General features: G+C 41.1%; 8 protein-coding genes across 11 annotated transcripts in view; 1 reads left to right on the top strand and 7 right to left on the bottom strand.

Moving 5' to 3' along the window:
* Nucleotides 1-14,896, top strand: part of LOC310949150 (monoacylglycerol lipase ABHD2-like) — a 15,460-nt gene extending 564 nt beyond the window's left edge. The window contains exons 2-11 of the mRNA XM_083916485.1: nt 2,257-2,328; nt 3,548-3,781; nt 5,619-5,794; nt 6,153-6,320; nt 6,901-7,084; nt 7,340-7,432; nt 7,827-7,928; nt 8,036-8,105; nt 8,227-8,311; nt 11,428-14,896. Coding sequence (XP_083772611.1) covers nt 3,570-3,781; nt 5,619-5,794; nt 6,153-6,320; nt 6,901-7,084; nt 7,340-7,432; nt 7,827-7,928; nt 8,036-8,105; nt 8,227-8,311; nt 11,428-11,654 — 1,317 coding nt within the window. The 5' untranslated portion in view covers nt 2,257-2,328; nt 3,548-3,569 and the 3' untranslated portion in view covers nt 11,655-14,896. The remainder of the gene's footprint in view (nt 1-2,256; nt 2,329-3,547; nt 3,782-5,618; nt 5,795-6,152; nt 6,321-6,900; nt 7,085-7,339; nt 7,433-7,826; nt 7,929-8,035; nt 8,106-8,226; nt 8,312-11,427) is intronic.
* Nucleotides 14,897-17,588: 2,692 nt separating this feature from the next.
* On the bottom strand, nt 17,589-22,442 carry rlbp1b (retinaldehyde binding protein 1b; the record flags this gene model as incomplete). Its single annotated transcript, XM_083917202.1, has 6 exons — nt 22,314-22,442; nt 21,869-22,073; nt 21,157-21,335; nt 20,150-20,308; nt 18,837-18,947; nt 17,589-17,717 (listed from the first exon to the last, which is right to left on the bottom strand). The coding sequence occupies exons 1-6, from the start codon at nt 22,425-22,427 to the stop codon at nt 17,589-17,591; spliced, it is 897 nt and encodes a 298-aa protein (XP_083773328.1). The 5' UTR covers nt 22,428-22,442.
* An 8,807-nt stretch (nt 22,443-31,249) lies between these two features.
* Nucleotides 31,250-37,706, bottom strand: isg20 (interferon stimulated exonuclease gene). 2 transcript variants are annotated; one of them, XR_014593275.1, is made up of 5 exons: nt 37,612-37,706; nt 35,467-36,136; nt 33,920-34,120; nt 32,426-32,753; nt 31,250-32,281 (listed from the first exon to the last, which is right to left on the bottom strand). XR_014593275.1 is itself a non-coding variant. In XM_083916782.1 (4 exons), exons 2-4 carry the CDS (start codon nt 36,100-36,102, stop codon nt 32,553-32,555), a joined length of 1,038 nt encoding a protein of 345 aa, XP_083772908.1. In that variant the 5' UTR covers nt 36,103-36,136; nt 37,612-37,706; the 3' UTR covers nt 31,250-32,552. The 2 variants fall into 2 exon arrangements, 1 of the variants encoding a protein (XP_083772908.1); XM_083916782.1 differs by having other exon boundaries at nt 31,250-32,753.
* Nucleotides 37,707-40,353: 2,647 nt separating this feature from the next.
* pdia3 (protein disulfide isomerase family A, member 3) lies at nt 40,354-48,614 on the bottom strand. Its single transcript, XM_083917414.1, has 13 exons — nt 48,314-48,614; nt 46,455-46,533; nt 46,217-46,334; nt 46,000-46,107; nt 45,764-45,893; nt 45,487-45,603; nt 44,337-44,462; nt 43,264-43,446; nt 42,828-42,936; nt 42,485-42,613; nt 42,199-42,278; nt 41,094-41,151; nt 40,354-40,989 (listed from the first exon to the last, which is right to left on the bottom strand). The coding sequence occupies exons 1-13, from the start codon at nt 48,445-48,447 to the stop codon at nt 40,861-40,863; spliced, it is 1,500 nt and encodes a 499-aa protein (XP_083773540.1). The 5' UTR covers nt 48,448-48,614; the 3' UTR covers nt 40,354-40,860.
* Nucleotides 48,615-55,435: 6,821 nt separating this feature from the next.
* On the bottom strand, nt 55,436-70,767 carry LOC310948783 (creatine kinase U-type, mitochondrial-like). 2 transcript variants are annotated; one of them, XM_083916020.1, is made up of 9 exons: nt 70,583-70,767; nt 65,740-65,938; nt 64,675-64,770; nt 64,357-64,578; nt 63,100-63,185; nt 61,201-61,324; nt 60,281-60,415; nt 59,902-60,027; nt 55,436-56,276 (listed from the first exon to the last, which is right to left on the bottom strand). In XM_083916020.1, exons 1-9 carry the CDS (start codon nt 70,726-70,728, stop codon nt 56,163-56,165), a joined length of 1,248 nt encoding a protein of 415 aa, XP_083772146.1. In that variant the 5' UTR covers nt 70,729-70,767; the 3' UTR covers nt 55,436-56,162. The 2 variants fall into 2 exon arrangements, with proteins under 2 accessions (XP_083772146.1, XP_083772145.1); XM_083916019.1 differs by having other exon boundaries at nt 64,357-64,770.
* A 4,349-nt stretch (nt 70,768-75,116) lies between these two features.
* On the bottom strand, nt 75,117-87,687 carry ticrr (TopBP1-interacting, checkpoint, and replication regulator; the record flags this gene model as incomplete). Its single annotated transcript, XM_083916148.1, has 21 exons — nt 75,117-75,235; nt 76,079-76,207; nt 76,539-78,711; nt 78,864-79,132; nt 79,350-79,408; nt 79,525-79,615; nt 79,870-80,001; nt 80,254-80,332; nt 80,587-80,674; nt 80,996-81,226; nt 81,931-82,013; nt 82,187-82,280; nt 82,530-82,630; nt 82,982-83,127; nt 83,263-83,466; nt 83,690-83,814; nt 83,952-84,090; nt 84,480-84,714; nt 85,114-85,346; nt 85,706-85,949; nt 87,010-87,687. 21 exons carry the CDS (start codon nt 87,685-87,687, stop codon nt 75,117-75,119), a joined length of 5,652 nt encoding a protein of 1,883 aa, XP_083772274.1.
* Nucleotides 87,688-97,130: 9,443 nt separating this feature from the next.
* On the bottom strand, nt 97,131-98,634 carry cUnh11orf96 (chromosome Un C11orf96 homolog). The gene has a single exon (XM_083916254.1). It carries the CDS (start codon nt 98,301-98,303, stop codon nt 97,923-97,925), a length of 381 nt encoding a protein of 126 aa, XP_083772380.1. The 5' UTR covers nt 98,304-98,634; the 3' UTR covers nt 97,131-97,922.
* An 18,128-nt stretch (nt 98,635-116,762) lies between these two features.
* alkbh3 (alkB homolog 3, alpha-ketoglutarate dependent dioxygenase) lies at nt 116,763-130,920 on the bottom strand. 2 transcript variants are annotated; one of them, XM_083917376.1, is made up of 11 exons: nt 130,815-130,920; nt 129,478-129,563; nt 128,370-128,479; nt 127,391-127,425; nt 127,032-127,079; nt 125,624-125,727; nt 122,859-122,947; nt 122,299-122,508; nt 121,576-121,674; nt 118,236-118,378; nt 116,763-116,938 (listed from the first exon to the last, which is right to left on the bottom strand). In XM_083917376.1, exons 2-10 carry the CDS (start codon nt 129,551-129,553, stop codon nt 118,253-118,255), a joined length of 897 nt encoding a protein of 298 aa, XP_083773502.1. In that variant the 5' UTR covers nt 129,554-129,563; nt 130,815-130,920; the 3' UTR covers nt 116,763-116,938; nt 118,236-118,252. The 2 variants fall into 2 exon arrangements, with proteins under 2 accessions (XP_083773502.1, XP_083773501.1); XM_083917375.1 differs by having other exon boundaries at nt 116,763-118,378.
* Between the last annotated feature and the right edge of the window lie 1,758 nt (nt 130,921-132,678).

Below are 132,678 nucleotides of genomic sequence, written 5' to 3'. Positions count from 1 at the left end.
GAGTTTCTGGTGTTTGTTCTATTCTCTTCTGCTTTATTCTACTTTTTGTGTCGTCCGTGCATCATAAATGTGTCTAAGTGTGCTAAAAACAGACTAATTACATGCAGGATTTGTGAGTTTCTGGTGTAACCTTCTGTTTGTTCTCTTCTCTTCTACTTTATTCTACTTTTGTGTCGTTCGTGCATCATAAATGTGTCTAAATGTGATGAAAACTGACACATAACATGCAGGAATTGCCAGTTTCTGGTGTAACCTACTGTTTGTCCTATTCTCTTCTACTTTATTCTACTTTTTGTGTCGTTCGTGCATCATAAATGTGTCTAAATGTGCTAAAAACAGACACATAACATGCAGGATTTGTGAGTTTCTGGTGTAACCTTCTGTTTTCTCTATTCTCTTCTACTTTATTCTACTTTTGTGTCGTTCGTGCATCATAAAAGTGTCTAAATGTGCTAAAAACAGACACATAACATGCAGGATTTGTCAGTTTCTGGTGTAACCTTCTGTTTGTCCTATTGTCTTCTACTTTATTCTACTTTTTTTAGTCGTTCGTGCATCATAAATGTGTCTAAATGTGCTAAAAACAGACACATAACATGCAGGATTTGTGAGTTTCTGGTTTAAGTGTCTGTTTGTTCTCTTCTCTTCTACTTTATTCTTCTTTTTGTGTCGTTCGTGCATCATAAATGTGTCTAAATGTGCTAAAAACAGACTAATTACATGCAGGATTTGTGAGTTCCTGGTATAAGTGTCTGTTTGTTCTCTTCTCTTCTACTTTATTCTTCTTTTTGTGTCGTTTGTGCTTCATAAATGTGTCTAAATGTGATAAAAACAGACGCATAACATGCAGGATTTGTGAGTTTCTGGTGTAACCTACTGTTTGTTCTATTCTCTTCTACTTTATTCTACTTTTGTGTCGTCCGTGCATCATAAATGTGTCTAAATGTGATAAAAACAGACACATAACATGCAGGATTTGTGAGTTTCTGGTGTTTGTTCTATTCTCTTCTACTTTATTCTACTTTTTGTGTCGTTCGTGCATCATAAATGTGTCTAAATGTGATAAAAACAGACGCATAACATGCAGGATTTGTGAGTTTCTGGTGTAACCTTCTGTTTGTTCTATTCTCTTCTACTTTATTCTACTTTTGTGTCGTTCGTGCTTCATAAATGTGTCTAAATGTGATAAAAACAGACACATAACATGCAGGATTTGTGAGTTTCTGGTGTTTGTTCTATTCAATTCTACTTTATTCTACTTTTTTTAGTCGTTCGTGCTTCATAAATGTGTCTAAATGTGATAAAAACAGACACATAACATGCAGGATTTGTCAGTTTCTGGTGTAACCTCCTGTTTGTTCTCTTCTCTTCTACTTTATTCTACTTTTGTGTCGTTCGTGCATCATAAATGTGTCTAAATGTGACAAAAACAGACACATAACATGCAGGATTTGTGAGTTTCTGATGTAACCTTCTGTTTGTCCTATTCTCTTCTACTTTATTCTACTTTTTTTAGTCGTTCGTGCATCATAAATGTGTCTAAATGTGATAAAAACAGACACATTACGTGCAGGAGTTGTGTGTTTCGGGTGTAAGTTTCTGTTTGTTCTATTCTCTTCTACTTTATTTTTACTTTTGTGTCGTTCGTGCATCATAAATGTGTCTAAATGTGATAAAAACAGACACATAACATGCAGGATTTGTGAGTTTCTGGTGTTTGTGCTATTCTCTTCTACTTTATTTTACTTTTTGTGTCGTTCGTGCATCATAAATGTGTCTAAATGTGATAAAAACAGACACATAACATGCAGGATTTGTGAGTTTGTGGTGTTTGTTCTATTCTCTTCTACTTTATTCTACTTTTGTGTCGTTCGTGGATCATAAATGTGTCTAAATGTGATAAAAACAGACACATAACATGCAGGATTTGTCAGTTTGTGGTGTTTTCTCTATTCTCTTCTACTTTATTCTACTTTTGTGTCGTTGGTGCATCATAAATGTGTCTAAATGTGATAAAAACAGACACATAACATGCAGGATTTGTCAGTTTGTGGTGTTTTCTCTATTCTCTTCTACTTTATTCTACTTTTGTGTCGTTCGTGCATCATAAATGTGTCTAAATGTGATAAAAACAGACACTTAACATACAGGATTTGTGAGTTTCTGGTGTAACCTGTTTGTTTCGGTTGTTTCTTCCTGAGGCACTGAAACCAGTAAGTTTTGACAAGTAGCTGTTTGTTTGTTTTTTATTCTCAGCACTGAGCGCGCATCATCGGACACAAAGGAGGAACCGCAACCACTGTACTTCCTTCAAAGTCAGATAAAAAGGTGTGTAAAAACTGTGTAAAATCAATAGAGATAATCTGTTTTTCCAGTGGTCAAAATTGGTATTTAAAAGCATCCATAACCTAGTGGTGTAAAGCAACACAGTAACACATTACATTTATTAAAGTACTGTTTGTTAACTACAAATTTGAGACACTTGTACTTTAATTTATTTCAAATCAATAACAAAATATAAATCAACTAATATATTAGGCTGCAATAGCATAGATTAAGATAGGAGCCAGCAGATAAAATATATAAAGTTGTTTAAATTAGTAGCAGCTGCAGCATTAAAGTGACATCTGTATTATAATCCAATTATATAATGTTATTCTGAAATTCTGCATGAAGAGAATCAGTTTTACTAGCTGTTTTTTTGAGTAATTTTTCTTTCTGTACTTTAATGAGCACATTTTCAGGGTTCGTACGGGTAATTGAGATCTTTAAAAACTGCTTAAGTTTTAATGTTGTGTTTTTAAGGATTGAAAAGTGCTTGAATTCTGGATAAAGTGCTTGAAAAGTGCTTGGATTCTGGATAAAGTGCTTGAAAAGTGCTTGAATTCTGGATAAAGTGTTAGAAAAGTGGTTAAAATTTACATCTGTATTACATTTATGTCACAACAAATAGCTTTAGAATAGACATTTAATTAAATTTCTTATTCTTCTGGTGTTAAAAAATACAATTTTAGTTGTTTATAGCATAAAACCATGTCTTTTAATGGGATAAAAAAGGTGAAATAATCATTTTCCGTATGTATTTGTAAGTTGAAAGTGCTTGAATTTGACCTGGGAAAAGGAGTACGAACCCTGATTTTGATGCTAAATATGTTTCCTTAAGTAAGAAATTGAATGCATGGCTTTAATACGTGACATTTAGTTCCTTTAAATATAAACAAACATTGTGGCTCTGCTGCAGAAAGTCTGCCTGCAGCATCAGAGATTAGGATCTGCAAACAGACTTTAGACCAGCATGAGAAAGTAAAACTTCCTGTTTGACGGCGTGCAGACATTTTTTGAGAGTGACTGCAGCACACATGCTGAGGAAGGCAGAGCCCAAACCTGTCACCGTCATATCCAGTATATAACTGCTTTAATTCTATTTTTATATGTAAGTTTTCAATAGCAGCCAATTAGATATTAATCATGTGTCCGAATGGCCCTAAACCTCCTGTAAGCTCTTCATACAGTAAGTGAAAGGCTTTCCTAACTGTGCCGTGCGTAGGTCCTCTACTGTCACCACCACGATGACCACCCTGGAGGACGCCGACATGAACACCTTCGGCACGGAGCTGCCGGCCATGTTTGATGGCATGAAGCTGGCGGCGGTGGCCACCGTCCTCTACGTCATCGTCCGCTGTCTGAACCTGAAGAGTACCGCAGCGCCGCCCGAGATCATCCACCAGGACACGCCGCTCAGCCGCTACCTGTTCAAATCCTGCCCGATGCTGACCAAAGAGTGAGTGTTACAGGGTGTCCCATTCTGTAGCTTCAATGATAGAATGATATATTTGGCCACATTGGATGTTGTGAACTAAAGGGTGCATGAATTGAACCATTGCAGCGGTGTGTAGTGAGGATTCTGGGAGTTTATTCATCTGAAAAGGACAACCTCTCACTGACGTCTGCTTGATTAAGTTACACTAAGCTTCCTTTTACTGCCATCTTACAATAAATATACAGTAAACGTGAGTAAAAGCATGTCACTGACGTAACGGGTTAGGACTTGAAGTAGTGATGATGCCTTAAAATCTTTGGAAAGGGCCTTAAAGGAACTTCTGCTCACACCCCGTGTTTATTATTATTGTATATTTAAGACTTGTGATGCACCTTGGGCTGAAGCATCAGATGACTAATTTGTGGGAGGTTCACTTGCACTTACAAGGTCTTTCAAGCCTGCTGTGAAAATAAGAAATAGAACATCTAACAGATCGAAACGAGAAAATGGAGCTCTAAACTGAACTTGTTTCTCAGACTTGACGACTGTTAAAGTGTAATTTCAGCGTAAAAGCGTCCCATCCCAGCCGTGGCTAACACTGATTAGCTCGGGGCGGTGTGGTGAAGGCATTAAAACTGCTTTTTTAACCACTAATACTGCTGAAAATAATACTTAACCTCTGCAGTAGCATGAGAAGAGTCCCTACACATAAAACAAAGCACCAACAACGTAGTTAGTGAACCCAGAGTTTATTAAAAGAGTGTTTTGAAAGACTTCCCTACTGGCCCCTGTAGCAGCTCCTCTCATAGTAAAGTCCATTCAAGTGCAATCCAAAAGATTTGATGTTTTATTCCAGCAAAACTCGCAAACTTCGTGGTTTGTGCCAGTTTGGTGAAATATAAGTTAATAACAGATGTAAAAAGGTTTGGAATAGTTTGTAAAAACTATTGTATATAATATATTGTATGTGTATTCATGCGAAAAAGAGCATGGGATGCTTTTACGCCGGAATTACACTTTAACTTGACCTGACATGAATGACTCACACTTGACCTTGGAGACTTGAACTACATTCTTCAACTCTAATCTAAAGCCTGCGGGTTCAGTCAGGTATCAGCCTTTAAAGAGTACTTCACCAACAAAGTCGGACTCACGATGGACAAAAAGCTGATTCAGGAGAACATGATATATATGGACTATTCCACATATTCTCCCTTCTTACTTTTACCCATAATGCAACTCATGAGCCCACAGGTCAGCGGGAGATCTGGGTGTGTCACACTGGGTGTAACTCCACTCCTCCATAAAATGTTCAGTCCCACCCGACAATGACTCAAATGACATGGCTTGAGGCAATTTATCCAACTTGGCGCAGCTCCCCCTGGATCCACAAACGTTTTTTTATTCACATTCTTTGGTTTATTCTGCTACCGCCCAAGACCTGTAAACACACTTTGATGTTAAAACCTATGCAGTTCCTGTTTACGTTTCTGCTCTGCACTTCTTTTCTCTCGAGCATTTTGTTTGGAGTGGGAGTGTCTGGAAGGCATTTCGATACTTCTGGCTTGAGGGAGAATTATTTCTAACTCATTTACAGGAATAAGGGGTCTAGAGTTACACGTTTTAATGAAATAAAATGTCAACCGCTAATAAGCAATCTTCTCCAGCTCCGAGTTCAAATCCGACTCCGTTAGATGACTGACTGCGCCGAAAAAGATTTGTCTGCCACCTCCTGTAACTGGAGTGGCATGAGTTACTGTCTGTAATGTGATAATCTTTGCTAAGACAGCGCAGAAACATCTTCAGGGTGGAGTTTACAGCTGTGACATGTAACACGGAGCTTCACCTTTCTCTGCAGATACATTCCTCCCATGTTGTGGGGTAAGAGTGGACATCTCCAGACGGCTCTGTACGGCAAGATGGGACGTGTCAACACTCCAACGCCCTGCGGCGTCCGCAAGTACCTCCCAATGCAGGACGGGGCCACGGCGTCCTTTGACCTCTTTGAGGCTCGTGGAAACCACAGCACAGGAGGTCAGTGGCAAATATTACAGTGAAGCACCGAAGCAGCATGTTTAGGGTTTAATCACACGACGCCTGATCACCTGTCATACTTTTAAACAAGGTATCACTGATAGTTGTTTTGGTTTTTATTTTCTTGTCTTTCCACCTGCGGTTTACGCGCTTGTTTGGATCGTGAGTACATCAGCTTGAACTACACTACAGTATGCACGAGCAGGAAGACTACTAATAAAATCCCTCGAGTGTAAATGCCAAGCATAACCGCAGCCAATTAAATCAACACACACACACACACACGACATCCACTTTAACACCCACACATGATTTCACTTTGTGTGTCTGTGTTCCCTCTTGTCTGTGTGTGTGTCAGATGACATTACCATGGTAATCTGCCCTGGGATTGGTAACCATAGCGAGAAGAACTACATTCGGACCTTCGTGGATCACTCCCAGCGTCAGGGCTACCGCTGCGCCGTCCTCAACCACCTGGGAGCCCTGCCAAACACGGAGCTCACCTCGCCCCGCATGTTCACCTACGGTAAACATCACATGGTGGACTTATCAGTACGGGTGTGACTGCATGTTTCTGTGCAAACCATAATGGGGAAGTTCCCCTCATTGCACATTTAATGTTGGTTCATTAAATAGAGGAGAACTAAAATTAGGGGAAGAAAACAAATGCAGCAAAACCGAGATAAAGTCAAGGTTACAACAGAGAAACACACTGAGAAAAGCTGATTTCCTTGTTTGTGGCTTGAGCAAGAAGGGGGCGGGATCATCACAGCATTTTTATCTAATGTCATACTTAAAGGGGAACTCCTGTATTTGACAACCTGCTCGATTTTTGGTTGGACACAATAACAAACCGATTGGAACAGTGTTCTTTTCATAAAGTTGTCACGCTTATAATAACAATTTGAGCTTGTCAGCGGAAAAATAATCACTTCTAAAGGACGTAAATTGAAAGGTCATAATGTGTGTGAAGGATTATTTTGCAGACAGTTTTGCGGCTCAATAATGGACCAATTTTGAAAATGGTTGTCCCTATTTGTCCCTTAGACACAAAAACATGGGAAAATATTCATTCACAGTTGTAAAAGTGTCTCTCTCTCATGCAGGTTGTACCTGGGAGTATGCGGCCATGGTGGGCTACGTCAAACGGGCCTTCCCTCAGACGCAGCTCATGGTTGTGGGCTTCAGTCTCGGGGGAAACCTTGTCTGTAAGTTCCTGGGTGAGAACCGATCCAACCAGGACCGAGTGCTCTGCTGCGTCACCGTCTGTCAGGGTTACAGCGCCCTCAGGTTGGTGGAATGAAGGACAAACAAATGAGCAGATCCATGACTTGACATGACTAAAACAACGCATAGAACAGGTTATTTGAGTCAGTGTTTCAAATTCAGCCCCGGTTCTAACACTGCACTTTTGTCTAAACTAACACCGCACTTTTGTCTAAACTAACACCGCACATTTGTCTAACCTAGTGTACTACATTAGTACATTACATGTTGCTGGTCAGGTTTTCTTCCTACCTTAGTGTTGTGTGTTTGTGTATGCAGGGCCCAGGAAACATTCCTGCAGTGGGATCAGTGCCGGAGGCTCTACAACTTTGTGTTGGCAGACAACATGAAGAAGCTCATCCTGTCACACAGGTGGAGAGACACAACAACAGTTTCTGCAGATACAGATGTGTTAATCCCTTCGAGTTTATGTCATTTTATCAACATAATTTGCAGTGTTGCTTTATTCTGATTTGAAGAGAAAGCTTGGATCTTGCTTTCTTTCAAATGCACTGAGTTGTTTCTCTGCATGAACATTTGCAGCAGCACAAGATAAACATCCACAGGAGGAAATACTTTCATGACTGTCAATAAATAATTCCTAAAAGTCAGACTAATGCTGAAAAAAACAGGCCAATAATGTGAATGACTGAGTTCATGAATTATAAAACATTTCTGAAATTTCAAACAAGTCTTACACCAGCCAAACAAAGATTTAGTTCCCTGTCCTTATTTGTCTAAATATCTTTACTGTGTTGTTCAACAGGAGCAGTTTGCTCAGCCTGAACTCCAGCAAAATCGGTGACGCAGACATGGGCAGACTGTACGCAGCCACGTCTCTGATGCAGATCGATGACAGCATCATGAGGTGAAGTTTGGGTCGAGTTTTGTGTTTTGATTCGGCTGCTAGTGGCCGCCACAAACTCCACACCTCTTGTCTCGGTCACTGATGGTTTCACACGATTTGTACGGCAGGAAATTTCACGGCTACAGCTCCTTGAAGGAGTACTATGAGAAGGAGAGCTGTGTGCAATACATGCAGAACGTGAGTATGTGGTTACTACAACGACAGTACTACACTGACTAAACCACAACCATAACATCTTCTGCTTATACTGCTGCTCCTCACAAAGTTATTCATAAACAAACTGTTGTTTCCTCTCCAGGTCACTGTGCCTCTCCTCCTGCTCAACTCCTCAGACGACCCACTCGTTCATCAGTCCCTACTGGATATTCCACGCACACTCGCAGGTTTGTGTTAAGAAATAAGATCCATTCATCGTTGGTCGACTAGTAAGAGTATTAGGGGTGTTGTTGGGTACTATATATTGCTTTGGTAATGACGTAGAGTCATTCAATTAAAGTATTTCATGCGTTTTATCCAAGTGGATGATGATGAAGTAAACCTTTGACAGTTTGACTCAAAATAAACCTTCATCAGTCTCATGATTAACCTACTTCCCAGACTTCCACTTCAAATAGATTTCAGTCAGTCAAGATTACCTGAATGCAGCAAAAAAAAGAAAGAAATCGTCTTAGTATGTCAGGACGGTGAGGGGGTTGGGACGCAGAAGCGGACCGAGGGATGTCTCAAAGTTATCCAAGAGGGAACACTAAGAAACTCAACCACTGCTGCCAAACAGCTGACACAAAACCAAAATTTTCCAGAAGACCCAGAAAACACAAAATAAAAGGCAAAGGCTTCCCCGGAGACCTTTGATAACCCAAAAGGCTGGAGTCACAACAAACTCACCAGCACCCCAAGTTACACACCGGGAAACATGCAAACGCCAACAAATACACGCAAAGTTCTGAGTTGGTGTTTTGAGCTACACCACAGGAAGAATCTCTCACTACCTCTGATGGTGAGATAATGATTCAGCACAGAGGCTCAGGGTATATGAAGCATCCCCACACCTGGGCTTAATAGGCGCCAATCAGTGCCCCACACACACACACACACACACACACGCACCTGATTGCAATGGGTTGGTTCACTCACCACTCTCCCTGAGCCAAAAGACTGGGAGCCCTCACATAGTGGACCAATCAGAAAATAAGGTCACATACACAAAAGCAACACGATAAAATCATAATGTCCACACCTTTTTATAAAAACACTCAAATGGAAGTATGCAGGTATGATCTCCTCCTCCTCTACACACAGTGGACTAACTAAACCGTTGCCATAACGACTCATATTTTGTTTGTTTTGAATGTTTCGCATGTTTCCTAGAGACAAAAGGCAGTCAAACGTTGTCCTGGCAGTGACGCAAACTGAGACTAGTGCAGAACAAATGCACCCGTTGTCCCTCCTCGACACTGGAGCCCAAGTCTTTAGTGCTGATAAAGTCTTGTCGCAGCTATCTGCTCCACACGGCCCTGCCCAGACGGTCATGTTGAATTTTTCAGGGCCATGTGATACGACTAGGCTGTTGGATTATATATAGAGCAGTGTGTGTGTGTGTGCGTGTTTGTGTGCGTGTGTGCGTGTGTGCGTGTGCCCAGCCTGTTGCCTTGTCTTGTCTCAGTAGGTCACATGCACTGGCCCCTGTGTGTGTAAATCAGTGTGAGTAATGACTTAAAACGTGACAAGTGAAATTCTAAACTCGTCCTCGACTTCAAGGAAATGAACGCACATGAATTCTTTTCTTTACACGTTTCCCTACATTCCTTACAGAGACTCGCAATTATTGAAAGGTCCAAACTTTACAGAGCAATGTTTTGTTGGTTGTTAATGAGTACACTTTCTTGTATAGACCAAGATAACCAACTTAAAACTCACTGAATAAACAAATATTGCCACAAACATTCTTAGTTCTAGAAAATTAGTCTTTTCAAAATATTTTGTGCAAACCCCCAATATCTAGTTAAATTGGCGTGTGATTTATTACTGATTGCTATCCACGTAATAACCTTTCAGTTGATATAAGAGACGGGCAAACCCAAGAGACACAATGAAGAGATAAAAGATACGACCTCATAACCATAACAATATTCACTATTCAGCAGTTACAGACGACAAGTTCCTGCTGTAAAGTCGTCACCAGCGCTATCTGGTGCTATAAAATAAAAACTTTATCTGTGCAGTAAACTTTGAAGCTGCAGTCGGCAAGTCTGGCAGATCTAGTTGACTCAGTCAAATTTCAAGACTCTCACGCTACCACGGAGCTCCTCCGCTCCCTCCCGTTGAGTGCTCGTCAGTGCGTGTGCACCAGATTTCTGTGAACGTGCCTGTCTCATCTCTTATTGATAAACAGCATGGAGTACACTCTACATGGAGGTTGACTGGCTGACTTACTCATAGATAGCAATTGCTAACGTCATTTAGCGTGTGCCTAGCTTGAGACGTGTGCCTGTGTTATTGTAACATGCACGAGGGGGGATTTGTGGCGTGTGCACGAACTGTGAGTGACAGTCGGCTCACACACAGCCCTGCATTGAGCGGACAGGATGACACGGGCGGGGTCGATTTTTGCAAAACAAACAGCTTCAGGGTGCGGATAAAGGTGTGTTTTTCTAAACCCAGATGATTGATGTTGTTTTATTGGAGCATAGTGTCGGTTTCAGTGGATATGATCAAAAAAAATGTTGCAGACTGCAGTTTAAAGGTCCGATATAGATTAAAGTTTTTCAAGATAACATGTCTTTTTTATTATAAAACAGCTCGAGATGCTGCATGAATACTGCGAAAGAATCAAATCAATCCACAGAGAAACACACATAGTTCGTATTCAGACACGGTGTCTTTAAGGGAGCCGTCAAGACTTCCTGTTAGGTTGTGATGTCACAAATCTATTATATATATATATAGGTAGAAAGTGACGCTACGGTCATTCCCTGACTGCAATGACACTGCAGAGACATAGAGAGAGCACAGATGCACAAGACCCAGAAACGCTGACCAATCAGAGCAGACTATGCTTTTTCAGGAGGGGTTCTTAAAGAGACAGCCGCTAAAACGGAGCGTTTCAGACAGAAGGTGAATACAGGTAAATTTAGACAGACAGTATGAGGAAAATACTGTGTTTTTTTCACATTTAAAGCACGTAAACATGTTTTAGTAGAAACCCAAAATACAAGTAAGAACCAGAAAATGAGAATAATACGGGACCTTTAATTGTCACTACTTAGCCAGTGTTCCCGTCAGGATTCATATTGTACAGTTTGGTGAACCGACACTTTGCAGTTATGGACTTATGTCATGTTTGGCTCATTGGTTCATGGCATCAGTAGTTTTTATGGCTGGTAGACAGACAAACCAAATGTGCCACAACTTATTTTCCTGTTTCAGATATTTCCGACTCCAACCACATGTGCTGTCACATAAACGCAAAAGATGTTCTTACTTCTCCCTCTGTCTGCAGAAAAGATGCCCAATGTGATATTCGCCCTGACCCAACACGGAGGCCACCTGGGCTTCTTCGAGGGAGCCGTGCTCTTCCCTCATCCCCTCACCTGGATGGACAAGGTCATAGTGGAGTACGCTGATGCCATGTGCCACTGGGAGAAGAACCTGCCTCCCTGCCAGAAGATCAGCAACAGGGACATGAACTCCTGCCTGCAGAGCACAGGGGTAACACTCAGTGGGTAACGCGCGGCTCGTAGACGAGACGAAACAAATAGACCAAACCAGGCAAACTCTTCTGTATTTGCTCTTTTTAAAATTGGATTAGAAAAGGCTGAAATGTGTACGCCAAGTTGTAAACTCAACGTAAGACACCTGAAACTGTAAGGTGAGCCTGCTGTGAATTGGTCCTTCCTCTTGTTCCCAGTTAACCTCCAGTGTAACACGAGTTTACCCTCCGCTGGGTTTTGGCAGCTGCTGCTCCTTGAGTCTGGTCAGAAGGGTGATATAATTAGTGGAGGAGACGTACTGCAACCAGACCATGAATGTTACCTTCAACCTGCATGTAGGAAGAAGAGTAAATAGTGTTTTTCTACATGAATTACACTGTAAAACGTACCTAGATGGACAAATATTCATAAGTTACATACAAATTAGACAACTACAATAAACTAAATCCTTATAAAAACTGGAAATGCATCTTAGTGGACACAGTCTGAAGCCTTAAACACTTAACCACAATACACTTTTTAACACACCTGAAGACCCACATCAGGGATATTTTCAGGCATGTTATCATCTATTTAAAAAAGCCTTTCAGAATTAAACTTGTAGACGTTCTCGACCAGATTCAAAGTGCCTTAATGTAAAATGTGAATCTGCAACAGAATAGGTTTCTGGCTCCCCATGAGTCACTGAGCTATCTCAGATATGATTAATGGTTTACAGTGGGGATTTCCAGCTGTTGCTCAATGTAACGTCTGTCGTGTTCATTCAGCTGTAAATTTGATTTCCTTAGTATTGATATGATGACATCTCATTGCTGTTTTACAGACCGGACCACCGTGACGTTGCACTAGCGACAAATCACTTCCGGGTAGAAAACTGGCATTCGACCTAAAATTGCATACTCAGATAAGAAAATCTGGTAAAGTTGTATATTTCTGTTGTCATTTTCTGCCGAAACGACGCGATGAGAGTTCATCCAGTTGTTCCTCGTCCCCATTTGCTCAACGCCGATGAATTCATTGTATGGGACAAATAGGTTTTCTACCTGGAAGTTACTGAAAACAGACATTGTTCTGTTAAATAACACCCACTTTGGAGTATTTATATTATGTATATATAGAGAGGGTTTGCTTTGCTCGATTTAAATCTTTTTTTTATTTTATGCAGTGGACCATCAGCCGGCATCGTTGCTGCTGACCTTCAAAATAAAAGAATCAGGGAATCAGGGTTTTTAAAGATGTTATGAAAATGGTTTTCCCCCCCTAACAATTTGTGTTGTTGAATGGAAACATGGTCACTTCATACTAATTAGCATTCACATATTGTGCTGCTCCAGGTCAGCGTGTCACATTTCCATTCAGTTGGACAGTCAGACGGTATAAGGCGAGACACTGCAGGCAGAAACATTATTTTTTCACGCACTGCGGTTTGAGATTTGGGGCTTTTTTGTTTCGATTATGTGTCTTCTTTCAGACGAGTGCAAAGCAAACATCCAAAAACACATTTAGGTGTTTATTTTACTACATTGTCTGTAGATTTATCCTAAATTCAGCACAATTTAGCATTAGATAATGCCTCAACTGCACATTTAAATATAACAGTTCAGAAAACTTGTAATACAAAAAATAATGATCTTAATGTGAATAATCAGCTGGGGGAGTTTCACGTCGGTATCTCATAGTTTAAATTTTCACCCTATTCCTCTATAGTGTGTTTGGACTTTAACATTATACCTCTTTTAAAGGTCAAAATGACTTTTTTTCACACTCTGAGGCAGAAATATCCACATCAGTAGCACAAACTTTTTATTCTTATCTTTATTTTGAAGGTTTCTACTGAGGGGGGGTTGCTCATATATCGTCCACAGCCTGATTAAAGCAACATTTACTCCTAAAAACATGACGAAATTAAAAGAAAATTTCTGATTTATGGAGTGATAAAAAGCCTCCTCTGTTAAAACCTTTGACTTTAATAAGAAGTTTTGAACCTGGCTTCACATTAATCAACTGGGGGCGTTTTAAGGTGTTAGCTATTAGTTAAAAATGTCACCTGTAGTGTCTCGCCTGTCCTGTCTGTGTTGTTGAATGGAAATAAGGTCACTTCTTATAAACACGCGTTAACGTCGTTCTGCTCCGGGTCAGCTCGTCCCATTCCATGAACTGCTGCAATAGCACGAGGATGGTCAGACGCTATAATTTCCTAAACGCTGCTGTTGATTATTACCAACAAAAAAAGATCATTTTTAGAATTTAGGACACATGATGCTGAACAAAGTCAGCATGACCGGGTTCAGGTGAAAGTCGGTTCAACCTGCTTTTACAAACTCTTTCAGCAGAACGGGAGAAAAGAGAGCAAATGGGACAAAGACGGTAAGCGTTTTAAATAAGGGGACTCGCAATTTATGCACTTAGCAAACAAACGGACCAAAGCACTCTTCACTTTTCAATAAAGAAGTAGCTCAACTTTGTACTTTTTTTTTTTTTTTTTTTAATGATTCTGGTGCGTTTCGGGCACATGTGACTCCCTGGAAACACAAGCACACGGCTTTGGCTCAAATACAATGGAGGTCTCATATTAGACATCACTCAGAACAAGGGCTAACTAATATGTTTCATTAGTGACCAAGGTTTTATTTATTTTTTTCGGGGGTTTGTTTTTAAGCTGCTTATTGCTACATAACGGACGGGTGGAGTTTGCACAGTGAAGAAAGGAGAAAAGACATTTTTGTTACATTAAAACACAACAAGATGCATGAAAACTCACACCAAACGTGACATAACCGGTTAAATGTAACCGGCTATGTCAGGTACACAACCTGGTCTTCTCCTTAAGAAAAGCACTCCATGTCCTGTACCCGTAGACAGAATAAGAGGTGGCTTTGGTGTGCAGTCATGGTCTGTTTTCTGTGGTTTATTCTGGGCCTTTGGTGTGCATGTTCGACATTAGTCACGGTTTCCTGTGAGTAACATCCTGTCAGACACTGTAAATAAACACACACTCCACCCACGTCCATGCAAGTCTTATTAATCAACATTTTAACTTTCAGATTGAATACTACTTTGATTCTGCACCACTATTGTGGCTGTATGTGCAATATGTCCTGACTGTTTGAGGCCTGGACTGTTTCGCCTGCACTTTACTGTCTTTGCAGTTGCTATTTGTTCTATGTGGAGTACAAATCTAATCTTAATGTGTCTTTTCTTCTGACATGATGCACGGTCATACCTGTCATTTGAACTCATCCATTAATAAATATTTTTCACATAGATGGTTTTTATGCGTGTTTATTGTAACCTTCTTCTCTACCGCTCTGGTCCAGACTGAAATATCTCAACTGTTGGATGGTTCGTTAGGAAAGTAGGAGCAGACATTCATCGTCCACAGAGGATGACTCCTGATGTCTTTTCCTCTGGCGCCACCATCTGGTCAAACTTTTAACTTTCTAAATACTTTGGTTTTTGACCAAAACACCTGTAAAACTAATGACATCCCCCTCTAGCCTCAGCTATAGTTTAAGTTTTTGGCCATGACAAAATTAACTTATGTCCTGACCTACAATTTACAATGCATTTGACACTTTTATATAGTGTTGGTACAGTTTACAATGCTCTCACGTTCCCCTTTATATAGGGTTTAAGACCCTGTTTTTATAGATTTTTGTGTCTTTCTGTGTCTTTTTAACTTGACTCTCTGAACAACCGCCCAAGAGATGGAAAATAAAGGTCTTAAATCTTGAAGTTTAGTGTTAATTAGCAAATGTTTTCATGCTAACACGCTAAACTAAGATGGCAAACATCGTTAACATTATCCCCACATCCTGCCACATTTAGCTCAAAACACCACCGGAGTACAACCTCACAGAGCCGCTCACAAAGCTGGAGACTGTTTTTGCACACATTCATATAGTATACGTACGTACAGTATTTGATTAAGTATGGTGTTTCTCAGATGGTGGTACGTATACCCCCAGGGGTACTTTGGAGTACTGCAGGGAGTACAGAGGATTTTTGAATGCATGATTCCTAAAATAATTATAATGAATGAATTAAATGATGTCTAAACATTTAAGTGTTTTTCAGTGACAAGGTTGTTGTTTAGTGAATCGAACACTGAAGGGTGCAGCGCTGTATTGCACCCCTTCACTCGTTCACCTTTTCTTCCAACCAAAGATGTTTTGGGCATGTCAGGGGCTACTTGGCTGATAAAATATTTCAAAAGTTTGAGAAGCACTGATGTATTATACCAGATTATCCCAATACATAGCGTGTCAGAAGCCCCAGGATGTCCTGCTGCAGCTACATGTAGTCTCATGCTTTTCGGGCTATTCTGACCCACAATCCTCTGCACAGCGGAAGATGTGCACAGACCGAGCCGCCGAGAGAGTGCAGATGGATGACAGCTCCTTGACTGCAACAGATATACGGGCAGGAGGGTCAAAGCTGAAGGCGCAATGTTATGAAGAAGTAGTATGTCCCAATTTGTCAAACAAAAACAATGGCTTTGTGTGTAACTTTGGGCTGTATATGTATATTTAAAGTTATATATATGTGTGTTTATAGGTGTTTCTATGGATCTTTACATGTAGGCCTATACATTATATTGTTTTACTTTGTACATATTGTTTGTTATTTATACATTTGCATACGATTGATTATTGTATAGTTTGATTTAATAGTTACATAAAGTAGATAAATTACATAGATATAGCAATTATTGAAAAAGGGGGTAGGATTAAATAAGTGAAAACTTCTACCTACTCCCTTTCAGGCAGAGTTAACCGTATATATGCTGATACATGTTTTTTTTTCTTATTTGTGAACTTATTTCCTTTTGTATACTTTTGTATTTTGTATTCTTTTTTGTGTGCAGCTGCAGTAAAAGCAAAAAGAGAAAGTGCAGCACGAGTCTTGAGTCTTGAGTTTAGAGTTACGAATTGATGCAAAGACTACAACTTATATTTATATACAGTTTAATGTACATTTATTGACATTCTTATTGATGCACCGGCTTGCACAATGGGTAAAACTTCATGATATTCATACTGAAGGAGACAGACACACGAGAGACAGGCACTTGTTGGAATATCAGCCTTGTACTTCAAGGAGAATCGGGGGTGGGGCAGAGGGCGGAAACTCAGAGAGCTGGGGCCTGCCAGTGTTCAACCGAGCTGTGTGGGTGAACTACTGAGTTTGGACTGCATGGTTTTTATCCTTTAACAAATGAAATTAAAGACTTTATTGTATCTGAATGGTCAAAAACTCAAACTGTTGCTTTTGCATTCTTCACTCATGTAACTACAGGTTATGGATACTTCACAATAACACAGATTTTTCCCAAACAATGCCACTTTAGATTAAATCCTGCCTCCCGAACAAACACTGACTTCCATTCATTTGAGTCTGGTGTTAAAAAAATGAACCCGCAAAGCCTTGAAATCTGCTTAAGAAAAGCAAACCACCACCGAGGACACGGTGTGGTCTCTCTGATAGGCTACAGTAACAGTAATGAGCATGAAAAACTTTACTTGTTGGTGACGTTCAGTGAGCTCTCAGACGTCTGTGAATCAGAAAAAGGATGGACATGGAAAAGAATAGTGTGAATTGAGTCTTTTCAGAGCTTCTTTAAACACAACAACAACAAAGCTTCAAAGCACTGCATGCCCAAAACTGCTTTACTGTGCGAAAATAACAAATTTTCCAAAAAAAAATAAAGGGGTTCTCCCTGCTCGTCGTCATAAATTATCTACTTGAAGCCTGTCTTTATACTAAGACGGTTGATTTTACTGTTGTGAGGTGAAGTCAATGTTTTTAGCCTGGAGAGCTGGAAATCTTAAATATTAAGCATTGTTTTTCCTTCAACCACACAGCTAGATTTGGGCTTTGAGTCTCCACCGTCTGTGGGGTTTGTAATAATATGTAACGGCTCTTATTCGCCCGGTTGGAGGGAGGAGGTTTAGTCGAACAGCTTGGCCGCTGTGGCCTTGCCGTCGTATTTGGAACCTTTTCCGTCAAACTCGGAGGGAAGGATGTCGGCGTCAAACTCCTTGTAGTAGTTTTCCAGCTCGTCTCCGTGCACGAACACCTACAGAGCAAGGACAGTGGCTGTTAGAGGCGTTTGGGTATTTTCATCACCCGACTGGTGGATAAGTGGAAATTTAACTTGAGTGTATACCTGTGATAGTGGGGAGTCTTTTATCAAGTCAGTGCAACAGAGTGACACATCAGAAAACAGATAAAACATCATTAACACTGAAATAATGAATTTGAGTGGATGTAAATGTTGACTGTAACAGCTCAACGTGTGCTGAATGACATGAAAGGTTAAACAACAATCTTCTTCCTGTCTGAGTTGTGTATTGGCAACACATTGTATTAACTAAAAACAGACTTGCATATGTATTGTCTACATAACAAATTAAAGTGTAAGTCCGGCAAAATGGACACCATGGTCTTTTTCGGCATGAAAATACATCAAATAAGCCATCGAGACAGTTTTTTTATCAGCCATGTATAGAGAATGCCCGGAGCACAGCGCTAACACTGATTAGCTTGAGGCGGTGCGCTGAATGCAACTTTTTTAACCGCTAATTCTGCTCAAAATAGCACCAAACCTCTAAGGTAGCATGAGAAGAGTCCCTACATATAAAACGAAGCACCAACAATGTAGTTAGCAAACCTGGAGTTTAATAAAAAAGACTGTTTTACAAGTCTGTGCCTCACTAGCAGGTCCATGTTGACAGGTCGTCCAAACAAGTTGATCACCGAATGCACTGGAGTTCAGTTCAAGGAGGAAAGTTTTTAATAAACTCTGGGTTTCTTTAACTACGTTGTTGGTGCTTCATTTATGTGTAGGGACTCTTATCATGCTACTGCAGAGGTTTGGTGCTATTTTGAGCAACACTAGTGGTTAAAAAAGGCTGTTTTGGATGTGTTAGCGCACCGCCCTGAGCTAATCAGTGTTAGCCCTTTGAGGCTGTTAGCATCTCTCCGGGCATCCTCTATAAATACATGCCGGAAAAGACCATGGGGTCCTTTTTCGCCGGACTTACACTTTACAGACATAGTTTATATATAAAGACAAGTCTCATTTGATCGACACAATAAAATTAAGTTGACTTGCAAATGATTTCTTCATGTACATAACACTAAGTAGGTTCTGCAAGGTGAAGGTGTTTTATAGGACCATATGTGTCTGACTCACTCTCTCTAGCAGCTTGCTCTTCATGAGTGGCTTGACCACATTGTAGGTGGTGGTGAAGTACCAGGGCTGGTGGATGAAGTGCACAGCCTTGAAACGAGCAGGGAATGAATCCTGAGGGGGAAAGAAAGAGTGCGTTTGGTGATAAAGCTCTGAGGGCGGTCCTCAGTTAAAGAAATTCTTAACTCGTACCATTTTGTCAATAATGAATTAGTGAGTTTCTCCACAAAGAATCATGCAAAAGCGAAAGTATGTCGCCATGCAGAGTTTACAATCTTTAACATTAAGAGCCCAGTGCAGCATCAATGTTACATTAGTGTGTTTTAGACTTTGCAGTCTCATCTCATCTCATCTTCAGCCTCTTATCCGGGGTCGGGTCGCGGGGCAGCAGCTCTAGCAGGGGACCCCAAACTTCTCTTTCCCGGGCCACATTAACCAGCTCTAACTGGGGGATCCTGAGGCGTTCCCAGGCCAGTGTGGAGATCTAATCCCTCCACCTGGTCCTGGGTCTTCCCCGAGGCCTCCTCCCAGCTGGACGTGCCTGGAACACCTCCCTAGGGAGGCTCCCAGGGTTCATCCTTACTAGATGATCCTGAACCACCTCAACTGGCTCCTTTCAAAGCAAAGGAGCAGCGGCTCTACTCCGAGTTCCTCACGGATGCTGAACTTCTCCCCCTCTCTCTAAGGGAGACTCCAGCCTCCCTCCTGAGGAAACCCATTTCGGCCGCTTGTACCCGCGACCTCGTTCTTTCGGTCATGACAGCGTTTGCAGTGAGGAACAAAAATACCATTTCTGAAAAGGTAAACGACTGCAGTCTTCTATATATCGTCAGAATGGTTGTGTATTTTCCAATGATATATAACACTTTAATATTAACTGTCAGAGGTGCTATTGACTCAAATATAAAGACAGCACCACATTGTATTCTTTTCAGTGTCTATACTAAAGAAATAAGAAAGTGTATTTGCACCAAAACATCACCTGGAGCTCCTGAATACAACTTTTCACATTGAAAGAAAACTAAAAATGCTCTGGTTGGAAACCTTATTTTCTTCCTTTCACTGGGAGTTTATCTTTTCAAAGGTCAAATATGGTGTGCTCACACAAAGTTAATGCATAATGGAGATTTAACACTAGAAGGAAAGGGCAGGTTGATGTTTGACACTTGATACTGACTGAATGAATAAATGTCTAGACGTTTCTTGGAGGGTTAAAAATGAGCGTTTAAAAACTTCTGCCATCTGAAAACTGAACTTGGCTTTCCCTGTCCAGAATATCCGTCTTGCAGTCTGTGACGTGAATTTATTTTCCCCACCTGCAGCATGTCCACCATCTTCTTGAGCTCGGTGGGTTTGATGCCGGACGCCTGCTGCATGGTGAAGCCCTTGAAGTTCTCGATGATGCAGAACCCGTTGATCTGAGTCTCCTCGTTCTCCAGCAGCTTCTCCAGGATCACGCAGTAGGCACGCAGGATCTGAACACACACACACACACACACACACACACACACACACACACACACACAGGCGTTTATTTATTGATTTAAATCTGGATTATATTTGGAATAAAACTGTTTGTATCTTCTCTTTGTGTTTCCGTAAAATGAGGTGATATGAAGAACAATGATTGCCAGATCCATTGTTGGAATGTAACTAAGTACAATTACTCAAATACTGTATTTATGAACAGTTTTGAGGTATTTGTGCATCTCCATTTTATGCTACTTTATACTTTTACTCCACTATATTTATTTGATTACACTAGTTTAGTTTCCCCCTTAATTCATCAATAAGTGCATATAAATATATATAATATGGACATATTATAGAAAAGACGAATACATACATTTACAAAACATAAGCGGACACGTAAGTGACAGCATGTTAAAAAGAAATTGAAATAGATAAAAAATAAAAATGAAGAAAGAATGAAATGGAATAACTGAATCGAAAAAAAGTAGAAATTAGCAAGGAGAGGAAATATAAATAAATACATATAGGAGGGTTTTGCAGGATGATGCTTTACAGATTAAGATTATAATAAAAAATGTATAAATCGACTAATAAATTATCAGCAGCAGTATATTTATCTGGTAAAATATATATTCTTCTGAAATGGGTCAGTGTGCATGAGTATTTTTCATTTTTGTAATTCAAGTATATTTTGTTGCTAATAGTCGTGTGTATTTACTTGTAACAGAGTATTTTTATACCGTGGTATTGATGCTTTTTTTTTTCCCATTCCAAAGAAAAGTGAGCGTGAAAATGTGCTTTTTTAAGGTGCATTGTGGGACAAACGGTCACCCAGAGACCCCCCTCTTACCTCGTCAAATGTGATCTCCTCGTAGTCCCAGTTCTCGATGTTAAAGAGCAGAACCACGCGGCCGTACTTGTCTCTGCTCTGCAGGATGCCGGGGTAGCCGGCCTCGATGGTGCTGCGCACGGCCTCCGGGGTCAGATTCTCAAACAGCTCGGGGTAATCCTTCCTGAAACGCACGTAGCCTGCGTGGAAACACAGCAGCAGGTTCTAGGGTCACACCAGGCTGTAAATGTGGCTTTTACTAATTAACAAGTAAAGTATAATTAAAGCATACTGTTTTTACAAAGGTGGCCCTAATAAAGCCAACGCACTTCTTTGAATTCACTGTATTACCAATACGTTGATAACTAAACAACTTGCAGATTCAGATTATTAAAAACAAAATACAACTAATGAATGATTATAAATGATGCTGCATGATTTATTATGCCCAGCAGTGAATAAAGTAGATGAAATAAGATCCACTTTTACCAGCTGCAACAATAAAGCAATGTACACGTTAATGCATCACTAATTATAATCCAGTAATATGAAAAGTATGATTCTGAAAAAGTACTTTTACTCTTTAGTATATTTTGATGCTAATATATTTAAGTAAGACTGTGGTATTTCTACCATTACCCAAGTTAAAAGATCTGACTGAGCTGTTTATTATTGATTTATTTTATTTTATTAATTATAATTAATGTATACATGTATGCCACGTCTATCATACCCTTCATCAGGTCGAAGGCTCTGGGCACGTCGTACTTCCTGGCGCGGATGAAGCGGACCAGCAAACTGTCCGGTTTCTCCCCAAACGTGTCCTGCACCCCTTTAGCCAGGTCGTCTCCTGCATCCGCCTTCTCCTTGATAATTGCTCGCAGCTCCTTCACCGCAGACACGCGCTTCTCATCTGTCTCGTTCAGCTCATCCTTGGCCTGTAGGGGGAGCCAGACCAGACAGTTGGCTCACAGTTTGGACAGCTTTGGTTTCACACTGTTTAGTGACAGAACTCTCAAAAAGTAAACGAAAGGTTACGGTTCTGCAGTGCGCAGAGGAGTAGCAACCTGCAGCCTCAAAATCCTCCTCACTCGTCCTTGAATACAGCGATTAAATTCATGATTCTCTATATAAACTCTTGTTTTCTGATCTGGTAACGTGTGAACATGTTTGGCTACCTTCTGCTTGGTGTGGTCCGGCAGGCTGGCGCAGGGTTCAAACACCGCCCCGTGGTCCTTGACGGTGAGACGCTCCAGCTTGGCCCTGAGAGCCTGCTCCTCCTCCGACACCATACGGTAAGTTCCACTCTGAAAGGACAGGATGTAAAAACATGACTTAACAGCACAGTTTTGGTCATGTACATCCAGGTGAAAGTGTTACTATAACAAGTACTTTTTCACAGCAGCCATTTTGACCTTAACAGCAGCTCTGCAGTGTACTAACGTAAGAGTACTTCACATCAAGGAGGAGAGCGTCGTTTCGTTTTACTGACACATAATTGAGAGTAAACTGAATCACATGATCTTTAATAGCAACCATTGTCTTTGCTCAGCAGGCTGTTGCACTATTGTTCTCACCTGAATGGATCATTCTCACAGTGGACAGTTTATCATCATCAGCATATCGTTAATTATGGATGCAACCCATTTCGCTGGGCCAGTTTCAGGGCCTTGCTATTATTGGTACTCACTCAACAACAACAGCTCAGTGCATTAATGTCTCTACAGAGGAACACTTGTGCTGCCGACTGCTCATGAATCTGGTTATCTAAGTTTGATCTTTCATGTTGTTTTGGATGAAAGCAAACTATGTAATTTTCGTGTTTGTGCCGCGTGAGGCCTAAAACACGTCTTATCCACGTGAGACTAACTATATCTACCCGTGTCGCAGGAGCAATAATCAATAGGCCTCAGTGTTTGATTAATCTCCCTCACATGAGTCCAGTAAAGCCTGTAAATACATGCTGAGGACCGCTAGTAGAGATTAGCCGCTAAGGCTACTGTAGTTGTTGACAGCATCCATAAACAATGGGCTTTGGTGTTGAGAAATGTTGAGTCCACGTTACAGGACGGTGAATGGGTATTTGTGTTCAGCGAATTACTCAGTCACGGGCCTTTTCTTTCTTAGCTCACAAACCCACGGAAAATATCAGCACTGATTAGTTCTCTTTAATCAAAAGTCAGGCTGACGCAGAACAATACGTAAAAGTGCAAATACTTACAACCACAGCCATGTCTTCTGCTCTTTGTGTCACCTTTGAACTGTCTGCAAGAAAAGCAAAGGGAGGTTAAACAACAACAATTGATAAATTGTGCTCCGCGTTAATCCTCCTTCATCCCGCCCTCTCTGCTATCACAGGGCACCTTGGTTCGGTTATATTTAGCACTTGCCCGTTCCTGGATGATCTATCAGCAGATTTAAGGTTGACAGTCTTTTGGTTTCATAATCAACAGGATTTACAGAACTCTTCAGTGTCGACTGTTGTTTATCTATCGATGTTAAGGTATTCATAAATTCAGTAAACAACCTTAATGTTCCCTTAAATCTCCCATAAAGTAGATTCAGTTATTCTTTTAATCGTGTTGTAGCACATGTAGTATTTCCCGTTCTAACACTGATCAATTCATCAACCCACAGGCCATTTCATCTATATACATATATATTTTATAATTGATTAATAATTTCTTAAGTAAAAACACAAAACAAGCAAAGTTGAAGACATTCATGTGACCAATTGTGATGGACAACTTGCATTTTATAGAACAAGATTAATAATAACCATGAGTAACAATAAGTCACAATGAAAAAATAACCTTAAGTTGCAGAAAAACATATCACAATGTACATTTGTATGGCTGCAACATTAATTTAAAAGTCATTTCAAACACATTTGCCTGCAGTCTTTGGAGACCTTGATCATTTTTCTCATGAGTTTGATGTTTAGAGAAACATTCATGACTAAAATACCAGTTATTAGATGTTTCTGTATCATAACAAAAAATATGCCACACTAATATCCACAGCTGCAGTCCCACCAGCACATGCATTTTTGGGATTGTTGGTCACAGCGGGAATGCAGCCCAGAGTTAGTCCCATGATGCACCTACTGAGTCTTCTAATCGTCTTTACTTAAAAACACCTAGAACTCAAATTCCTCAAGATACAAGGAGAGAATTGTGTTTGCGAGTCAAATACAGCCAAATATCAACATTATTTGATTTCATGACACTTCATAAGAGAATATCAAGGTCTCTGTTCAAAATCAGGGCTCTATAAAGAAGTGTGAAACTGCACAAGAGCTGCAGAGTTGAACAACAGGAGGAAAAGAGAAGTGGAGCCGCAGAGGAGTCTTACCTGAGGCAGATGTGAAGTTGCTGGCGAGGGGAGACGCAGGGAGTCTGTGTGGAGCGAGGTGGACAGGACCTATGATTTGTAGCGTTGGGATTAGTGGCGTCACACCGGATTACACCCAACTTTTTTTTCCTTTTCAATCAGCATAAAAGTGGCGGAGGGTGGGAGGTCGTCACGGTGAGAGTGTTTGACCAATAACAAAGGTGCTGCTGCAATGAAAGGCAGGGCCAGCGCACATTAAGTTGATGTAATTAGGTGGTTTAAGGGGGTGGAGGGATTTGATTGCATTCCGAGGACTCTTGAGTGAAAAGTGACCATTGTGACGGCTGATTCCCAGTTTGATTTCTGCAACGTGATCACACTCGGGTGAGAGGAGAGAGGTGGAGGCCTGTGTTCACATGTTCAGGGACATGATGTTGAGTGGGAGTTCAGTCTGGTTCTAATTTTTAATGGGACCAGCAGCAGAAACAGGAATTACTTTCTTTAATTTATTTTTTACTCTGCAAACAAAGTGCTGGGTTTTTTTTAACATAGTCTCTATATGTGACTACAATATTAATCACATTCTGATTTACAATTACTCTCAAACCATGGATGTATCCCCCGTGTTTCCTGTTTGGTTTACTGGCAGAAGCCCCGAAGGCTCAATTCTCCTGTGTGCGCGTGACGCCGGACGTAAGAGCAACGAGATAGAGAGAGAGGGGTTAAAGGTTATATGACGTTTAACACGCTCTGTGTCGTTGAATAAAATTTCAGATTTCTCTGGGTTTGCATATTGTTAGAAGCATTTGGGATAATGTAAGTTTAGTTTAGTTTATTAGCTTAGTTGTCAGGAACCGTGTACAAAAATAAAATTGATCTCACAGAGAAACGCTGCAATTTCCAAGCTTGAGATCGAAAAAATTTTTCTATTCTATTCTAAAAGAGGCTTTGTACCAGATTATAGCAGTTTGCTAATTGCCATCTGCAGTCGCTGGGCAGGTCAACACACAATACAACATATACATTAGAGTAAAACATTAATTCATATCACATCATGATAAATATCACACAAAGTCTAAGACTCTACACATACACTACTTTAAAAATAGCGTTTGCATCATCAGAGTTAAAATACTGAATACTAAAAGGAAACTCTTGCATGAAAAGTGACAATTGTGACGGTTGAAAAAAACAAGAAAATCTAAATACGCAAAACACAATATATAACATAAGTAAAGTCTGTCTTTTTTTCGGCACTTACATACATAAAATAAGCCATCGAGACAAATTCTTTAGTGTATAAACTATTAACTAAGAAATGTGGGAGACTCGCTAACAGTCACCAACAGCCGGACGTGGCTAACACTGATTAGCTCGGGGCAGTACGGTGAAGGCATTAAAACGTCTTTTTTAACCACTAATACTGCTCAAAATAACACCAAACCTCTGCAGCAGCATGAGAAGAGTCCCTACACACAAAACAAAGCACCGACAATGTAGTTAGTGAACCCAGAGTTTATTAAAAGAGTGTTTTAAAGACTTACCAACTGGCCCCTGTACCAGCTCCTCTCATAGTAAAGTCCAGTCAAGTCGATTACCAAAGTCAATCCAAAAGGAAGGAGCCCATTGGTGCTTTATTCCAGCAAAACACGTAACCTTTGTGGTTTGTGGCTGTTTGGTGAAATATAAGTTAATAATAGATTAAAAGGTTTGGAAAAGTCCCAGATAGCGAATTTCTCCGCAGCACCGAAATGTCACACAAGGAGGTGGAGGCGTGTGCTGCCGGAAGGGGCTACAGGTGGATGTAGCATCAGACGGAGCATCAGTCTCGGTGTGAGGGCATTTGTAGTGCGCCGGTGGGAACTGTGAGCCCATGGGGACCGAAGAAGAATGTTTACGGTGCCAACAGAGTGACACTTTTCACCGTGGCCTGGAATCCTTGAACACCGCAACACGCTGTTTGACTGCTATGGAGGATTCCCCATCCCTCATCAACAGCACCGTACTAGACACTATTTTTCCATGTCCCCAAAATAAATTGGAAGAGGCGACTGATTCCTAAACAAAGCACCAATGGGCTCCTTCCTTTTGGATTGCATTTGGTAATCCACTTGAAAGGACTTTACTATGAGAGGAGCTGGTACAGGGGCCAGTAGGTAAGTCTTTAAACACTCTTTAAATAAACTCTGGGTTCACCAACTACGTTGTTGGTAAGTGCCGAAAAAGACCAAGGGGTGATTTTATGCCGTAATTACACTTTAATTGTTGGCTTTTAAGCAAAATATCTGAGCATTTGTTTTATATTGTTGTCATTTTTTTATTATTTCACAGACTAACCGATAAATCACGAAGACAGTTGACTAACTCATAGTTAAAATACAAGAGGAAGATAATTCAAAGTTAGAAAATACAACAGTAGGCTAAACAAAAGAGAAAACGCTGCAGAAAAAGCAGCTATTTGGCAGTTCATGGATTACGGTTGAATACTGTTTTATATTTCTTTTAATGTTCTGGATGTTTCCAAATTTAATTATATATTTGCTTTAAGACTAAACATCCAAAATGCACTTCTCTTCTGTTTTCATGAAGCAGAAATATTTGCACACACACACACACACACACACACACACACACACACACACACACACACACACACACACACACACACACACACACACACACACACACACACACACACACACACACACACACACACACACACACACACACACACACACACACACACACACACACACACACACACACAGGGATTTGGATTTAGACTCGGTGCATTCATATCAGTAAACACGGACCCTAAACTTCCAGAAATTCCCTGTGATCAGATTAGTTCCCACACACACAACACGTCAGCGTTAGGAGCTGAGAGTAATATAAAGGTTTACATAATCAATTCTGTGAGCACTTGGTCTAATTGGACACACGTGTACTCGGTGTGAGGCAAAAAAAAAAAGATTAATCTCGAGTAATTGAGCAACAGAGATGTGCGTGAACACGAATGAACAAAGAGCCACTGGACGGTCTCAACAACAGGACACTGTCATCGCAGTCATTGCTGTGGTTTTTGCTTTTGAGTGGAAATTATAATTTGCCTGTGTTATAAATAATTGAAAGTACGTCCGGGCAACAAAACGAGATGATGAGATTTCTTATATAATATCTTATATCGAGGTATTGTGACACTCAATTACGTCGTCTAAACTGATAACAAACGCACACTTGTTCAAATGTTCCAGAAAATATGATATGAAATATTCTGAGTTCATATTTTGCACTAAATCTCTCAATAAAATAAGAAAGTACTCAATATTTTTCATTTGTTTCGTATTAAACACACACGGTAATAACCAAAAGAGACTTTACCGTGTTGTTTTTTCATATAAACTATTTATTTATTGAACTACCAGAGATCACGCACGGCTCGAATCAAGCAATCTGATTGGTTGTTAGCCATGATGTAATACCTGTGTATCACAAGTGTGACATCATGCTTTGTGCCGGCCGAACAATGCCCCTTACCTGTGATTTAATCCCATTATACCAGCGGTGTCAAATTCACAGTAGGCCAAATTTAAAGACGGGGACAAAGTTTCAGGCCAAACTCAATATCTACAAAAAGAAAAAAAAAAAAAAAGTGTAATGTTGAACCTTTTCAGTGCAGGTCCTTGTTCTTGTCGTGGTGTTTCTCATATTTTATTCTTTGGTTACAGCCACGGTGGCTCTGCAGACGAGACAAACAGCTCTCTACCTTCATAAACAGATAATCTGCCTCCAACCGCTGCTGAAAGCTCCTGTTCTCCATCTTTCTTTTGGTCGTTTTTTGGGGAGGGGTGGATTAAGTTTGTCCGAAGAGACTGGTAGCATGGATGCTTAAGTTTGGCAACCAGATTTGGCCCACGGGCCTGAGTTTGACACCCCTGCATTATACCGTGGCCTGCCGTGAGCTATCCAGCTGTTAAGTCTGACGTAACACCCTCGGAAAATACAATTTCCAGGTCCAAATACTCTAAAAACAAACAGTCAAATCTGTGAACAATTACGATCACTTCTTTCTTCAGTGAAACACATTTTCATCGATAGGAAAGCGGTAAAATGGCGATTGCGTTTGTTTTTTTACTCAGATCTGTTCAAACAACGGACTTGAACAAAGCACTGCGCCATTGTAAAAATACAAGGCTTCGACCGGCTTTGGCCCGGACACCGTATGTTGAAAGGGCCGTTCGTCACAACGTAACGGATAGCTTAAACACGTATATCGAGATATGAAATGATCCATATCGGGAGAGAAGATCTGGAACATATCGCCCAGTCCTAATCAAAAGACTGCTCAGGTTTTGAGAAGTCTACAACATTTGGCTTTAAGAAACTTTATCAGTCATTTAAATCAAACTTATTTTCACCTTTGAGCATTAATTTACTGAGTAATCCTTAAACACTGATGATGTTCAGGTGCCACTGATCATCTGAACCGTTTGTTTCATTCGATCCGATCTGCTGTTTGATCAGCTTTTCTCTCTGTTAACTTAAGACGTCCAATGATTAAAATCCTTCATCCAGTTAAAATATATAGTTAAAATGACTGAGATCTAAAAAGTGTATCATTAAAATATGAATATAACAACAAAATAAAATAAAAAAAGTAAATGTATGACTGGTAAAAACTGGGATATAACGCCGTTAAGAGGCGACCAACTGTAACCTTGATTTTGCTTGAACATTGTTAGAAACATTTGGGATAATGTAAGAGTGCATCTCAGCAATACATGTATATATGTACATGTATATAAATATAACACAGGTTTAGTCGGTTTTAGAAATTTTAAAGCGGAAATGTTGCATATTATACATTTAAACATGCAAAACTCCAACAACATTATAAAATAATTTGCAGTTTTCAAGAAAACCACAAAATTAATTTTAATCCAAGTACAGTACCTTTTAGGTCATCAAGCCAAAATAAATAGTTTTCTTTAATACTTAATTATTATGTCACAAAAGTCTGAACTGGGAACACCACAATGCCACAACAAGCATCCCAAACATCCAGAGCACCACAACGACTCTGATTTTAGTATCTGATAAAAGAAAAAGGCTTTATGTTTATTTAAAAGGTCTAATTTCTCAAAACTTGACATACATGGTTTACCCTGGATGTGAGGCCTGTTTCTGTCCATTCAACAGTCTTTGGACACATCGACTCAGCCGCTTGTTCTTTTGTGTGGCGGATGTTTGGAAGTCGGCCATCTTCCTCTCTCTGATCCCGGCAACGCTGACGTCACCAACGCACGGTTTCCTCCTGATGCAATGATGAAAAAGCAGGCAGCCGACTCGTAATCTGCTAAATCAGGCCTGATCTTGCTCAATAAAGCGATTTGAGGAACAAAATTAGATGGATTGGGCAAAACAAAGCTACTCTCTGTTCTCTCCCTGCAGCCTGAGCTGTGGGGCCAAGCTCAGGCTTTATGTGTGTGTGTGTGTGTGTGTGTGTTCATGGGTTTGAATGACAAAGCTATTCAGAAAGCATAACAACATGTACAGCTCCACCTGCAGCCTGCCGTGTCACATTTTAAGATCATGTCAGTGGATTTATATACCACGATGTATCGCACTCCGGTGTCCCGCTCACATCTTTAGACCTTTTTACAAACTCACATAAAGCTGAGCAGCATTTCAGCTCAATTACTCACATGGTGATAAGTTTTTCAGTCACTGGGATTTAACTGGGAATCTGGCAACTCTAGGATCAGATCTCGAAAAGGAGAATTGTGACACCTGCCAAAGTCGAAGGGGTTGAATGTTTTTGCAAGAAGCACATGAGGGACACCAGAGAAAATGACATGCTGTGATATCGGATCAAAAACTTCTGACTTTTGGAAATTTCTGCAAGAATCGCATTTTTCGGCGGTTGGATAGCGAGCACTTGTGTAAACTGCTCAGAAGCCCTCCTTATTGTCAGAATACCTAGAAAGGACAAGCATCATTTGAATGCCCCGGGTCTCTAGTTTGTCGTTGTAAAGTTTCATGAGGTTGTGATCAACCTAAAGGTCACAGCAGCTCATTTTACACAGTGAATGCGCTCACTACAATGAAATAGCTACTATGGGGAACACAACTGGGCTCACTGAATGCACAAGAGTCTCAGCTTTACAGTTTGACCCAATTAATACAATTCAAGACTGTTTATGGACCTCGGTTTGCTGAAATACTCAATGTTAGAATAGGTAGTGCAGGAGAAAAACTGCATGTTTTTTGCCCCGATCTCTCTGTGATTACCATGAAGTGTGCATGTCTGTAAAGGGGAGACTCGTAAGTAACCATAGAACCCATTTTCATTCAGATATCTTGAGGTCAGAGGTCAAGGGACCCCTTTGAAAATGGGCTATTTTTACCTTTACCAAAACTGTGCCTAACTTTGGAGAATTTATCCTTCCAGACAAACGACGACACTGTTGGTACCGATCTAGTTTCATGATATCAACATTTTAACGCTTATAACTGCTGATGCTGGGATGAGAATATAAAGGGAACATGGTGCCTTTGTTTCAGCGCTCATCTTCCCACTGTAGAGACATTTGTTCTTGGTGTTTGGTGCCATTTACTGATCCAGTGTTTGTGACAGACTCTTTTCCCAACACTAACGAGCCACGATGTCGTCGGCACGGAGGCATAAAAACAGTATTAGTGTGTGTTTCAGTTTTCACAGCGGTCACATTCACACACTGAAAGCAAACAAAGCGTTTCATTTGAACAGGATGTCATTTTATTAGGACATTTAAGATCAGCTTACTGTGAGAGGTAAGGAAATGACAATTTACAATTATTAACAATATAAAAACCTGTAAGGCCACACATACGTGGAGGTAAATGCAGCAGTTTGAACATGAAGGTTTAAAAAGGTGTATCCCATTTTTAAAGGTGCAACTCCAGCCACATTTGTGTGCGAACAATACTGTTGTTTTCCAAAATGGCAGTATCTGTGGCCAAACATCAGTTCCATGTCCCATTCATAGTCACATTTTACCTTTCAAGTAGGAGAAGTTACATTTTGGGAACTCCAAACTCTACATATAAGTTAATAAACCCCTAATCTTTGAAGTAATTCTCACCTTTATTTGGATCAAATAAAATGATTGGTCAGACTTTTATCAGAAATATGAGAATTATTGAAATATTGATGGTTTCCTGGTGGATTTCTTCTACATTTTTAGCGTGCCTTACGCTTATTAGGAACATTTTAAGATTAGAAAAGTGTAAACGCCAGAAAGGTAAGAATCGATTTAAGAACGCCAACATTATCACCTTATTAACATCAAGTCACCTAACCTGATAACCATCAACTCTGCAAATAAATATCTGTTATCACAGCAAAAACAACATGCTGTTAGGAACTGTTTATAAGTCAGACCCAAAGCTGTTTCAGTCAAAAGCAACTGGACTTGGTTGTTTGTCTAGGAAGACGTTTCACCTCTCATCCAAGAGGCTTCATCAGTTCATGTACGCATCCGACCAGGCTGGGACTGGACCAGGGCCAGGCTGGGACTGGTCCAACTACCTCCTCCTCCTCTGTTTAACTATGTTTATCTACTTTTGCATAGACGGCTTCTTTTAATGCTCTTTCAGACCATCCGTCCTCTCGGCCCAGGATGTGGACACTGTTGTCCACAAAGGAGTGGGCTTTCTCCTTGAGCTGTAGGTGGACAGCAGAGTCCTGAGGAGCGCGCTCTCCTGCGATCCTGGATGAGGGGTGAAACTTCTTCCAAGACAAATAACCAAGTCCTGTTGCTTTTGACTGAAACTGCTTTGGGGATAACGATGACCTGGACAAATGAGAACTTTCACAGGCTTAATAAGTTAGCGTTTTCATTCACGCAGTGATACAGCACATCTTCTGATGCAGATGTTTTCATAATCCCTAAATAAAAAGACCCATTTTGTTCACTAACATCACTTTTAATCCAGACTTGATTCACTGTGAAGAAGTTCTTTTTTTAATAGTTATATCTGCAGATCACCATGAACTGTAATCTGCTGAGGTATTCCCCACAACACTCCACCACACTCTCCTCTCATTGGCTGTCAGCTACGACCTCATCAGGCCAGTACTCGTCCTTCATGTAGTGGTTCGAGGAGGCGAAGCTCGGCTCGCGCGGAGCGTCGTCGGCCCTCAGCTCGTTCTGCAGCTCCTGCTCCCACTCGCCCTCCACCAGCTTGTAGAGGTCGAGGGCGGCCAGAGCGTCCTCCACCGAGCAGTGACCTCTCTTTCCCACCTGGGCGGGAAAAACACGAACAGGGTCAGCACCGTTAACCACAAGTCAAACAGCTTTTCATGAATGGAAGCAGACTTCAAAAACACAGAATACACTGTGGTTATGTGTACATATTATCAAAGGAAAATACAGACTAGTTATTCTTGATGAGAATGTCTTCAAAATAGCAGAGTCTCGTTATCTCATCATTAGCCATGTTACCATAAATGTATTTTAATGCACAATAAAAGAGGGCTGATGCAATGACAACTACCACTCGTGCAGCCGCGATGTTGCATGCATGCATTGCTGCGGACACCTGCAGCCACTTCTTTAAAAAAAGTGAACTGTTTGTGCGTCCGGTGCAAGTCCGTAAAACATATGTCCGAGCCGGTCTCCACCACATCCACCTGTGAGATTATCAGCTGTGTGTCTTCCTGGCATTCTCTGTGTGTACGACCGATTTAACCCTCCGGTCCTCATCATTACAGTGGCGTGTATTACGTAGCTGTCCATTGTGTCATCCAGTCGTGAAACAAAAAAGGACCTTAAAATGACACTTGCTATTACAAAGTTAGCACTAGCAAGTTAACATTAGCACACAGTTAGTATTTAAGAAATGTATTGTATGCAACATTACTTATTCAAAAGATATATATTGTCTGTAACTAGAAAATACTAAAATATTTGTATTCTATTATTAACATCCCAATGAGGGCTGTACCAAATGTTATTTTCTGACATTCAATGTTTTCGAATGAAACTTGAAATATCTGTCGTCATATTTTATGATGTTGTTTTGTTGTTGTTGTTTTTGTTGCCGTCTGTCATGTCTCACGACCGAGTCACAGCGAGAAAGTACGACGCTGGAGTCACTTAATCTGATACAGTGACCATCGAAACAGACAGAAATATCAGGTGACCTGAATGCACCATTAGTCAGAAACAGTCTTTACAACTTGGATCATAAGCCAACAGTTCAAGTAGGCAGGAAAGTAAATCGTAAAGCACATATAAGCACATCTTAGCTTTTAGTAGTTTCAATGAAAACCTTATTTATACGCATTTATAAGTATATGATAATACGTTGAGATAATATTGGGAGGAGCAATCTTAAGTGGACAAGTATTTATTCTAGTAGAGATAAAATTCCATATTCACAGTTTATAAAAACTGAACATGCTCACCTGAATCCTCCTGTTCAGCAGCTTATTGGCCAAGAGTTTGAGGGAGGGGCAGCGTTCGCGGGGGAAACCGGCCAAGCGGCTGAGGTGGCGCGTCGTGCAGGTGTCTCGGACCATGTGACCCGGGTGGAGCTTGTTCAACGCCTCAAAGTCGTTGTAGATGGAGTGGCCGACGACCACTTTGCCATCAAGTATACTGAAGATCTGCAGGAGAGAGGCCATGCAAGTGCAAGAGAGCATAAATAAATGCACCCGTCGTCACCGATAACGGATGATTTGGAGTATCGGCTGGGTTTCAACTTGGCGATCGAACCACTTTGACCTGTAGAAGACGGAGCTTGATGTTTGATTTTAAATGTAAAGGCAGCAGAAGGAATCTTAAATATGTTTTTCAGTTTTCAGACATGTGTCCCCTGAGGGAAGCTCAAAACCCAGCGAGCTCAGTATGCAAGTACGTGGCAACTCCTGCTTGGGGAGTATTTTTGTTTTGCAACTCATGTTCAAAACCCAAAATCGTTTTTTTCCCTTTTAACTCACAGAAAAACAGTCGTCTACCGCTCTCTCTCGGCCCCCGCCCCCTCCGCTCAGGACATTACGGAAGGACCGCATGTATGATTTTGTTTTTTCAATCAAATAAGTTTGGTTTTGTTTGCAAAATAGTTTTACTCAGGGATGCTGCACATTTATGACGTCTGGTGAAACTGTGTCCTTGTAGGGAAATTCATGTTTGTTCTGTTATTTAAATAAAAACATTTGACTTTTTCTTGTCTTTAGTAGTTTTAGAAAGTTTGCTGCTTTACGGTTTATCTCCGATTCTGGTTTCCGAGCACACCACTGCACCCTGTATGAGAAAGTTGGACCATCTTCGTTACACACCCGTAGAATGAAACATTGGTATAAGTTTCTTTAAAAGGCGATTTTACATGAACTTCCATCCTGTCTGTGTCTCTACTGGCTCCTAGAAACACCTGAGCCTGCACCACCCGCTCCAGCCGCCTTATTATGTTCAATGTTCCTCAAACCAACACTGTGTTCGGTGAAAGTAATTTTAATTGTTTAGCATTTTATCCTAGAATAAACTAAGGGATCATTTCAAACTGGAGTCCCTCATCAGCATGAACCATTTCAAAAGCAGGATTAAGGACTTTTTGAACACGATCTGCACATGTACTGTCTCTGAGCACTGATCTGTTTATTTATTTACATTTAATGTTATTTTATCATGTTTAGTTGTGTGTTGTTTTTGTTTTTAAATGTAAAACTTAAAGCAAGTGGTCTCCTTTGACACATAAAGGCCAATGTTACATTTTCTAGTAGGTGAAAATGAAATTGTTTACCGTGATACGTGTGGTTTGTGCATAAACAAAAAGCTTAAATAGCTCCAAAGTGTAGAACACAACTTCTGGTTAACAACTTTAGCATGCTTTAACTTTATTCAAATGCTATTTGTGACAGATTTATTAGCTCTGTAGCATCCGTATCTGGAAATCTACTGAAATATTTTATATTTAGTTAACATTAATATTGAGAGGGAGCGAAGCGGGCCTCACCTCCTCCGTAGCCTGAGCGAAGGGCGTGGCGTCGTGCAGGTGATGCCTCCGGATGCCACTCCAGCGAGTCCTGTAGTCCGTGACGGGCTGACACGGTCGGATGTACTTATCAAACAACACGTTGCCGTGATAGTCCAGGATGCTGCAGCGGGCCAGCTCGCTGCAGTGACCGCCGGGCCCCGTCCCCACCATCTCACAGTCCAGCGCCACCACTGTGGTCGGGCACGGGCGGAGGCACGGGGAGCTCCGACCGCTGGCCGGGGGACTCGTCTCAGAGGAGAAACCGCTGTCCACCTCCCACCTGTCCCTGAGGGCTGTGGCTAAACTGCGGTGCTCAGAGAGTCCAGGTTTAGAGACTTCGGTGCTTTTGTTTTCGGGGTCTAGAGTGCTTTGACTTTCCTCGTTTGCATTGCTCCATTTAGTATATTTGACCAGTTTGTTCGTATCAAGTGGTTCGTTGCGGTTGACCGCTGCTTTCCTCTTCCCACTGGCGATTAGTATCTTCTGTTGGCATTTTTTTCTGACTCTTGCGTTCTCCATGGCGTGAAGCATCATGGATTTTTTGCACAAATACCTGTAGTTGCTGAAAAACCCCCGGGAGACGGCTTTATTCCTATTTGACGTCTCTGCCATCATCACCAACACATGAAAGCCAACGTGCCGTCATTTTCTGAGGGAAATAAAATAAAGACATTGTCATCATTAGGAGAGAAATTCGTTGGATGATCACAACTATTCAGGATCAAATCTACACATTCGCTCTGATAAAAGGTCGCAATGCACCTTTTGTCACTAAGTGTGTGGACATGCAATGTGAGGAAAACATACACAAAGTACTCTGCTCACGAGACAACGTTAGGCCAATAAGACAGACCAACACTGACATTAGGAACAAGGCATATAAACGTTTTTATGAGGTTGCAGCCGACATTAGGGCGCACACTCACACTGTCCGTTCGTCCGTACTGTGCCCCGTGCTTTAGGGTACATGACGCATTAGCTTTAGATGGAGTAAACTTATTGTAAATAAATCAAATAATTAACAAAAAGTAAATTATAAATAAAACAAATAAAATGAATCATACATTAAATAATTATTAATAAAAATAAATCAAATAAAAATGAATCATAAATGTTTTAATAATAAATAAATATGAATCATAAATTAAATTAGAATTAAATAATAATAAAAAATAAATCATAAATAAAATAAAAATGAACCATAAATATTTACTAATAAAAATTAATCATACATTAAATAAATAAAAAAATAAATCATAAATAAAAGTAATCATATATATTTAGTAAAATAAAAAAATCGTAAATAAAATAAAAATTAAATAATAATTAATACAAATAAATCATATATAAAAGTAATCATATATATTTAGTAATACAAAAAATCGTAAATAAAAATTAAATAATGGATACAAATAAATCATAAATAAAATAAATAAAAATTAAATAATAATTAATACAAATAAATTAAAATAAATAAAACGCAGGTAACCATGGTAACCTGACATGATTCCACAGCCATCATGATTAGTTACATATGATCTACAGGTCGGATCTGTTGCGTTAGGTAACTTGTATATATATTAATATATTTTATTTTAGAAGGGGGAGAGAATAGTGTGGAAACAACCCAAACTCTTTCCCCTTTTTCCAAACTGATCCAGACCTGAAATGACTCTAATTAAATCCCAGACTGCGTAGAAAACCCTTATTAAACCCTGTTATTATTCCTGCTATCACATCATAAATCCACTTTAGCTGAATATAACAGAAAGCGTCTCCTCTGGCAGGCCACGATGGCGTTCATAGCGACCCGTGTGTGACAAAAAACACCGTTTTAAAGCTTATAATTATTTACAAAGACGAGTTTTAATTAAGCCGAATTAAACACTGACAGTAAAGAGTTCAGAAAACGCGGGGACGTGTGTTTGATGTGGGGTTAAACTTTGACTTTAGCCAAAACAAACTTAAAACACCTGATTTTTAAAACGGAGTTTGGCGTAAAAGTCATGGACGTGAACACTGAACTTCCTCCAAAGCAAACATCCTGTCAGGCTGATGTGACGGAGACAGAGACATAATAAGATGATATAATATTATAAATATATTTAATAATGTCTGCTTTACCTGCTGTGGAAGAATGCACGTGGACAGTCTGGACATGTCGAGCCAAGTCGCCATCGCTCGGCGTCTGATTGGCTCTTTTTCTTCTTCGTTTGTTGTTTGACAGGAAACGTTCAACTGCCGACTTCCTGCGGAGTCGCCGCCTCCTGGAGAAACTTCCTCTGGAGACTAAAATACATTTATAAGTGTATAAATAATAACAGGAATAAATGTATAAATAACATGAATATATAAATAAATGCATAAATAATAACAGGAATAAAATTAATAAATGCAGGAGTAAATAAATGTTGAACTAAATACATAAATAAATACATAAATAGATGAATGAATAAATAAATGCAGGAATAAATTAATAAATAAATACATAAATGAATGAATAAATAAATGCTGAAATAAATACATGTATAAATAATAACAGGAATAAATAAATAAATACAGAAATAAATGATAAATAAATGCTCAAATAAATAAATAAATGTATAAATAACAGGAATAAATAAATAAATGTATAAATAAGAAACAAGAATAAATAAATAAATGCAGGAATAAATAAATGCTGAAATAAATATATACCTTTATAAAGAATAACAGGAATAAATAAATAAATACAGAAATAAATGAATAGGTAAATGCTAAAGTAAATAAATAAGTGTATAATTAATAACAGGAATACATAAATGAATGCAGGAATAAATAAATACATGTATAAATAAATAAATAAATGTATAATGTATATTTGTCACCTCTTGGATGAAACGTCTTCCTAGACAAATAACCAAGTCCAGTTGCTTTTGACTGAAATAGCTTTGAGGATAACGACGACCTGGACAAATGAGAACATTCACAGGCTTATTGCCATCACCATGCTTCACTGTAGGGATGGTGTGTTCTGGGTGCTGTGCTGTGTACACATAGAGCTTGGAGTTCAGCCCAAAAAGGTAAATATTGGTCTCATCTGACAATACAACCTTTGGCCACATGGCATCAGAATATTCTTTATGTTTTTTATGAGACTCGGTGTGACATTTTTTCAGAAAAGCTTCTTTCTTGTTAACCAGCCAAACATGTGGAACTTGTGAATTTGTTGTCACTTCAACATGGTTGGAAAGATATTTTCAAAGGAGCTCCGAGATAAAGTTGTGGATCGGCACGAGTTAGGAGAAGAATATAAGAAGATTTCAGAGGCTTAAACTCTCCCTCTGAGGACCGTTCAGAGTATCATCCAGAAGTGGAGGGCTTACGGCTCCACCCAGACCTGGCCTAGATGGGGAACAGGTTTCCTCAAAAAGTCATAACTTTGACTTTGACTAGGGGCGGCAGTAGCTTAGTCCATAGGTGACTTGGCTGGGAACCTGAGGGTTGTTGAACTAGGCACCGAACCCCCAACTGCTCGGGGCGCTGGTCACTGGCAGCCCCCTCGCTCTGACATCTCTCCATTAATTGCATGTATATAGGTCCTGTCTGTGCATGTGTGTGTATTTCGGGCCTGTATGTCTAATTTAATAACAATAACAGAGTGAAAAAAAAAATTTAATTTCCCCGTTGCGGGACTAATAAAGGAGTCCTATTTTATTCTACACCAACAACACTACTCATGCACTTTGTCCTTTATAATGTACATAATTTTTGCACTATTTAGAATCTAAAAGTAATTTATTGGATATATTACTTTTTGTTCTTATTGCACCGTGGGTCAGAGAGACACGTATTTTCGATTCCTCTGTATGTCTGACACATATTGCAGAAATTGATAATTAGGTTGACTTGACTAATGTGTTATAATGTGTAATTAATTCATCTTCAACCGCTTGTCCCTGTCGGGGTCATGGGGGGCTGGAGCCGATCCCAGCTGACATCGGGCATGAGGCGGGGTACACTCTGGACAGGACGCCAGTCTATCACAGGACACATAGAGACGAACAGAGACAGACAACCATTCACACCTACGGGTGATTTAGAGTCATCAATGAACCGAACACCTGCACGTCTTTGGACTGTGGGAGGAAACCGGAGAACCCGGAGAAAACCCACGCAGACACGGGGAGAACATGCAAACTCCACACAGAAGGGCCCAGGCCGGGATGCGAACCTGGAACCTCCTCGCTGTGGGGCAACAGTGCTAACCACCACAATTTATTTAGATTTGATCTTTTATTCCAAATTTCAATAAAGTTGGTATTTAAATGAATTGTTAAGCATGAGGTATTGGTTTTAATTCATCAGCATTTTTGTTGTAGAAAAATAATTTACTGCACTTAAGTGACACATTTATTACTGTATAAAACCAGTTTTCCATTCTTATGACGGGTGTTTTTTCCCTCCTATACAAAATTTTGTAATTATTCAGATTGAACTAAAAGTCGTTTTTACCTCCACTTAACACAATTTAAATGACATGAGCTATAACTTAAAATAAACTTATTTTTTTTAGCATCACCCATTTTCAATAACTGAATATTTCTTATATGCATTTATTTTTTATGGAAGAAAAAAATCTAAAACGTGAGGATTTTCATTACAAATCGTCTGAACATATGTATAAAACATATTTTGGAATAGACTTTAGATTCTGATTTTATCCACTCTTAACACAATACAGACCAAATGATTGATAAAGTAATAAACAGCCCCACGTGTCTCTCAATCACTCAATGCAACTTAATACAATAGAGGTAATAACAAGAAAAGTTTCCATCAACGCTAAAAATAAAAGGCAGTGTGATAAAAAATGTGATCATGAATGACGATCGTACAGTTTGGTTTTGGTTTTGTGGGCCTTTTTATTTCACAATCCTTCCAAATGTACAAAAACAAAGACGTGTTACAAAAACAAAAGGAATTCACCGTTACCATTATCCCCTGTGACGACGACGACGACGACAGAAACCAAAAGCGACAGATGGCTGAGAGACTGGTGTCCAAACCAAAGTGCATCAGCCTGAGGTGTAGTAGACAGACCAGGGGAAAGAAAAATCGCAATTTTCAAAAACTGTCCCCCTCTTCCCTAAAAATTTGTTTTTGTTTTTAGACATCGGGCAGGCCCTGGCCACCACCTCTCCGCCTTTCTCCGCGGTTTCCCCAGAGCAGCGGAGGACCTAAAAGGGAGGGCCGTGTCTATTCGACTTGGCCTCAGAGCATTCGGTAGTTCACTAAGAGAGTGGAATATAATTTAGTTCGTTTCTTTGCACAGACTTCCCCGATCCTCCTCCTCCTGTTGTGGCGGGGACGTTGAGTTCCTGTGTGGAGCTTTTATAGCTCTGTGCCGTCGTGCTCCTCCTCCTTCTTCTTCTTCTTCTTCTTGGCCTCCTCCTGCATCACCAAGGGGCTGGAGGCCTCCCTCTTCAGGTAGTTGACGAAGTCGCTCACCTCGCGACCTCCCTGCAACGAGAGCAGTGACACGGGGGGGGGCCAAGTCAGAACAGTGAGTGGATACAAACGTGGGTTTATTTTTGCTCGAATGATCACGTCAAGATGATTCTCACCTCGTATTTCTTTGGGGTCGTCTTGCGTCCGGCTGGGGCAAAGTACAGTGTGGGGAAGCTGGAAGAGCAAAAAAGGAGACTCATGAGATTTCACATCATTAACACGCCACACTGTACCATCAGACAGTTTGTTCTTCAGGGGCTTTTGTTTAAAATCTTGTCCAAAACGTATAAAACGATCTTTAAAGCTCGACTCACAGGATTTTTTAGGCAGATCCTGACATCAATGATTTTAAAAACCTGAACAGATAATGTACAAATACACATACTGAGCAACTGAACTGTTTGACTATTGCAATTTCTTCTGACTCATCAGCTGACAAACCAAACCTGCGCAGAGTTCGTATCTCTTTTGTAAGAGTGAACTTTGATGCTACCTAAACCAAAAATGCCAAAGCCGTTATCACATATGGAAGAATGTGGCATTTCAAATATCAAACGATTTTCATTGTGCAGATGAAACACCAGATTATTTTTTTTCAAGTTCCATTCAAGAATATTTGGACTTTGTAAACACAACTGTTACAGAGTTACACCTTTTCCCAAGTCAAATTCAAGCACTTCAAAGCGCTTTTTCATGCTTTTCCAGCACCGTACACCGGTAAACTACATAGTTTTATACAGCACAACACTCAGTATAATTATTATTGCACATGTTCATCATATTAAATTAGATGTTATTGTCCTATAAACAACTAACATGATGTTTTTTTTTTATAATAAGTCATTTTTATGCAAAAATGTAGAAAATGGAGGTATTAGTTTCTCCCTTACGTCATGTAACAGAACATTTCAAGCAGTTTTAAGCTCTGTTCAAAACCTTGAAAACATCCCACTAACATTCAAGTGTTTAAGGATTTCCAGCACATGTACCGACCCTGCTGTTAAAATACAGAAGTTTCCAAACTTTCAGGACTTTGTTTGTTTATAATAAACTGATATATCAGCCAGGATGTTAAACTCCCAGAACTTTCGATCACGCTATGATGCTAAAAAAGTTAATGAGAATGATGTGAAAAAGCTTTTATTGGGACTTTTCAGCCCTCATTGGGCACTATTTCCCATTGTCCCCCTTGTGCTCCTGTTGAGTGAACTCATGACTCACCCGCTGACTTCGTATGGAGAGGGCACATCGTTTGCTGTGGCGTCCATCTTGGCGATGACAATGTTGGGATCAGCGGCGAGCTTTAAGAGAAAAAGGGGAGAAAGTACAGAACCTAAATGAATGACTGACACACTCTTTCACCTCAAACTGCATCTTCATGCCAAGTGTTTGTTTAATTCGCTCTCTTATAGCACGCTGAAGTAAACACTTTGCTTCAAGATCCTTATAATGCAGCTTTTATTCAGATTATTATCCGAGCAGCAGGTTAAAGAGTCCCTTCACTCACCTTCTCTCCCAGCTCGTTGAATTTGGGCTCCAGGCTCTTGCAGTGTCCGCACCATGGAGCGTAGAACTCGATCAGCACGTCTTTGCTGTCGTCGTTGACGATGGAGTCGAAGTTCTCGGCCACGACCACCTGAATGCAGATGACAGACATGTTAACTCATTATTGATCAATGAAGAGCTTCTCGTCCGCTCATGCTACACCCTTCCACTAATGTTTCATGAAAACTACTGGGGCCAGTGGTTTTCTCATAATCCTGCTGACAAACAAATGGAAGTAATAAATGAGCAGTACACAGCTACAGAGCGCACATTAAAAAGGGGAATTTAAGATGTTTTCGTCTCACCTTGACAGGTCCGTCGTTGCTCTCTGGGACGGCCTCGGATTTGAGGTAGCGCTTCAACGTGCCGTCAAAGAAACTCTGCAGGAAACTCTCCAGAGCTTTTCCGTCACGACTGTTTGGAGAACAAAACGAAACCAGAATGACATTGAGCGATTGGGGGAAAAAAGAAAACATACAGAGAATCAAAAAAATCTAAGTTTTCACTTGGATTGTAAGGCATTCATAACCTCCTCCGCGTGTTAGATATGCATTTACCGAGTAACACGGTGGCACTTTATGGAGAAACATCATTAGTTCAACATTCTTTTCAATTCTAGCCCAAGGGAGGGGTTGTGTGTGCGTGTGTGTGTGTATAATTAAATAATCCATTGTGTGGTGAATTTTGGTGTTAGAAATGCACTTGTGGCAAACAGGAAAAATAACATTCGACTTGACTTACGAGAACTCCTCAGTCATGACGTATTTGTCTCCCTTGGCGGTGCGGATGGCGACCAGAGGCAGTTCTCCCGAGCTTCCGTCCATGCCGAACTCGGACACGTCGTGGCTGAACGCGCTCTTGCTGGCCACGGCAAAGTTCAGCTTCTTACCCTGATCCAGGAAGCTCTTGGCCACCTTCATCACCCTGAAAAACGTTAAAAGTTTGGTCCGGTTTAAGAATATAGTTTGAAAGTTACAAATAAAATGTTTATTTTATGGAAACAAAAGCAGGAATTTCTCTTTATTGCAGGAAGAAACTTGTGGGGGCAACTTTCATGTCAGTTTTAGACTACGGAGACATTTTATACATGCAGCAGCTACAACTCTACTCACACTTGACCCGCGTATCACTCCTGAGATCGTTGTGAGCTGTACTCAAGAGTTGAACTGCCCTCGCTATCAGGAGCAACACTGGATTGTTTTCAAAGCTCTCACTGGTCTCTTACCGTCCTATATCAATTCTTAAGTATCTTTTAATACAAGTCTCCATCATACACGGTCAAAGAGTGGCTCATACTGCAGGCTCCCTCTGTTAACACTGCATTTGGAAAGTCCTGTTTTTCTTACTGTGCACCTGCAGAACCACCTGAAACTTACCACACTCTTATCAATGAGACAATGACAAACCCATAATCTTATTTTACTTCCAACTTCTCTTGTTTTTAACTAGATTTCTCTGCTTTCATTAATCTGTGTCACTTTACTTTTCTGATATTTCGGATTTGCTAATGTTTTTTTTTAAATGTTTTGTCTTGTCCTCAAATGTTTTCTGTTTTTAAATAAAGGTTATTAAAAAAAGATGTATTTTAGGGAGTGAAACGCTAAATCAAACCATGAGCAGAGTTCAGCTAAGCGTTTTCAGCATGAGTTAAAAACTGAAGACGATGTGAAAAACAAGTGTAATTTCAACACTGCCAATTAATTATTAACTGCCACAGAGGAAAACTGTTTTTATGTTTAAAAAAAAGGAGAAAAGGCTGATATTTGAGCTCAAACAGACAGTCGACAGCCACGGCACGGTGCTGAGACGCCTACCTGTTCCTCCAGTAGTTGGACCCCTTGGGATTTTTGTCATAATCAACGTCATAATAAGCCACCAGCAGGTCTTTCCCCTTCAGCTGGTCTTTGTTGTCGTCTGTCATGTGGGGGCAGATTCCAAAGCTGAGTATAAAAAAATAATAATAAAAGAAGTAAGAATGAATGTAAACCAACAAGTTACACTACAGGTTAATCCAGTGATACAGATGATTTATAGCAGTGTAACAGGTGAATCATTATGTCTGTTTAAAAGGTTCAGATCCGATCACAACGTTTACATCTTTCAGAAAGTCTCCACAAAAGCAGAGGGGCTGAAATACTCCGGACATACTGATACTCTGCAGACTTCAATGTCACGACGTTAAGTGTTTAGAGAGGAGGCGAGGCAGGAGAGAGTGAAAGTAAAAAGGAAAGTAAATAGGGGCATGCTGCGTCATATGGAAAATACAGGAGACTGTTAGTGGGAACACCGTTAAACCACACGTACATAAGACATGTAAAACTACAATTTTATCAATAAACATGATTGAAGGGCAAAAAAGCTGTATTTGTTTTGTATCTGCCTTTAAATTAATAAAATGTAGAATTAAAAACAGGCACATATCTTATATATTGGGGAAAATAAACAGAAAGCACTGAAAAAATGCACTCCTATGGAAAAACTTAATCACCACAAAGCTTTTTTTAGTGCAGTCTAATGGGGATGAGTGCAATCAGGGAGGGAAAAATATAAATATAATATTGCATGTGAGTGGTTTCACACTTACTAAACCGTTATTTTTAAGCTCACGAGTGAACAAGATCTTTAAAAATGACCTGTCCAACAGTCTGGCCACGTGGAGTTATAGATGAGCTATGACCAGGTACAACTAAATAACATAAAGTCCAGTATTTGTTCATCAAAAGTACCAAACACTGAGATGTAAGCATTTCCCAGAGTAAAAGTAAAGAGCTGAATGAGAGCAGCTGACTGTTTGCGGAGTGAACACCTCACCTGCAGCACAAGGTCCTGTTGGCACTGGACCATGAACGTAAATATGTGCCGTTACTGAGCATGATGACTGCATGGTTTACCACCGCCAACAGGTACACGTACGTTTTACGATGACTGAGATAACCGCCTTGACTCAAGACAAGCAACACTCACATGTTTTCCTGGATGAACTTCTTGATTTTGTTGCTGGTGTATATTTCCTCGCTGTATTTCACGGTGCTGTCTTCAAACTTGTTGTTGAGTCTTGTTGGGCGGAACAGGACGACTCCCCTGTTAACCAAAACAGGAAATGTCACTGTAGTCTTGCTGCTGCTGCACCACTGATGACGATGTCAATGTGCAAGTTGTTTTGACTTTTGTGTAAATATCTGTTGCCAAAGACTCAAAGGAAAAATGATGACTTGGTCAAAAGGCAGAACGAGCGACTTACTCTCCGTCAATGCCTTGGCTCTGGAGGAGAGCCTCAGAGTTTGTGTGGGCGAAGCGGTAGCTTTCCCTCAAGGCGCTGGCTGCCTTCAGGAACTCTGTCTGTGCGGTGCTCTTTTCATCAGCAAAGAACCCTGGGAAGGAAGGAACGGTGAATCATGTTCAGGTCAGGATGTGATAAACATGGAGCTGTTTTTTCGACTTTCACCAACAGTGACTAAAATTCAAACAGTAACTCACCAACGACGCTCGCGTCCTGGTCCGAAGTGTACTTCGCTAAATCTGCGTCAGCCTTGAGCTCCACAGAAGCTGGTCCAGCCTGCTTCTTAAGGAAACTGACAATCCCATCTGCAGAGAGCAACAAAAAAGAGGAAAAAGAGATTTAGAGAGGCAGAAAAATAGGTGACACAAATAAAGAAGTATTTTTAGTTTTGTATATTTCAAAACACAAACGTACCTGCAGTTCTGGGGCCTTCATATGGACCCGTTTCCTCTCCATCTCTGAAGATCTTCAGGGTCGGGTAGCCGTTGACACCGTATTTGCTGCATGTGTTGCTGTTGGATGTGCAGTCAACCTGCGGAGAAAAGAAAATCATTCACTTTCTGAAGAGATACAGAGAGAGCACTATGGTGCAGAGTGCAGTAGGCCACACTCAAGTGGAAAAAAAAGTTAAGTGAAGTGCATTATGCAATACCTTGACCAGAGCGACGTTGTTCTTCAGCCGAGTGGCGGCTGCCTCGTACTCAGGTGCTAGTCGTTTACAATGGCCACACCTAATGTGGATCAGTGAAACAGGAGAACGAGTTAGCTGTAGTCACTCTGAGCTTGGCAAAGATCCTCAGGGAGAGCCTGTGATTTCACATTGTGGAATTTGATACGTCTTAAGATGATGCAATCAGGTTCATAAAAAAAAGTGCGTTAAATGTGGAGGAAAAAACACGATTTACAAGATTACAAACCATTTACTTTAATTAGCTAGTGAACAGAATTAGGGGTGCAACTAAGTAGTATTTTAGTTGTTACTTTACTCATTCGATTAAACGTTTGATCCATAGAAGGTGAGGGGGGGAAAAACCCTATTTTGATTTCCCAAAGCTTGATTTAGCAAATTAAAATAGCACATTTTGTGTAATAGTACAAAACAAAAATATAAGATATAACTTCATTAATCCAGAAGAACATTTGTGTTCGAGATTGCAGTAACAGTGACAAACAATATAAACAAGGAGCATCAAAAAGGTTAAATATGAATATAAAGTGTCTAAGCAGTTAAGTGCAAATTACATTACATGATGTAATAGAGAGATAATGAACATGATAATAAACATGGTATATAAATTGAAAAATATTGCACATAATGAAAGGTAACACTGAAAATCATAATATAATTATTAATATATTTGGTTTCTTATCTCAGACAACTAAGAAACAAAGCAAATATTCACATTTGATTCAGTGGAAACAGTTAATTTTGGGGCATTTTTGCACCTTTTCATAAATAAACTTCCATCCTGGTTCACTTCAAGTTTGGCACCGTGGAACCCCACGTCACAGTTCCCGTGAACCAATCAGAGGTGGACACCAAAACTTCCCCGGCCAATCAGAACGTTACAACAGTAAAAAGGTCACGCCCCTAACTTCCTCGTAGCCACATTAGCTCGCATTTTTCCACAGATAATGATTCACAGCGGCTGAAAATACACATGACTGTTAATTGTTTTTAACTTCTACACTTAAAGGTCGCGTCACTGTGAAGCTGCGACACTTAAACCAAACCTGTGAACACAGCAAGCGGATCTGTGCCACCAGTCGGACAGTTTTAAGCTAATTTCTATCAAACTTTCTGTTTAACCTACGAATATAAATGACGGTGTGACGTTTAGAGTTAATTTAATGGTGCTAAACTAAAGTCTAACGTCTTATCTTTGTAACCATATATCATTTTAACGGCTTATTTTATTTTTGTGTTTACAAGAGTGGTCAAAAGGACGCTAACGCCGGTGAATTAGCCGTGAGCTCTCTTGGCCTTAATCGGACACCCGGATCTCCTGGCCGTAAACACCGGGAGCTGCTGGTCCTCCACATTAACATAGATGCTGTCAAAACATCCAGGACCATACTTCAGGCCTTCACAATAAAATTGCATGCTTTAAAAGCTACAAAATATACTGTAAAGTCTTCTTAATTTGCACTTTTCTAATGTAAACCACCACCTGCAGCGTCTTACTGCTTTCTCTCATCGCCGTCACTTACATATAATAATTTGACATGTAAATGCTCATGTACAAATATGAAACTTCACTTATAGACACTTGAAAGTGTGTGGATTAATTCAACCTGCACTTGGGTGGTGATCACCCAATAAAAGCAACACGAAAAGACCGGAAACTACGGCAGAGCAGATCCGTCCGAATAGGGATAACTGATCACACATTGACACCTTTCCGCTACTTGCTCCCATGAAAACGTTTGGTCCCCAGCCAATAAACCAGATTGTGCTTGTTTAACGTTTTGCACCGTTTTACCAACACAAAGCCTGAAAAATAGACTCACCAAGGGGCGAAAAACTCCACCAGAGCGAGTCCGTGGGCTCCGATCTTGCTTTCGAAATCATCGTCCGTGTAGTCGAGCACATCACTGGCCCAGGTGAGGCCGGCGAGCGCGACCAGGAAGATCACCCGAAACATGGCTTAAAAGTCTGTTTCACTTATTTGTGTTTAATGGAAATGAAAAACAAAAGCCCCCTCTTGAGCTCTTCGGCTGTCGTGAAAAGCCCAGGCTGCAAACCTGCTCGGGACAGGGCCAACTGCGGATAGAGAAAGAGAAAGAGAAGAGGCGGCGAGGATGTTCAGCGGGGACCTCTCCTTTACCACAGTGTGGCAGCCTCCCATTGGTCCGTCAGACGCGTCACTCTGCTGCGGTTAGCCAATGAGAGGCCGGCAGCAGAGAAGCCCGTCGGCTGAGAGCCAATCACAATTCGACAAAAATCAAAACTCATCCATCACACACTGAAGTGATTTTCTTTTTTTTAAAATAATAATAATTATTTTTTAATAAAATCCGAGATCAGGTGCTAACAGAGGTGCAACTTTATTATAAAATATAATTAAAAATAAATAAATAAATACTATGGCTGACTAAACATGACTTCAGTCCCAATAAATAAATAAATAAATACATGAATAAATAAATAAATAAAAATTATGGAGGACTAAACACGACTTAAGTCCCAATAAATAAATACATGCATAAATAAATATATAAAAACCATGGAGGACTAAACATGACCTAAGTCCCAATAAATAAATAAATGTATAAATAAATATATAAAAACCATGGAGGACTAAACATGACCTAAGTCCCAATAAATAAATAAATGTATAAATAAATATAAAAAAAACCATGGATGACTAAACATGACCTAAGTCCCAATAAATAAATAAATGTATAAATAAATATATAAAAACCATGGAGAACTAAACATGACCTAAGTCCCAATAAATAAATAAATGTATAAATAAATATAAAAAAAACCATGGAGGACTAAACATGACTTCAGTCCCAATAAATAAATAAATGCATAAATAAATAAATACATAAAAATTAGGGATGACTAAACATGACTTAAGTCCCAATAAATAAATAAATGCATAAATAAATAAATACATAAAAATTATGGATGACTAAACATGACTTAAGTCCCAATAAATAAATAAATGCATAAATAAATAAATACATAAAAATTATGGAGGACTAAACATGACCTAAGTCCCAATAAATAAATAAATGCATAAATAAGTAAAAACATAAAAATTATGGAGGACTAAACATGACTTCAGTCCCAATAAATGAATAAATAAATACATGCATAAATAAATAAATAAAAACTATGGATGATTAAACTAATGTCCCAGTAAATTGCATAATACATACATGTATAAATGAATAAAGGAATACATAAAAAGCATACATACATGCTGAAATAAAGAAATAATTGCATGAATAAATAAAATTATAAAAAAAATGCATAAACAATTGAATAAATAAATAAAAACTATGGATGACTAAACATGACTTAAGTCACAATAAATAAATACATGTGTAAATAAATACAGGAATAAATACATTTAGGAATATATGAATACATGCTGAACTAAGGAAATAAATGCATGAATAAACAAAATTAATTTGTTTAATAATTACAAATCCCTAGTGTCTTTAAAGTAAGCACAACCTGCAACGTCAGCGGAAAGCTCGAACACACTGATCTCCGTGAGGCTCTGCAGGTTACAACAGTCTCTGTGCCACAGACGTCTGCTGTGGAACAACTCAAGGCTCCAGGGGTTAGTGTCCTGGAGGCATTACTGATATCACAAACAATTCTCAGAAATCAATTGTCATTACCAGAAGTTTGTTTCCTGTTGGTTTTCTATTTATCTATTTTGCTTGATCCACTGACAACATGCAGACGTCTACGTGTCAACATTTGTTTATTCTCTGCTGCTGTTTAGGTATAGCGCCCTCAAAGAAGCACAATGTGTGTCCTTATATGAGTAAGACGTGCAGAAAGTTTATATATTATTATATATTATCAACTAAAGGGAGTCCAACATTATCATTTCATTCTATATTGTTATGACAGGGTGCACAGAGTCGTGACTAATCAGGTTGATCAGGTTAAGTGATACAGAAGAAGAGCTCAGGTGCAGCTGGAGGAGAGACAACAGGTCCCCAACAGCAGGTTTTTGCCGCGGGGTCCATTAACGGGTTCATCTGGCTGTGGTTATGAGACAAGTATGAAGGCGAGCAGCTTTTTGAAATTCCTTCCTTGGGTAGTGATGTTGATTATGAAAACGGTGAAGTGAGTGGAGCACTGTTTATGTTGCCTAACTGATGTATTAGTTACGGTGGGACTTAACTTGCATTCTAATTCATTTCAATTCAATTCAATTTTATTTATAGTGCCAAATCATAACAAAAGTTATCTCAGGACACTTTACAGACTAGGTATAGACCACACTCTATGACTTCTAAATTATTATAATTTTTTCCCAACTCAACCAATTCTTTAAATCTTTATTTAACAAGTATTCTTGCCTGGTGGCCAGGTTTGCCACGGAGCCTGGCCGGACACACAAAAAGTGACGTGGCACCTCCCTCCTCTCCTTCCTGTGGGCCCACTACGCGCAGGAGGAACCACTGGGGTCGGGTGCGCTGCTGCACGGGTGGCAGTGAAGGTGAGGGGCCTCGACGGACCAGACACGGGCAGCAGAGGTTGGTTCTGGGGATGTGGAGCAACACCTCTGTCGGGAAAGGAGCCGGAGCTTGTGCGGGAGATGGAGCACTACCAGTTAGATCTCGTGGGGCTCACTTCCCCACACAGTCTCCTTTCTGGAACCGTACTTCTGGATAGGGGTTGGACTCTATCCTTCTCTGGAGTTGTCCAGGGTGTGAGACGCGGGCGGGTGTGGGGATACTCACAAACCCCCGGCTGAGCGTCGCAGTGTTGGAGTTCCACCCCTGTGGAAGAGAGGGTCGCCTTCTTACGCCTGTGGGTGGTAGGGGGGAAAACTCTGACTGTTGTTTGTGCATATGCACCGAATAGCAGTTCAGAGTATTCGGCCTTCTTGGAGACCCTGAATGGAGTCCTGTATAGGGCTCCGGTAGGGGACTCCATAGTTCTGCTGGGAGACTTCAACGCCCACGTCGGCAATGATGGAGACACCTGGAGAGGCGTGATTGGGAGGAACGGCCTCCCTGATCTAAATCCGAGCAGTCGTCTATTATTAGACTTCTGTGTTAGTCACGGATTATCTATAACAAACACCATGTTCGAACACAAGGACGCTCATAAGTGTGCGTGGTACCAGAGCACCCTGGCCAAAGATAGATGATCGATTTTGTGATCGTATCATCTGATCTGAGGCCGTATGTTTTGGACAACTGAGTGAAGAGAGGGGCAGAGCTTCCAACTTATCACCATCTGGTGATGAGTTGGGTCAGAGGATGGGGGAAGATTCTGTACGGACCAGGTAAGCCCAAACGAGTAGTGCTGGGAACGTCTGGAGGAGGCCCCTGTCCGAGAGATCTTCAACTCACACCTCCGGCGGAGCTTTTCTGGCATCCCTTTGGAGGCTGGGGGCATTGAACCATAGTGGGCAATGTTCAAAGCTTCCATGCTGAAGCATGCAGCGGTGAGCTGTGGCCTCAAGGTCTTAGGTGCCTCAAGGGGAGGTAACCCTCAAACACCGTGGTGGACACGGTGGTCAGGAAAGAACAAGGTCGCGTGTACAAGCGGCCAAAATGGGTTTTTTCAGGAGGGTGTCTGGAGTCTCCCTTAGAGAGAGGGGGAGAAGTGCAGCCATCCGTGAGGAACTCGGAGTAGAGCCGCTGCTCCCTCGCGTTGAAAGGAGCCAGTTGAGGTGGTTCGGGCATCTAGTAAGGATGCCCCCTAGGTGCCTCCCTAGGGAGGTGTTCTAGGCACGTCCAGCTGGGAGGAGGCCTCGGGGAAGACCAAGGAGCAGGCGAGGGATATCTCCACACTGGCCTGGGAACGCCTCAGGATCCCCCAGTTAGAGCTGGTTAATGTGGCCCGGGAAAGGGAAGTTTGGGGTCCCCTGCTAAAGCTGCTGCCCCCGCGACCCGACCCTGGATAAGCGGTTAAAGATGAGATGAGATGAGATAAAGTTACAATTATAATATTGTGCCAGCAGAGGGAGCTCTCTGACAGCAACAGCTCTGTAGGTGTAGAGGCCTTCTGTGTTTTACTCTAAATGTATTCCTTTGAAATTCTCAGTAATTCTTTACTTTTTTCTGCAAGTATTTGTTATCGGAATATTAATAATTAACAATTACGATCACAACCTGTAGATTAACATGCTACTGTGATGCCCAGTGAAAAAGTAACAATTCTGACGCTCACAAAATCCAATAACTGTACCTCTATGTCCCAAAGTGCCTTTCATCAGTGTTCATCCAAACCTTTCATCACTTTGTCAAACTGCAGTCGCCGTGGAAAGTTAGTAAGTTTCAACAAAAGTGTAAACGTTAATGTGATTCAAACTCTGTCACACACCAACATACTTTAAAGTACTTTGACAAATTTGAAGAAGGCCGTTTCAGAGTTTCAGTAGTGAAAGCTGTGAAAATCTGGAAAGTAAGTAATCAGGTGGCACATTATCAGGAAATCCGATTCCCACACAAACTCACGTGTTTGATAAAGAGGCAGAACACCTGCCACTATTTAAAGAGATGTCTGATCTTAATTTAGGTATACAGATATTTGTATTTAGAATATAACACCTAAGATGTCCGTAATAGAAACTCTTCACTCATGCACATGATATAAAGGAAAAGTGACCGGATTTCTGGTACTGTACACCTTTTCTTATTCATTTACACCTTTACATATACTTTGTTTTATTTCCCATTTTATTTTATTCTATTCTATTCTAATGATACATTTCTCTTTGTTGGCAGCAAGGAAGGGTGCTACAACTGCCTTTCACTGTGCAATCCTGTATTGTATAATGACAATAAAGCAGGTTGTGCAGAAAAAAAAATGTGTCTTTTCTTCATCATTTTAAAACTTTCTTCCTAAACAGGAAGTTTATTTCAGCAACACTCCAGAAAGCCTCCCAGTGTGGAGCTCCTCAGACTGTGAGCGAGCTGTGCTAATCCTTTTACGCAGAGCTGTCATTCTTCCAGACCAGCCACCGTTTACTGTAAACTCACAGCTGACACTGGAACGACAGAAGGAGACAGAATAACTCAGGGGCCAGAGGAGCTTAGAGGCGTTTGTTTTGTTTCATCTGAAGAAGACTGCTGATGCTAATGTCTGTGGAGCTGCGAACAGTTTTGCACCACACAGCATTTTGTGAAACATCTGTACCGTTTCAAGGTCACTGACTGGACGCCCGCTGACATCTTAGTGCACACATTACACTAAATACTGTTTATTTTATACTAATTTCATCCCACAGTCTCTTACAGCATTGCCGTCACTACTTCAAACACCATTTGATCCCAGGATATTTGTGTTTTGTGTGCGTGGCTCTGCAGCACTCTTCTGCACTGTAGAGATTTGTTTTTCTGTTTCCCCCCCACACAAAACCCCTTCCCTACCAAATCCTAGCTCCCATTGCCTCTGTGAAGTGGTTGCCACGGAAACGCGCTCGCTCCTCAGCCATATCTGGAACAAGGAGGAGGAGAGAAGAGGTCTGCAGCATTCTGCCTGTGACACGCTGCGAGTGCTGTGAGAGATAGAGAGAGAGCGAGGGATGGAGGGAGGGAGGGAGGATGTATTTCTCAACCTTCCTCCAAATCCTCAGAAGAGAGATTCCTCACAACACCAACACTCGACGTCTCAGCTGCGTCCCGTCAGAACACTGGACGCCCTGTTGTCGTGTCAGCGTCCAGACCAAAACACTGGAAAAACTGTTGCCCGTTTCATCGCTGGAGACAATAAAAATCTATTCATTCACGATGGGACAATGCACTTGTTACATACTTCCTGCACTGCAGAGAAACAATGCACTTGCTTCTAAACAGAAGACAAACACATAATAAGGTTCATATTCACCCTCGAGGTGGCACACAGTTCATTTTGCATATTATTTGTTGTGGATGTGTACTGGGTGAGTTAGACAGATGTAATTCATCATGGAGCTTAAAGGATAGAAATAAGAATTTGTATTTTAGTTTGTGTCAAAGCGTCTCATGAAAGACACAAAACAAACAACGTGTAATTCTGTTTTTTCGATACTGTCCAGCTCCTCAAACGTGTTTGTGACATGCAGCCGTAAACACCAGTGTTTCCTGCTGAAGACACCTTTAAAAACGGGTCATAAATTAAATTTTTTGTTTATTGGTGAAGGCAAACAATAACAAGGCCTACCACATGTTATTTTGATTATTGATATTTGAAAAATAAAATCAGTAAACCAGCTGGAACTTGATCATTTTGGGTATTTTTGCTTGAAAAACGGCCGAAACAACAGTTACCTCAAACAACTTGGCCATGTAAAAGGTCCATGTCTATTTTAGGCTGAGACTTTGTGCGCTAATGAGTATGTAGATGAGGAACCAGTGTGGCTCACAGATGTGTTTTACCCAGATATTGGAGTGTAGAGGAATAAAATATATCAGTGTTTGGTAATAGGATCATTTCATTGTTGGTTGGGATTCCTTGATGACAAGAAAAATAAAGAATATCACCTGTCTTATCCTTTAACTGACGCCTATTAGAGGGTCCTTAAATGTGTAATTAATAAAAGTCTGACATCTTCCAGCTTTAAAGGTCTTGGCTCTGCGTGAAAACAAGAAGCCTAAGTACCAGCCTCTGAAGCAAAAATACAGTTTTGTTATGCCTCGATTAAACCTTGTCACATGACACTATACAACCATGTTGATCGCAATCACGCTCCTCAAGCTTGGTCACTATGGTTATTTAAAGCTTTGGCTTCATGCTCCGGCAAAATCCTCTTGGATACCAAAGAATGACGTCTGGTTCATGTAGAAACAAAGGAGGAAGCAACGCTCTAAATAAGAGACAGGCAGAGGAACTACTGTTAAATAGATGATTTCTTTAATAAAAGACGTTACAGTGTCACATTCATGATGAGTTGAGATGATATCGCCTCAGGAGCTTACAGTACAGAACCGAGCCCTGCCGGTGTGCATTATCCTAACGTTACATTTTGACTCCAGTGTGTCATCAAACGTACAAATCCTCCGGAGAACACGAGTCTCTTCAGTCTGTTCATCTACATTCACATCCACTAAAAACGGTGAAATGAAACCGCGTACACACACACACACACACACTCTACGATGGAAAATTAGAGCACAGATGGATGGACTACCCAAGCACCAGATAATAGAGAGAGGACTAATCAACACACAGGAGTGAGGGGAGGAGACAGGCTGATATAGGACATGCGGCAGGAAGAGACAAAGTTGAGGTAAAGCCGGGTTTGGTGGGCTGAGGGGTGCTTTGGGAGCAGAGTCGTGGATACTGTTTGGCCATGCAGAGACGGGCAAACTGGCGACCATCTTTGCTCCGCCTACATTTGTTTGTGCATCCTTCAATAATGTTTGCTGCCATTTTAAAGCTCGATCTGAATTTGAGTTTAATATAGAAACTATTTTGAATGCACCTGAAACACACAGAAGCCCAATGCAGTATTCTGGGACTCTGGGTTTGATTTAGCCAGTTAGCTGCGTATAATATATGCAGATTATATTATAGAGAGGTATACTGTGGGACAGGGAGGGGTGGTTAGATAAGTAGTGGGAATAAATGAGGGAATTACATAGATATTTATAATATCTATGGGCACAGAGCGTGGGTGTTTGTGCATGTGTGTGTGCCCAGAGGTTCGTGGGGGTCAGGGATCAGTGTCTACTTGAATTGCTTAAGGGGTGGGGGCACCTTGATGTCCTGGCCTTTCTCCAGTCTCTTCTCACACTCGACCAGGTAGTTGACGCCATCAATCACCGTCTGCACCAGCTGGACCTGAGGGAGGGACGCAGCACATTTGGGGGTATTTATCCTTTTTCGCAACATGATCAGCTAAAGGACACAAATTATCAATGAAACAGGATTCCTACGCCTTTTCCAAACTCAAATTTGAGCACCCTTCATGCATTTAAAGGTGCATTTTCATGCGTTTCCAGCACCTTACAGGTGTGGTAAACTACATAGAGTAATTGTATACAGTACATACATTATACTTATTATTGCACTTGATTATCACATTAAATTAGATGTTACTGTGCTACAAACAACCAAAATTATGTTTTGTGACAACTTTCTACGGAAGGAAGTATTTCTACAGACAAAAGACTCATTAAAAAAAAGTAATTTTTCATCTAAAAATGTTAGAAAATGCAGTTTTCAGAGTATATGGAGATCTTCTTTCTCTGTTTTATATTGTAAATGCCATCCCATATAACCTACATTTCACTTTCAATCACTTTATTTGTAATCAAAGCACTTTTTAAACCTTGAAAACACCACGATAAATTCAAGTATTTCCAGCACATGTACGATCCCTGCTGAAAGCAAAGTATTTTACGGTCTAAAGACACGTCTGGAGGTTAATGGGCATATTTACCAGCAGCAACAGCGACACTGGCATTGTTTTCACCTTGTGAGTCTGCGTGTGTCATCAAAACAGTGTCCTGGAGACACCGGCTGTACGTGAACTACTGCAGAGGCAGTTCTGCGTATTTTGTGTTTATATATCTGTCTGTCTTATTTCCTCACTGCAATAGTGTCACAACTGTCCTGAGACAGTCAGGAAACATTACAGGTGTGTAGCAGATGGATGGGATCCGAGCAGGGGGGTAAAAATTAAGAGGTGGCCGTGGTCCATGCAAGAAGGTCTCTAGTTTTTATTTGGCAGCATTATGCTGTGGATGTCTTGTTTTGTCAGTCAAAGGCTAAAGATATTTGGTTTAATATGATATAAAACAGGGAAAAGCAGGAAATCTCCATATTTGAGAGGCTGAAAACAGCATTTTGTGACATTTTTGCACGAAAAAAAAATACTTTAAAGGCACTTAATTTGATATTGAGAGCATTTATATAGCAGCAATCAAAAATCTTCTATGTAAAGATTTAGTGCAGTAATGGCGTCCCTGTCCCTCTGTGTGTTGTAACCTGAGTGTCTCTGTTGTTTGATGGTCCAACCGTGTGTGCATGTTAGTGCATGAGGCCTTGAAAAAAACATTATTTCACATATAAGAAGCTGTATGGAGGAAGACCCAGCCAATTTTTGTGTCAGTATCTCAAGTACAGCACCTTTAACGATTAATTGATTCTCAAAATAACTGGCATGTTTTACCCAAGTTAAGGGTGCAGGTAGAGCGCTTTAGACAGTGACCAAATACAGTGGCTGTCCCTGACTACAGACACAGAGCAATTTGTAGCTCTGACATCTGCAAAGCATTCACTTCAAAGTGCGGACATCACAAATATACAAAACACAGTCTGCACTCTTAACTGAGCGGAAAGCATCAGCTCGAGTCCGATAACCTTATTGAGGAATGTCTCCTCCAAACTACAGTGAAAAGTACAGCCCACCACTAAAACCCCTACGCACTCGCCTGCTCCTCTCATTTACAGCAACATCTGGTGTGTAACAGTAGCTGTGAGGTTTGTAGACTGAAGTTGCAGTTTGAATGTGCTAGAAGGCACAACCCAGGATGTTTTCTACTTTCTCACAGATGAAGAAAAATCAAATCGTACTATTTGTTTTCTACATCCAGATTTAGAAACTATCGAGATAATGCAACAGTGATCCAGTCACATGTTTATGTGTGTGTGATGAAAACAAAACTGTATCTTAGAAATCATGCTGTATCGTGCACACAAAAGTGCCCAACCCTCATGGGTTTACGTGACAACAACATTTTAAACAGTTCAAACATTTCAATATATTTAATTTAATCACAGTTGTTTTACAGTTCGGCCTTAAACACAATGTTTTGCATCCTCTCCCAGGCTTCACAAATCAAATCTTCTGCAAAAGGGCTCCCTTCCTTAAGTGCAACTCAAGCTTTTTGTGTCATCCAATCAAAAGACATCAACATAAATAGTATTTAGTAAAAAAGCATGTGGCAAGCACTTTAATTTAAGGTGAATGCCGAGTTGAACCATCGCGGAAATACATTTTGAAAGACTCGTTCCCTGTTTCCCCAGAAATCAAGTTTTTTGTTTTGCACATTCGAGGTTCTCTCTTTACTCTGACTAGAAACTTTTTTCTTATTGTCCTCCTGTGCTTTGCTCCAGCTGTCCCTACTTTGTTTGTTCCTTCGTCTTTAAACTTGACGACTCCACAACCCTCAGAGTGCTCCTCCTCTGAGTGGTCATCAGTCTGGATGATGGAGGACCAAACAGCAGTGAGCAGCCCACGCTCTCAAAACACTCAGAAGTGGATGTTGGAGTCAGACGGGCGCAACGCTCCGCTTACCTTTCAACTCTTAAACCTCTTGATGGATTTATTTTTTGCACAGAAGCAAAAAAGCCGTTTGTGCTCAGTCACAGCCAAGATACGAAGCAGTAAGAATTATACAAGTGATTCACAATCTGCAGCATGTTGAGCAGTGATTTGTTCAGTGCACTCCACCCAGAAACAGTAGAGCCAGCTCCACTTTCCATGAAATCAGAATAAAATAAACGACCAACCGCTCACAATAGAGAACAGCTCCATTGTACTGTACGACTCCGTCAGGCATGACAGCACGGACAAGGACATAGCAAAGACAAACGACATGTACAGCTCGGACAAGAACACTCCTCTCTTCTTCCTCTCCTCTCTCCTCGCATTTTTTAAAAACAGCTTGAGCTCCATTTGGTCTGAAAACCCAACGACCCTTTTCAGAGCTCAACGCTAAAACGCTAAAAGTGGTCATTTGCCTGGCTGGTAACCAGGCATCGTCTGTTGGTTGAAAATATGGTTGCCATTTTAAGTCACCTTATATTTGGAGTAATTAAGATACAATGCAGTTATACGTCAGCTTAAAGCTGCAGTCGGCAAGTCTAGCAGATCAAGTTCATTCATTCATCTTCAACCTCTTGTCCCTGTCGGGGTTGCGGGGGCTGGAGCCGATCCCAGCTGACATCGGGCGTGAGGCGGGGTACACCCTGGACAGGACGGCAGTCTATCGCAGGGCACATAGAGACGAACAGAGACAGACAACCATTCACACCTAAGGGTGATTTAGAGTCATCAATGAACCAAACACCTGCACGTCTTTGGACTGTGGGAGAAAATCGGAGAACCTGGGGAGAACATGCAAACTCCACACAGAAAGGCCCCAGCCGGGATGCGAACCTGGACCTTTCCAGTGTGAGGCGACAGTGCTAACCACTACACCACCATGTAGCCCTAGCATATCGAGTTGTTGTCAGTCAAATTTCGAAGGTTTACAACTCTCACTCCCTCCTCCCTCTATCACCGAGTTCCTCCTTCCTGCAAAGCCCCAATTGTCACTGATACGTGTCGCATATTCACACCCAGGGGACGACCATAGGCATGTCCTGTTGGCTAAAAAGCATTTCCAGTGCTATGCAGATGACAGTTACTCACACCCTTTGTCTCCACTCAGCCAACATCTCACACAGGTTTCCCTACCTCAGACAATCCCAGGCGGTCCAGGTTGGAGATGTCAAACACACCGCCCACAGCAGCGGTGTCCACACCACCGGTCCCTCTCTTCTGCAGACGCAGGTTGTCCAGGATCTTATTGAGGCGGGGATCCTTGGGTTTAGAGGAGAGGCGTTTAGACATTTAATGAACATGAACCATTATGAGCAGCTCTTTTCTATGTGATCATGACAAATAAAAATTCTGAAAATGTTCTTTGGCAAACAAAATTTTCAAAGTTTGGTCAAACAGATGCAATGAACACACAATTTATTTGGTATTTCTGTAACATACACTGAGGTGCATTTTATGTTATTAAAGGTGCTACGTAAATAAAGTTTGTTATAATCACTCTTATTGTTATTACCTTGCTCAGCAGCGGCAGTTTGACGTGGACCCCGGCCCTGAGCCCCGTGCCCAGGTTGGAGGGACAGGTGAGGATGTAACCGAGATTCTCACTCCACATGAACTCCCAGCCTCTCTCCTGGATCAGACGTTCCACCTGAGAGAGACACAATGAGTGATCCATTCATACAATCGTTGAACTTTGGTACCTTTAATTGATGTGTACATACTGTTTAAACTGTAAGGAGCTTTTTATTCGTCAGAGCTGACAAGTGAAGAATGGGGAGCTCTCGTCTTATAGGACTGTTGAATGAACTCTGGGAGCGGACTGACACAAACACTAGTATAGTGCTGGAGTTAAATGGATGTTGATGTAGCGCTGAGGTGTTTTGTCACACCCTCAGTGTGCAACAGTGCAGTTCTACATCTAGCACAGTGTCACTGCTTGTCCTTTTTCTCTAATTAGGAACTTAGATAAATGATTTATGTTTGCGCAGACGTGTTTGGACAGTGAGTTTTTTACGTCTGTCTACAGGCTTTATTTGTAATGGTAGGGCAAAGAGTAGTATAAGCATTTTGCATAAACTAGATGCTTTTACAGTGTATTAACGTCCTGGCGTTTGGTTGGTTAAATTTGCACAGCCATCTTTGGCAGCAGGTTAGATTTGTTTGTTACAGCTGCTCATATTAAAATGTCCTGCCCAAGTGCACAAAGGTTCACTATGATCCAGTAGCATGGTTAAATCATGCACCACTGACAACACACTGCTGCAAATGAACCACACAGGTGTATGTGCATATGTGCACATCATACGGGCCAGTGGTAACTCTCTGTATTTATGTCCCGTCCTGAGTTGCACTGGAAACATGGTGCATACAGATCAGAGTGAAAAGCCACAGTCTCTCTTTCATCTCCACACACATATACAAACACAGCCTCACCTCCTTGAGGCCTTTGCAGAACCTCTCAAAGACTCTCTTCATGTTCCCCCCCTTCTCCATGGAGATGACCCTGGTGTGATCCTCCTCATTGACCCAAATCAGGAAGGTCTTCTCGTTGTTGTGCCTGCACAGGGAGAAGTTATATTGAGTTACACAGTATTGATTGCTTTGGGTAAGGGTTGCTTGTCCTCTGTGTTTGCCCCATCGTAGCTATCAAGCAGCACCCGGGAGGAGTAATTTACTCTGACGCAGTGACCAGTAAACTTGAACATAGAGTAGATATCCTTTTCTTATCCATAGCTTATGGACAAGTTTGAACTATATTAACAACTTCAATACATTTTCATATTTCAAATACAAATATATGTCATACATAAATCAATGGTTGAGTACATTTTTCCAGGCTGATCAATACATAGGTGGTATTTTTGAGGCTTATAGGTAGAAGCAGAGATTGGTGATGGGTTTTAACTATAAAGGGAGCCCTATGACATTGGTGAGTACAGAGGAGGCCGTTAACCATCAGTCACTGAGGATAATGCTTGTTTCTGCTGCAGGTCATTGATTGCTGTGTTTCTCAGAGTGGTCTGTAAGGCTGCACTGTGCTAACACGGCCTTGTAATGTATTGATTTATGACATACTTAAAAGAAACGGACATCTTATAAAACATAACGTGAGGTTAAATCTGTTTGATGGAAACCTCAGCTCATGAAGATCAGTTTGTCAGCAATATAGAAAAGCTTACAGGAACGACATGCTGTTCTATGACATTTCTATTTCTAAAAATAATTTTATCAAATCAATATATGAGTAAGTGTGCAGTAAGTGTTTCTATCTTTCGCCACAGTAGTGATGGGGCTCTATGCATTGTGATGTCAGTAGGTCTGTGCGATTAACTATAAAAACTATCAGATGGATTAAATGGTAATGACGTTCATGGTCTTCGGAGTATAAATCCTAACGACAACATCGTACGTAAGAGACAAATGTGAAGATACTGCAAAAACTAATTCTCATGAGTTTTGCTGTAAGTATTCATGACATGTGTATATTAATGATTAATATCTTGGTCACCCTCAAGTGCCACAGTAGGGCTAACCTTTCCACTCGCAAATATAATTAAAATCAGAAAAAGTACAGTGACAGTGACATTTGCTGAACACGATCATGCTCCCCAGAGGAAACATCGTGGATCTTGGTGACCCAAGGACCCCTCCTCCTGCCTCCAATCTCAGAGCAAGCTGTCAACTTTCTACGCATGACATTTCAAATTTTAAAGTGCACATATCCACTGTCAGCCACGACAAAGAGTTCTTGTCCGCACTGACCTCCCTAATATTGTTAGAGATTTAATAAGGTAATGATCGGTTACAGAGCCAGCAGGTAGGGGAGCGAAAGAGAGAGAGAGAGGAATACAGTGAACTTGAATGACAGATAGAAAGAACATGAGGTGGGAGTGAAAGAAAAAAGGAGTATAACAAGGGAGGGTGGGGGGGGGGGGGTGATAAGCAAAAATGGGAGAAAGTAGAGCATGACATATGAGAAGTGGAAAAAATGAGCGGAGAGAGGGGGAGAATGAGCCAAAAAGAAAGAGAAAGCTGCCAGAGGACCTGAAAGAAGAGAGGGATGGAGTGAAGGTGAATTATTAAGGAGAGAAGCGGCCGATACGGCTGTTAGAGGAAGAGAGGAGGGAGGCTGGTGATTGATTTTGGCTGGCTGACGCGTCGCATTGGGCTATTCCTGGGTACAAGCTGAAACTGAGAGCTGAGGGACCGTTGTCCGCATTGCTAATAAAACCTCCACCACAGCACAGCAACGGGGAAATGACATTACTGGGGCAAAGAGTTTTTTTTTCCGATCGGTCAGAAACATCAGGTCTCATCAGGTGTCTCTCTTACCAGATACCACGGGCGTCCGGCCAATCGCGAGCCATGCCTGCGCACGTCAGGAGCGGTGACACAGGCTTATCAAACAGGAAGTGGTCCTATTGTAAATGCAGAGAACAGACATTTTATACTCAAAGTGTCAACAATGGCTTTCATGAGTTGGACAGTATGGTCACAGGGGGACAGAAATGAGAATTCAGTAATCTGGTCAATCTTTCTCATTGTGGGGAGGAGAAGAAAAGCCAATTGTGGACTCGACCCACACCCAATACTGATAACGTGATGTAACTCTCTGCTCCATATTTTGTTTTGCTCCATGCTTGGTCCGTACGTGGTATTGTTACGCGACAGAGTGAAAAAGACATGCTAAAGTAATCTGTTCTGGTGTTACATTTCACAAGAATTTCAGTTCTGAATGGGATTAAACTCGTACTTTAGGGCAGGGGTTTAAACGTTTTTTAGGCCAAGGACCCCTAAAAGAAAGAGAGACGAAGCAGGGACCCCCTGATACGAATACTGTATTAAATTGAGTTGCATATTAAATTTGGCCTAACAGCTAAGGTGGACTAAAGCCTATACACGCAGCTTTTTAGGGTTGATACAATACTAAGATATTACAATGATCATTATTAACATATTCGTATATTTATACATCATGTCTTAATGTTAAACATACATTTGGAAGGCACAGTTAATCCTTCAGCTCAGTTGTGTCTGTGCATGGATACCTCAGTGGCTACCTTGTCTATAAGCCAGTAAGCCTTCCATCGAGCTTGTGTTTGAATGCATTTATTTATTTATTTCACAAATGTATCTTTGTTTATAATATGCTGCGTTCATATTAATAAATATATTTTTGGAAAACAAATATGGGAAAGGTAATCAAACAATTTGGTGCCCCACCCGCAGTAACTCTGGTAAAGATCTCTGCTTTTAGACGATTGTCCTCTGTGAAAAGTTTCTACGAAAACAAAATAACAAGCTCTTGATCGTGGAAGGTAAAACACCCATGGAACAATACCCAATCCAGCATTTATCCTGAGTTCTTTCTAACATTAACACTGCATTCAGTAAATAAAGTTTGAGTCCAATCTTTCTCAAGTCTAAAAAACGGGATTGGTGATATGACTCTTGCCTAAAACACTGCTAACTCTTTCTCCCCTCCTAAATAATTCCTCTACAAAACTGTTGCATTAGCACTGCACTCAAAGTGGTACCTTAATAATGTTCATCTTCAAATGCATAGAGCAGCACCCCTGCATCACTCACATCAATGAGCTGTTGCTGCTCCTGATCTGTCATCTGGGTGAGACTGTAGTACGTCCCGGCCAGGTCATCTTTCAGGCCGGCGAGGGCGTCCACCACCACCCTCTCCACCTCCCTGCGCTCCGCCCGGGTGCAGGCAGGGGGCAGGCTCAGCCCCCGGATACTGCGGCCCGTTCTCACCCTGGACGACAGCACGTAACGTGGGTCAAAGTTGCCCGAATGGATCTGAAACAAAGAAGGTAAGTGAAATATTGTTACATACATGTTGCACATCCCTGATTTGACGAGAAGGAGCTCTGCGTTTGTCCGTGAGAGTCGTACCTTGCTGGAATCAAGGTCGGTGGGGTGCTTCATGGTGCAGGGGTCGTAGCCATTGTGCCTCTCCTTGATGACAGGGTTCAGCAGGTCAGCAAATACCTGAGACAGACCCAAGAATATTTAAGAATATTAAAATATTTGTGTGCTACAATCTGGCCTTATATGTGACATCTGACATTATCCTCATCCACACAGGCAGAGGGTGTTTCTTGACTGTCGATGGTTGTTTGATGGATTTTACAGCAATGTCTGGAGAGCATGAAGCATGAAGTTGTCTGGAGGCTGGTAAAAGTCTACAAAGATAAGATATCATAGGTTTTAAACCCACTGTAGGTTAACCCTCCCTGCACTTTTGTGTGCTTACCAGCAGCAGTAATACCACACCCATACAGGACGACCAAAATCAAAAGAACCACCCACACCCTCTGAATCACATACAAAAAGAAGGGAGTACTGATGAATCAAATATTGCATTACATTTTAGCGATACTGTAAGTTAAACATGAGCTAGAATTCTTCATACGTGAAGTGATGCACCCTGAAGAAGATTACAGAGCCTGACCTGTGTGTGCAACGTTAACACTTGTAGTTAATATACCTTAAGAGGTGCTAGATATTTCCGTGGCCTCTAAAGAAGGTAAAGGATTAAAATGGAAAAATCGTTAGACCCTCACTATAGATAGACTGCAAGACATCCCAAAAGAGGTGTCCTAGCCTAAAACTCTCCCTCCCCTGTGCTGAAATGCTCCTTCCTGTGAAACGGGACAGGGAGGATGATGCTGCAACACACATTTACCAAACGTTTCTGATGATTAAAGGATTTTCCCCTATGTTGAAATTTGTTGGTTAGTTATATCAATACCAATGGCACTTTGATTTACTATATAACTCTCTGAAGTTTGGACTTTGTCAGTGCTGTCCTTGTCACTGCGAACTCCAGCTGGTGGCCTGGGGTCGCTGTGGTCAAACATGGCTCTTGTACACTACACATGGAGATTTGCCAACCCCTTCTTGTGAACAGTGAGGAGCTTTCAAGTGTGTATTTGAAAAAAATCAACTGTATCTGACCTCGTAGGACTCCTCGTCTCCTGCCACCATGCCAACGGTCTTGATGAAGGGGTGCCCAGGGTTGTCCACGCCTGTCTGAATGGCCTCGTCCAGTGTGTACCCATTGGGAGTGGCCTTATCACTCAGCTTGGCATAGATGGCAGGCGTCAGGTGACTGGCCATGCAGTTGTTGTGTTTACGCAGGTCTGGGTACTCCGCACTGCACAAATACAAATTCAAGATAACATACTCCTGCATTGATCCATGAGAGAAAAAAACCTTTTAGCAGTGTGGGCACAGGTTAACCATGGAGCTGTGCCCTTGGAGCAGGGGCAGAGGGAGTGACCTACTCAAGGACACTTCCAAATGGCACGTACGGGTAACTGGGGTTTAAATCTGCAAAATATGGCTACTCACTTTTACTACATAGGAGGAGAATAGTGTAGGATTCGGATACACTGGGATATTGACAAGTCACCAGGCAAAACAGATACTACAGCGTTTCACATGAGATGTTAAAAGGGCCATCAACTGAATGCTGGATAAGAAAGGCTTTAGAATAGTGTTTTAGTAAAATAATGCTGCTATATCAACAAAAAAGGACTAATGGAAATTGACCTCTATCTTTATATTAAGTATTTAGGCTTTAAGCTGAGCTAGTATGGAAATAAAAAGAACTTGCTGACAAAGACTGGCTGTAGTCCAAACATAAACCTTAAGGCCAAGGATTGAATGAAATTGGGTTTGGCAAGACTTAAACTACAGAAGCAACACAGACAAAGCAACTTAATGTGGGTTCCTGTTTCCTGCTGTCTGCCAATTCAATTCATCTCATCTCATCTCATCTCATCTCATCTCATCTCATCTTCAGCCTCTTATCCGGGGTCGGGTCGCGGGGGCAGCAGCTTCAGCAGGGGACCCCAAACTTCCCTTTCCCGGGCCACATTAACCAGCTCTAACTGGGGGATCCTGAGGCGTTCCCAGGCCAGTGTGGAGATCTAATCTCTCCACCTGGTCCTGGGTCTTCCCCAAGGCCTCCTCCCAGCTGGACGTGCCAATTCAATTCAATTGTATTTATAGTGCCAAATCATAACAAAAGTTATCACAGGACACTTTACAGACTAGGTATAGACCACACTCTATGACTCATTTATGCCAGTGTCTGCATTTCCAGTCTTACAACCACTTTAATGCCACATTCACCCATTCAGACAGTCATACACTGATCGCAGAATCTGTCGAGCAAGATGCCTCTTCTCATTTGTACACAGATCACAGGCCGTATCTTGCCCAAGGACGCTTCTACATGCAGACTGGATAAGCAGCCACCGAAATGCGGCTCTTCCTCCTGGACTACAGGCGCCTCTAAATGCGCCTTTCTACCACAACAATGAGTTGAGAAGACGCTTTATGTTATCAGTACTACACCATCTGCTATTATGATGTTTTTTATTTTAAATATTTTTGTGGCGTTGTATGCCTTTGTTAGATTGGATTGGCACCAGTAGAGGGATGACAGGAAATGAGGGAGAGGTTTGACAAAAGCTCCAGCCTATGTTGAGCCTCACAACGCCACAGGGGCACCGCATTACAGCGTTTTCAGAGCCAGGAAAACACAGGTGGCTGTTGGTCCAGATTCAGATAAGGAACATCACACTGAATGTGCTCAAATAATATGTGCACACTGTACAATAAGCATTAGTGTCTTATTTAATAATGCCAACAAGCTGCCTGTTCAGGGTTCATCTAGGGCACATTTGTCCAAAAATAAAGATGGCTGTATCCCTGGTCACTGTTGAACACTGTTGAACTGGACAATACAGTCAACAAAATGTCCCACAACCAATGGAGTTTATTGCTAAAGGACTATTTTTAGAAGAAGAAGAAGAAGAATTCCTTTATTAGTCCCACAACAGGGAAATTCGCTCTATTATTGTTAGTCATGTTACACACACACACAGGCCAGAAATACACACACATGCACAGACAGGACCTATATACATGCAATTAATGGAGAGATGTTAGAGCGAGGGGGCTGCCAGTGAACGGCGCCCCGAGCAGTTGGGGGTTCGGTGCCTTGCTCAACAGCACCTCGGCAGTGCCCAGGAGATGAACTGGCACCTCTCCAGCCACCAGTCCACGCTCCATTCATGGTCCACACCGGGACTTGGTTCCCAGCCAAGTCACCTATGGACTGAGCTACTGCCGCCCCCAACCAGTATTGCCGCAGCTATCAATCAAAAATAAACCTGCTCCATGATGCTCTGTTACAGTCAGGTGTGCTTTTAACCCTACCTGTAGCTTTTATGGATTCGTAGGCTGCAGAAAAAACCTGCTAGTTATGCTCTACCGTGGCATTCAGAGGGGCACATGCAAAAACTGAATTTTGAGGAGAAAGGACGCCATTACCAATTCAGCAGGTGTAACGCAAAAGTAATATAGCAGGTAATGTAATGAATTACTGCTGTCAGGGAGGAAAAAGGAAAAATATTTGAAAAAGAACCAGTCCAACACTGGCTCCAACCATAAAAAGGCGTGTAACGTATTTTATATTAGAGATTTTACAACATTATTTCTGTCTTTATGTCCTGGTTTACCAGAATTACTCCACAGTTGTTTTATCAGCTTATCTTTTCCCTGTAACATTACACCTCTTTTAATGATTAACAACTCCAGAGTTGGGCGTAGCCGGCTGAGTGTGATGTTGGATTATGATTATGCCAGTTAACTGTAGGCTCAATAAGGCCTGATAAGAAAAAGCCGTCACTGAAGCACAGCTGAGGTGACCTCAGACAAACCTGAGCCCCCACAGACTAATCCGCAAACCAGTGTCAACACCTTCAAGTACATTTACTCAAGTAATGCAATTAAGTTAACATTTGAGATACTTGATATTTGGTGTATTTACGTTTTATGCTGCATTTCAGAGGGAACTACTGTCACTTATGTTTCATCTTCTTTTGGGCGTCAGTAGCTTAGTCCATAGGTGAGGAACCGGTTCAAGTCCCTGTGTGGACCATGAACGGAGTGTGGACTGGTGGCTGGAGAGGTGCCAGTTCATCTCCTGGGCACTGCCGAGGTGCTGTGAGCAAGGCACCAAACCCCCAACTGCTCGGGGCGCCGGTCACTGGCAGCCCCCTCGCTCTGACATCTCTCCTTAATTGCATGTATATAGGTCCTGTTTGTGCATGTGCATGTGTGTGTATGTATAATAACAGAGTGAAAAAATGTAATTTCCCCGTTGCAGGATTAATAAAGTAATTCTTCTTCTTCTTAAACTTGACTTATTATTTATAAAATATGCATCGCTATAGATAAAAACTACCTGACAGTGTAAACCTTTATGGAATCGATACCATAAACTAAATCACATCAAGATTTCCTGATACAAAATTACAAAAACAAGCACATTAACTCAAACTTCTCGGAAAATGTCAAATATACATCATCAAAACTGTACAAAAATGTATATCGATTTGATGTGACGTAAATGTGAAGTTCATTTTGCACTAAAAGTTGTAAATAAAATGAGAAAATACTCTTTTACTTTTCATGAATCAAGTATTTCACTCATAAAGGAGCAAACAGGCCTGGGCCCTTCTGCGTAAAGTTTGCATGTTCTCTCCGTGTCTGTGTGGGTTTTTCTCCGGGTTCTCCGGTTTCCTCCCACAGTCCAAAGACGTGCAGGTGTTAGGTTCATTGATGACTCTAAATCACCCGTAGGTGTGAATGGTTGTCTGTCTCTGTTCGTCTCTATGTGTCCTGTGATAGACTGGCGTCCTGTCCAGGGTGGACCCCGCCTCACGCCCGATGTCAGCTGGGATCGGCTCCAGCACCCCCGCGACCCCGACCCCGGGATAATCGGTTGAAGATGAATGAATGAATGAAGTTTATTTATTGAATTGCCAGAAGACATGATATAAAGGGATATTTACTTACCTATATTTAATTACTTTTATATTTATCAGGATAGGATACTTTGGCCACCCAGCCCTATATAAATAATGCCTAGGTGGTATTTTGCATAATGACCTTTTAACTTTATATGCTTTTGAATGCAGGACTTTTTCATTTTCATTTCAACTCTTCAGCAACATTTGGAGAGAGACAGATGACTTTTTGTGTCAAGACTCCTGACACTGCAGGTGCTCTTTAAGGTGTGACCGGTTTGGAGTCGTTATGCAACACTCAGGGCAGGGTTTTATATCCCAGCAGCGGTTTTATCATTTATGCACGGCTTTATAATGGCGGCCTGTAGCTTGGCACGTACGCGTCACCTCCTCTTGTTACCGTCCACCAGTGTCACATACCTGCAGCAAGTTATGAGGCGAACCAGCTGTTTTTTTTCCCCCTGTGTCACATGATGATGAGTGAGATTTACTGCTACTTCACAATATCCCATGCAACCGTATGTTAAATCTGTGTTTTAGCCAGGGTGTGTGCGTGCGTGTGTGTGTGCGCGCCTCTTTAACCTTAATTTTGGTCCATATGATTGACAATTAAAAGCACAACAAATCAATAAAATCACAACACAGGTGATTTAATACTGAAAAAGAAACGTAGAGCTATAATATGTCCATAAAGGTGCGTTTAAACGTACTTATATTAATAGTGAGCTGTAATATGAAAGCCTAAAGCAGACAATGTCAAGGTTATTCAGGTTATTTAGGGTGGTTCAGTTGCTGTTGCCTGGTTACTTGGATGTATAACTGTACATATTAACACTGTAACACTATAATTCACTACTAAAGAAGATAAATAGGCTTAATATGCAGAAAATGTGACATTTTAACTAATTAGGACTTGTTAATTGATGGATATAAAGCCATGTGAGGGACACACGGGCCGGTGAAGGTAACGTTACCTGGCGGGGTAGCTCCTGCGCACGGGCACTCCGGCACTGACATGTTCCCGGTGGAGCAGGAACCCAGCCGTCACAGAGCCCCCCACCAACGACAGGACCCCCAGTTGTCGCTTGGAGGACAGGATTCTTGAAAAGCTGCTTGCCATTTTGTCTTTTTTTCCTGTATATCTGTTTAAAAATGAAAGAAAAAGGTTTTATTTCCTCGTTGTCAGGGCGGCCGGCACAGGTGGATGGGAGCGTCGGGGATGAAGCGCCTCTGATGGAATGACAGCGGGGAGGAGAACCGTTTAACCGGAGACGCGTCAAGGCGGACGCAGGGACACAGGACCCGGACGGACGTTCCGGTCTAGTTTCAAAATAAAAGCGATAATTATCATCTTACTGTAGGCTGCATATGCATTTCCATCTCCGTCTCATTTATTCACTTTCGAGGGTAAATTCTTTACTGCACTGGTTTTATTTATGTGCCAGCTAATTAAGTTGCTTTACAGACTCATATGATCATCTTATTAAATTTGTAATGTATCTTATGTTTATGTAATGTACATTTAATGCATCTGATCTGAGGAAACATACGACACATGCATACTATAAACGTACATATAAGCCCACATATGTCTATGCATACAATATATTTATATATGCTGTATATACACACACACATAGTATATATACATATACTGTATAGACAATATATGTATATAAACAGTATAAATATATATATATATATATACACACAGACATACATAGACACACAAACGCACATAATATAAACATATTTATACACATATATCCAGTATATACACATATATACATACAGTGTGTGTACAGTATATACACACACAACCACACATACACAGACACTATATATATATATACATTTATATATACATACATATACATACAAACCTAAAATTGTAATATAATATGTATACATATACTGTATATACAGTATATACAGTACATATATACTGTATATGTACACACACACACACACACACACACACACACACACACACACACACACACACACACACACACACACACACACACACACACACACAAAGCTAATTATATCTAAAAAGCCAGTGTTTCAAATTATATTTAAAAGTTATCCCTTTTTACATTGTTGTCATTTACACGCTCTAAAACCCAAAAGAAATCATGAGGCTTTTATTGTGAAATTAGCTTGTACAGGAAGTTGCGCTAGTTATTTCGGCTCCCTTGACAGTGGTGGAGAAGTGTGTGTGGTGTGAATACTAAAGGACATCAGTGAATGCAGTGAAAGGTTTCACATACACCCCAGCCCCCCCCCCCCACACACACACACCCAAACACACACACACACACACACACACACACACACACACACACACACACACACACACACAAACAAACAAAACACACAATGCATTCACTCATTCTTTCCTTTTTCCAGTGAGCTCTGTCTGAATTAAAACGTATCCCAAGGTGAATCCAGTCATTCACAACATAAAAACTGCTGCAACTTCCTCATAACGACGCGTCACGGCCACATGATTACAGGGAGCTCTGTCCAATGAGAGCCCACAGGTGCATATCACAAACGGAGGTGAAATCAACTCTAAGAGAAGACCTGCACCACAAATCTCACATTTTTATATTTAATGATCATTATACTATTTAAGGAGTACTGAAGCAGTTACTAAGGGAAATCCAGCAACACCTTTAACTCATCACATTTCAGTTTTCCACTTCTAGATTATCGCCTCTATCTGTTTGAATGATTTTGTTTTCTGCTGATCGTGGTGGTGCCTGCTGCCGTGGTCCTGCATGACGCGTCCTGCTACTTCAATAACTATTAGTCATATATTCTGTCACTAGTCTTATAAATTATAAAATTTGTAGCCATAAAACACCATCAGTGGTATGTCTTGCTGTTTTGTAGCTGCTACTGCCGCTGCTCATCATTGATCATGTTTGCCACCATAATTATTATCATTTTCATGTTCTGTCACCTTGGATGTGCGTGTTCCTGCTGTTCTGCGGTGCAGACTGCCATAACATGTGGGTCATGTTCACATTACTATAGATATTGTTATAGTTACTGTTACTCTTTGGTTGCTTGCATCTCTGGAAGTGTGTCTGTCTCTATGTCTTTTGTCTGTCTTTGTGTTTCTCTCTTTCTCTCCTTTTCTTTCTCCCCAACCGGTCAAGACAGATGGCCGTCCTCCACAGAGCTGGGTCTGTCTGACGTTCCTGTCTGTTATAGGGAAGGTTTTCAACGCCACCGTACTCTACGGGGGAATTGTTGGGTCTTTACCTACTCTGTAAAGTGTCCTGAGATAACTTTTGTTATGATTTGGCACTATAAATAAAACTGAATTGAATTGAATTGTAAAAGTTAGTCAGTAATAAGATGTGTGCACTGCGCAGGTACAGACCTGTCCACTCTACAGTCTCTAGTTTCCAGACAGAGGTCATGCTGTTTCATATTCATGGCCTGAGCTCCTTACGAGGATCATTCAGTAATCTGTGGATTAAAGAGGGAATAGTGTGCATACAGTACTCAGATCAAAGTTCACAGTGCATTTCTGCAAGGCATGGAATTAGTTTACAACACTGTAAATACTGTATTCCTACTTTGCTGACCTTCACCCACCTGCGTGATAAAAAAAACAACACATATTTAATAAGTTTTACTGGGGGAAAAACCTGCTGTGGTGAATTTACAGTGCCTACACAATGGATTCACGTCACCTGGACTTGTTTTAGCACCAGTGAAGGTAATAAAACAAAAATGACGATCACTAAACATGAGTGACATTTCTACACTTGTATTCAATTTAAATACAAATATAAAAGCATTATGACCGCCTTTATTGTTTTACTATTACCCAAATACTACTTGTGAAGCGGATTTTAACAACCACCAGCGTGTAATCAGGGTGTGAACAGTGATCAACACACCTGTATCTAGAAGTTGATCTACTGAATATCCCTCAGAACGCAGCAAAGTCCACCTTAAATAAATAAGAAGAGTGTCGTTCAAGAAGGGCACAAGTGAGGGAGGGAACCGAGAGGCCTGTTCATGCTGTGGGGAAGGACCTGACAGGCTTCTGGAAGCACACTTAAGTGCAGGAACACAACGTTAGTGCTGTGGGGAAGTTAACTCAGAGTACATACCATAACATGAAAACATCATTTGCAAGCTGCTGTTCAGTCACGGCTCCCCCATGCATCATCACAGCCGACAGAGATCAAATCAGACAAAGGACAGACTTAAAGAGAGCGAATACTTTGTGTTATTAATGATTTTGTTGCAATTAATTGAGTTCTTTTGTAAAAATCTGTCGTCCCTGTTTAGTTGGTGTAAAAATTAGCCTTACTTTGTATTTACTGTGAGGGGTCAAGGGTCATTTTTCACAGCAGACATGTTTACTTGTTACAATATGAAAAGCACAGGTGTCACTAATAACAGCCCTGTTGTACTGTGGAGTTCTAGAAAGTCAATACAAACAAAGTGAGCCTACACGCACATCACCAGGCACACAGATGAGTTCATTTCCAAAGAATTATCGCCCATACAAAGAGCAGTTCTGACAAACTTAATCACAACATAATCGTGATTGTAAAATTTTGGGGTTATCTGCAGCTATTAATGTGTAATTTCCTTTGTGCTACAATCATTAATATAACTCCAACTGATAAAACATGAGGAGTTTTATAACCGGTGTTTGATTACAGGAAAAAAGTATCTTGTTTCCTGTTATTTGCTGGCAGCTGATAAACTCAAATTATAAAAGTCACACTCGAGGAGAAAGTCTTTAGCTGCGTTACTGTGCAGGGTTTCTAGTTTTTCTCAAGTTTTGTCAAATATTTTTTTTTAGAAAAGTGTGAATCCTGACAGAGGAGACAGAGTACAGGATTAAAAAAAAAAACCATTTTCAATAAGAAAAAACTGATATTTATTTACATAAAACTTTGGCAACGTAAGATATTTACAATATGAATCAATAATTAGGTCTTCTCTTTCACTTAAAAGCAAGTGTATGACGAAAACAAACTCAATAAATAAATAAACATGAATAGCATTTATCAACAAAAGGTCGGCTTTAGACTTGATTGTGAAATTACAATTTTGAAAACCAACGATGATTTAATGTCACCATTTTCCGACATGTTAGCTCCAGAGAAGACCTATGCAGAAAACATGGCATACGTTAAATGATAAAAGCATTAATAGGAACAGTTTGAAACTTCTTGACAGAACTGCATAGCCTTTCAGCTCAGAGCTAAACCTACCTATAATGTTAAAATGTCCCGATTAAAACAAAAGCAAGTGGTTGGAACAGAAAACGCCAGGGTTCAAAGTGTTGGTGGAGGAGAATGAAAGGGACATTCATTCATCTGCAGAGCCTTTCAAGTGGCGCTTGAAAGACATCTTTCAGAGCCGCCATCAAAAGCACTCCTGACAAAATGGCTAAAGAGGCTCACAACCTCACAGTTAAACACAGAATGGACGATGTTTTTGCTTTGCCTGCCAGACGGTGGTTCAGTGAAGCAGCCTCTTCCTGCTGTAGGTCTTCCCTGTGTGTGAGCGTTTGATTGGCTGGCTGAGGGGAGAGAGGTCCACTCCATCACCTTCTGCCCTCCTCCCCGATGCAGCCTCATCTACAAAGTTCAGGAAATGATCGTTAGTGAAGGTGCAGTAAAGGGAATAGTGCTGCAGGGATGATGTATTTGTGTCGACCAACCCAGAAGTTAGCATCTTCTTGGTTCTCTCAACAAAGAGCCAGATGGATATAAGATCATTGCAGAAAATAAGGTCTGTGGCGAACAAGTTTGATACTGAAACAATTTCAGCAAGATAATTTTCACAAATAAACACCACTTTTATGATTTTTGCGACACTGCCAGAGGTTAAAAGCTCAAGCCAGGCAAAACTGAACCAACTACACCACATCACCACCTACTAGCGTCCAAATGATTTCACTTTCCTTTGCGTGACGTTTGTAGTCTCATTTAGACACGTACACGCTTAAAAACTCACATGTGGGGTATTAACTGACGTATTTTATGTCTTAGAACAAAATGTTTAAATCCCTTAAGCTTGTGTTAACCACTAACCTTATTTCAGGGGAAAAAAACAACTATTGACTTCAAGACGAAGAAACCGGAAGTACAAAAATGCTAACTCATTTCCTGGTTGTAGAGCTCATTCCTGCAGCACTATGTCAAATACCTTGGATCCATGTTTGGATCTTTGGTTATTAGGCCAGTGAAAGAATACACAAGATTTGACCTACTTTCTCACCTGAACAAGTAGAGAATACACTACATGGCAAAGGTATGTGCAGTCAAACATTACATAAAATATGTGGCTATTATTCATCATTCAATTATTTTCTCAATGAATCGTTCTGTCGAAAAATTGACCAATAATGTCCAATAATACGCTGTTTATATTGTTGATGTGAGAGGATGGTCCGTTAACATTAACAATTTTAATCTTACCTTTAAAGTTTGCCGTTCTCTTACTCGCAGAGCCCGTTTTGCCCTTAAACAACAATGGAGAGTGAGTGAGGGCCAAAATCCCACTCGCTGTCACTGGCTTCCTCACCTTTGAGCTGGGCGGAGTCGCTACTGTGAAAATGTAGAAAACACCAGGGATAAAATAACGGTTGGATTTTTTTTTTTACTTAATGCAATCATTTGTACTTATTGTTTAATATCTCAAAAGAAATCTCCTGAACAAGACACCACATCCATTTTAAATGCTGGCTCTAACTTTAAAGGAATAATCCAATATTTGAAGTCAATTATCAAAAAGTAAAATTATTTATAATGTTACAATTTTAATTTCAGTCACTCAATAAGCAAAACTACATACCAAGTACTGCGCCTAGCTATACATTGTTATACAATACAAGTCAATAACTAGTTTCCTAGCTTTAATGTGTAAACTATAGCTTACTTGACTTGACATCTCCATTTCCAGTGGCACAGATGTCTTCTGCTCTCTGAGGATCAGCACAGTCAGCCTGCTGAGCCAGCTTCTCCATCCAGCACAAGTCTTCCAGTGGAGAAAGGGGAGATGCATCTACTCCAACTGCGGGTGACTGTTCAGAAGTCAAAGCCGATATTGCAGCTTTGTTGTTTGAGGGCTCATCTGTGTCATCAACGTCCTTTAACCTGCTAACTCCAAGCTCAGCTTCCTCCAGCAGATCCACCAGCAAAGGCTCTACCTTCGGGCCACGATCCTTGCCTCCAATCACTCCAACTTGAGCTCTCTTCCTGCGAGGCCAGCTGTTGAGGTTGTCTGGGGTCACCTTCCCACTCTGAGGTGAAGGAGTCAGGGGAATGATATCTGCAACTGCCACTGGAGACATTGTTCCCACAGGATGGCGTGTTGGGGTGTAAGAGTGGCAGATGTAAGTTTGGACGCTTCCACCTTTTCTAGGCGTGCTCTTGGCCGGGGTGACATGCGAACAGACAGATGGTGAGACACACCCAGGGTCTCTGAGCTCAGACAACAAAACGAAGGGGCTTTCCAACAGTGAATGTTTCACACCAAGTAACGGGCTCCAAGTCCCTGGCCGAGAACCTCCATCTGAGGCCATATCGACTGCATTCATGGAATCTGTGCGTTTGATTTTGAGTTTGGGAAGTCCTGATGATTGCATTTCCAATTCTACTTGGTAAGTCAGAGGATTTGGGGTACTCGTGACCTTTTGTTGACTATGTCTTGCAGGGCCTCTTGGGGTTGAAAATCGAGGGGATTCATTTCCGTACCCCAGTCGAGCAGCAGCTTCTCTCTGTCGGCGGTCCGGTGTCTGTCGGAAGCCATATTTCCGGCCGGGTGTGCCTTGGGCAGCTGGCACATGTGATTTAGCAGAGACTGCGTCTGACAAAAAGTCCTCACTGGACTTTGAGGGCTTCCGTGAAAAGCTAATGTTCATCTTGATACCGCCACTAAATTGGGTTTTTACAACTGCAGCATCAACAATGTCCATACTATCATCTTCTGTGGTTGCAGAGTTAAAATGCGAAGAGTCAAATTGCTGTGAATCTGCATGGGAACTAGAATCAGAGGTTTGGGAAGGTTCAGCTGGTACCTCATCCTTTGTATTGGACTGCATGCTCTTTTCCACTGGGTCACGGTTCTCAGGAGTTTCTGTGTTTGGTTTGGAGGGAACTTGCTCACTAGACTGGGATCTTAAGTTATGTCTGCTGGTTCCTGCACCTTGGCCAGACCTTGTTCTTTTGGGGGACTTTGATGGAGACTTTACTGAAGTTTTTGATCCATTTGACACAGTAGTACCTCCTACTGGTGTAACAGCTGGCTTCAATGGGGATGCAATGTTTGAACTCTTGCCTGGAGTACGTCCGGAGCGAGTCATCATTGTGTTAGTAGGACTGGGGGTCTTTGATTGGGTGTTGGGTTTAGGTGAGAGGTGGTGGTCTAACGGTGGTGTGGATTGTGGAGGCATTCTCAGTAGACTAACAGTAAGACATTTTTCAGGTGTTTTCATCCTGTTATGAAGTTTCTCAGAGGACCTCTGACTTCTTTCTTCTGAAAAAACAACACTATTTACAGTCTTTTCTGGGGTCTTGAAAATGTCTCTTTTAGTGTTTGTGCTTTTGACCGGACTGCTGAACTTGTTGGGTGTTTTGGGCAGTCTCGGTGAAGAGCTGGATGCTGTACGAGGAGACTCTGGCACCTTGAAGGCAGCAATGCTCTCCGCCATTCTACACTGCCGAGGTGATGGAGACCATGTGACACTCTTTTTGGGTGTCTTGGAGTTTGGGCTATTGAGAAGATGTAATCCAGAAGAGTAGTTGCATTCAACCACGGTCTTGACAGGAGTCCTGAGAATACCCTTCAGTGGGCTCTCTTTCGTAGGCGTCTCTGCCACAAGAGACTGTCTGGCTGGAGATCTGAAAGGACTGCCTCTCAGAGCCATACCAAGTTCACGAGAGCTGCCTGCCATAGGGCTTTCTGCAACAGAGAAAACACACTTCCTGGATGGAGGTGTAGTTTTTGGGGGCGCTGGGGTTCGAGGTGTCTTGGGGGTGCTGGGTGTCGTGCTCCCATGCATAGCCCTGCCACGTGTTCCGGGTGATTTTGTTGGAGTTTTATTTGGACTCTGAAACAAACACATTTAAAAAAAGTCATTAAACCTTTTTGGCCACTTGGGGCAATAGAAAGAAGTTGTTGGCGTCAAAAATCTTTGGGTGGTACAGCTCATAATGCACGTGATATGTTTTGGTGAATGATTATTTAAAAAGGAAAACATACCTCAAAGACACTAGAGTCTGTATACAGCCGTGACCTGGTGGCTCTTGTTGCACAAGACTGGTCAGAAGGGTGACTGGGTGAATCTGCAGCCCCAAAAAGAAGGCGCATGGGAGATCGAACTGCTTTCACATTTATTTTGCCATCGCTGAGCGTAAGCTGGGATGCAGAGAGAGCTCTCTCCAGGTTGCGGGAGCGAGGCTGAGAACTTGAGTAGAAAACATTTGAGTGTCTTCGAGCAAACTTCTTTATCCTCGGGCTTCTTCTTAGGTCTGGTACAAAACCAAAGCACAAAAAGACTTGGTTACGGGTAGTCTTCCAAGGACACTGAATAATAAATTAATTCAAAATACAATACACCTATGTCAAATTGCTGTAAGCAAGCTTAACAACTAATGCGAGCCATTTTATTTCAACGTAAATTAGATTCAGTTTCTCTTCATTTCAAATATAGTTTTATAACATGAATCCCAAAGACTCCTCTCGTACCTTCAGCAGGTTTTACTGGTGATTCTTCCACAATGCACTCCTCAGTTGGGACGGATCTCCTGAGAAGAACAATTATTAAAAAAAAACAAAATCAGTAAAAAAAAGAAATAGGATTTTACGTCATACAGTAAATATCATTACTTAATCAATAAAGGCACCAATAAAGAAAACGTACCTTCCCATTTTCTGACGGTATAGCAGGCGACTGGACACCTGCTTGTGGTGAGGTGTTTCACACACTTTCTTTGTTAGAAGTTTGTGCCTCTCTAAAAAAAGGATAGAATTTTCTTTGAGATAAATTGCAAAAAATATGTAGTTAAATGATATGAATGCGTGGTCGGTCACACCATCACTGAAAAAATACCCTGAACTTCTTTTTTTGTAATCAATCTAGCATTGTCTGAATACCAATGTTGCATGGCTAAATACAGGAAGTAAAGGGTAACTTCTCTCATGCAATGCTCTCAGATTTTTTTTTTTGCTTTCCTTTCAATTACTTTGCAATAATGAATCTGTTTACCTTCAGATTCATCAGATCGCTTGCGTTTCAATCCTTCAATAGCGGACACGGATCGACTCCTCGGCAGCTTGGCTTTCTTTGAGGGGGAAACAATCTCTTGGTTGAACAGGTTTCTTCTCACCTTCGTCACCTCTGTGGACAAAGAGCAGGGTCTGTATTGAGGACTCTCCTCTCAACATGGTGAAGCCCAATGCAAAATGTCAAAGTGATGATGCTGCCAAAATCTGTCTAATTGTATAAAACAATCTCCGTGTTTCAGCAAAAAGTTGCATATTTTGCTACAGCTATGACAGCAGAAGAGGTAACCACCTGTAGAAGTGGTTTGAGTTTTCTGCAGATGTTTTGACTCTGAACGACATGTGATCAAATTAGAACAGAACATACCTTGTTTTTCTTGTTTCTGAGGTTGAGGTGGAGGTTCTGCAACAGGTTTCTCCAAAGCAACGCAGATCTTTGATTTGGACTAATGAAGATGCAATAAAATCTGGATTAGACAGCTAAAAAAGCCATGAAACATGTACAAATGCCATTTCAGGTCACTTAGTTTGGTGATGTTCTTCACGCAGGATGACAATGTGAGTAACGCATTCAAAAGTTGATATGGCTTTAGATAAAGCTGCGCTGTTTAAAGCCCAACAATTAGAGATATTTTGAAGTCACTAATCTATAAAACATTCAAAATAATCAACAATGGTTAATGATGTATGGTCATCTTACAGCTCTTGTAGTCTTTTTGGGGATCTCAATTTGGCGAAGACTCTGTGATGATTCAGTCATACTGCGATGACGAGTCAGCATCCCACTCCTGAAAAAAGACAGAAAAATGGGGGTTGATGTGTGCGCATCTCTAATGAGAACGACCACAAACATTATTCCTGCACAATCTAATCTGTAGCGTTTAGGGCTAAAATGTGAATATCGAGAATAACTCTTATCTTTACTAGGATCTACTATAAGGGGAAACTCATTCCATTACAGTGTCATTCAAAGAGCAACATCCTCATCTCGACTCAAATGTCTCTTCTTTGTTGTAATATCCATGTTTATGTTTTTAAATTCAGGGCCAGTCCTGATTTTCCATAACCAAATAAGTGTCTTTTCGATCAAACATACACCTTCCCCTCACCTCCTCTTGCTGGCGGATCGATTTCGCAGGTCCTGCAGTCGATCTTTGCCACCCGACACCAGGCTGTGTGTGGAGAGTGGAGGTGAAGAGGCAGAAGGAGAAACACTGCTCTTGGCAAATGACTCGTCGCTGAAGAAGTCAGCAGGCAGAACAGCCACCAAAGCCTCAGGGAGCTGTGTGCCCAGACTATGGTAGATGTCTGCAAGCACTCTGGGGATAGCATTCAGGAACCTGTCATGACACAGAAACATATAACAACTTTAGATGATAAATATTTGACTTATTTAAATCAGTGCTTCCCACTCCAGGTAGTGTTCAAACTACCGATTGTTCATCAGCTTTGTTTTTAAAAACGTAAGATTTCTGACAATCAAGAAGCAAAAGCATGGGGTGCTGCGTGGCTCAACTGTTAGCCTTTGTATGTGGGGCACACGCTCTGAGTCCTTGCTGCAGCGGCCATGCTTGACTCCAACACATTGCCCTTTGCTGCATTTCTTCACCTCTTTCACCCCCCTTTCCTATATTTACATATATCAGGATTAAGGTCTATGATGTCCGATATACAGTATGCTCCTGAAAACCTTTTTTTACAGAACATTTTATACAGAAAACAACGGGTTGATTTAAGGAATGTGTCATATTTATTTTATGTTGTATTTATCCTTTATCTTCTCAGTGTTCATTTATAGAATTGGTTGTCACTGCAATACATTGTATGTGTTTTTGTTTAAGAAAGCAGCCTTCTCAGTACAGTTATGCAGTTACACAATATTAAATCAGTCTCAAAAATCTCAAGTAGACCGGGGCCTACTTTTAAACAAACCAGCTTTATATAATTTTTTTAAGCAAGAAATTCCAAGACTTTCATTATTTGTAATTATTGTATGAAAAAAAATCTCATTCCTGCAGCCACACACGCACACAGATAGACTTACCCTGGGAGGACCTCGTCTCCAAGGAACCTTGCTAGACAAACTGGGTCTTTTGTCAGGGTGATTATTCTGAGCATTTCAGCCACCTGAGGAACAGGAGAGGTAACAATTTACCCTTTTCATGTTTGCTCTATTGTGGAATTAATGACACGATGACATAAACAATCGCAAATCTTGTAACTTTTTGTAATTTCGCCCAATTCTATTGAGGTGATTGCCACATGTCGCTGCACCAATTACAAAACTGCGAGCATCTTACCTCCTCTGCCATCTGTTCAACATCCAGTGAGTCAGATTGCTCCGTGGAGAAAAGTCTGCACAACTCAAGCCTCAGCAATGCCTGAAGCTTGCACCTAGGAGACAATTTGTGTTACTGACACAAATATAATTGATTTGACTTTAAAAATATAATTCACCTTTATTTTTGAAAGAGAATGAGCACACATTGATCTGCAATGACCAGCCACAAACAGACAAACAAGTACACATTTCATACTCGAGAGAGAGAGACAGTTTAACACAGCCAGGTGTCTAACTGGCTGAGGATGAGCTGTGTTTTACACGACTCTACAGGATAACAGAGAAAGGTCGAAAGCACTCACTCTCTGACTTTGCTATCAACATCAGCAGCAGTGCCATAGAGCTGCCTGATTGATTTGCTGGTCTTGAGAAGGTGCTGCTGAACAAACAGGGAGGTCTTTATCTGCAAAGAAATCACAAATTATTTACAGTTCAACTTTACACTTGGACTTTAATGTACTTTATGGGATGCATTGTATGCTTTTGTTATGCTGACAAGAAAAGTTTCTGAATCTTATATCAACATCTTGTAATTTCCTACAATTGGCACTTTAATTCAAATTAACTTGTCAACGTACCAAAATGTACTAACACAAGGTTTTGACAACTGATATCACAATGTATGATTATCCACAACTGGCACAACAATACATCAATTTATACACCATCAAGTAATAATAACCAGTCAGTTGTAGAGATGAAAATGGGTCAGGTCAGAATTGTGAAGTACATTTAAAGCTGCCACATGTCTCACCTGCAGGTCTGATTCTGTCACAAGGAAGGTTTTCACAGCAAACAGGAGCTGCTGGACACCAGTGACGAGGGAGGAGTCTCTCTCTGCCAAAGCCTTATCATAACTGCTGTTCAGATGGGACAGCAGCTCCTCCTCACTAGCAAAACCTGGGCAAGGGGAAAAGATACATTACTTGAGTTGATATAATTATATCAATATGTAGAGTTTGACACTTTGGCAAATTGCTTAAATGCTATAGCAGGGTGATAATTGTGTTGTGAAGTTTTAACAGGGTCACTCACTGATGGTGTTCACCCCTCCACATTTGTTCCGGTCACTCGACTGTCTCTTCCCCTGTCTTTCTGGCGCCTTGCCCTCGGCCCCCAGCTGCTCAGCCTCAGCTTGGTTCTTTTGGGCTATGACATTCAGCCGTGCCACATTCAGCATCTGTAGGGAGCGGCTCATGGTCTTCATCTTCTGTTTGACCGGTGTGCGCTGGGCGCCACCTGTAGATCAAAGATGAGAAATGGTAAAAGGAATATTTTGTGCTGCTTTCCCTTGGGTCAAAAGCTTGAGAAGATAATACTAGAAAAGAAACATTTTTCTTCTATTTTCTCACACTTAAAAAAGGATGATTTGTGATTCCTAATATCTTATATCTAACTTCTATTCTCTATAATTTCACGACTTTCATAGTATACACATAAAAATTGAGATGATTGTTCTCACGTTTCTTGCCCCTCTTGGCATCTGAACCCCGAGATGTTTGATACAAATCAGCCAGACCACTGATAACCTCCTGCTGTAGGACGGACGACCCCTCTTCTCTCGGTTCTGGCACTGCATGCAGCAACCTGTTCAACAAAGTAAGTAATCAGCCAAGAATAAGCTTGTTTAGGCTGCCATTGATTTTTGTGTTTAAACTTTTATATAATTCTTGCTTCAAAGGCACTACATAAAAAGTATACAAACAATTTGAAATTGCCTTTACCTTATTGACTCCATTAAATAGGAGCTCACTCCTGACTGGTCTGACTGAGGGAACCAACTCTCCAACACGCCTGTTGTCAGCGGGTTATGGCTGAGTTCCTGCTGAGCCCACTCAGGGATCTGATGATCCTTTGGTTGGTCTGAATGATGAAACATTTTTGAAGCAATAAAAATCTAGAAATACAACATAACATGTACTGAAAAAAAACTATACTGCTATAATTTACCAGGCTAACTATTACCAGTTTACCACATGGAACAATTTATAATTTTTCACTGTCTCTAATATTTGCACTTTTTAATGCAAGGTATACATAGATTGGGAACATATAAAAAAGCATCTACCATGTTTATGAAAAAATAAAAATGGTTATAGTATATTAAATGTAACCAATGAACTGTGTACTTTTAACAGTGACAAATCTACCCTAACCCTTTGGTATCATACTTGTTTACTGACTATGCAGACAGAAGACACATCAGACACATTTGATGTTTTGAACCCTAAATATTAATATTCTATCCTCACCATCAAAAGTGTCACCATCCTCCTCCATGATGTCATACACTAGTCCCAGAACACTGCTCACAACATCTGGCAGCTCAGCTGAGGTTTCCTCTGTGGCAGGGGCAATGATTTCGGTAGTCAGGAACTGGCTGTGCTGAGTGATTCCAGACTGGAGGATGGTGAGCAGAGCTGCAGTGTGTGACAAGGGGGAGAGGACCGCCGAGGACACAAGGCCGCTGTCATTCACTTCAGAAAGCTGGGAGAACAAGAGTAAGACAGGGGAAAAGCAGCAGAGGTGAATCAGTAAATGCACACACAAATGAGGGAGATTTCTACTTCAGTTATCTGAAGGTTAGTTTATATTCCAACTGACGCTTTGTTCACCAGTTACCAACCCCTAGATTTCTACCAGGGCTGCATTATGAGGAAAAAATGCAATATTGGGTAACGCACATCTCAATCATTAAGTTATTTAGTTAAATAAGTTAATGCAAAACTAGGGTGTGCCAACATGTGACCAAAAAATATAATATGCATGGAAATTTTGCCCTAAAGGAAAACCCAGGACTAGTGCATATGTGTATACTGTAGCAATTGCCCTTATCTGGGTCAGCAGCCTTGTGAAGAACAGAACTATTGTGTTAAGATGTCTCACCATGTGCAGAGCATGAGCAGACAGCTCCATCAGGAGATGCTGGAAGGCAGCAGCTTCCTGGTCACTGCTGCCGGAGCACTGTAGCACCCATGACTCTGTGGAGATCTGTGTCAGTGAAGAGTCATCCCAGTCCTGCAGCACTCCTTTCAGACACACTTCCACTGACTCTGGGAGAAGCCTCTGTCTGCGAGACACTGGCTGAACCATGATGCCACAACTCTGTGTCATGTCACCTAGGTGGGTGAAGAATAACACCACACACATGAATAGTGGCAATTCATTCTAAACGTCATGTTTAATTTGCCTTATTTCTGTGGCTTGTCATTCATACATCACTTATAGTTTTCTGCTGTCGTGTTTGGTTCATGTTCACATTTAGCGGTCTTGACTTGTTTCTTTTAAAATAAGACATGACTATGAAGCACCTTCACTATTATATCTGATGATTATATCTCTTGATGTATTTGTTTTGCACACTTTGTTTCCTCTAGGGAGACAACTATTTGCAAATAAAGTAAGAATCCCAAGAATAGTTTTAACAGTTGCACTATTTTAGTCATGCAGATCATTTTATGACCTCCATTTTACCAACCTTGCTCCCATCGCAGAACACCGTCTATGACAGGAAAAGTCAGGCGGTAGAGCCTTTCAGAAGACAGCAGGTATTCAATGTTGGACTTGAATGGAAAAGTCTCTCTCCTGAAACATGAGTCTTGAGTGGGCTTTTGAGTGGAGTAGAGGTTCAGAAGTGCAACCACAGGGATCACTCTGCCACCGAGCTGAGCTAGGACCTCAGACAGCTTGTCAAAGCTCAGGTGATCCTCACACTTCATGACCTGCAAGATGACAAAAGATCAAAAATGCTCATGTTCGTGGAAAGCTTAACTGATTTAACGTTTATCGCCTTTCTAAATGTCACACTGACCCGTTAAACAGTTAAGAGTATGAGGCTAGCTTGGGTCAATGTCACCATGATTGTGTAGGTTTTTAAACATCTACAAATCTATTACCTGATTTGATATTTTGATGATAGTGATGGAGAGTGCTGCCTGACACTCATTCGAAAATCTCCCATGGATTCTCAGTTTAATTGAGATCTCATGACAAAAAAGGCCAAAGCACATATACAAATGTAAAAAATCTCTCAATAGGCCAAAACGTATGATACACAGTAGCCTAAAGGTTGTCATTACTGGTCAAGGTTGATTTACAGTTGAAGTGATACAGTTTTATGAATTTCTTGGACTGCATTAGCTACTTGAAAAGTGAGTAAGTGACACCTACCTGCTTAACTACCATGAATTTGTTCTCATTCGCCACCAGGTTACACAAATAGTAAAGGGAAGCAACACAATTTATATCCTAATGATTTGTTGTGAACTTACTGATTTATATATATTGTGATTTTGTCACATGCACAGATATCGTGTGCATAAATGAGCACACCAACATGTACATGCATGCACTCCCAACACTGTTTTTTTATCTCTAGGTATCTCAATAGAAATTCATCTTTGTCCGGGGTCAAAGTCCATGTGTAACATAACTGTTGTCCGAGGCTAGCTTAGTAGATATGGGGAGATGTGCCTGGGGAGTCAAACAAGAACAAGGGCAGGTGGACTTGTGGTTTCACTCACAGGGTGTTCATGTATTCACACGGTTATTTAATGATCAAACTTAAAGGTGCAGTGTTCAGAACAGCATCAAGCAGTGGGGTTGTAGATGCAGGAACCAACTGGTTACCTCTCTCTCTATATACAGTATTTATCCAGCAATATTGTGCACACATAGGCAATGGAAACCTGTGTATATATGTATATGGATCATTATGTGCTTTTACCTTGGCTCTTGCTGTCAAAGCACTTTGTAAACTTAAGTTGTTATTATTATTATTACCTGGACGTGTGATCGAGTGTCAATCCAGTGCAGCACCACCTGTCGCTGCATCAGCATGTCGTGAAGGCCCCTGGGTAGTATGTGCTCCGTCACATCTGCAGGCAGGTCACCGTTTCCCAAAGAAAGATAGTCCACAAGTTGTGACCTGGATCGTGGACACTCCGAGAGGACAAACACAGCATTCCTCCCGTTGTTTGAAATATCATCTTCCTGTGAAACACTGGGCTTCCCAGCTCTGGTGGTCCTCCGCGGCCTCAGGGACAGTTTTGTGGGAGAGGTGATGTCTGGTCTGTCCCACTGGAAGTCCAGCAGGGTTTCTTTGAGTGCATTTTGAACAGAGACACAATGGTTGGACTGCTTCTTCTGACGAGAAGGGCACGGTTTATCACTGAAGTCAAACTTGGCTTCAAACTCTATTTCAAAGTCCTCAAAAGTTTTGTGGCGAAGCTCCTTGAAGTCTGACCCCCGTGATAGGAGGCTTGCGTTACGACCAGTGTTGGACTGAAAGAACTTATAACCCCAGCGCACTTTGTCAAATCCGTACGTGTAGCCGAAATGCAGCAGAGTTTGTAATATTCCTCGTTTCAAGAGATGATTCCTGACATCCAGTTGAAGATCGCCTGAACCGTGATCCCCATAGTCCACATCGATAACAAAAACCAAGTTGTGTAAAGCCATAACATCAACTTGAGTGGCTCCAGCGCACTGAACTCAACGATAAGCCATTAAAACAGGTCAGACTTGCTGTGTATTCACGTCCGCTGTCATTTCATTGTGTGTGTGTGGGCACCGAGACGCCATTTACAGCTGCCAACGTTAAAGACGCTTCATGTTTCTAGCTACCCTGCTAACTAGCGTAGCTACCAACATTCACGTTAACGCAACGTTAATTACAAAAAAAGCTTCGTTTAGCATGACACAGGTTTAGCGCTCGCTGTTGTTAGAAATAACGTGTCACCTAAGGTTAAAAAAACAAAAACAAAAAAAGAAACATACCCGAGCTCATTTAGGTATCAAACTACTTAAAAGTTACCATTTAACCGTTACTCTCGTACACAAACGGTTCCATAGTCGCCATTTTCTCGCAGCCGTCTCCTTAATCGTTCGCGCTTCTTGAACGGGAGCCCACCCCCTCGCTCTGATTGGTTGCGTCCTGTAACAACAACAACCTGATTGGTCCGGAATGAGGGCGTAAGACAGACTGGTGATTCGTCACAAGTGTCATGTTAACGTTTCTATTGGTCAAATGCACGTCAATCAAACCTGGACCGTTGGGGACATGACACAACCTACAGACAACACTTGGATTTAACTTTTAAAAGCTTCATTTGTTTTGTTTGTTTGTTTGTTTCTAACAATTATTTTAGTGTCAACATCTCAGAAGTATGTATTATTGATTAAAACTATAATTAGTAATATGTCTTGCCTTGCTTTTTTCTCTTAGTTTGATTAATTGATTAGATCTGTTTTGTTATTTTGTTTTATTTTATTTTATTTTATTCCTTTTCCCTCTCTTATTTCACTCTTTCTTGCTGTTTGTTTTTATACCCCTATGTTTTGTTTCCCTTGTTGTTCAATGTTGTTTGTTACTTGTTTGTTTTGTCAATATCACCAATAAAAAAACCTTTTAAAAGCTACTTATTGGTAAATCATTATGCACAAAATATAAGAGCTAACTTCTGCATCAAAAAAATACATCAGCATGTTAGTCTCTTTGTTATCAAAAGTTATTTTTTGAAAGTTAAAACTACTACATATAAAGATACTATAATATACTATAATTTAAAAGCAATGCTTAATTAATAGAAGAAGAAGAATTACTTTATTTATCCCACAACGGGGAAATTTGTCACTCTTATTATTAATCATGTTACACACACAGGCCCGAAATACACACACATGCACAGACAGAACCTATACATGCAATTAAGGAGAGATGTCAGAGCGAGGGGGCTGCCAGTGACCAGCGCCCCAAGCAGTTGGGGGTTTGGTGCCTTGCTCAACAGCACCTCGGCAGTGCCCAGGAGATGAACTGGCACCTCTCCAGCCACCAGTACGCGCTCCATACAGGGACTCGAGCCGGAGACCCTCCGGTTCCCAGCCAAGTCACCTATGGATTGAGCTACTGCCGCCCAATAATACTGCATAATACAGAAACACTGCCCAGCAGGGACCACTGCTCCCTTTTCCCTTTAAAGTTTCTGCATAATTAGGCAACAGAAATGGATTACCACTTTTAGACAGCTGAAAGTAAATAATTTTATTAATATATATTTGCCTCAGACATGACAAGTGACTGAAAAATGACAAACAAAAACAGCATGGACTTCCAAAGACCACAGATATCCAGATATTTTAGGATGGGAAATAACTGCATTTATCCCAAGGGACATTTGCAGCAGTGGTACAAATTAGGAAAGGGACCAAAAATGAAATATCAATAAAGGGGCAAGAATAATAGTCAAGTCAAGTCAAATTTATTTATATACCACACTTCATACGACAAGCGTGAACTCAATATGCTTCAAGAAATTAAAACAAAGATACATTGTATAACATAAAATAGCACATAGGATAAAAATAATTAAACTTAAACATTAAAACAAAACATTTAGGACATTATTCAACCATACAAGAATGTATTATTATCATTACTTAAAAAGGAGATAGTAATAATAATGATGATACAAATTCTTTAAGCAAACAAACAAGACAGAAATAAAACACATTATTTAAACATAAATAAAAGCTTGCGAAAAAAGATAAGTAATACCGTGCAATGTCCACTTTCTCTCAACTGTCTGTGTTTGTGTGTAGGAAAGAGTCTAAAAAGACGGGCAGCAGAGGAGTAAGAGAGGGTTTTTATTTATTTCTCATATTTAAATGTCCCAAGAGCAATAAATAAAGTATATTATTATTGTTATTAGTATTTTATATTGGTCCACCAGTGATTATTCACTTGCTCTGTTGTGCCAAATAAAGCAGCGAGCGCTTGGCATCCTCAACCATTCTGTCTCTCACTGCCTAAAATGGAAAAACTCTCATTCAGAGCAACATTTGGCTTCGAGACGGAGGTCTGGGTCTTTTCACTGGTTTTTCAATGTCTCCTCAAGTTTTAAGCAAGACCAGAAAAATAATATGCGGTATGCTAAATAGACTGGCGTCCTGTCCAGGGTGTACCCCGCCTCACGCCCGATGTCAGCTGGGATCGGCTCCAGCCCTCCCGCGACCCCGACCCCGGGATAAGCGGTTGAAGATGAATGAATGAATGAATGAATGCTAAATAACATTATATGTCAATTCAAAGACTGCGTGTACGCAAGTATAAATTAGACTGTGTAAGACATTTTGAGAATATTTTGTACATAGGTTTGTCAGCATTGGCGTACAATGACTAATAATAAACCATGACAAAACAGCTGTAACCAAAACCACATCTTCTATGAGTACCTGGACCCGGCTTGTCTGTTTTTCAGATCATTTCTAGGATGGGGTAAGTGTAGCATCTTCCTCCTACTCCCTGGGGCTGGAGAGAAAACCAGGGGAAGTAAGATTTAAGGACACAGGGCACTAAATGAGGAGGTATGTGGGTCACCTTCTGTTTTGCATCTGTAATCACCTCTTTTCTACAGCACCAGGGGGAGATGAAGAGCCGAGCAAAGCTTTGAAATAGAGAGAGGGACAGATGAAAGCATGCTGAATGTTCTAGACTCTGCTTTGTGTCCCATCAGACGCCCCCTGAATCATGATGCAAGGATGTAGGTCAGGGATGCATTTAGGAGAAAGCTGCTGCCAAATACACACATGCTCACACATATGGATGCACAAAAATCTTGTGCATAAATGTGCCCGCACACAAAAGTGTACATGCAAGATGCACTCCTGGTGGTTATCGCCAGGTATCTCAACAGTTATTCATCTTTGTCAGGGGTCAAAGTCCATGTGTAACATAACCGTAAGAGATTATCATAGTAGATATTACCTGGGGTGTCAAACAAAACAAGGGCAGGTGGACTTATAGTGTCACTCACAGGGTGTTGATGACTTAGAGTGAAATTCCCGCGTGAAATCATCCCAGGGTCTATCACTACTATCAACGGAGATATCCAGAAGATCGCTAACCGCCGCTAAATGCCAAATGTGGCTATCATTGATTAGCTCGGGGAAGTACGCTGAACACATTAAAACAGCTTTTTTTAGCCATTAATACTGTACAAAATAACACCAAATTTGCATGTGGTAATTGCATGTGGCAAACAACTTGAATGGACCTTTACTATGAGAGGAGCTGGTACCTGGGCCAGTTGGTTAGTCTTTAAAACACTCTTTTAATAAACTCTGGGTTCACTAACTACATTGATGGTGCTTTGGATAATGTGTAAGGACTCATATCATGCTGCTGCAGAGCTTTGGTGTTATCTTGAGCAGAATTAGTGGTTAAAAAAAGACATTTTAATGCCTTCACTGTGCTGCCAGGGTAGTGGCCGTCATACATCCACTATAAATGTTAATAGATTCATCAGAAAGCAATTAGGACGAGCGTGCGGATGTGAGTTCTGAGAGAGAAACGGTACAAACACAATAGAACCAACAGGCTGCTTACCATAATGTAGACTGTGGGTGGAATCACTGAGCAGACGCTCTCAGTTTGGCAGAAAGGTCCCCAAAGCAAATGGATAATAATCACACTGACCTGTATGCACATCACAGAACAGCCTTGCCAAGGTATAGTTGAAATCTTCTTTATGTCACTGAAGTTGGACAGTCTTCATTTAGTGCTAACATGAAAACCCTATTGACCCTAATAATAGATCTTTCAGTCCCTTCAGATCTGGCTCCTGCTCTGTGTTTGTATTGCAAACAAGGCCGAGAACTGACTTGTTTTGGGGACATTTTCTACTTGTTCTTGGGACGTTTCGTAATAATGAGGTACTCTGAGTGCTTTCCAAAAAGAATGCTAATTAAGGAAGATACCAAATAAAATCAAAATACGTTGGACAAAGAGAACAATCAGAGTGGGGAGGAACTTTACTACCATAAAGGAATAAAATGTCCTGTTAGTTAATTGACGGATTTAAAATAAATTGCTTTTGCAAGACCAGGATATCCTTTTCACTTAAAAGCAAGCAACACATATTGTTTGTTTTATGCCACAGTGACCTTTATGACATGCATCAGCTTTCTATATCTTGAAGCCTAGTTTATCAGAGGGCCTGTGATTCATAATTAAATGAATTACACACACGCACACACGTACACACACGCACACACACACGCACACACGCACACACACGCACACACGTACACACACGCACACACGCACACACACGCACACACGTTAACAGGTGTAATATTCTCACGAGAGGACTAAATCAAATTTAGTAAAGTTACATTTTGATTAAATGACTTACGGAGCTGAAGTGTTCCCACTGTTGTTCCATTAGCTAGTCTCAAAACCATACTGTTTTTGGAAAATGTGCTTGTTCTTAGTCACAGCTGTTACTGATTTCTATTGTATGTCCCTGTATTGTCTGTCTTGTGTGTCCATGTCCACACATTTTATGTTGTCTTTTCTTGTTTACTGATTAAACGCAGCTCATGTTTAGTTGCAGTTCTCATACGCAGTAAATTATGTCGGCAAAAACAGGAAGTGACTAAACGCAGAAATCAGAAAAGTGACATGGAATAAGTAATGCTCTGCTGTGGATGTGGGCAACAAGCGCAGTAGCAAAATGTAACAAAAGAAAGGTTTGTTTTTAAAGGGTTAGTTCAGATTGTCTAAAGTTACTCAATAACACAAATTAATTAACTGATTGAGTGGAAACTCCTGTGTTCTGTGAGGTCAAATTACTGGTTTTGTACAAGGATTCTGATGACTGGTCTGGTGAAGAGCAAATAAAAGCTTCAGTTGCCCGTCGGGCAGTCTGAGAGCAAGGTAACGCAGTGAAAATCTACATTTTACATTTTGCCCCAGAAAAGAACATTACTTTTCTTATCTTCTGTGTCACTTCTCCAAACAGGTGGCGTTGCCATCTCCTGTAGGTAACACACTGACTATGGATAAGTACCTCATACAACCCCACTTCAAAATATTCAAACTATCCCTTTAAAGGATGGAACAACATCATGCCATTAACAAGTAAAGCTTCTCTTGTAGACGAGCACAGAGTATTTATGTAATTTACAGCATGTTGTGCATAAGATAAGAATACATGTGTACACTTCCACTTGGATGAATCATATTGTGTTATGTGGGTTGTCCGCTCTGTCTCACCCTGTCTGGCTGCTCAGACCCCAGCTAACACACTGTCATTACAGCGGTGCACTTAATGTTGCCTTTCAAACATCTTGGCATCCCACCTACAATAAGAGAAAAAAAAATATAGGCACTCTAAACAAGATTACGTATTTGCAGCCTCCGCATACCCTCAGTTCCTCTGATGCTTTAAAGGCTTGCAAAACAAAAGCTTGTACAGTTTGTTCCCGTCTATGTCAGGTTTTTAACAGGGTGGCATAACCCCTCTTTGAACTCCTCTACACTGGTCTTCTGTTGATTTTAAGATTGAACTGATTGCTCTCAGGGCTCAGCTCAGGTCTGCGTCCTACCTCCGGTCTCTAAGAGGTGACCGTTTGACCTTAAGAGCCCAGCGTAACATTCATGCTACACTAGACATGTGTGTTTTTAATGTTTACTGTGAGGAATACAAGTGAAATTTCTGAAAAGGTAAATGAGATATTAACTCTCAGAGGTGATATTGACTAAAATATAAAAAAAGCACCAAATTGTATTATTGTCACATTATCACAAGTCTCTGAAGATCAGGTGTATTTGCACCAAACTCCTGAATACAACTTTCCCCATTGAAAAAATGTGAGTTGAAGAGTTATTAACAAAACACAGTCAAAGTTGGTGTGCTCACACAAAGGTAATGCATGATGGTGACACTGGTACACTGCACCAGAGAGAAAGGACAGGTTCCCCTGAATCATATGATGTTTGACACTTGATACTGTTTGCAAGAATAAGCTCAGAAATGGCAACAATATAAACCTATATTTCTTTGTCTAAGGGATTTAGAGGGTTGAAGTGCAATCAGAGCTTAAATCTCAGAGAGTTAGTCAAACTCTTTACTCATTCTGGCCACATTTGGTTTATAATCAGTCATTATAACATGCATTTAAAGCTTTCAGACAATAAGCATCTGTTGTGCAGTTAGGATGAGACAGTGAAACTAATTAGAAAGGAAATATCCTCATATGTAAGGTTTGATTTATTACAGTGATGTTTTCTAACCTCCTCTGCAACATTAAAACTGGGTTGCTGAAGGAAGTAGGCGGAAACTGGAGGCATGAACAGGATCAATCTGTCAGCCCGGCATAGTGATATATCTTCAAAACCACCCCCCCTCTCCTTTAACATAATTTCAGTGACGCAAATGCATCGAGAGTTGCGTTGTCACACTTGACCGCATGGAAATGGTCAAGTGTGACAGCCCTACAAGCGCTAGACAAACAATGACTAATGTGTGTTTTTGTGTGAGAGATGAGGAGAGAGGTATGGAGACCTTTCAATGTGTTACCAGCTGGTCTTTGTCCATCCTCCTTATTGGCTAGGAGACAGGAAGTAGCTGTTGTTAATAGAAGGGCAGTTGTGTTTTGTTTCATGTCAGACAGCAGCAGGGTCAGGGGGTTGTCATGATTTGCTTTGCTTGCTGCACACATTGATATGCATGGATATGCATGGAAGTTCAAAGAAATGCTGGCAATATTCTGTATTTTTCTTATTGTCAATCAATACCACAAAAAGACCCAAACCAATTGATGCAAACACGCATCGCCTGCATCACCTGCATCACCTGCATCACCTGCATCACCTGCATATTATTCCTCTCTGTCTCTAAGTGTTATTGACTGTCCAAACACTATTAATTACTCATTTAATAGTCCCAGAAGTACCAGAGCTTTAAAAAACAGATCTACAATCAGATTTTCAACCTGACAAATTCACTATTACAGTAACTCCTGTTCGAAAACTACAGCTCTGAGCTGTTTTATTAAATTACTTAACCTTAAGAAGGATGAAACTTTATATCTGTGTTTGAGGACACTGTGTCCTTTCGGCTTAGCGCCACAGAAAGGATGGGGAAGTTGAAAAGTGTTACCCACTGTTAGTTTTAGTCTTTTCATGGGATTTGTTGATAATTAAGTTAAACACTGCTAGCCCTTTCTCTCTCACAAACACATCTTTAATCTTAATCCTTCTTGGATTGCACCTCGTCGTGGCACAAGCATTACGGAAAAATGCAAAAAATCTTGTGGAAAAATCCACAAATCTTGCAGATTTACTCAAAGGTTGAATATGGACAATGAGCAGAACACCGCCATCTAATGTCTCAAGATCGTAGTTGCAACAACAAAAATAATTAAAAGCAGTCACTTTGCCAGGTTGGTCAGACCCGGCCCTACAGCTTATAGCCTACAGGAGACCGAAGTCTGTTTGAGCCTGGTTGAACCCATCCCCTACGGCAAATCGTACCATAAAAACAAGTATTGTAGAGGAGTTTAAATGACAGTTAGTGTTAGCCGTTACCTTTAGCCGTTACACCCAAGTAAACATGAAAGTTAGCTTACTGACCAAGAAGAAACTTAGCCATTTCGGCGTGTGTTTAAATGCCGTTGAACTTCTTTATCTCAGTTCGTCGAGTGAATGCTTGGCCTATATTGACTCTCGTTTTTGTCTACAGTCACTCAGCAGCAGGATTGGCAAACTCCATTTCACCAGTGCCAGAGCCTACAGTAGCTGCACCAAACAACAGACAACCCTTGCAACCCCGCAATGCCCGCCGTTTAATGGCTGGTAAAATGTAAACAGAATGTGAAAGGAAGTCATTGTCAAAAAAAAAATATTAATTCAGATATAGACAATATATTTTTTATGGAAAAGCAATACTTTCATTCTGTACCCCTCAAACCCCCTTTGGTGTATTATTTTTAAAAATATATAGCTTTAAATAAAGATTCTTAGTCAAGCCACCTGCAACCCAAGCAGGATCACAACTAAAGCCCCTGCAGCATGGTCTCCATCTGCAACAAGCTGCTGACCTGCACTCGGAGGGAAGTCATGCATCACGTTTCACTTGTCACCGAGTGGATTCGGAGAGTAGGGTTATTAGCAACAGGAGGGATGGCTGCAGAGGGCACCTCTCTCAGCAGGCTGGTGGTTGCTGTGGCCGATGTTGCCGATGACAACGTGACATTACTGAAAGTGCGTCACCAGCCCAGCAAGCATGCTGTCGACACAGCTCGTGTATTGAGCGTTTACATGTAGGTCAGACATCAGTTTATCTTAACAATAACATTGGAGGTGGACAGCCACTAAAGGCTATCACCTCCACTGTCTTGGAACTTCCTCCTTCTTTCTCATGGGATTATATCTCTTGACCCACAATGTCGACCTTTTAGGGTCGGTACTGTTTTCTCAGAAGTGTTTTGGTGCTGAGACTTATTAACCTTTGCATTTCTTGGTTTTGTTTACTGTTAGTTTCTGTCTCACTGCAGTTGCCTGAGTGTAAATCAGGTTGGATTACAGTGTCAGTTCAGTTGATGGATGGTATTTTGTTTCAGCAATTGCACTTCCTAAACAGAAATGTAAGGAATCCTTCACCCTCAAAAAGACCATTTGTATATCAAATACTTAGCAAGTGAAGACTGTCGCATGCCTCTATGACGACTGGAGAATGGTGATACAATGAAAAGTCTTGAGTTAAATAGTAAGGCTTTCACTTATCTAACTATTAACACTGCCACTACTACTAGGTTTTTTGGTAAAATGCACATGTTAAGGAATTAGGGAGCTGGATAAACGTGACTTGGATTACACTGCACGAGTTGTGTGAGAGTTTTGCTGTACTGAAGTAACGTGGTACCCTCTTACTTCAATGCATCAAGACTTTTTCCATTTTTTGATTCTTTGAATGTTGTGAGGGCATGTGACAAAAATAACGTGTTCTTCACAAATTCAAGTAAATACAATTCAAGGTGAGTAAAAGTCATACACCTATGGTCATTTTGAGGTGAAGTAATCCTTTAAAAAAGAAATGGAGACACAAAATTACTCAAAATACTTGAAAATATTTATTAAAGTACATGTAACAAACGGTGTAACATAGCTGTATAAAGTAAAACAAGTATAAAGGTTATGATTTTCTCTCAAAGTCAAGGTGACTTTAGAAGTCAGAAAGAGCAATAAAATGTCACAACTACAACTTCACTTGGTTATGAACAAAATAAGGGAATAAATAACGACATTTAGAGAGGAATTTTTTTGCTCTGGAATTGAAGCAAGAGCAGAGATTCAGGGTGAAAATGGAAAAAACAAAGCTTTGTGATGGTAATCTGCTGCTCCGGTGACGGCCGGGTCACTTCCAATACTCAGTACATTGCTTAGTCAAGGTATTTACAGTGTGGTATAAGTCACAACACTAATTTAACAGTCCTTTTTTATGGTGACTGGTCGAGTAGCAAAATCTGGATTGAAACAAAAATACGTATACAACTTTAAAATGGAAAAATATCAACCAACTTTCATCATTCAAGTTTTCCTCACAGACATCTACAGTAGAAAAGGAATACATCTGAAGAGTGTGTTCAACACAGCGTCATCTGCTACTTCTTCACTCATCATATCTATACAGCAGTAGAACCAGCCTGTGGCACCGATGTGCATCGAGTGCATCTTTGAGCTATATACTGTGTGTTGATATGTTAGTATATATTAACTTTCGTATGACAGCAGCGGCGTACACACACAGGCAGGCTGGCAGACAGGCCAGTTTGGTTCAGTTCAGTTGGCCTCCATTTGAAGTGGCGTCAAGGCGAAGCAAGGGGCGCCAGGAGTCAGGCATGTCCCACCCTCACTGAGTGGAGTCGGAGTCACTGGAGTCCAGGCTGGCTTGTGTGGGTGTTGGGGTACAGCTGTGATGGGCAGCCGGCGAGCAATGGAGGGTCTGTGTGCTCCGTCGCAGGTTCTCCAGGGACTGCAGGAAGGACCGGCGTGCCCTCTCCTCCTCCAGGGGTGAGGAACCCTCTTCTTCTACCTCTGCGATCTCAGCAAAGGTGACAGGTTGTGTTTTGAAGCGAGCCTCACGAGGTCGGCGGGAGCGGCTCTTGCCCCTTGCTGGGCCCTTGGGGACAGGCAGCTGCTGGGGGAACTCCTCCATGGCTGAGGCCATAAGGTGAGCCGGCAGGACGTGGAAGCCAGAGGCCTCCATAACCATTGGACGCACAGCAGCCATTTGTAGAACAGAAGCCCAAATGGGTACGAAATTAAATCTAGTTTAAATCAAATGCAACACCAAGTGTGGACACAGCTGACTGCCGGTGCACGTCTCAAACTTTATGGTGCTCTATCCTATTTGAATAGAAGTCTTCTTCTCAGGAGCAACGTAAGAAAGAGTTCATCCAAAGTCAAGCCAAACAAACACTCATCAAAGCTCCAAGTCCAGGAAAACTGAAAGAAAGAGCCTCTCTGTCCTTCACTCCCCAATGTGAGAGCTTCTGTTTCAGCTCTGCCTGCGCCTGGTGTCTCTTTTCTCTCTGGCTGTGTTTCGTTTGTGTGTGTGAATCTCAGTTTGCTGAGGTTAATGCCACCGACAGCTCCAGCACTCTCTTTTATAGCAGCTCACTACCCACTCAGTCTCTCCACTCTCTCTCTCTCTCGTCCCCTACTCCCTATTTGCCAGGTCCCTCCCTCTCCCCTCCTTCCTCACTCCGTCATGGTTCCGGCCTTCAGAGCCGTCAGCCAGTCAGAGTCACCCCACCAAAATAAACATATGAGGAGAGTGTGTGCGCTTAGGTGAGGGGGCTTTGACAGATTTGTAGGGGCGAGAGAGATTTGGAGAGAGTGAGGGAGAGGAAGACAGTCGACACAGAAATGGAGATGTTTAATAGATGCAGAAGAGAAACAACCGAGAAGAGAAATTAAAAAGCTATGCTTCATCTCCTTTTCAGGCCAGGTGTTGTTGCTTTCTAGCTGTGTTACTGTATTGCTATGTTGGTGTCTGTAGTTTCTTTGTCTGATTGCTGTGGTCTGGTGTGAAATAAACCTCAAAAACATAGGAGCATGAAAAGTGGACCAAACCAAAGTCAAGGCTGAGAAATTCTATGACAACGCAGGACAGAGTCCTCGGGACAGACAGAGGTTGATGAACATCTGCACTTCATGGTGCTTTTGTGTCACATTGCATTTTAATGAGAGATGTTAATTTAATTGTCCAACTCATTTACTGCCACATGCATTACTCCAGACTCAGTTTGATTGCCAAATTAAGGCAAAACACATTTTAAGGCTGCATCTTACGATTACTGTCATTTTTGATTGATCTGTCTTTCTACAAAATGTCATCAAATGATAAAAAATGTTGCCAAATGTTTCCCAAAGCCCAAGATGACATCATAAATGTCTTGTTCTGTGCACAACTCAAAGATATTGAATTTACTGTCGTTGAGGAGGAAAGAAACAAGAAAATATTCACATTTAAGAAGCTGAAATCAGAGAATTTTGACCTTTTTTCTTAATAAATGACCAATTAATCGGTTGTAAAAAGTAGTTGTTGATGAATTAAATAGTTAATAACGTTTTAATATGCAGCCATTAATGGGTAGTTATTATTGTATGGAGCACTTTACATCTATTGTTTACCTTTAATTTCCTTATCTTCTTTTTTTTTTGCGCCATTAAACTGGAGACGGAAATTTTAGCATTTCACCAGGCAGTTCCTCCGTCAGGATCAATAGGTTGGTTATTTTCCAAAGTAGCTACGGTCTAGTCAGACCGTCAAACGAGCTATATGTGGTTACACAGGGGCCTGGAGCCTTCCCTCTAAAGTTAAACATGCAGGCAGCTCTGCTTACAGTGTTCATAATGTAAACACGCTGCAGAAGAGATAAACAAGGTCAGGGGGTTATTACACAAGAGTCCCTGTGTTGGTACAACCCCCTCATCTCGTACCTTAATGTTCGGCAGCTACAGATGAGTACTTCCACATGGAGAAACAATGAGCTGAACTTGTGATAACAAGTAGACAAATGTACGGAAGCCGAGAATTTCCGTGAGATGATTCGACATAACAAAGCTTGTTTTTCTGTGATCACGGGCCCATTTATTTCATTTTGATTAGATTTTCGAGAAAACAAAAGGCAGATTTCTGGAGATAATTCATCATGAGTTGTTTTCTGTCAAAGCTTCCTCCTCCCAACTTGTTACCATTATAAAAACAGGCCTGAGCGCGTACTGTACGCAAGATGCGGAGGAGTAGATTGATGAATGAGTTGAACTGACAGAAGATTAGACAGGGTACACGAGTTCTGGTTTTTGGTAACAACAGTCCTTTCAACAGCTCAGCCTCCTCTGAAATGCCACAGCTGTCAGGCCGCTGTTCACTCTTAGGGCAGACTCTTTTTTTCATACTGTATTTATTTGTGTTGTAGATTTTCACTGCAGCCACCTTTTGTTTTCATTCATAAGACTGGACCATGATGTTCAAACTGTGGGTTTGGGAGTTTTAAAGCATATGAACTTTTGCCATTTGTTGTAAGAATGTTTCCCTGGTGATTTGATATGAAGGCATTTACATTAAGGTTAATAATTGTGAGGGGTGGGCTTACATACAGTGGTCAACCTGAAGCAGATGTGTTAGCATCCAGTTGGCAATAAATATTAGAGGTAATGTGAGGAAAGAACCTTTTGTTTTCTCGTGATAACGGATTTATTAACATGTGATCTTGAGATATTCTCAGTTTCTGTACAAATCCGCCTGGGTTGGATGGGTTTGGACTGTGGTAGAAACTGGAGCACCGTGAAGAAACCCAGATACAGAGAGAGAACATGTAACAAAGGCTCCACATGTAAAGTAGGACATCCATGCTTACATCAAATAATTATTACCACTATCATTGGTATAGGTTATGTAAAAAGGATTTTTTCAGCCTGTGACATTGAGTTACAAGTCAGATGTTGCAGAAAATCTGGATTTCTTTGTGGCACAAAATATAAAAAGAATCATGTTCTTTCAGCAAAACCGATTCTAATGTGTTAAAAGGAGATTTCTGGCATCACAGATGGTATCAGAAAGCATTCCCATGAGACACTTTGCATCCATCACATTCACAGACAACCACAAACCACCTTCGCTACAACGTTGCAGAAGTATACCAAATTAAATCAATGTCTACATGCACACTTTTTAGTAAGCTTTCTCACACTACAGTCCTAATGAATACAAGACAAAATGTGACACGTTTTTCATAATATAACCAAAGACAAGCACATGAGCAATGCCATAGATGGAGAGGCTTTTCTTGTTGGAGGTAGAGACTCATCAGCAGTCCCAGAATCATCAAGTTATTATGTCATGTCATCTTAACTGTAACCGTCATGACTAAATGTATCAGTGTCATGGCAGACGGGGGCACGCCAAGGTATAAATGTCAGATGTTGGAAGTGTTTTATGAAGTAAAGAGACAGTTGACGAATATGTAAACTGCCCAGACCAGTAAAATCCTGTTTGACAGCATTATAAACCTTTGTGCAACCTTTTTGGTGTCTGATAACAAACTTAATGATCTGTTACGCAAACAGGCCGTCACCTAAAGCAGCACTCATGTTGGTAACAGAGAGGTGTCATGTCCTAAAACAGACCTGTAGTGTGAACATCGCTTTTGACACTTAAAAGCAAAAGTTCAGCTCAGAAAACCAACTCAAAGTTATAATTTACAGTATTACTTAAACGTGAAATGAGGGAGTATGTAATCATCTATATAACAGGGCAATAAACATACATGTACATACATCATACATGTCATATCATAATCCATAATCAAAGTCACAGTGGGCATGGCAACATGTACACAAACACCAGAAACTCAGGGGGCAAACCCGAGTGTCATCCGTAGTTACTAATATTAACTTGTAGTATCGCCAACAGTGGCATGTGCATCAGGTAACGTGCGATCAGTCGCACCGAGGTGACAACTTTTTTGCATTTCAAGGTTTCAACCTCACGGGCTGTCCTTTGCCGTGTTCCCAGAGTTTAAAGGAGTGACGTTATGGCCTAGAATGGCGCCGGGATTTCGTCATGCATTCCTCAGTGACACCTCAGGAGGGCGAGACGGAGACTGGTCATCCGGTGTCTCATCTCTCACACACACACACAAACACACACACACAAGCATGTACACACACATTCAGCAAGGTTATAAGTCGTGGACGTGAACTTGGAAATACTTCCTTGCTCTATTTTGAGTAGATCTAAGGTCACTCATGATCGAGCCAGCAGCTGCTACTCAAGTGACATCACATGATATTTGTTATTCCTGTTTAACCGTAGGTGTGTGTAAAGGTGTGTGTGTATGTGCATGCTTGATTTATTTCATTTCATTTATCGTATGTGTTTTAGTGACGTGATTGCCCGGAATGAGCAAGTATTGAGCAAGAACTGCCTGTGCCCTTGGGGAAGCCTTGTTTTCCTGAAAGAGGCTGTGGAGGCTGCGTGCGTTGTACACAAGGACGTTGTTTAGCAAAAACAATGTCCAGAAAAACATGTGCACCGCACTCGTCTTTCAATGACGTTGTTAAAAGCTTCATTTAAAATGAAGACGTGAAAGTAAAACAACTGTCCTATAAATAAATAACACAGCATCTTAATTTCCTGCACCTTTCCTTAAATATTAAACCAGTTACGTTTAGATTTTCAATTTTATTATTTTCAGACTGTTTAAAATTATATTGTTGGTACAATTTTGGGTTTAACGGTAAAATCTCTCTAAATTCTGGTGTTTTTAGGCCCAATGTTTGTTCATAATATAAAATGCTTGTTGGTTGGATATATAGTAATACAATGAACATTTGCCATGGTCATTTGAGTAGTTGGGGGGGGGGGGGGAATGGCGAATTGTTAGCTGCTGTTAGCTGTTATGGTAACTCCGTATGATCCTTTATCGTATTTCAGTGGAAATCGTATCGCGATGAAACAATATATTGGGTTATTACGTCATCAAAACTGATATTAACAAGCACAGACTGACACAAAGTTTTCAAACAATCTGATGTAAAATATCTTGAGGGAACATGCTATATTGTGATATATATCCTTATAGAGATATGAAATTACCTATATTAGGGTAATAGATTTTGGCCATATTGACCGTAAATGGCTGTAAAATGTGCCACACTCACTAGTTTGAGAACTCTGTTTTGACTATCTAATAGAAATATGTGATAAGTGTGAATATGTATAAGTGATTAAATTCTGCAATCCCTAATTCCTCTCTAGCAGCAAGGCAACATAGTGCACTGAAGATGCCTCTCCGTGCTTCGTGCTACTCTGCTGCTCATTTGTCACAAAACCTCCCCTCAGAGAGTCTGCGACTTGCTGCAAATTGGTTTGTATGGAGGTTTATATGCAAGTTCGCCCACTATGACTGTTATATCTCATCTCATCTTCAGCCTCTTATCCGGGGTCGGGTCGCGGGGGCAGCAGCTTTAGCAGGGGACCCCAAACTTCCCTTTCCCGGGCCACATTAACCAGCTCTAACTGGGGGATCCTGAGGCGTTCCCAGGCCAGTGTGGAGATATAATCTCTCCACCTGGTCCTGGGTCTTCCCCGAGGCCTCCTCCCAGCTGGACGTGCCTGGAACACCTCCCTAGGCAGGCGCCCAGGGGGTTTCCTATAGTTCCTTACAAAAGACCGTTGCAGAACACATAAAAATGACTGCACTTTTGAATATTGGAGTTGATCGATGCATCACTACCATCTCTCATCCTCCCTGTGCGTCCAAATGAGAGACTGGAGGATGTGAGGTGGCGGGAACTGACTGAACAAATCCTCCAGAATACACTGACGTGCTCTTAAGAGTTTATCGTAGTTTCTTTGTTTCTAGTCCATGCAAATATTTGTAGGCAGTATCCTGGGTACTGTTATGCTCTTTCCCTGCATTCAACAGCTGATGGCATTTGGAGGAGAATACTTCCAGCAGGGAGAATGGACAGAGGCAGCTGAGAAATAATCCCCTCCGATCCTCTCCTTGATCACGTACACTACACTTGGCCCACTCTAAACACATGCACACACCTATTAAAGATGGTTTGAAATAGACTGTCATAAACTGTATATGGATATGGCTATTCATTTGAGCACTTGCAAAATTTCTGCACGTCTTGAACTTTAAAGCTCCACTTATTTCATATAATCAAAAATACTAACATTACAGCAGGTTTCTAGCAGTGTTGAACCCACAGAGAATAATTAACCAACTTTTACGACATGGTTCAAACCACCTGTGCAACCCACCAAGTTTTTTTTAAATATAAAAGAATCTGTAACAATAGATATACATATACAATTCTTATTTGCATGCAATAGCAATAGAAAGGTGTCATAATTAAATGCATTATAATATACTGATGTTTAAAGACTGCTACACCTACAGTATAGGGGCCTTTTAAAGGTGCTTGTCACAGCATATTCCAACTGAGATCCGACCTGGAATATGAGCCAATATCTGTGACATAATATGTACATAAATATTACTGCCTGGTTATGAAACGTGGTCGGAAACAAAGGGCATCGCCTGGAAAAGGAATCATTGTAATTAACAAGTGGGTTCGACTTTCACAAGGTTCCACTTCATTGGTGTGTGTGTGTGTGTGTGTACAGTATGTTTGTATGTAGTTGTTGTGTAGGTAGAGTTACACGGCTCAATCTAAGGGATTAGTTCAGGGGCTGACGGTATAATTGGCATATCGACGTTTAGATGTACGCCATGATAAGGATTTGGCAATATAGTTTGTCTCGATATAGATTACAATCGCCATAAGGTCATAACAGAAAAGAACATTGCGAGCAACAGGCGACTCAACGCACGTTAATTAGTGCAGCTTACTCAGCCGTCACTGATAGTGTGCGCTTAACCAAATGCAGAGATTAGCATTTAGCTCAAAGTTACACTGTACTGGACCTCACAGAACGGAGAGCTCGGCTGTGGACTTTGTCTTATTTAGTTGAGTTTGCACACTTTCAGGGTCGTCTATTGTATTAAATTCTATTAAAGAAATTGAATATATACCGTTATGTAGTTCAGGTCATACTGCACAGCCCTACAGTCCTTGTCATTATAAATCACACCAAGGCCACAGGGGGTAAGAGACGAGAACCGTGCGCTCACCGCTCACCATCCGATTCTCTGTACTTGTGCAATCAAAATCAAACATGATTTTATCAGCTAAGTGCCCTTATAACACACACTTCTAATCAGGGCACACAAATGCATACACAGTCATTTTTCCTGTATGTATTTGTTTTTTTTTGTGTAGGTGGTTTTCAGAGGGAAAGGTCTAGAGCTGTGTTATGCATTTGATTTATTTTGTTCAAATGTGACAGCTTAAATATAATAAAAATACATACTTTTAATTATTGTTTGAATACATTATAATGTACAGTATTTACTATATGCAGCCATTAAGACCTAAGCCTGATGATAAAGTCTCATACAGACAAAAAAACAATTAGAAAATGTAAAAATATATATTGACATAAGAAAGAATTACCTCAACTGAGTGTGTGGAAGAAGAGAATGAAAAAAAGAGAAAGAGAGGAATCGAGGTAAATCCATTATCCAGGTCCGTGGGTCAGGAGGTGAGGAACACACCACAGGTTGCATTCCCGGACCAGCAAATCACCCTGTACCCACAGCAATGGGACGCCCTGTTACCATAGCAACCTAAATGTCAGGGGGGACAGCGGAGAGGAGGGGAACCAAAGCTGGTCACATAACAGCTCAGGTCTTTCCTCCGTCCTCAAGAATTATGAGTGAGCACATTTGAAACCCACTGACGAAGAAGTTTTCAATAATTTTTGCGGCGGCTGTGTCAAAGAAGCGCCGATTCAAAACTGGCATGATGGTTTCCGAAGGGGTCCCTTGACCTCTGACCTCCAGATATCTGAATGAAAACGTGCATTAATGTAACTGCTTTGGTATCAATTCTTAATGCAAACATTGATGTACATATATATTTTTACGCGTATTTTTATTAATTTCATAGAAGGTTCTTTCACAATACTTACAACATGTATATATTTTACATTGTAATCTGTTACCTATTAACTCCCTTTCCACCAGCATCAAACATTTATGCAAAGGAAGAAATTCCCTTAATAATAAAATACATAAGTAAATAATAAAATGAATAAAAAACTAATTAAAGTTAAATTCATTCATTCATCTTCAACCGCTTGTCCCTGTCGGGGTCGCGGGGGGCTGGAGCCGATCCCAGCTGACATCGGGCGTGAGGCGGGGTCCACCCTGGACAGGACGCCAGTCTATCACAGGACACATAGAGACGAACAGAGACAACCATTCACACCTACGGGTGATTTTAGAGTCATGAATGAACCGAACACCTGCACGTCTTTGGACTGTGGGAGGAAACCGGAGAACCCGGAGAAAACCCACGCAGATTCGGGGACAACATGCAAACTCCACACAGAAGGGCCCCAGCCGGGATTCGAACCAGGAACCCTCTCGCTGTGAGGCGACAGTGCTAACCAAAGTTAAATTAAAGGTATTAAAATAAATAAATATATAAACTGCTCATGGGGAAGGACTAGTTTTACAGCATTGCTTTACTGTGCGCTATCTGCTACTACGAAGGAAGCGTTGTGTGTTTGTAAAAGGAGGTCAGAAGAGGATCCTAGGTTTTATACATATTTTCTTTTCCAGCTAACATTAATATTTTTATTAATGCACCAGATTAGAGTCAAGCCTTCAAACTGCATTTGTATCGCACATTTAAAAAAAACGCAGTTTAACAGACACAAGATACTGTTGTATAACACTAACAGTGAGAACAGAAGACAATAAATATATTGATAGCAAAAGAATTGAATTACAACGAAAGATGAAGTCAAGGCGTAAAAATCAACTCAATCGAACGGCCGTGATGAGAGGTGGGTCTCCAGTAGTGACTTATATGATTCTGTGGTCTGAGAAAAGCTTATGATGGTTGATGGTTTACCTCAGCGCTCTAACTGGAGTGTGAAGATGCAAGAGTTCAGCTCGATAGGGTGCAGTTTAACACCTTATAAAACAATAAAGTATTAAACTCAATCCTGAAACAGAACAGGAAGTGGAGGAGGCCAATACTGCTGTGAAGTGAGAGTTTATTGTATAGTGCACAGCATTAGTCCTCTGAAAGTCTCTGTTAAGGCCAGAAAAAGTTAGTTTACTTAACTGAAATTTCCCAAAACATACGACACATTCGATATTGAATTGAATCAGAAATTTAATTGGGACCTTTGATTCTGGAAATCGGCAGTGATACCCAGCCCTTTCACCATCACAGCAGTTGTGTGCATGCATAACAAGCCTGCTTTCCAGCTGCACTGTTATCAATAAACACGTCATCCTCTGGGAGTTGGCCTGGTTCCCCCACTCTCCCTCTCTTGAGTCAGTAACATGGGGACAACACGATTATTTATAGACTGAGATTTGGAGACTGGGAAGGATTCCCATCCAGGAACACTTTGTCTGTTTACGCTGCACAACCACGTGCATCCACAGATAAATTATGTTTTCAGTGTCCCAGATAATACAAATAAATAAAAAATGTCCGTCGCTTGTTTGTAATTTGAATTCAGGAAGAATCTAGATGCGAATGAGATCACATTCACTACATTTACATCAATGCACAAGATCTGAAGACTTGCAGCTTTTGTCACAATTATAATTGATTTGAATGGCAGTTTGTTTTAACTTGGGGTTGCACTCTCTGTTTTATTCCACTCATAACACATGAGTGGAAAGACAGGGTCTAGATCAGAATGCAGGTCAAAACGTTTTGGTCAGGGGCACATGGGTGGTAAAGGGGTAAGTTTCCATCTACAACTGAGAAGACCGGGGCTTCGATTCCTGGTAGCTGTGCCTCCTACCTCTGCCAGGCAGTCCAAAAGAAACAACCTCTGTTCACAGATGGGAGTGAAAACTGTGTAAATGAATATGAATCTACATGTCTTCATTAGGGCAGATTTGTGTAGTAAAGCAGCTGTTAATGGACCCACAGCTGTGACCTTCTGGTTACAGGATTATCTTGAAATACTCCCACTTTGTTTATTCAATCATAGAACAATGTATATGTAGTCCTGAATTAGTGTGTGAAGTGTTACCACACTGGTGGTGCATTAATATCAGCTGTTATGTCCTAAAGATGCCGGTAATGATGCGTCTGTTAACATGAGATTACACAGGAAAGACGTGACTTCACAGGGAAGGGGGGCGGCTTTCGAAAAATGGTGGGAGAGACTGTTAAGACAAACTGACGTCATGTTTTCCATGAAATCCAAAATAAGAACAAGGCATTCAAACACAAATATGAAAGACTGACACATGGAATAATACTGCTTTCAACCAAAAAGAGGAAAGGGCTTTTGCTTTTGAAGATTATTGTAAAGCGAGTTAGTAGGGGTAAATTGTATCCATCATACACTTCATTTCTTGCTTACAATTTTGTGTATGTATGTTTTAGTTTGTTGAGTCGTGTGGTTTTACTATCCCAAATGTTTCCAAAAATTCTCAAACTAAAGGAATCTGCAATTGTCTTAAAGGTACAGTAACTGTCTGTTACATTTGGTCACCTGTCATTCATTCATTCATTCATCTTCAACCGCTTATCCCTGTCGGGGTCTCGGGGGCCTGGAGCCGATCCCAGCTGACATCGGGCGCGAGGCGGGGTACATATAGATGAACAGAGACAGACAACCATTCACACCTACGGGCAATTAATAGTCATCAATGAACCGAACACCTGCACGTCTTTGGACTGTGGGAGGAAACCGGAGTGAACATGCAAACTCCACACAGAAGGGCCCGAGCCGGGATGCGAACCTGGAACCTTCTCGCTGTGAGGCGACAGTGCTACACCTCACCTGTCAATAGCGTCATATCTCCTTTGTGCATTAGTCAGTGTTGATTCTGCCAGAATCTTTCAGAAATTGAATTTTTATCCAGTTTAAAGCCACATTTTTATAATACACTTAAGATCTTGGTCATATTGACTTTATATCTTAATCATCGGGGTGTTGACCCACGTCACAGCCTAAGTTACTCGAGAAACAAGCTGAGCAAACTTTACCAGCCCCTCCAGGACGTCCTCTGAGCACCGAAGAAACACTGATGTAATGTGAAACTGCTTCATTGAGTGTTTTCAACTGTTTTTAATCACCGTGTGCGTTTGGTTTGGATCGGAGACCTCTGTGGATAATCCAGCTGCTGCCAAAAACCGAAACAATAAGCACTGTTCACGATATCACAACACTGTGTATTTTGTTATTGTTTTAAATTGAGAGACCCTTAGCGGCAGAAAATTACATATTGTGAATTTAAGTCATCATCTTTACATCGCAAGAATAGCATTGCACACTTAACATTATGTAGAAAAGCACATCTATTGTACAAAATAGGCTTCAATGTGGGTTATATAAAAGGCAAATATTATTTCTGACAGTTCTTGTACAAGAAACACAGAAAAAGGACTGCAGGAGAAGGATGGAAGAGAGGAGGACGATGTACTAGTGCCTCGCCGTAAGTCCTAACAACATAAGTAAGTAAGTATCTGGGAATACAGTGATGTGGCGTAAGATGATCTCAAGTTTATTTATTTAAAGGGAGAGAGAGAAAGAGAGCTTTAATATGACCCATCCAAAAAGACAACCTGACTGAGCCGGATAAAAGAGAGTGATAGTAGAAAAGGCGATAGAAGACAGGAGAGGATGAATGGAGAGGTGAAGAAGAAGAAGAAGAAGAAGAAGAAGAAAGTTAATAGAAGACAAGAGAGGATGACTGGATAGGTGAAGAAGAAGAAAAGGCGATAGAAGACAGGAGAGGATGAATGGAGAGGTGAAGAAGAAGAAGAAGAAGAAGAAGAAGAAGAAGAAGAAGAAGAAGAAGAAGCACAAGCACAGTAAAGGAGAATTAAGTGAAGTCATGAAGCCCAGGGGAGGGGAGAGGAATGATGCTGGGAGGGTGAAGTGAATCGGTCAACACGTTCCCAGAGCAGCTTCCCAGCAAATCACAGCATGACTTTAGACTGCACTTAAGAATATAATAAACACACACACACACACACACACACACACACACAGACAGAACCACACACACACGCACTGCTGGTCAGTTTAGGTTTCCCAGAATGCAGCAAGAGTGACACCGTCTCCAGTGCTGTCCTGCAAACATCCGTCCTGCACCCTCAGAAGCTACAGGTCTGTTCTCTTCTAAATGATAACTTGTTGACACAGTGTCCGATTTTAACCACATCAAGAAAGACGTGAGCTCAGTGCACAAATACAACCAGAGTTTATTACTGTTTTAACACCTTCTGCCCCTCCCATAATGAAGCATAAACAGTTTAGTCAAGGGGGGCACAGTTATAGACTTATGGGGAAATTATCATAATAGTATCCAATGTGATATGTCACACTTTAAAAAATGTGTGTGATAGAGGCTTAAAATCTCAATGATTTATGCAATTTCCGCTCTTCCCTGCATTGTATTAATATCCCATTCCACTGTAACAGGGTATAACCCAGAAAAAGGCTTAAAGCTCTATGTGGTAATTGGCCACAACAGCAGCATCCCGGACAACAAATCAAAAATCACAACTCCCGCATTTTTGAAACCAGACATCAGGGTTAATCGAGAAATGCTTGCAGAACGGTAACAACACTCTCTATGAGACTGTACTTTCAGCTAACTGCTAACATGCTCAAAAAGACAATCTCGACAAGCCAATGTTTAGCGAATAATGTTTAGCATGTTCACCGGCTTAGTCTCGTGTTTTAGCATGTAAACATTTGCTATTTAGCAAAAAAAACAACACCACATAGTACAGCTGAGGCTAATGGGAATGTCATAAGTTTTGCAGGTACTTCATCATAAATTAAACCAAACGTTCAAAGGAATCTCAAATCACCCTGAGGAGGAATGTCATGAATGTCTGCACCAAATCTCATAACAATCCAATTCAGTTTTTAAGACATATCACTAGAAAAGTTACATTTTAACCTCATGGCAGCGCTAGCAGCAAGTCAGGGGGATCACTAAAGTTATGAGGATATGTCCACTTAAGAATAAGAATGAATGTCTTTAGATAATTTCATGATAGTTCACCTGATAATTGCTGAAATATTTAGAAGATGAAGTACTTTATTTTTATCCCACACGGGGAAATTCAATTCACTCTTATTATTATACATGTTACACACACAGGCCCGAAATACACACCTGCACAGACAGGGCCTATACATGAAATTAAGGAGAGATGTCAGAGCGAGGGGGCTGCCAGTGACCAGCGCCCCGAGCAGTTGGGGGTTCGGTGCCTTGCTCAACAGCACCTCGGCAGTGCCCAGGAGATGAACTGGCACCTCTCCAGCCACCAGTCCACGCTCCATACATGGTCCACACAGGGACTCGAACCAGCGACCCGACGGTTCCCAGCCAAGTCACCTATGGACTGAGCTACTGAGTCCGGACCAGAAGTACTGTGAACAGAGTACTGAGGCTGATAAAAATGCATCTGTTTTCCCAGTCTGAGGCAATTAAATAGGCAATTCTTGAGTCAACTCAGATGGAGCTTTTAAGTTCCAGTTGAACCATTCAGATACTGATTATTCTGCAGTATATTATACATGTTGTATGTGTATTTTAGTGAAGAATGATTATGCAATTCAGTTGTTACTTAGTTCTCACATTATGTAACATGGTTGCACCTGTACTTGCATGGTTATTTATTCCACACTGAATTAATTTCAATATCCTTGTGGATTAGGACTTCATACTGGCACACAGCCTATCTAAAGCGCTGTAACCAAACACACTCCAGTAGTTTACAGTCAACTGTCTGCTAATGTGAGACTAGAGAGGCTGGTGGCAGGAGATCGGGTGGCCACAGTAAACACCGTGGACAGGAAAGACGCTGGACTGATGCCTGATTAGGTGGGATCCCTCCAGTGGCTCCAGAGAGAGAGCTAAATATGAGTTAGCAGCAGCCCTAGGCTCTGGTGTGGCTCCCGTAAACCCAACTTCCAGCTCTGCACAACAGGTGTCAGGATCTGGAACAAGTAAACAGTGGCTAATACAGGAATGCCAGGCAGCTTGTTAGTTAGCCAACATGTCACATGCCACGTTCGTTTCCAGACAGAGTGGAAAAGGTCAACAATAACCACGCAGTGCTGGGAAAGTGCTGCAGATACAGCAAGACAATGTCTAATTCTGAATATGTAGCGGGAATTAAAATGGCCTCACAGTTATTTAAGTCAGACTAAATTTGTGTGAGCATTTTGCACTGAGGTGTTCTGCAACTGCTATACAAAATTAAACTTAAAATATAAAATTTGGTATAGTTTAAAATATAATTTTGGGAAGGTGCTCTCAGAAGCCACTTTCACACGTGCACTGAAAACTGAAATGATCTAGACATTACCCAGAGGAGCTAAATGTGACTTTACCCTGCCATGCTAGCTCTCCAGTACAACGTGATGGTGTTTATGTGTCTTGTGTTTGTGGAAAAACTGGACAAACATACAAGCGTGAAGAAGAAAGGTTAATAACACAAAAACAGTAATTGGAAGACAAATTTAAGGAAAGGCAAGAGACTCGATTGTTTATGGCCGAACTACGAACCAGCTGAGTTACCGCAGCGTACCTTACATCATGTCCTGCCTCCTGCACACTCGACCCAGGCACCGGCCCTCGCCTAAACCAAAGAGAGTATTTACGATGAATGAGAAGCCGTCTGACACTGACAAGCTGTTGTGTGCATGTGTGGAAAACTCATCTCATCTCATCTTCACCCGCTTATCCGGGGTCGGGTCGCGGCCCCGAACTTCCCTTTCCCGGGCCACATTAACCAGCTCTAACTGGGGGATCCTGAGGCGTTCCCAGGCCAGTGTGGAGATATAATCTCTCCACCTGGTCCTGGGTCTTCCCCGAGGCCTCCTCCCAGCTGGACGTGCTGGAACACCTCCCTAGGGAGGCGCCCAGGGTTCATCCTTACTAGATGCCCGAACCACCTCAACTGGCTCCTTTCAACGCAAAGGAGCAGCGGCTCTACTCCGAGTTCCTCACGGATGGCTGAACTTCTCACCCTATGGAAAATTGGCTACATTAAATGTTTTCCATGTTTTATTTTGGTTCACACTGGGGCAGCCAAAGAAGTTATGTTGTGCACTACTGTAGATTATTAGAGACTATTTCCGGGTGCCTGCTTGAGGAGACCCAAGACTGAACCTCACGGTCAAAGGCGTTAAAACTAAAACAATAGGCCTGAAGACGCTAAAACGCTCCTTAAAGCTGGCAGACACTGCACAGTTCTATAACAAGTAACACATTTCATACTAGATGTGGTATAAAAATATTGAGTGCAGCTTTAAAAAGGTATCCGATATGAAATAAAACAGCAGAGTACAATTAAAGGTGTTATTTAAATCTTTAAAATTTGAATCTTTGAGAAACAATGAAATCTGCAGTTAGACGATTTAACGATATTTCACAAATGTTCTGTAGTTTTTTTCACCCTATTTGGACTAAAATTATTCTGATCTCAGCATCAGAACAAATGTAATCAGTGAGCAGGTGTGAGATGTGCAACAGAGCCTTTCCAAAACACAAACACACTAACCCCGATTTCTCGTACATAGGGCACTGTTCCAAAACTAAATCAAATGTTCACCCCAGAATGGTTTCACGTTCAGTGGTGTGACGTTCTCTTCTGGTACAAAATGTCCCAGTCTGTGCCTCCTGAGCCTCGACGTCAAGGAGCCTGTGAAAGTCAGGCACAGCATGGCACATCTCAACCTGCACTGCACCAACAAAAAGCCTACGACCTATTACACAACCTGCTGCACTCACTGTGCCTCCCTCATCATCCAATTAGTCCCATTTATAGACACAAAAATACATAATTTAGTTTAGTCTACTATTCTTTCAGACGTTACCAAAGCTGTTTTCTCAGTGCTAATGGAGCTACGTATCACGTTTATTCTTATTGTCGGGCAGTTTGAGGAAAGATTACGGCTGGCATGTAAGACTTAAACACATCAGCAGAACAAAGTAAGGGAGAGTCAGATGGGGCGGCCGAAGAAGTCGTCATGGTTACAGTGAGTGCCGTGCTGATGGAAAGGCACTTGGAAAATTGAGGCTGCAGCGAGTTTATAGTGTTTTTGTCAGTGTCGAGTGGTGTTTAGTTTGAACAGTGCACCTCGGTGGTCTTAACCTACAAAGGAACTGAACACTAAAGTTTGTAAATCATTCTGTATGTGCTATGACTTTATTATACTGTCCGCTGATCCTCGTCCCAGTCAAAAGTGTTCATTGCATCAGTAATTACTTTCCTTTTTGGAGAGATAGGAGCTACACTGTAGACCACAGAAAGAGTTAGGAGTAGTACTTGATAGGGGTGTAATGACACATCGACCTGGGTTGATATATTGATTCAATTGCAATCTAACATCATGCATGCAAAATGAAAATGACAATACATATCGTCATCTTTAAGCTAGTTCTACAAGAACAAACTGTTACTTGAAGCAAAACACAACCTTCCCATCTTCTCCCAGCAGTCAGGAAGGAACAGTTCAGTCAGGCCTGTCTGTCTTTACCACAGGATCGTTTTGCTATGAACAACCCTCAGACTGGAGTAATCCATACGACTACGACTACCACTAATAAACTCCATAGAGGGTGACTGGTATGATTGCACTTGCACCATCAAGTTGATGTTATATAGCCAGTGACCTAATGCCTAAACATAATATAACATATGACATGGAATCACCCAGAGGAGTGGGTTCAGTGTTTGACACAACAGAAGTCTTACTTATCCAGAAAAGTGAAGCTCAACGCAAACAACGGAAACACATTACTGGAATTCTGGTGAAAAAAGCAGAAACTCATCCATATGGAGCCTGTTTGTTGCAGTCGTGTTTGTTGCAGTCGTGTTTGATGCAGTCGTGTTTACTGTAACTTTTCACTCAAAGTTGCATCAGGGTACTTTCTCACGCAGCTTAATAGCTTCATTGAATGTCAGCCAATGCTGCGAATGACCCATGACCGTCTTTAAAGAGTGTGTGTACGTGTGTGTGTGGGAGTGTAAAAACTTCAAAAAGGGTAAGACTCAAACAAAATCTACATACACAGTCATTTTGTCAGTTTATTAGCCAATCTTAAAACTGTCTGTGAAAACATGTTTTTGTAATAATCACCCTGCAGTGATAGCTCTATACTTAAACAAGCATCTGTGTATGTTCCCTGGGGACGGTCCGTCTGTGTGATCTTTACTTGATCTTCACGTTTTCCTTGAGCTCAGTGTTTAGCAAGATAAACACATGGTTAGTTTTATTAAGGTTGTGACTATCTGTGGCTCTTAGTTGTTCAAAGAAATTGGGAAATATTTACAAAAAGGACAGAACACTCAATTAATGCCTAATGTGTTGAATTCATCGGGGTCGGTCGTGTTGGATTCAGCTGATATTAAAAAACAAAGGTGGATTCATATCTCTGGATCTGGACTAAATTTGTCCGTCCTTTGCCAAATGTTGCCTTTGGTTTCAGCATTGTTATGGATGTTACGCAATACATCCTCTACAGGGCAGTCCGTGTCGCAAATTACCGGCATCGACAATCGCAAACATGGCGCCTGTAGAGGAGATGATTTACTTTGTGTCATCCGAAATCAAATCCGTCAAAAGAGGCGCAAAAAGTGCTTTGGCATGTGAAACCACTCGATGAGAGCCCACACCTTAACGGCGAGTTTTTTCTTTGGATTTGCCGATGACAGAGCTGGATGTACCGTCCTCACCAACCCGCAGATTACCCCCTTAAAAATTTTGCACCATTTTTAAATGTCCAGTTACTATGCTTCGTCGATTTTCGCAAATGGTTAGACTTCTGACTCTATACTGCCGCCTCGGTTTACAGTGGAATTGCTCCGTTTTGTCCGGAGCACTCGGGATTCGTAAGCTCTCTGGCGACGGACGAAACAACCTTCGTGACCGGACGAAAAGGTTTGTATCCTTATTTACCGTAGGTAGGGTGGGAATGGGCCTTAATACTTGGTCTGACTAGGAGCGTTTCTTAGCAAGAATGTGGTGATAGGATACTTATCCTGATACAGGGGTTACGGCTCAATGTATTGTGATATAAAGAAGACAACCATATACATATGCTACGTTTTTTCAAGACTTTTCAAGAATCAATACAGTATGACAAAACATAATATCGCGATACTCAAGTGTCTTAATATTTTTCTTACACTTTCATTATTGACTGCACTCTATCATTTCATGTTTATTAAAATCATGTGCCAAAGAACTGTTTTGCGTTAAACAACCTTATCACATCATTTGGGTTAAGTTACAACAATGGTTGCATAATCTCTCTGGTCTATGAGATCCTGGTGTGAACATTTCACTGCTCCCTCTATTTTGCCAACATTATGCACAGATATGCAGCATATTTTCAGGACAAACTTCTTATAACTACGTGGTATTTTGTTTGAACTTGCCTGTCCCCCAGGAAAGGGTAAGCGTACTAAAAATGAAGGATTTAAATTCCATCTTTATCAAAATAAGGTACGCTTAATTGACAGACATCTATTTTTTGGAACATAGCACAAACAGAGGATTATTTAAAGTCATTGTTTATTTCAGAACCACAGCATCAGGAACAGCTCTGACATCTCTTTAGCGTTACAAAATAAACAGCATCAAGCATTGTGTCGCCCCTTAAGACATGAACTTTCTTCAATACACACAATTTCAGCGGCCAATTTCATGTTGGAGAAGGACCCAAAGTCATTTTTTCCATAAAAAGTCGCTCTGGTAATCTGCCAAAATGACAATAGTGAGTATTTGAACCAACATGCGACTTACGCAGGGAGGTGCATGCAGAAACCAAACAATCAGGCATTACCCTAAATCTCCATGGATCTCAAAATCATGAATTTGTAACTACACACTTTACGTTTTAACTGTGTTGCTGACTTTGCCAAGAACAGTGTTTAGTGGCTCCCTTTCTTTAGTTTATATTGTTTATTTCAGGCTGTTAAAGCTCCTTTTTTATGACTGTGGGACTCTTCTGTATCTCTTTACCCCTGTACGCTACTTGTATGTACCGCATCTGTGGCCATATGAATTTGTTTTCTAGCACATGCATGGCCTTTTTGATTCAGTTTGCATTGATGTCTTTTAATCCATGACAAAAAGCAAATTATTAAATAAAAAGAAAATACTTGCAAATCAAAATTGGTATGCAAGTAATTTGACTTTGGTTACCTTTACAGTACTGTTTCCTACACATCACACACACCGTTTATTATCCAGTTGAAAATGCAATGTTCACTTGTGTGAACACGCCTTAGATGAACTTTAACGGTTCTACATCATGATATATTACAGGTTTTAAGATAACCTGAACCTTTTTGAAGGATTGATGAGACAAATCTTGGACAATTAACTTAATCCAGTCCATGTAGGAGCTGTAATTGGAGCCTAAATGGCACTCTACTTGTTCCTTCTCCTTTAATACCAAAAAGCTCCCAAAGATAAAGAAGGTACTAAATAATTTATGCAATTCACCAAAAGACACTTCGACATTTACTTGCTTTATTATAGTCAACAGGTCACTGTCTTTCATAAAGACACTTTTTCATGAATTATCTTAGTGTGTTCTAGACCTATTCTATACGGAAAGTGTCCTGAGATAATAAAATTGAGTTGAATGACGTGTAATTAAAGTTTAGCATACGGACCAAAGACTTTCAAATGAACAGGAACAACCGTCTGGGCTGAACAAAGTCAAAGTAATATGCAGCGCTGACATTTTATCCAGCCTGTAAACCTTCATTATCACCTATTCTTTCGCTGAACTTTTCTGAAAAACACACTAATATCTGATAATCACCGCTGGTCACGACTGCGGTGTTATTATGGTTTGCAGGTAAATTCAGGTTGAGCTGCAAAATCTCCCCGTTTAAGCTGTTGTTCGTACCGCAGCCTGTGACTGAGTGACGTGTTTACAAGACTTGTTTCAAACACCTGAAATTGCTTAAAAGCTCAGTGTGAAGGACAAAGACGTCCTCACAGCACCTAGCCATAACTAGACAGTTTCCTCAGTAGTAGTACCTGACTCTGAGGGCAGGTTACAGTTGCCTGGGTGTGAATCGCAGCTTGGTCCCAGGCCTCTGGCCCTCTGGCTCTGGGTACATAGTTCTGAAGGTCATGTTGATGCGTGGGCCTCGGTCATGGTACTCTTTAGCCACTTGATGCTAGTGGAGATAGAGACACAGATGAAATAGATTAAAAAAAACATGTGGGTCTTTTATTTAGAAAGATTAATAGAAAGTTCTGATCTGCTGGTTTAGGAATCCTGAGGTGAGGAGTAAAACAAAGCTACAGAGACCTGCTTTAAGACTACAGAAGTGTCCAAGCTCAGTCTCCCTACTCTGTACACCAGACTCCTCCATCTCGGCTCATTTATCCCACCCCTGGCACCAGGAGATCTGAGACCCTTCTGCTCTCCGGCCGTAGGTATAAAGTCCCTAGGCTCTACATTTCTTAATGCCATTAACCATGAACTACAATCCACCTTTTCGCACTTTGTACATTTTTTTTACTCTGCACTTTGCAAACTGCTATAACTTGCTATTACCAGCCACCAGCTTGTTGGCGTATGCAAAATACAAGGCTCCCATGTTCTTTGTTCGTTTTATGCTGCATCAGAATCGCCCTCCTGGGACAATAAAGATTTATTGAACGGAAAAGTCAGGAGGGAGAGGCTCACTGCATGGTGTCTAATGGACACACTGGCTGCCTTTTGCGATCCGTGACCAGCTGAATGATAACATGACATTCTTCCCAAAAGCATGCGGGCGACATGAGTGCAGCAACATCTTGGTTTCAGGTTCTACAGTCTTATCAGAGGATTTGTACCTGTAAGTGCAGGCTGTGCTTTATTCATCTGGAGAATCTGATAATGAAAACATATAAATATATTCTAATATATGCAGTAAAAAGAAAAAAAAGGTTGTTATACTGTAAGTTGTTACAAAGATACAGACTTATTCGTTCAACGGAGATTAAAAAACAAGCCTGATATGAGAAGATTCACATTTTAAAGACTTTCCTAAACACATTTACACACGTGTTTGCGCTACAGCTGACCTCTGCACTCACTAACAGACTAACAAATACCATTTCACATGTGGGGGAAAAGGCTATTTTATTCCCCCTTTGCAAAAACAATGCCGACACTTTTTCTGGAATAAGACAAAATGTTCAGCTCATTTGATTTCTGGACCTTTTGCACATTAGAGTGACTTCCAATAACACACACACACACACACACGCACACGCACACGCACGCGCACGCACGCACGCACGCACGCGCACACTCCTTCAGCTACATCTGAAAAAGGAGGTGAAAGGTTTGTTTATCCACAACAGTGTCAAAAGCAAGAGTCTGAAACAAGCAGAAATAACCCTCCTATCCCTTTTCAGACTACTTGGAAAGGATTGACAGGTTTAGTTAAATATTTAGCGCTCTCTTCTAAACCTCTTCAGCGGAGCCAGGAGGTTTTATAAAAGGCAAAACTGTGGACCGCAGCGACAAAGGAAGAATTAATGGATGAGGTGATCTTCTTTCTCTGGCAAGATCTTTAAAAGGAGAGATGAAACCTTTGTTGAGATACTCAGGGAGGTGTCGCCATAAAACACCTGTGACCTTCTCCCAAGCTCACACCTCTTTCACAGTCTCTGTAGTTTTCCCTCTCGTCCCCCACCCTTTGTCACTCACTTTCACTTACTTTTTAGCATGACCAGTGAGATTGTTTCAACACAGCAGCGTCTAAAATGTAAAAAGCCAAAACTCTGGCCATCTTTCTGGAAGTATTGCCTTAAAAAACAAGTACATTTCAACTTAATTTGATCTCCATGTGCAACTGAAAGACATATAATGTTGTCTAACTGTTTTGTTATGCATCCTTTTTCCTTTTTGTCTGTACAGAGTTTAAAAACAGCACATCTGAACAGTATGACCAATAGACAGACAGACAACTCGTCCAAAGACGGAACACACTTAGTCAATATAAAATTCAAACTCTTGTATTATTACATACTCACACTGTCGAGTGCAACCCACATTCTCCGTAAAGCACAAACAAAGACTTTTCATCCTCCTTCATGCTCTCATATAAACCTGGCCGCTGTCCCCGATTGTAAAACAAATTACCCACATTATGTTGAAGCTCTGATATTCTCTATACTCTATCCATCTTCACTGCCTGTCAGTCAGGGGAGGAATCTGAGTGCTATCCTCTCACGCAGCACACACAACACAAAGACAAAGTCTTCACCTGACCTCACCTGGTTGAGGCAGATGAGGTTTTTAGTACATGACTGTTTATTAAATGTAATTGTCCGAGGTTACATGAGGTCATAGTTTTTGTCACAGTTACTGTTTCAATAATAGTAAAGGATAGTTTAGAGCAGGGGTGTCAAACTGATCCAGTAAAGGGTCGCTGTGGCTGCAGGTTTCCATTCCAACCAAGCAAAAACACACCTGATCCAACAAATCAACTGTGTGAAGACAGTTCAGGTGATTGAATAAGTCGAGTCAGGTCTGTTCTTGCTTGGTTGGAATAAAAACCTGCAGCCACAGCAACCCTTTACTGGATCAGTTCTACACCCCTGGTTTAGAGCAAAGAGTCATATCTATTTCTGGTATGATTAAAACAAATCACCAGGCAGTAGCTCAGTCCATAGGTGACTTGGCTGGGAACCGGAGGGTCGCTGGTTTGAGTCCCTGTGTGGACCATGAATGGAGCTTGGAATAGTGGCTGGAGAGGTGCCAGTTCATTTCCTGGGCACTGCCGAGGTGCTGTTGAGCAAGGCACCGAACCCCCAACTGCTCGGGGTGCCGGTCACTGGCAGCACCCTCGCTCTAACATCTCTCCATTAATTGCATGTATATAGGTCCTGTTTGTGCATGAGTGTGTATTTTCCGGCCTGTGTGTGTGTGTGTAACATGAAAAATTAATAATAGAGTGAAAATTGAATTTCCCCATTGCGGGACAAATAAAGGAATTCTTCTCCGTCTTAAATATGTCATATTGATAGACATTACTGTTACAGTGCAGCGCCTTAAACATGTTTATTGTTAGAATATAATACATTTATAAGAACTTAACACATTTAGTATGCATTTATTAAACAGTTAACTATGCAATTATTATAAGTGCAAAATAAGGATTTATAACCCTAATAAAGCATTGTTCTCGTTTTGGATCCTGTAGCTGCAAAAACTATGCTTAAAGCTGAAATTGGAAACTTTCTATGAAAAACAAAGCATCTTACGCGTCCTTCAAAGAGGTCTTTCTGCCCGATTCTGATCTGTCCCTGTGTTCAGTGGTCGGTTCTTTAAATAGTGCCCGTTTGCCCGGCCTTGCATTTGATTGGTGGAGCCTACCTGCCAATCGTCCTGTGTGGCTCCGCCCATCACCAAAAGTGTCCCGTGACTCAGAGGAACCCGTATACGCTCCACATAAGTGTAGTCACCGTTCTCCTCCTAAAACATAAAGAGCATAAAGAGAGTAAAGTACGATGTATGACACACATACACACTTAGTACAATGCTCAATGGTACAATGTTCTGTCACATGAAGACGCATTAATACATAAAAGGAGAACAAAAAGCCAAAAAACTAAGTTGAAGGCACATTCTGTTACCTGCAAACCACAACTAGGATGCCACCACAACTCTTCTACATCATGACTAATGAAGCCTGCCTCCTAAGAAGTGTATACTTTAACACTAAAAATAAAAAGACAACTATTCAACACGGCCTCAAAATACTCTAAACACACTCCCCTGTGTATAGTTTTTCCACTACCTTACTTTGGCTGCAGTTCTGCACCCCACTACCCTCGGTCCCTTGTTTTAGTCAGATTTGCACAGCACTTCTGCTTTAAGTAGCGTGTCCATAGAGGCAGGAGTGTCTTAACACCCAACGACCGCATGAGTAACAGTAAAAGGTCAGAAAGAGTGCTTGCAGGCTTTAGAAGGCCAAGGCAAATACTGTACAAATATAATGCATAATATACTAATTACTTATCTAACCAACATCGTTTTTTATGCTGTGTCGACTCCCACTGTAAGACTGGAAGCTAATGTTCATGCTCATCATCTCACCGGTGGAGGCTGCTTGCGGAGGCTGAACACTCTGGTGTCCCCCAGGCTGAGGGAGCCGATGGTGGGCTTGTTACCCATGGAGGCCTCATCGTCACTGTGCCAGCCGATGCTGTCGTGACCGTCCCGATATAGGTTACACATTAGTGAGTTGAAACTGCAACCGCACGCCTGCTCCACTGCCTCGCGAAGGGTTAATAACAATGGATGCCACTAAGAGGGGAAAAAAGGAGAGTTCAGCAGATGATTCAGAAGATAAACCGTAAAATATGAAACTAAGTGAATATAAAAGTAGACCACAAGAGCATTGTTCAGTAACTTGCAAAAATAATTCAAAATCAATGCAAAAAACGTGATAAAATCGCGATATGATACTTTTGCCATATCGCCAAACCCCCTTATGTGCGCTCTCACATACACCCCCTCTGGGTAATGTCAGGTTTGCAGTGCGTGTGCGAAGGGGGGCTATACCAACAGATGTAAAATAAATGCGTGGATAACGTTTTGTGAGTTGGTTTTTCTTTACAGTCTTCGTGACTTGGAGATCTAACGAGTTATCTCACCTTTGTGTTAGCATCCAAAGTGGAGCGAGAATATGTGTAGGGCAACTCTCCAAACCAGCAAGTCAGCCTGGGCTCCTCGTATGCCTCACCTGGACCGACACACACAAACCAAAAACATTAAACCATGGTCAGGACATTTTGTATCTGTAGCAAAACCTGTAATTGCAAATATTTTAGTCCATACTGGTGGTTCGGCATGTTGCTGCCCATTAAAATGATACTCTACTGAGTAACCATCACTGAAGCCTCAACCCCTGCAGGCTTTAAATACAATGTGACAATTTTCCTTGCTTATGGAGAACAGCAGCTGTGGACGTTTCTCTCATATCCATCTCTATGTTGTATCAGCAACTGGGTCACGGCAATTTAGACTTCAAAAGAGAATGGATCCAGTGTGTTTTCATAGCTACTACTTTTTTTGCTGAATGACAACTATAAGTAGGGCAGAAAGCTGATACAGTTTTCTTCTTAATATATTAATTTCCAGCGTTAACACACACATGTGCAATTATCATCTGCACCAGAATCTACTTCTAGCAGAAGATAAAGTAACGTGAACCTCTTAATCTCCCCTCTGTTGTTCTCAGTGTATCTTTCTTTCTCTGGGAACAACAAAATCTCTTCCAAGAAGCAATTCTCTGACATTAGTGTGCTTTGGCCGGCCCTCCGGTACAAGAATACGGTGAAGCCAAAACAAACTACTCAAGCTGCTTTTTATGGCGCTGAATTATAAAGAGCCTCTGGAGCTACAGATCCGTATAAATATGTGCGGCCATTTATCAACTTTCAAAAGCATGACCCTTTCCATGAAAAGATGCCATCAGGGGGGAAATGAACAAAATATTACACATCACATGATCCAACTTAGAGTCGTGACTAATGGTCGGAAAAACTGAGTCACAAGTGTTTTAAACCAAGACAGGATAAACGACAGAGAGGTGACTGGTGAGGGGTTAATATCCTTTTCCCACTACTTCCTCTTTAATCCCACAATCACATGTACTTTTGTTAAAGTCTCAGACGTGACTGACTGAGATAACACAACTTTATGATCTGGTGTTTGGAAATCATCCCGCTCAGTTGTCCTTAACGTGCCGTTTGTCTGCGACGGAGCGAACGCAGAGTAACAACACCAGATGGACGAGAGCCAGCTGAGAGAAAGGGCCGATTCTGAGGCAACGTCTGGCTGGAGCTCAAGTGCTCCCTGTACATAGTCTCTCTGTCTGGGTACAATGTGTGAGTTATTCTTTCTTTTTAAAAGGAAGAGCCAATGTTTTGCCTTCCAGATTCACCTAACTTGAATAAAAAACATAACAAAAATCCAGATGCATGTTGAAAATGCATCTTCCCCGTCTTCCCCTTGCCTGGGAAAAGATTTTTTCATTGTACCCCCCATGCGAAAACATGGACGTGCCCCCTGATATGTGCTTCTACACTTAATAAACAAATTGTATTCTGTATAAAAGTGTTTGTGTCTCTTAATTAATGTGGAAACTTTCTGCTTGAATCTCAACAGTACGTTTACATGGACATTAATATGAGGCTTCGGTTATGATCATACTGTATAACGTAGCCTATATACTGAGAAATTAGATCAACAGTCTTTTATTATGTAATAAGTTTGAAGGAAATTATACTAAAAGCGATATCATCCCTACTAGGATACAACTTGAGCTACTGTATTGACAAGATTGGAGGGAAAGCGCAGTATAAACAACACACACACACACACACACACACACACACACACACACACACACACACACACACACACACACACACACACACACACACACACACACACACACACACACACACACACACACACACACACACACACACACACACACACACACACACACACACACACACACACACACACACACACACACACACACACACACACACACACACACACACACACACACACACACACACACACACACACACACACACACACACACACACACACACACACACACACACACACACACACACACACACACACACACACACACACACACACACACACACACACACAGCTACACTATAACGTCGTCCGCACCGTCGCCTGTCTTTCACCGTCACACACCACGGAGGACAGAAGTTTCTATTGTACATTTTCTTCATGTGGTGAATCTGATCAACGGTTAACTCTTGACCTACTGGACAGTGGCAGGGCACACAATGTTTTTGCTTTCCCCCCGTCTTTTTCTGTCTCTTGCAATACTTGTAGCATGTCTTAGAGAAGAGAGGGCTGCTCCTTGGGCCGCCCCCCTCCAGGTCCTGGGACAACTGTACGCTAGTCCCCCCACCCTTGACGGCTGGCCTGTTTGCTGGGCCTCTTTCTTTGTATCTTGTTATACCTACTAGTTTGAACTTACATTGTATACCTACTTTCTTTTTTTTTGTTTTTGTCCCCTTTGTTTATCTTTGTCCACTTCAAATCACCTCTTTTGTGTCCCTGTACTTATCTCAACTTACTCTGTAATCACTTTATTACACAATTAAACAAGAAGAAGAAAATGTGTGTAAAAGATTTTACAGCCGTGGCAGGTGTGAAATCTACTTTCTAATATTTATATGCACCATAAAAAGAAGGAGAAGTTCAACACTAACTGTACTGAAACGAAACCAGAACAGACATGAACCCAACAGCAAACCGGCTGAGGTGGGGGAACCCTGTCCACAACCCCTCTTGCTTACATCAGAGGCTCAAATTTCACCCCCTCCATCCTGCTTTTCCTTAAGCCCCTGGTACCCACCCTGTCTGTAGTTGGTCTTCTGGGACCAGGGAAGCTCTGCCAACAGCTTACTGAACATCCAGTCAGCCTCTTCTGTGGGGAGAAACCCCGGCAGCAGCCGCAGTCTGGACAGAGGATGGAAACACATTACTTTTCTCATGCTGACTGTCTTTCTGAATATACCTGTAAGCCCCCCCCCCCCTTGAGAAAAGCCCAGTCTGCTCTGATTGGTCAGGGATTGGTCTGCTAATTTAGCGATCCTGCGTTACTATAGTATAGTTGTGACATCACAACCGTACAGAGGTCCTGACAGCTCTTTAAAAGGTGAGTGTGCATTTCTCCGTGGATAGTGTTTTGTTATTGATATCACTGTATTTATGTAGCACCTCGATCAGCTACATAATAAAAGGAGACATGGATATTTACATTTTTTCCAATATCAGACCTTTAATTTAGGCCTTTCTGAGGAAATTGAACATGTCTATGAATTTTTTAGGAGTCTATTTTTAGTTTAGAGATACTGTTGACAATTCGTGGTTTTATTTAAAGCCCCTCTCATCACAACAACAAAAAATTCACTTTTTACAATATGAGACCTTTAAGTTTTAATGTTAAACTCAAGAAAAACATAGCTAATTCTGAGATATCAAAAGCCCCTCCAACAGACACACACACACCCTGAAGGCCTACGGGTTTGGGCAATCAAAAATAACTGGTTCAAGTCTGGTCACCTCTATAGTATCAAAGCCCTGGCTCCTTTCTCACCACCGTAAAGTGATCGTGAATGTTGGATCTTTGGTTTCGGAGAGCTACAGAAACTGTCGACACAGCCCTCCCCAAACCGACGTCCGGGGAAGCTGTTTGACCATCCGACAAGCAGTTCAGAAGAAGCACACCGGCCCCTTTAGTGCCCCTTAATGCACATCATCGAAAGTCAGTAGAGGCCTGAACCTTAAAATCTCATCCAGCTCAGACTTGGATGCAAAGTAGTCTAAAAAGCTCCATTATTGTTAAGATTAAGGACTACCAAAAGAGCAATGTCCCTTTTGTCTTGTGTAAAGAAATAAGGCATTAAATAGCCACCACCGCAGACTTTAATCACTGACTGTTAGGCTGAGCATGGCTGTGAGTTTTAGTGTCCTTGCTCTTGGTTGTTTGTAATTTTGGTGGCTCTAGGTATTATAGCCTTGATAAAAGCATCAGCTTAATGCCTACAAAGTAGATGGAACATTAACAAGAAGGCTCACTTGTATGTGTCCTAATGGGTAACATGACATTCACTAAGAGCTACATACACTGCTGCTTGTGGGGAGAGTGCCATCTAGTGGATTTAAAACCCATTCAAAGAGCTGCTGAACACGACCGTTTGGTAAAAACACATCATTATTTATTCCCCTCTTTTTCATCTATACAATAAGACTGCGCTCACCTGGACACTCCTGATGGTCCATGGCTGATCTCATGATCACCCGCCTGTCTGTACACAACAAAATGATGTAGGTTAGCCAACAGGTGCATAAGATACACCCAAATAACAAGGCAAAATATCACGAGGCAAGAGGCTGAAACACATTTAAAATGAATGCAACTCACGTCACAAATAATGCGGGACAAATTTAAGGTATTTGCCTCATTTAACACAATTAAGGTGGCGCAATTGTGTGTGACGGCGTGTGTAAATGCATCCAAACTTCGAACATTGTGGGGGAAAATATCACCCCTAAATTGCAGTATTTTCTCCAATGAAAAAAAACTGAAAAGTCTGTCCAGTGAAGATAGAAAACTTACTCTATCACCCTCTCCGGTGGAACATCTCTCACTTCCTGCAACGTAGAATAGAAAGAACAGAGTGAGCACTTTATTATAAAACATTTTAACAGTCTGTGTAGCGCCATGGATGTGTTGCTTGGCACTAGGAGGTAATATGTGTGTCTGGAGGTATGTCTATGTGTGGGCGGAGTCAAGGGTGTGTGTGTGTGTGTGTGTGTGTGTGTGTGTGTGTGTGTGTGTGTGTGTGTGTGTGTCACTGGAGCTGACTGATTGCTTGATGAATGCCACCTGTGTCTAACTGGGAAATTGTTCGTTTGATGCAGAGAGGGGAGATGCAGGGTGCTCGTATAGCATCATATAGCCAATTTCTGCAAGTCCATCCTCAAACTGTACGTACAAAAGTACTTTTCACTGACAGGATAATTAAACACCCACAGACTGCAGTGACGGCTTCACGTTTCCTTTTTGGATGAAGCGCGTTGGACAGAACCCTGTGTTCCCCTCTCAGTGACTGATTTGGTTTTTGATAGTCACGACACAGTCTGCGTAAGTGTGGCTCCGTCTATATCCTGTTACTGCCCACTTATGTCCAAGCAAATAGCTGACGGTCGCTTCAATAAAACGCCATAATCCAAGCTCTAGGGCATGGGTGTCAAACTGATCCAGTAAAGGGCCGTGTGGCTTGCTTGGTTGGAATGAAAACCTGCAGCCACAGCAAACCTTTACTGGATCAGTTTGACACCCATTCTAGAGGGTTTACATGGAAAAAGATCTCCGCAGACGACGGTGGAAAACAAGGGTGCTTTCCAGGCTCCATAGCTTCCACAAACACTAAAACATGCACAGGTAGCCTGAGCCACTTAGCAACCAATCAGAAACAGCAGCTACGATTGGTTTTAATCGTCACACTGTGGTAAAAACAACTGCTCAAAGAAGTCATAACGGAAAATGTAAAGTAAACAATTATCTCTAATATCTTTCCAGGATTTATGTCTACCTTGTTGGGCTGGTGAAACTCAAACACGTTAGGTGTTTTCTGAGGCCCGCATCCCCAAGAACTCGGGGCTTGGTTGACACTTTTGGGTTGTTGGCTGTTTAGAACGGCACCTGGTAAAAAATAGAAAAGAAGCCTTTGATTACATATCAGGCTCATAGGACTAAGACTGCAGCGTCCTGTGAATATGTAAATATATAAATAATGTTCTCATTCAGTGAAGAGCAGGTTGAGGGAGTTACAGTGGGCACGGAGAGTATTCAGACCCCCTTAAATTGTTCACTCTTTGCTCATTTTAATTTGTTTTCTCCACACACACCGCTTAGAATTAACGCCAGAAAGTTTAATCTCGGCCTCATCGGACGACAGAATCTCATTTCTTGTGGCCTGGGAGTCCTTTGTGTGTTTTTTGGGATCCTCTACGCAGGCTTATGGAGGCCACTGTGCTCTAAGGAACCTTTAGTGCAGCCTTGACCCGATCTGTGCCTTGATACAGTTCTTCGGCCGTTACTTCGACCTCATGATTCTCATTTGCTCTGATGTGCACTAAGCTGAAGGTCTTGTATAGACTGGTGCGTACCTTCCCTAATCATTCATTCATTCATTCATTCATCTTCAACCGCTAGTCCCTGTCGGGGTCGCAGGGGGCTGGAGTCGATCCCAGCTGACATCGACGTGAGGCGGGGTACATCCTGGACAGGACGCCAGTCTATCGCAGGACACATAGAGACGAACAGAGACAGACAACCATTCACACCTACAGGTGATTTAGAGTCATCAATGAACCGAACACATGCACGTCTTTGGACTGTGGGAGGAAACCAGAGAACCCGGAGAAAACCCACGCAGACACGGGGAGAACATGCAAACTCCACACAGAGGGGCCCAAGCCAGGATTCGAACCTGGAACCCTCTCTCTGTGAGGCGACAGTGCTAGCCCTGTGTGCACATTAATTAGGAAAAAAGATCTACTGTCATGATGAACTCTCATGGTTTTAGCAAATGGCTGCAAATTAACAAAGAGTAAAAAATGTAATGGGTTCTGAATACTTTCCGTACCCACTGTACACACTACCCGTGCAACATGTATACACATTGACCTTTAAATGACCTTTTGGTGCAGAGTGTTTCGGCAGTTGTTTGGCCCAGGAGCCCTGGACTCTGGCACGCTGACGCTTGTCTGACATCACATCACATCTGTGGGGAGAAGTCAGAAGAACGAGCTCACACCGACATGGAAACAACAGAAAATACCCGATCACTTCACTCTCTGAGGAAAAAATCAACATTTATAAAACCAAGGACTTCCAGAAGAAACATCGGACTCTTTCCTCTGAAGAAGAATTACTTTATTTATCCCACAAAGGGGAAATTGAATTTTCACTCTTATTATTGATCATGTTACACACACACAGGCCCAATATACACACACATGCAGACAGGACCTATACATGCAATTGAGGAGAGATGTTAGAGCGAGAGCTGCCAGTGACCGGCGCCCCAAGAGATGAACTGGCACCTCTCCAGCCACCAGTCCACACTCCATACATGGTCCACACAGGGACTTGAACCAGCGACCCTACGGTTCCCAGCAAAGTCACCTATGGACTGAGCTACTGCCGCCCACTCTGTCACAATAATGTACGACAACCCACAAAGATTAATTTGTCTTTCTAAACTGTTATCATTTCATTTTTTAAAACAGGACAGAACCAACACACATATATAGAGTAAGCACACGTCTGCATTAGGGCTGCAACTAATCTACTGATTATATTCTCAATTAATCCATTAGTTGTTTGATCTAACAAATATAAAATGTCTTGTTTTGTCCGTAAATCAAAAGATATTCAGTTAAATGTCAACAAACCGGAAAAATATTCTCATTTATGAAGCTGGAAACAGAGATTTTTTATCTTAAAAATGATTCAAACCAGTTTAAAAGAAATGTGGACATTAATTGAATAGTTACCTAATTAACCTAATCGACCAATATTTGCAGCTTTAGCCACTAGTGGAGTTATCAGTGTTAAGGACTGATGTGGCATTATTTGATCTAAGTGTAAATGCTTTAGTTTTGCAGTCATTGTGCCGTTGGTTTATTATGACATATGTTTGGTTTATAATTGAATATATAGATGTAATAGTCTGATTTTGTCTTGTTTGTTTGAACCGTTTATAACATGAACCTTTTGGCTACATCTTGCACATTAAACATCCCACTGAACACCAATTTATGCTCTTAGTGACATTTAACAATAAAACAAGATGGTCGATAATAAATGTACCAGTCACAAAACACTATGAACCAACTAGTAGCATGCTGTATCATCGTCTAACATGGTCTTTTCGTTCTTAAACTCCCGGAAAAACATGTAGTTGACAGTTAAAATACCTTTTAATTCATCTTATATTACATTTTTACCATCTAGTGTATTTAATACTCACCAGAAAGGCTGCTAAAACGCAACCCCGCAGCTAAACAACAGAGACAACTCCACATAACCCAAGACAGCTGTGCAATGACAGCCATGGACGTGTGTGTTACAGGAAAACACATCCTACCACGGCCACAGGAAAGAGGCTGAGTCACCACACAAACATCACGGCGCTCTGGGGGGTATGACGCATGCGCAATAAAACATGGTGTTCAATTGCAAAATGAGGCTCAATCTGGGCTGAATACAGTAGAAGAGTTACATCCTTTACTGGTGTAAATGACTCACCTGTTGTTAAAAGATGCTTCAGCCCATCTGGTAGGAAGAATCATTAGAAAATCTGTGATATTTACCAATTTAATATTATCTCGGTTACTCCTGTAATACTTTACTGGAATAGTCATGAAATTATAACAATAAATAACATTTTTTGTGGTTAATAAGGTGAAAGAAGTGTAATTTAAAATGATTCATCAATGTTACCCGGTTCAATCCTTCTTTATCAAATTCAAATATGTTGATGTAGATCTGAAGTGTGCCTTTTGTGACTTCCATACTGACACTGTTATTCATCTGTTTTGTAAATGTGATTAAACCTGTAAACTGTGGCAAGATATGTGTAGATTCATTTTAAATAATATCTGTTGTGATTTTGAGCTCCTCTGGCAAAAATGTCCCTTATGGCTGTGTAAAGAGTGACGCTCCAGCTGAGAAAGAACATTTTTTAAATAATCTCAATTAAATTATTGCAAAGTTTTACATTCACAAGTGTAAATTTGCCAAAGTGAAACCCATTTTTTTAGTGTTTTCATGAAAGGACTGCAGGTGTATTTCAAGTCAATATCCTCTGCTGATAACAAGAAAGTGATCAAAACTATAAATCTGTGCTCCCACTTTAATATATTTAATTCAGTTTAAATTTCATTGCTCATGTCCCCTTTTTAAAATTAGCATTGTTTTTTTATCTCTTTTTATTTATTTATTTATTCTGTTGTTACATCTATTTGTTATGCAATTGTTATTATTAATATATAATATGAATAACTATTGTAAATTTGATATTTTATACTGTTTTATATTTCTGTTTTTCACAAATATATGTTATCTGTTTAATATTGTTGTTGTTAATTATGTTGTTGCTGGAAACAATTTCCCCCTGGGATTATTAAAGTCTTTCTGATTCTGATAATGTGATGCTCATCATATGGTTTGATGCACTGCGCATGCGTCATACCCCCGAAGTGCCGCCATCTTTGTTTAGTGTCCGAGCCTCCTTCCAGAGCCTCGGATCCTCCCGGAACTGAGATCTGTAAATAAGTTCCGACCACGAACATATTAAAGAGGTTCCGCCCCAGCGATGGGAACTAACTGAGTTCATTTGCTTAAATGCTGCCTTTAAGTGCAGTTTTGAGTTACTTATAGACCTTTTTAAAAACCCTTAACATAAACATTAAACAGTCCTAGTTTATTATTATTTATTATTAATATTTTTTGTGCTTTTATTTTATTTCTTTATCTAAAAGAGATTAATTTACAATATCATGGCATAGAAAACATGACAACAGTACCTCTCAACATTCATACAAGGCACACTGGATAAAAATTAAATTGAATAAACATAAATGTAACAAATGAAAGCAGTAGAACAATAATAATAGGTGAAAATAAATAATAATAACAACAGGAGGAGACTTGACTGATCAGGAAAGCCAGCTCAGTTCTGGGACGCCCCCTCGACTCTGTGCAGGTGGTGGGAGAGAGGAGGATGATGACAAAGCTGTCATCCATGATGGAGAATGACTCTCACCCCCTGCAGGAAACTCTAACAGCCCTGGAGCTCCTTCAGTGACAGGCTGCATCCCCCAAAGTATGTG

Source organism: Echiichthys vipera (assembly GCF_963691815.1).
Source record: "Echiichthys vipera genome assembly, chromosome: 7".
Taxonomy (NCBI): domain Eukaryota; kingdom Metazoa; phylum Chordata; class Actinopteri; order Perciformes; family Trachinidae; genus Echiichthys; species Echiichthys vipera.
The sequence above is the reverse complement of the archived record's forward strand: the minus strand, read 5'-3'. Positions and strand labels throughout refer to the sequence as shown.

Coding starts and splice junctions, on each gene's coding strand:
- isg20 (XM_083916782.1), bottom strand. CDS start 36,102: ATGATGGCAGAGACGTCAAATAGGAATAAAGCCGTCTCCCGGGGGTTT. Junction 34,121..35,466: donor TCGCTCAGGCTACGGAGGAG/GTGAGGCCCGCT, acceptor TCTCTCCTGCAG/ATCTTCAGTATACTTGATGG. Junction 32,754..33,919: donor TGCTGAACAGGAGGATTCAG/GTGAGCATGTTC, acceptor TTTCCCGCCCAG/GTGGGAAAGAGAGGTCACTG.
- pdia3 (XM_083917414.1), bottom strand. CDS start 48,447: ATGTTTCGGGTGATCTTCCTGGTCGCGCTCGCCGGCCTCACCTGGGCC. Junction 46,534..48,313: donor GTGGAGTTTTTCGCCCCTTG/GTGAGTCTATTT, acceptor GATCCACATTAG/GTGTGGCCATTGTAAACGAC. Junction 41,152..42,198: donor TCTCCATACGAAGTCAGCGG/GTGAGTCATGAG, acceptor TTGCTCTTCCAG/CTTCCCCACACTGTACTTTG.
- LOC310948783 (XM_083916019.1), bottom strand. CDS start 70,728: ATGGCAAGCAGCTTTTCAAGAATCCTGTCCTCCAAGCGACAACTGGGG. Junction 61,325..63,099: donor CCGGACGCCCGTGGTATCTG/GTAAGAGAGACA, acceptor CTCCCTGTGCAG/GCACAACAACGAGAAGACCT. Junction 56,277..59,901: donor ACCGCCTGGGATTGTCTGAG/GTAGGGAAACCT, acceptor TCCCTCCCTCAG/GTCCAGCTGGTGCAGACGGT.
- cUnh11orf96 (XM_083916254.1), bottom strand. CDS start 98,303: ATGGCTGCTGTGCGTCCAATGGTTATGGAGGCCTCTGGCTTCCACGTC.
- alkbh3 (XM_083917375.1), bottom strand. CDS start 129,553: ATGTCAGACAAGCGTCAGCGTGCCAGAGTCCAGGGCTCCTGGGCCAAA. Junction 128,480..129,477: donor GAAACACTCTGCACCAAAAG/GTCATTTAAAGG, acceptor ATTTTTTACCAG/GTGCCGTTCTAAACAGCCAA. Junction 127,426..128,369: donor AGTTTCACCAGCCCAACAAG/GTAGACATAAAT, acceptor TCTACGTTGCAG/GAAGTGAGAGATGTTCCACC.